Source organism: Anomaloglossus baeobatrachus, chromosome 2 (assembly GCF_048569485.1).
Source record: "Anomaloglossus baeobatrachus isolate aAnoBae1 chromosome 2, aAnoBae1.hap1, whole genome shotgun sequence".
Lineage (NCBI taxonomy): Eukaryota > Metazoa > Chordata > Amphibia > Anura > Aromobatidae > Anomaloglossus > Anomaloglossus baeobatrachus.
In genome coordinates this window covers 701134448-701278626 of record NC_134354.1, presented here as the reverse complement: position 1 = coordinate 701278626, position 144179 = coordinate 701134448, and the positions used below count along the sequence as shown (strand labels likewise).

At 47.3% G+C, this 144179-nt stretch overlaps 1 protein-coding gene across 1 annotated transcript; it reads right to left on the bottom strand.

Moving 5' to 3' along the window:
• Positions 1–59488: 59488 nt before the first annotated feature.
• LOC142292138 (uncharacterized) lies at positions 59489–127176 on the bottom strand. The gene is made up of 7 exons (XM_075337284.1): positions 126766–127176; positions 101105–101206; positions 97500–97621; positions 73546–73586; positions 61652–61816; positions 61495–61566; positions 59489–61416 (listed from the first exon to the last, which is right to left on the bottom strand). The coding sequence occupies exons 1-7, from the start codon at positions 126874–126876 to the stop codon at positions 61298–61300; spliced, it is 732 nt and encodes a 243-aa protein (XP_075193399.1). The 5' UTR covers positions 126877–127176; the 3' UTR covers positions 59489–61297.
• Positions 127177–144179: the final 17003 nt, after the last annotated feature.

Below are 144179 nucleotides of genomic sequence, written 5' to 3'. Positions count from 1 at the left end.
ATTGAGTACTTGAAGGGCCTCCCTCTCAAGAGTGCTGTCCAATCCGTCCCCCCCGTGACTCCGATGGTGTAGTTTCTTGAGGATCAGCTTTCTCGCGAAGAGATGCAGGTCCTTCACTGCAGTGAACAGGTTGAAACAATTAGTCGGAACAAAATTTAACCCCCTAGAAAGCACTTCAAGTTGGTATTGTGTTAATTTATGATTAGAGAGGTTAATTACCTCCAGGGCATTCGACTTCTTAGCTGGTTTCCCTTTTGTCTGGTTTTTTAGAGGGGGATTTAATCGATTCCTACCCCTTGTATTGATGGTGTAGGTCTCTGAAGTACCAGACAAGTTAGCTGTTTCTCCTGTAGATTCAATATCAGAAATTCCTGATTGCAGAGAGGTTGAGCGGGAGCGGGATGCAGATCCAGACCTAAAGGGAGGCCTGGATCTGCCGCCCGCTGACTTCCATCGGTACATCCTATTATTGTTAAAGTCGCCCAGGTCTCTCTGCAACTTTTTGAACTTCAAATCCCTAACCTCCTTATCCCATTTTTCGACCAGCTGTTTCAACTCATCCTCAAGTGCAGAGAAAGACTCGTGAGGTAATTCGCGGGAAATTGAAACCTGAAGTTCCTCCATCTCTTGTTCATACTCCTTTAAGGATTGAATGTTGGATTTGATTAGAAGTTTCATATAGCCACGGGAGCACGTGCCGGACAGCAACTCCCATTCTTTTTTGAATTCCAGATCTTCTACCCCATAGGAAGGGAAGACCTGGATTCTTAATCCCCTGGGGATAAGGTCTTTTTCTAGATATTTCTCTAGAAATGATTTGTTCCACCACATGCGGGTCCTTTTCCTAAGAATACCCTTATATTTAAAAATCCTCTCTTTTATTCCATCATCCACACCCTCTGGAATGGTATTATTCCCATCTTTAAATGCTCTGTCGAGTTCTAGGAGCCACGTCTGGTCACGTGTCCTAAAGTCCATGATGAACCACGGCCAAACTGTGAAAAACACACAGAAAATCAATATCCAAACAAAGAGCCTCATGGTCATAGCTTAGAGTCTCATTGTGGGCAGCACCAGGCAGGGTATAGAATTAACCCTCCAGTGTGGCCCTGAGACAGCACACTCCAGGAGCAATTCAAAAAACAAGAGCACTAGGAGTTTTAGTGCAAAAGTAGAAATTTATTATAAATATCAATAGATAACAACAATTAGTATAGAGGACATATAACGAGCAAGATAGAGGGATTAAATACCCGGATCCCAAAAACCACACTGAAAATATCTTTTATAGGGTCAGGGTATCAGAGCTAAAGCAGGCCAGCCTGCAGGCAATCTGAATGAGTGTAAAATGCTGAATCACATAGATTCCATTCGTCAGCAAATGTAACAGATCCTGTAAAACGAGCCTGATTCAAGAGAAGCACCTATGCTGATGCATACACTGTTGCTGGATAAAGAATTATATATACACAATATTCGTGGAGTCACTAGAGCCATAGTGGAAGACCCATGTATACAGATTAAGACCCATGCATCAGCCTTTGTATGTCCACACAGGGAGGGTGGAAAGGTGCTTACCTAAGTACAGTGGTGGTTAGGGGGATCCAGGCCAAACCAGAGGGGACCTCCGACGGCCGTTTCGCGGTAAACACCGCTTCTTCCGGGAGGAGTAAGTGCAGTGAGAAGGAGAGCGCGCCGTCCTTTTGAATATCCGCCACCGGGTCACGTGATGTGAGTCACGTGACCGGATGCCAAGGGAGTCAAGGACGCCAACGCAGCCGCACAGCGCGTTCCCGGACAGCGCATGAATGCGCATGCGTGGGACACGCTGAAGAGAGCGCGGCGTCATGGCTCACAAGCAACAGGGGGGACGCGGAAGATGCGAAGCGCCAGACTGAACCAGGAGGCACCCGTACGGTACAGTATGGTCCAATAGGCGTCACATACAGACCGCGCCCCCCCTAGTGGCGGACTAAGAAAGGCAAAGATGGGACACATCTCAATAAAGATTTTTTTCCTCGAAATTTTTCCTTCCCCATTTATTCAATATATACGCATGTGTGCTTAGAGGGGCATATGATCCACATAGGTTCCCACAGGGGGCATACATCATCAAGTTCATTTGTCAACAAGCTCAGAGGGGGACGCGTCACCACCAATAAGCGTGACAGTCACTCAAAATGGGAAAATGACACCTGTGGGAATCATAGCTTGGATCAGTAAAAGTATCCCATCATCTGCCTCACCAATTACAAAAGGAAGGCAGTCTAAAAGTGTAAAAAACACTTATACTAATTGGATTAAATACAGAGTGTAATCAACCAATATAATTATTATTACATTCAGGTCAAGAATATACATGATACAAAAATGAAGTGGGGAATAACCACCAAGTTATTGAACGACATAAATTAGTACCTATAAAAAAGGGGGGGGGGGAGGGAGGGAGTTAGTATAATCACATATGTCATTTTATAAGGAAATGCCAAAATTTTCTATTGTGGAGAAAAAGGGAGGGGTGGGAAGGAAGGAAAGAAGGGGAGGAAAAAAGGGGAGGAAAAAGAGGCAAATTTTCGGCGTCAGGCGGATGATTTAAAAGAGAGATTTCGTGATCGGGGATACAGTGGGAGGGCCATCAAGAATGGTTACAAACGTGCCATTCAAAACACCAGGGGACAACTTTTGCGCCCATCCAAACCCAGGAAGACAGACAATACTATTAGATTTATTTCAACTTATAATCAACAATGGGGGAGGATGCGTGATATTTTGCTGAAACATTCGCCCATCTTGCAGGCTGAACCAGCGCTTAAGGATTACCTTCCCGACGTCCCCTCCATGACATCTAGGAGATCTAGAAACCTCCGTGATCTGTTGGTACGTAGCCACTATGTCCCACCACCCTCGAACTTCTTTGGAGTTACTACACCTAGGAGGGGGTGCACCCCATGTGGTCACTGTGTTGCGTGTATTAACATCAGGAGGGGGAATACTTTCTCCGCCGCTGATGGCTCACAGGTTTTTCAGATCAAGGAATATATATCATGCCACACGACCCATGTCGTTTATTATGCGACATGTGAATGTTCCTTGATCTACATTGGGCTGACCACGCGGGAGCTACGTGTCCGCACACGTGAACACGTGAGGGACATATATGGATCAAAGACAGTCACGGATGTTTCAACCTTAAAAACCTTACCAAGACATTTTAGAGCCGTACATCAATCGAATCCTAGATCCCTAAAGATTCTTGGTATAGATGTGATACATGGAGGTATCAGAGGAGGAAACCTGAAAAAACGCCTAGCACAGACCGAGACCCGTTGGATCTCGACTTTGGGTACACTCACCCCAATGGGTTTAAATGAATCCATTAGCTACGCCCCGTTCCTGTAATCCACATGCGGATCCTAAATATGACCTTTCTGGGCTTCATTCTCCTTGACTCTTGAACTCCTTTACGTTTGAATTGAATACGTATCAGGAGTCCGGAGTCTGATGTCTGGGATTAAGAAACGAACCATGACCCTTTTATCCTCTCTCACATACGTATGTTGTTTTTAAATATTTTATCTGTTGTACACATTGTCATTTTAGTTTTTTTCATCTATTAGGCTTATTCTCATCATTCCATCTCTTGATCTATGCGGTGCTCAGGACATCACTCAATTCAGTGGCCAAGAATTGCGAATTTGGTTTGATGGAGAACTTTCCACCATCGTTGCGACTCTGAATATTAATGTACCTTATTGACTATTTTCTCTTTGCCCCCTTTTTTCCCCCCCCTTTTTTCCCTCCCCTTTCTCTTTTCTTCCTTCTTTTTTCCCCCCCTCCCCCCCCCTTTTTCCTCCCCTTTTTTCCTCCCCTTCTTTCCTTCCTTCCCACCCCTCCCTTTTTCTCCACAATAGAAAATTTTGGCATTTCCTTATAAAATGACATATGTGATTATACTAACTCCCTCCCCCCCCCTCCCCCCTTTTTTATAGGTACTAATTTATGTCGTTCAATAACTTGGTGGTTATTCCCCACTTCATTTTTGTATCATGTATATTCTTGACCTGAATGTAATAATAATTATATTGGTTGATTACACTCTGTATTTAATCCAATTAGTATAAGTGTTTTTTACACTTTTAGACTGCCTTCCTTTTGTAATTGGTGAGGCAGATGATGGGATACTTTTACTGATCCAAGCTATGATTCCCACAGGTGTCATTTTCCCATTTTGAGTGACTGTCACGCTTATTGGTGGTGACGCGTCCCCCTCTGAGCTTGTTGACAAATGAACTTGATGATGTATGCCCCCTGTGGGAACCTATGTGGATCATATGCCCCTCTAAGCACACATGCGTATATATTGAATAAATGGGGAAGGAAAAATTTCGAGGAAAAAAATCTTTATTGAGATGTGTCCCATCTTTGCCTTTCTTAGTCCGCCACTAGGGGGGGCGCGGTCTGTATGTGACGCCTATTGGACCATACTGTACCGTACGGGTGCCTCCTGGTTCAGTCTGGCGCTTCGCATCTTCCGCGTCCCCCCTGTTGCTTGGGAGCCATGACGCCGCGCTCTCTTCAGCGTGTCCCACGCATGCGCATTCATGCGCTGTCCGGGAACGCGCTGTGCGGCTGCGTTGGCGTCCTTGACTCCCTTGGCATCCGGTCACGTGACTCACATCACGTGACCCGGTGGCGGATATTCAAAAGGACGGCGCGCTCTCCTTCTCACTGCACTTACTCCTCCCGGAAGAAGCGGTGTTTACCGCGAAACGGCCGTCGGAGGTCCCCTCTGGTTTGGCCTGGATCCCCCTAACCACCACTGTACTTAGGTAAGCACCTTTCCACCCTCCCTGTGTGGACATACAAAGGCTGATGCATGGGTCTTAATCTGTATACATGGGTCTTCCACTATGGCTCTAGTGACTCCACGAATATTGTGTATATATAATTCTTTATCCAGCAACAGTGTATGCATCAGCATAGGTGCTTCTCTTGAATCAGGCTCGTTTTACAGGATCTGTTACATTTGCTGACGAATGGAATCTATGTGATTCAGCATTTTACACTCATTCAGATTGCCTGCAGGCTGGCCTGCTTTAGCTCTGATACCCTGACCCTATAAAAGATATTTTCAGTGTGGTTTTTGGGATCCGGGTATTTAATCCCTCTATCTTGCTCGTTATATGTCCTCTATACTAATTGTTGTTATCTATTGATATTTATAATAAATTTCTACTTTTGCACTAAAACTCCTAGTGCTCTTGTTTTTTGAATTGCTCCTGGAGTGTGCTGTCTCAGGGCCACACTGGAGGGTTAATTCTATACCCTGCCTGGTGCTGCCCACAATGAGACTCTAAGCTATGACCATGAGGCTCTTTGTTTGGATATGTGAAAAGCATTTCAGCGAGGTGCAGCCAACCTGGTGCAAGAGTCTCCTCCAGAAAAGAATTAAGACATAAAACCAGGGGGAGGGCACTCCCGGGAATGTAAATATGGGAAGTGGTTATAGTGGATACATCACTCTTTTTTAAATACTTGTTGTCTCTGAAAGCCTGAATCAGTTAAAAGCCTGAGCAAATGAACAGAAAGTCATTTTCTTATACAAATTATAGGAAAAATCTATTTGTAGTCCTTTTCCAACAATGTTTTTTTAAGAATACCTACTAAAAAACAGTCTGTAAAAAGCGCAGTGTGAACATACCCTAAAAGCTAGCATACCATGGCTCCTCGCCCTCGGTCAGAGGACTCATTTGGTATAGCCTATACAAGCCCTGCAGCATCCTTGCTTTATATTCTTGTCCATATCATATTTTATGTCATGCCTTCATAGAAATGCATATAATTATTTTATTATGCCATGTAATAAGATAAAATTTAGTAATTGACATTGATACTGTCCAGTGATATCCAACAGCGCCATCTGTTGACCATGTTTTCTTACTGCAGCTTGTTTATCTGATGTTTCACTGGTTACTGTGCAAAGAAAATTGTCCCACCAAGGCTTATATAGTTACCCATCAGACCTTGCATGGGCTCTGCCCCTTTTTCTTCTTCAGCAGCCATTTTAGTTACATGGACACAGACATTCTGCATACTGATCATCTCTCCAGATCTCTGCTCCTTTTGTTTGCCTCTACATAGCACAGTCAGTGAGTTATGATCCCCTGGCTAGGGCTCATCAAATTATAATGTAGTTGCTCTGTTCTGCAAGTATTATCCTGTCATTATAGCTAATATGTATTCGCCATGTAGTGCATTTACCCTGCATGTCCTATATCAAATGGAATGCTATATAACTCAGATATGTTGTATGTTGTACTTAGTATTTTCATTTATTTCTTGTAGTTTTACACTGATCTCATTAATAAAAGTTGTAAAGGACCCCCAGCGTCCGAGTCAATGCATTGATGGGAAAGAGTTTAGCTGTCTGTCAGCCCGTCTTCCAAAGCACAGATTTAGGGTGCCAGAACAGTAAAACGACTACTATAAACGGGGTTGAAGCATAGATGCCGACTTCTATCAGAGAGCAGTCAAGTCGCATACAGACACTATGTCAGATAGAGGATCTGAAGTTTATGTAACACGCTCCCATGTAAGCTCGTCAGCTTCAAGGAAATCTGTGAGCAGCGCTGCAATTGCCACCGCCAGGGCGAAGGCGGAAGCCGCCAAAGTGAGAGCTGCCTTCGCTGAACAAGAGTTGAAATTAAAGACAGAAAAAGCACGTCTAGAAGCCGACCTTGCAAAACTTGCTGTAGACACAGAAGCAGCAGCAGAAGCTGAAGTACAGGCTTTAGAAGAGGCAACAGCAGCAGAAGCTGAAGTACAGGCTTTAGAAGAAGCAGCACGCAGCGACAGTAAAAGTTTCAGGTTAAGGCTCGGACCCGAACTTAGTCATCGGGATATCTCACTTCGGACTACGTGCTACAGCATACCGCATCAGACGACCGTCTACATTCAGCTCCGAGAGACTTAATCCTGCCATTCAGCCATCAACCTTCATTCAACAAACATCCCACGTTAAGCATGAAGGTAATTCCGTCCATCTAACACCATCAGTGTCACCTGCACCCAAGTTTGTAGATTCCTACTACACAGCGAACAGTCACAAAATGGAGGACCCCGATGGTGACTAGCATGGTGACAACGTATTTGACGGCAACAATAACTCACTGGGACCTCATCATAGCGACATGTATCCGGACCACCCTCTCAGAAATCAAGAGCTACCAGATTTCCTCAAGTTCTTCGCACACCGTGAGTTACTCACCAAAGGTCTCTTAAAGTTTAACGACCGTCCTGAAAGTTACAGAGCATGGAGAGCTTCCTTCAGAAACGCCACAGCCGGCCTGGACATCTCTGCCAATGAAGAGATCGATCTTTCTAGTCAAGTGGCTAGGAAACTAATAAGTAGAACATGCAAAACTCATCAGGGATATCAGCATCAGCCACCCGAGCAAAGGTTTGTGCCTGTTATAGGAGAGACTTGATGAGTGCTATGGCTCTTCGGAGAGGATAGAATAATCCCTCTTCAAAAGGTTGGAGGACTTTCCCAAGATCTCTAATAAGAGCTTTCACATGCTAAGAGAATTGAGCGACCTCTTGGTAGAACTCCAAGTCGCCAAGTTTGAAGGAGACCTGCCAGGCCTCGCGTCCCTAGATACAGCCAGTGGTATTAAATCCATAGTGAATAAGCTGCCTCAGTCTGCAAGAGAAATGGTTGAACCGGGGTTCAGATTACAAACAACGTCACCGTGCCGTTTCCTCCATTCCATGTCTTCGTAGATTTTGTGCGCCAGCAAGCCAAGATCAGGAATGATCCCAGCTTTGACCTTTCCACCGCAGATCCCATCAACCCACGAATAGGTAAGCCTGCTCCAGTCCGCAACCCTCGAGGCTCACCTATCACTGTAGACAAACTAATGTGTCTGCTACAGATTCATCACGCAAGACCCACAGTACAACAGAACCTGAAGGGTCACTAACAGTTGACCCAGACAAAGAGTGCCCCCTACACAAAAGGCCTCACACACTGCAACAGTGCAGGTGTTTTAGAGGAAAATCTCTTAAAAACCGTAAAATCTTCCTCAGAGAAAACAACATATGTTACAGATGTTGTGCATCCACATCTCACTTAGCTAGAGACTGCAAAGCCAGTATCACTTGTCTGAGTGTAACAGTCAAGAGCACAGCACCGCTCTACACCCGGAGCCAGCCCCACAGAACCCCATGCACATAGACCGACTTACAGAGCACGGCGGGGAGGAGACAAACAGTACACCTCCTGAAGTGTCACCCCAGTGCAATTCCACTAGTTTAGGGATGTCAAACAAAAATACATAAACCCTATTAAAACTTAACATTTAATTACTCGATATTAAAAAGATTGAACACCACATAATATGAAATATGTGCACAGAGGAAAAAGGGAAAATTCCCTACAATCTCCACTCCCTCCTGTGCTCTACCTAGCCGCGGAGGTTGGCACCCTATAATCTGCGTAGCGGCGCCCCCGCTCCTCGACGGCTATCCCTACTATGGCCCTGTGAGTCCCTAGCCAAGACAATAAAGTGCAGTGCAAAAAATCAATTAAAGTGCAGTGCAGACCATAAAGTGATAATGTGCCAATATGGGACTCACAGTCACCCTCTAAATGCAAGGGGGTGTCAGCCTTGTCACAATGATACTGTTCTAATAGCAGGGATATAACACTTAGCTTATGCTGCCTCTCAGGCTGCCTCAACGCGTTTCCCCATTTTCTGGTTCATCAGGAGGCCGATACAAGTCTCTTGTGGTATGATAAGACCGTGACAGTCAGAATGCTGCCAGATTCACATGATGCTAAAGGGGCCACCAGGTGAATGATTTACCCTATAACCCCTCAGACGTCCTCCAGGACCAAGCGTCACCCAATGGGCACAAGGATCCCAATTACCTTATTGATTAAGGCCTGTGTCCGATTACCATCCTAACACAAGGTGCGGGCATTTACTTCCGCGTTCCACACTGGACCGCACGCCAGCCCACCCCCAACCACGTGGGGCCGCGTCAATGCGCTCCAGGGTGGTAAACCCGGAAGTACGCAGACGCGGCTCCCACATCCCCATGTTCATTTCCGCGTTCCACCCTGGAGCGCACGGACGCTCCGCCCCCGTCACATGGGGCCGCGTCTACATGCGCTCCAAGGGGCGGATATCAGGGCACAACACTACGTCACATGCTCGTCCCACAATCTGGGAGGAGCCAAAGTGCAAGCCTGCATAACCGGGTATGACTATAATCTTACCGCACTCTAAAGCGGAGGGCATAATGCTGGCAGAGGTGTACCACACATCGGTGCCCCGATTGTTCAGATACACTATTTCCCTCTATCCATCTGGACGCACACAGAGCGATATCTCATGTCCGAAACAAGGGTTATTAATATAAACTGTCCCCTTATAAGAGATTGATATATTAAGCAGGTAGAATGGGGAAGGGGGGGGGGGGGGTTTCATTACATGATGTACATCATTTGCGGATCTATAAGGCACCCAAGTTGGTATCCTTTATTACACACTGGATCCTGGAGGACAACTGAATATTATTATAAATCCATACTTATTGCTACCCCATAGACAAGGCAGCTAAGGCCATAGCTCCCCATTCGAGACCCCCATAGGTGTTACCCTGTTACAGAAAACACGCATAAGACAACTGTTCATTGATTCCATTGGGGGTCAAGGAATCAAATCTAAAAGTCCATTCACTTTCTTTTTGAAGTATACACTTGTCAAAATCACCCCCTCTAGGGTTAGGCTTAACAACCTCAATGACACAGAAGGACAACTGGTGTGGGCTTCCCCCATGTTTTTCAATCACATGTCTGGCCAGGGGGGTGTCACGTTTTTTGCGAATGTCACCCAGATGCTCACCCACCCGCCTCCGGAACTCTCTCCTAGTCTTTCCCACATAGTCCAGGGGGCAGGTGCAGGTAGCCACATAGACGACCCCCGCAGTTTTGCAGTTAGCGAAATCTCTTATGAAGAACTCCCTGTCATTAAATGAACTCCTGACTGACTTAGATGGTCTCATATAGCCACAATAGGAGCAGTCCCCACAGCGAAAAAATCCACACACCCTTCTATCCAACCATGTCCCTGATGGTGTGGGCTTCCTGTAAAAGCTGTGTACAAGATGATCCCTAAGTGAACGACCCCTCCTATAGGTGATACTCGGCTTTTGGGGGATAAACCTATTGATGTCTGGATCCGCCAATAACACCCCCCAGTGCCTCTTGAGAATCTCAAAGATGCGGCCATTCTGGCAGTCAAAGGTCCCTATCAATCTAGTCAGGGAGTCTCCCTCCTCATGTAGTCTCCGGGGATTTAATAGATTCTCCCTGTTTTGCCTCTCCGCATGTTCACGTGCTGGATAGAGAACCTCCCCCGGATAACCCCTATCCATAAACCTTCTGGTCATGTCAGTTGCCTGATCCCTAAAATCCTCCAGCCTGGAGCAATTCCTACGTAGCCTGAGGTACTGACCCCTTGGGATGCCTTTCTTCAGCGGAGGTGGATGGTGGCTGTCCCACTTCAATAGATTATTCGTGGCTGTCGGTTTGCGAAATGTTTTTGTTACAAGATTCCCATCAGCTCCGCGTGTGATTAAAATATCCAGAAACGGAAGGCATGTCCAATCATGCTCTGATGTGAATCTGAGTCCTATATCATTAACATTCAGGACCTCCACAAATTTCACAAATTCCTCTTCCGACCCGGACCATAGTACAAGTACATCGTCGATGTACCTGGACCATAACATGATCCGTGAGTGCCACCAAACCTCCTCATCACCAAAAACAATGGTTTCCTCCCACCAGCCCAGGAACACGTTGGCGTACGAGGGAGCACAGGGGCTCCCCATCGCCGTGCCCCTGAGCTGGTGAAAGTACTTCCTGTTGAAAATAAAGAAGTTGTGCCGCAGGATGAAATTCATCAAGTCGACCATGAAGCAATTGTGTCTCATACAATCGCTATTGCGACTACCAAGATAATGGCGCATTGCTTCAAGTCCTTTCTCATGTGGGATGCTACTGTATAACGCCTCCACATCTATGGAGGCCAACAGCACATCCCTACCTACTGACACCCCATCCAACTTCCTCAACAGGTCCATGGTGTCTCTGGTGAATGAAGGCAAGGCGTCAACAAAGGGGCGTAGGATGCGATCCACATATATCCCACAGTTTTGGGTCAATGATCCTATCCCAGATACGATCGGTCGCCCCTTAAGGGGCTCCAACCCCTTATGTACCTTGGGCAATGAATAAAACGTGGGTGTTATCGGGAAGTTTGGTTTGAGAAATTTATACTCATTGAGGGACAAGATCCCTTCCTCCCTAGCTGCTTCAAGGATTTGTGACAGAGTTTCAAGATATTCTTGTGTGGGATCTCCCGGGATGATCTCATACGTATCTTTATCATTTAATATAGCATTACACATCTCCAGGTATCTCTTATGGTCCATTATTACCAAATTCCCCCCCTTATCAGAGGGTTTTATGATCAAATTTTGGTCTCTTTCAAGTTTTTCCAGGGCCGTCCATTCTTCCTCCGATAAATTGGACCCCATCCCTCTGTTCTTACTTGGGATTTTACGGAGGTCTCTTTCCACCAGGGTCAGAAAAATATCCACACTAGTTGTGTCGCTTCCTGGTGGCATTTTAGTGCTGCCCGCTCTTAGATCAGTGAAGGGCCCAAAACCGCCCTGATGTAACCCTGTCTGCTCCTGTGCCAAACCCATAAGCGTTTGATAACACTCGAGATCATCCTCTGTTAGTCCCAGTGTGAGGTAAATCCGGAGAGATGACGATAAATCATGATATTCAAGTATGTCAGGAAGCCTGTGAGGTAAATCCGGAGATATGACGATAAATCATGACATTCAAGTCATGTCAGGAAGCCCTCTCCTGGTGTCACTACCCCCTTCCCTTCACACAACTGGTTTAGCAACAAATCCATGGCCATGTCCTGTGATATGGAAATTAGGTGGCTTTAGGACAATGGACACAGGATGACTCCCTGCCGTCACCCTGTAGTAGGAGCTGCTAGCTAGTTAGCAAGGCTATGGAAATAGCCAGACAGAACGACTCCAGTAAAAAATGGTTCATATCTCGCAAGCCATATTTCCGATAAATATGGCAACCATAAAAATGGTGTCTCCGCATGTGGACGATGCCGGCACCCCCTTTTTATGGGAACAGGACATTGGGAAATGCCCCAGGCGTGATATCAGCCAATGGGGAACTGGCAGACAGGTCATGAGTCCCCTCGTTCTGTAGCTAAATTCATAACTGTCACAATGAGAGCATTGGCGTCTGCCTACGACGCTCCCAGGCAAAGTTATAGCCAAAATCCCCTTTGCTGGATAATTCTGATCCATGCAGGGGGAGTGGCAGTGCTTCCCTGTGAGGTCACTAAGGTAGGAGGGGACCTGGATCTGCCCAGGTTGATAACCCTACTTCGGCCATTTTCCAGTGTTCTTCTGCTCGGGGGCCTGGTTGGGACAGACCTGTGAGAGAGTTCCTGGAAACCTGGTCTACAGCGCCCCCCTGTGGCCAGACGCACAAGGTAACTGATTGAATTGCATACCTGTTGTAAACCATGCTTTATCTGTAACTGTACTCTGACATATGTATATTCTGTAGATTCCCTATTGTATATATTGTAGTTTCTAGTGTGCTTTAGGCGATTAAATTATATAATTAATCTTGGGCTGTTCTGTTATCTCGATCTTGAATCCCACGTCTGTGTGTTCGGCTAATAGTTACCGTGAAGCGGTTGGTGGCAGCGAGTTGTGCCAAGGATTATTGTGGGGAGGCCAGTGAGATTCGGGAAGGCATTATATATTCCGCCCGCGGAGGTCGGGGGAATATACACCCTACTCTCACCGGGGACCCTTCAATAATCGGCATAAGTAGTATAGCGGCCTCCTTGCTTATTGTCGGGCAATTCCATAATTGGCCTGACTATAAGAGGGGCGCTAGAGAGCGCGTCACGTGCTCTGTCGGTCGGTCGGGAGGTATAAAGGAGGGGTGACCCCCACTTGTTACCCCCCGATTGTGACGTACTGGTAGCCAGCGCGGGGGATTCCTGAGTGACCCCCCGGTGGTTTGTGACAAAGCCCTCTCCTGGTGTCAACCCCCCTTTCCCCCACACAACTGGTTTAGCAACAAACTCCATGGCCATGTCCTGTGATATGGAAATTAGGTGGCTTTGGGACAATGGACACAGGATGACTCCCTGCCGTCACCCTGTAGCTGGGGCTGCTATCTCATTAGCAAGGCTATGGAAGTAGCCAGACAGAACGACTCCAGTAAAAAATGGTTCATATCTCGCAAGCCATATTTCCGATAAATATGGCAACCATAGAAATGGTGTCTCCGCATGTGGACGATGCTGGCACACCCTTTTTATGGAAGTAGGACATTGGGAAACACACCAAACGTGATATCAGCCATATGGGAACTCGTAGACAGGTCATGAGTCCCCTCGTTCTGCAGCTAAATTCATAACTGTCACAATGAGAGCATTGGCGTCCGTCTACGACGCTCCCAGGCACAGTTATGGCCAAAATCCCCTTTTCTGGATAATTCTGATCCATGCAGGGGGAGTGGCAGTGCTTCCCCGTGAGGTCACTAAGGTAGGAGGGGACCTGGATTTGCCCAGGTTGATAACCCTGCTTCGGCCATTTTCCAAGGTTCTTCTCGCTGGGGGCACGTGTAGGAAACATCTGTGGGAGTTCCTGGAAACCTGGTCTACAGCGCCCCCCTGTGGCCAGACGCAACAAGGTAACTGATTGAACTGTGTATGCCTGTTTGTAACCCATGCTTTATCTGTAACTGTACTCTGACATATGTATATTCTGTAGATTCCCTATTGTATATATTGTAGTTTCTAGTGTGCTTTAGGCGATTAAATTATATAATTAATCCTGGGCTGTTCTGTTATCTCGATCTTGAATCCCACGTCTGTGTGTTCGGCTAATAGTTACCGTGAAGCGGTTGGTGGCAGCGAATTGTGCCAAGGATTATTGTGGGGAGGCCAGTGAGATTCGGGGAGATCTTATATATTCCGCCCGCGGAGGTCGGGGGAATATATACCTTACTCTCACCGGGGACCCTTCAATAATCGGCATAAGTAGTATAGCGGCCTCCTTGCTTATTGTCGGGCAATTCCATAATTGGCCTGACTATAAGAGGGGCGCTAGAGAGCGCGTCACGTGCTCTGTCTGTCGGGAGGTATAAAGGAGGGGTGACCCCCACTTGTTACCCCCCGATTGTGACGTACTGGTAGCCAGCGCGGGGGATTTCTGAGTGACCCCCCCGGTGGTTTGTGACATATTGGTGGCAAGCGGTGGGATCGAGATAATAGTGTGTGTGAGTGTGAGACCCATACTCCCAGACACTAAAGACTGCCTGCAGCAGCTGTGGCTGCTGGGGTCTTCAGACTAGCTCAACACTAGAGTGTCAGAGTGCAGATACTGTAAGGTGTGTGGAGGCATCAGGTGTCAGTTCTGTGTCAGTGACCAAAAGTCTGCAAGAATGGCTGAGAGCACCAGGAGCAAAGCCCAAGGAATGGCCGATGCTCGGGCCAGAGACGATGAGGAGGTTGTCCACGAGTCCTCCAGGAGCTCGACGCCAGAAAACAGCTCTGCAGAGGACATTGCACAACCGGGCACTGCTGGACAAGATGAGGAGCAGCTCGCCCAAGGGTCCTCAACGAGCCAGACGCCAGCCCTCCGCTCTGCAATGGACAGTGAAGCACCAGGCTCCGCAGCGGGCCGCAGATCACCACGTGCCATTCCACCGAGCCTGGGAGGCTCGGATAGCCTTCTCCAAATGGCTATGGCCCTACGCCAGGCTGGAGACCGGGAGGGCTACAAGGAACTCATGGCCGAGCGTGAGCGGCAAGCAGCGCGTGAAGAGCGCCAGGCAGAGCGTAACTACCAGCTGCAGCTAGCTCAGCTCCGGCCCTCATCAGCCACCCGTGACCTTCCAGACACCAAACTTCCAAAGGTCCGTGTTGAGGACTTCCCAGTGCTGGAGAAGGATGGAGACTTGGACTCTTTCTTGACTGCTTTTGAACGGACTTGCTTGCAGCATCATCTGAACAAGGACCAGTGGGCCAAATACCTGACCCCCCGTTTAAGGGGTAAGGCCCTGGATATCCTTGGGGACTTGCCTGCTGAGGCGGATCAGGGCTACGACACCATCAAGCGGGCCCTGATCCAACAGTACAACCTCACCCCGGAGTCCTACCGCAAGAAGTTCCGGACGCTGCAGAAGGGACCAAAGGACTCCTGGGCTGACCACCGGCGGGCACTTGCCCGAGCTGCCGACCACTGGACCCAAGGCCTGCAGCTTTCCACCGGACCGGAGATCCTGGACTTGTTCATCACGGAGCAACTCTTGTGGAACTGCCCTGAGGATCTCCGCCAGTTCATCCGAGACCAGAAGCCAAAGGGATCCACGGCTACAGCTGCCCTGGCAGATGACTACACCAACAATCGGGCTCCTGAAGCCAGGAGAGCAGCCACCAGCAGCACCTGGAGAGGGGGTAAGATGAACTCTGCGACTGCCCCACCTGCCCCTAGACTGCAGGGGGTGTCCCCCTCAACTCCCCTCTCCAGGCCCGTGGCAGAACCAAGACGGTGCCACCAGTGTAACCTACCTGGACACTTCAAGGCCATGTGCCCTCAGCGTCCCAAGGCCCCGGCTCCGTCCCCGTCCCAAGGGCCGCCCAAGGTGTATTGTGTGGGTGGGGGTGGTGGTAGGTCCCTGGACAGCTTCCAACCTGTCACCGTCGGCCAGTCTGTGACCATAGGACTGCGAGACAGCGCCTCGGAGGTGACTCTGGTGCGGCCTGAGATGGTGTCCCCCCAAGACTTGATCCCTGGAAAAACCCTCGCTGTCTCCGGGATTGGAGGCATTGACCCGGCGCTGCCTGTTGCTGACATTTATGTGGACTGGGGCGCAGGGCGAGGGGTGAGGGAGGTGGGGGTAACTGATCGGATCCCTGCAAACGTGCTACTTGGGACAGATTTGGGGCAAATAACCTCCCAGTTTGGCCCCGCCCCAAAGGCTGAACCTTCAGCCAGTGCTGACGTGCCTCCGGACAATGTTAATGTGTTATCTATGAATGATGTAAGGGAGGAGGGAGTGAACTCTGATATTTCTGCTTGCATAGACACCATAGACACACACTCAGCTGCAGCTGTGACAGGGGAGGGGGTCAGAGAAAGGTGTGACCATGCCTCTACAAGTAACCAGCCTGTGAGCTGGGATCTGTTGCCCTCTGCAGGGATAAGCAGAGAGCAGGGTGCTGCAGGGGGAGGACCAGTGTGTGGGGTGGGGGCTACCACAGCAAATGTGGGGTCCCCAGAGATTTCACAGCGGGGTTCTGTTGCTGCAGAGGGGGAACAGGCAGGTGAGATTGGGGCCGGTCCAGGAGCGGAAGTGCTCCCAGGTAAGATCTCGGTGCAGGGTTCCCCCACAACCGGGGTGTCAGGAAGCCAGGTAGGTCTGCCTGAACCGGCGACTTGGTCAGGAACGGAGGAGGAGCAGGCACGACCCACGGTCGCAGCGGCTGTGGCCGCTGTCACCCGCAGTGGGAGTGCTGGAAGCCAAGGGGCCTCCCGGAGGTCCGATAGCTCTTCCCCTTCTGACCAAGTGGCAGCCGAGTCAGGTGGAGGCCAGGACACAGGTCCCGGGGTACTGACCGAAGATGTGACAGTCTCGTCGATTCTGGCCACATCTGGTCAGGGGTTTCAGGCAGCGTTAGAAGCTGACGACAGCCTGAAAGCTCTAAAGGAGCAGGCGGCACAGCCTCCCTCGGACTCGGACCCGGAGCGAGTGGTCTGGGACCAAGGACGGCTGTACCGGGCCACGGTCCAGCAGGGTTCACCGGAGGCGTGGCCCAGGGACCGACAGTTGGTGGTACCCTATCCGTTCCGGACGGAGTTGTTGCGGATCGCACATGAGATTCCGATGGCCGGACACCTAGGGATCGCTAAGACCAAGGCCAGGTTAAACCAGCATTTCTACTGGCCAAAAATGGGGGCCGATGTGGCTGCCTACTGCCGTTCGTGTGAAACCTGTCAGAGAGTGGGGAAGGCGGGGCCACGCCCCAAAGCCCCACTGGTATCTCTGCCAATCATCGATGAGCCTTTCAGGAGGGTGGCTGTGGATCTGGTCGGCCCGCTGGCCATCCCCAGCAGCTCCGGGAAACGCTTCATACTGACGGTAGTGGACTATGCCACCCGGTACCCAGAAGCAGTGGCCTTGTCGTCCATTCGGGCTGACAAGGTGGCCACCGCATTGCTGGAGATTTTCTCCCGAGTGGGTTTTCCCCAGGAAATGCTCACTGACCGGGGGACCCAATTCATGTCCCAGCTGATGGAGGCCCTCTGTAAGCAAGTCCAGGTGCGACATCTGGTGGCCAGCCCGTACCATCCACAGACTAATGGCCTGTGCGAGCGGTTCAATGGCACCTTAAAGCAGATGCTTAAGATGTTGGTCGACTCCCATGGGCGTGACTGGGAGCGGTATCTCCCACACCTGTTATTTGCTTACCGGGAGGTTCCACAGGCCTCAACAGGATTCTCACCGTTTGAGCTCCTGTACGGGCGACGTGTGCGGGGCCCCCTGGCTCTGGTGAAAGAGGCTTGGGAAGGGGATTTGGCCACCCCTGGAGTGTCGGTTATCGAGTATGTCATGCGCTTCCGGGACAAAATGCAGGCCTTGACGCAACTGGTACACGACAATATGGCTCAAGCCCAGGCCGATCAGAAGCGTTGGTACGACCAGAACGCTTGTGAGAGGACCTACCAAGTGGGTCAAAAGGTGTGGGTACTGGTCCCCGTACCACAGGACAAGCTTCAGGCAGCCTGGGAAGGCCCATACCTCGTGTACCAGCAGCTCAACCCTGTAACGTACCTGGTCACCCTGGACCCTGCCCGTGGAAGGCGGAAGCCCTTCCATGTGAACATGATGAAGGCACATCATGAGCGGGAGGCATGTGCGCTCCCCGTGTGCAACCTGCCCGAGGAGGGAGAAGCGGAAACCCTCTTGGATATGCTAGCCCAGGTTAGGGCAGGCGGATCCATTGAGGATGTGGAGGTTGGCCACCAGCTCTTGGAGGACCAACGGTCCCAGCTGTGGGCCACCCTCCTCCCCTTCCGGGGGTTGTTTACCAACCAGCCCGGAAGGACTGACTTGGCTGTCCATCACGTGGACACTGGGGATCATCCCCCGATCCGGCGTTCAGCATATCGGGTCTCCCTGGAGGTGCAGCAACACATGCGCCAGGAGATTGACGAGATGCTGGAGCTGGGGGTGATCCAGGCATCCAACAGCGCTTGGGCCTCGCCTGTAGTCCTCGTCCCTAAGAAGGACCGAACCACTCGGTTCTGCGTGGACTACAGGGGGCTCAATGCTGTCACGGTCGCCGATGCGTACCCAATGCCACGCATCGATGACCTGCTCGATCAGTTGGCCGGGGCTCAGTACCTGACCATCATGGACCTGAGCCGGGGATATTGGCAGATCCCCCTGACTCGCAAGGCCAGGGAACGCTCTGCCTTTATTACCCCATTTGGACTGTACGAGTCCACGGTGATGCCATTCGGGATGAGGAATGCCCCTGCCACTTTCCAGCGGATGGTCAACACCCTGCTCAAGGGACTTGAAGGGTACGCGGCCGCGTACCTGGATGACATTGCCGTCTTCAGTCCCACCTGGGAGGACCACCTAGAGCATCTAGCACAGGTGCTCAGGCGGATCCACCGGGCAGGTTTGACCATCAAGCCGGGAAAGTGTCAGCTGGCCATGAGCGAGGTCCAGTACCTCGGTCACCGGGTAGGTGGGAGAACCCTGAAGCCCGAGCCTGAGAAGGTGGAAGCCATCGCATCCTGGCCCACCCCCAGGACCAAGAAGCAGGTGATGTCCTTCTTGGGGACCGCCGGGTACTATAGGAGGTTTGTTCCATGCTATAGTAGCCTGGCAAAGCCCTTGACGGACCTCACCAAGAAGAAGCTGCCCTCTGCAGTCGATTGGACAATGGACTGCGAGACAGCCTTCCGGGCCCTAAAGGACGCCCTGTCCAGCCCGCCCGTGCTACAGGCAGCCGACTTCACGCGGCCGTTTGTAGTACAGACCGACGCCAGTGACTTCGGCCTCGGTGCGGTGCTCAGCCAGGTGGACTCTGCGAGCCAAGAGCACCCAGTCTTGTACCTGAGCAGGAAGCTGTTACCAAGGGAAGTTGCCTATTCCACGATGGAGAAGGAGTGCCTGGCCATAGTGTGGGCCCTGCAGCGTCTGCAACCCTATCTATACGGGCGCCACTTCATCGTGGAGACGGACCACAATCCCCTCAGCTGGTTGCACACCGTCTCTGGGACGAATGGGCGATTGTTGCGATGGAGCCTTGCGCTCCAGCAATACAACTTCACCATTCGCCACAAAAGGGGCCGTGACCACGGTAACGCAGACGGGCTGTCCCGACAAGGAGAGGTCGCGGACGGGCGCACGGGGGAACACCGGAGTGTGCTGCCCCCTAGCGCCCTCAAAAGGGGGGAGGTGTGAGGTAAATCCGGAGAGATGACGATAAATCATGATATTCAAGTATGTCAGGAAGCCCTCTCCTGGTGTCAACCCCCCTTTCCCCCACACAACTGGTTTAGCAACAAACTCCATGGCCATGTCCTGTGATATGGAAATTAGGTGGCTTTGGGACAATGGACACAGGATGACTCCCTGCCGTCACCCTGTAGCTGGGGCTGCTATCTCATTAGCAAGGCTATGGAAGTAGCCAGACAGAACGACTCCAGTAAAAAATGGTTCATATCTCGCAAGCCATATTTCCGATAAATATGGCAACCATAGAAATGGTGTCTCCGCATGTGGACGATGCTGGCACACCCTTTTTATGGAAGTAGGACATTGGGAAACACACCAAACGTGATATCAGCCATATGGGAACTCGTAGACAGGTCATGAGTCCCCTCGTTCTGCAGCTAAATTCATAACTGTCACAATGAGAGCATTGGCGTCCGTCTACGACGCTCCCAGGCACAGTTATGGCCAAAATCCCCTTTTCTGGATAATTCTGATCCATGCAGGGGGAGTGGCAGTGCTTCCCCGTGAGGTCACTAAGGTAGGAGGGGACCTGGATTTGCCCAGGTTGATAACCCTGCTTCGGCCATTTTCCAAGGTTCTTCTCGCTGGGGGCACGTGTAGGAAACATCTGTGGGAGTTCCTGGAAACCTGGTCTACAGCGCCCCCCTGTGGCCAGACGCAACAAGGTAACTGATTGAACTGTGTATGCCTGTTTGTAACCCATGCTTTATCTGTAACTGTACTCTGACATATGTATATTCTGTAGATTCCCTATTGTATATATTGTAGTTTCTAGTGTGCTTTAGGCGATTAAATTATATAATTAATCCTGGGCTGTTCTGTTATCTCGATCTTGAATCCCACGTCTGTGTGTTCGGCTAATAGTTACCGTGAAGCGGTTGGTGGCAGCGAATTGTGCCAAGGATTATTGTGGGGAGGCCAGTGAGATTCGGGGAGATCTTATATATTCCGCCCGCGGAGGTCGGGGGAATATATACCTTACTCTCACCGGGGACCCTTCAATAATCGGCATAAGTAGTATAGCGGCCTCCTTGCTTATTGTCGGGCAATTCCATAATTGGCCTGACTATAAGAGGGGCGCTAGAGAGCGCGTCACGTGCTCTGTCTGTCGGTCGGGAGGTATAAAGGAGGGGTGACCCCCACTTGTTACCCCCCGATTGTGACGTACTGGTAGCCAGCGCGGGGGATTTCTGAGTGACCCCCCCGGTGGTTTGTGACACCCAGCTCTCTACATTTCTCTCTGTCATTCCTAAGGAAAAACCTCCTCCATTTTAATTTCCTACAAAATAGGTTCACATCCTTAACCCAATGAAAACAGTTAAACTTGTTGGTGGGGATAAATGACAATCCTTTCCTCAGAATACTATAGTCATGTGCATTAAATCGGGTGTTTGTCAGGTTAATAATCTGGCCTTTGTTCAGAGGGATATTCTCCCCACGTGTATATCTAGTTACTGGACCCTGCTCCTCAAATCGTACGGAACCCCCACCCTTCTCTCTAAAAAAGAGGAAGTGGGGGGAGCAGGGTAGGAGGGTGTAGCAACCTGTATAGATCCACCAGACTGCAAGGGCCCAGAGGGACCAGGTTGTCCCATACCTGGATTCAGTGCCCTTCCGCTTTGGTTTCCGTGTCTCTGCCATCTTTTGTTCCTCCTACCTTTCCTCTGTCCCCTCCCCCTAAAAGATGCTCCTTCTGCTCTCTCAGTGTCAGAGACCTCAAAATCAGACGATGATACGTCCGATTGTTTTTGACTAGAAAAATTATATGCCTGATTATTACTGAACTCCCTCAGGTCCCTTTGGAACTGTAAATGTTTTCTTTCTTTAAGAAAACCCTGATATTTTTCCACGGATACCTGAAGGGAGATCTCCCTCCTATTGAAGTCTGCTTCTGATTTAAACTTCAAAATCTCCCCAATACTTTTATTTAGTTTCAGGGTGGCCTGTTCAAGTAGTGTCTTTTCCTCTATTAGGAGAAGGTTCATGAATCTAAAAGATGATTCTACCGACTCCTTAGCCCAGGCCTCCAGTAAACGTGGATTAGAGGTGCGAGGGGAGGGGCACAGATTGATCCGTAGTCCTTTAGGGACTATTTTGTTTTTTAGATAATTTTCTAGTGTCTTGATCTCCCACCAGGATTTACTATATTCTTTATAGAGGGAGTACAGGTCTCCAAAGCGTGTTCTCAAGGATGTAACGTTACTATCACCAGGTAACACTTCAGTACAGAACGCCTGATTGGCATCCTCTACCCATAAATCAGTGTTAATGGGTCCCGATAAAAAGCTGGCCATGTCAAAACAATTCCACTAGTTTAGGGATGTCAAACAAAAATACATAAACCCTATTAAAACTTAACATTTAATTACTCGATATTAAAAAGATTGAACACCACATAATATGAAATATGTGCACAGAGGAAAAAGGGAAAATTCCCTACAATCTCCACTCCCTCCTGTGCTCTACCTAGCCGCGGAGGTTGGCACCCTATAATCTGCGCAGCGGCGCCCCCGCTCCTCGACGGCTATCCCTACTATGGCCCTGTGAGTCCCTAGCCAAGACAATAAAGTGCAGTGCAAAAAATCAATTAAAGTGCAGTGCAGACCATAAAGTGATAATGTGCCATTATGGGACTCACAGTCACCCTCTAAATGCAAGGGGGTGTCAGCCTTGTCACAATGATACTGTTCTAATAGCAGGGATATAACACTTAGCTTATGCTGCCTCTCAGGCTGCCTCAACGCGTTTCCCCATTTTCTGGTTCATCAGGAGGCCGATACAAGTCTCTTGTGGTATGATAAGACCGTGACAGTCAGAATGCTGCCAGATTCACATGATGCTAAAGGGGCCACCAGGTGAATGATTTACCCTATAACCCCTCAGACGTCCTCCAGGACCAAGCGTCACCCAATGGGCACAAGGATCCCAATTACCTTATTGATTAAGGCCTGTGTCCGATTACCATCCTAACACAAGGTGCGGGCATTTACTTCCGCGTTCCACACTGGACCGCACGCCAGCCCACCCCCAACCACGTGGGGCCGCGTCAATGCGCTCCAGGGTGGTAAACCCGGAAGTACGCAGACGCGGCTCCCACATCCCCATGTTCATTTCCGCGTTCCACCCTGGAGCGCACGGACGCTCCGCCCCCGTCACATGGGGCCGCGTCTACATGCGCTCCAAGGGGCGGATATCAGGGCACAACACTACGTCACATGCTCGTCCCACAATCTGGGAGGAGCCAAAGTGCAAGCCTGCATAACCGGGTATGACTATAATCTTACCGCACTCTAAAGCGGAGGGCATAATGCTGGCAGAGGTGTACCACACATCGGTGCCCCGATTGTTCAGATACACTATTTCCCTCTATCCATCTGGACGCACACAGAGCGATATCTCATGTCCGAAACAAGGGTTATTAATATAAACTGTCCCCTTATAAGAGATTGATATATTAAGCAGGTAGAATGGGGAAGGGGGGGGGGGGGTTTCATTACATGATGTACATCATTTGCGGATCTATAAGGCACCCAAGTTGGTATCCTTTATTACACACTGGATCCTGGAGGACAACTGAATATTATTATAAATCCATACTTATTGCTACCCCATAGACAAGGCAGCTAAGGCCATAGCTCCCCATTCGAGACCCCCATAGGTGTTACCCATGTGACGGGGGCGGAGCGTCCGTGCGCTCCAGGGTGGAACGCGGAAATGAACATGGGGATGTGGGAGCCACGTCTGCGTACTTCCGGGTTTACCACCCTGGAGCGCATTGACGCGGCCCCACGTGGTTGGGGGTGGGCTGGCGTGCGGTCCAGTGTGGAACGCGGAAGTAAATGCCCGCACCTTGTGTTAGGATGGTAATCGGACACAGGCCTTAATCAATAAGGTAATTGGGATCCTTGTGCCCATTGGGTGACGCTTGGTCCTGGAGGACGTCTGAGGGGTTATAGGGTAAATCATTCACCTGGTGGCCCCTTTAGCATCATGTGAATCTGGCAGCATTCTGACTGTCACGGTCTTATCATACCACAAGAGACTTGTATCGGCCTCCTGATGAACCAGAAAATGGGGAAACGCGTTGAGGCAGCCTGAGAGGCAGCATAAGCTAAGTGTTATATCCCTGCTATTAGAACAGTATCATTGTGACAAGGCTGACACCCCCTTGCATTTAGAGGGTGACTGTGAGTCCCATAATGGCACATTATCACTTTATGGTCTGCACTGCACTTTAATTGATTTTTTGCACTGCACTTTATTGTCTTGGCTAGGGACTCACAGGGCCATAGTAGGGATAGCCGTCGAGGAGCGGGGGCGCCGCTGCGCAGATTATAGGGTGCCAACCTCCGCGGCTAGGTAGAGCACAGGAGGGAGTGGAGATTGTAGGGAATTTTCCCTTTTTCCTCTGTGCACATATTTCATATTATGTGGTGTTCAATCTTTTTAATATCGAGTAATTAAATGTTAAGTTTTAATAGGGTTTATGTATTTTTGTTTGACATCCCTAAACTAGTGGAATTGTTTTGACATGGCCAGCTTTTTATCGGGACCCATTAACACTGATTTATGGGTAGAGGATGCCAATCAGGCGTTCTGTACTGAAGTGTTACCTGGTGATAGTAACGTTACATCCTTGAGAACACGCTTTGGAGACCTGTACTCCCTCTATAAAGAATATAGTAAATCCTGGTGGGAGATCAAGACACTAGAAAATTATCTAAAAAACAAAATAGTCCCTAAAGGACTACGGATCAATCTGTGCCCCTCCCCTCGCACCTCTAATCCACGTTTACTGGAGGCCTGGGCTAAGGAGTCGGTAGAATCATCTTTTAGATTCATGAACCTTCTCCTAATAGAGGAAAAGACACTACTTGAACAGGCCACCCTGAAACTAAATAAAAGTATTGAGGAGATTTTGAAGTTTAAATCAGAAGCAGACTTCAATAGGAGGGAGATCTCCCTTCAGGTATCCGTGGAAAAATATCAGGGTTTTCTTAAAGAAAACATTTACAGTTCCAAAGGGACCTGAGGGAGTTCAGTAATAATCAGGCATATAATTTTTCTAGTCAAAAACAATCGGACGTATCATCGTCTGATTTTGAGGTCTCTGACACTGAGAGAGCAGAAGGAGCATCTTTTAGGGGGAGGGGACAGAGGAAAGGTAGGAGGAACAAAAGATGGCAGAGACACGGAAACCAAAGCGGAAGGGCACTGAATCCAGGTATGGGACAACCTGGTCCCTCTGGGCCCTTGCAGTCTGGTGGATCTATACAGGTTGCTACACCCTCCTACCCTGCTCCCCCCACTTCCTCTTTTTTAGAGAGAAGGGTGGGGGTTCCGTACGATTTGAGGAGCAGGGTCCAGTAACTAGATATACACGTGGGGAGAATATCCCTCTGAACAAAGGCCAGATTATTAACCTGACAAACACCCGATTTAATGCACATGACTATAGTATTCTGAGGAAAGGATTGTCATTTATCCCCACCAACAAGTTTAACTGTTTTCATTGGGTTAAGGATGTGAACCTATTTTGTAGGAAATTAAAATGGAGGAGGTTTTTCCTTAGGAATGACAGAGAGAAATGTAGAGAGCTGGGACTAACAGAGGATGATCTCGAGTGTTATCAAACGCTTATGGGTTTGGCACAGGAGCAGACAGGGTTACATCAGGGCGGTTTTGGGCCCTTCACTGATCTAAGAGCGGGCAGCACTAAAATGCCACCAGGAAGCGACACAACTAGTGTGGATATTTTTCTGACCCTGGTGGAAAGAGACCTCCGTAAAATCCCAAGTAAGAACAGAGGGATGGGGTCCAATTTATCGGAGGAAGAATGGACGGCCCTGGAAAAACTTGAAAGAGACCAAAATTTGATCATAAAACCCTCTGATAAGGGGGGGAATTTGGTAATAATGGACCATAAGAGATACCTGGAGATGTGTAATGCTATATTAAATGATAAAGATACGTATGAGATCATCCCGGGAGATCCCACACAAGAATATCTTGAAACTCTGTCACAAATCCTTGAAGCAGCTAGGGAGGAAGGGATCTTGTCCCTCAATGAGTATAAATTTCTCAAACCAAACTTCCCGATAACACCCACGTTTTATTCATTGCCCAAGGTACATAAGGGGTTGGAGCCCCTTAAGGGGCGACCGATCGTATCTGGGATAGGATCATTGACCCAAAACTGTGGGATATATGTGGATCGCATCCTACGCCCCTTTGTTGACGCCTTGCCTTCATTCACCAGAGACACCATGGACCTGTTGAGGAAGTTGGATGGGGTGTCAGTAGGTAGGGATGTGCTGTTGGCCTCCATAGATGTGGAGGCGTTATACAGTAGCATCCCACATGAGAAAGGACTTGAAGCAATGCGCCATTATCTTGGTAGTCGCAATAGCGATTGTATGAGACACAATTGCTTCATGGTCGACTTGATGAATTTCATCCTGCGGCACAACTTCTTTATTTTCAACAGGAAGTACTTTCACCAGCTCAGGGGCACGGCGATGGGGAGCCCCTGTGCTCCCTCGTACGCCAACGTGTTCCTGGGCTGGTGGGAGGAAACCATTGTTTTTGGTGATGAGGAGGTTTGGTGGCACTCACGGATCATGTTATGGTCCAGGTACATCGACGATGTACTTGTACTATGGTCCGGGTCGGAAGAGGAATTTGTGAAATTTGTGGAGGTCCTGAATGTTAATGATATAGGACTCAGATTCACATCAGAGCATGATTGGACATGCCTTCCGTTTCTGGATATTTTAATCACACGCGGAGCTGATGGGAATCTTGTAACAAAAACATTTCGCAAACCGACAGCCACGAATAATCTATTGAAGTGGGACAGCCACCATCCACCTCCGCTGAAGAAAGGCATCCCAAGGGGTCAGTACCTCAGGCTACGTAGGAATTGCTCCAGGCTGGAGGATTTTAGGGATCAGGCAACTGACATGACCAGAAGGTTTATGGATAGGGGTTATCCGGGGGAGGTTCTCTATCCAGCACGTGAACATGCGGAGAGGCAAAACAGGGAGAATCTATTAAATCCCCGGAGACTACATGAGGAGGGAGACTCCCTGACTAGATTGATAGGGACCTTTGACTGCCAGAATGGCCGCATCTTTGAGATTCTCAAGAGGCACTGGGGGGTGTTATTGGCGGATCCAGACATCAATAGGTTTATCCCCCAAAAGCCGAGTATCACCTATAGGAGGGGTCGTTCACTTAGGGATCATCTTGTACACAGCTTTTACAGGAAGCCCACACCATCAGGGACATGGTTGGATAGAAGGGTGTGTGGATTTTTTCGCTGTGGGGACTGCTCCTATTGTGGCTATATGAGACCATCTAAGTCAGTCAGGAGTTCATTTAATGACAGGGAGTTCTTCATAAGAGATTTCGCTAACTGCAAAACTGCGGGGGTCGTCTATGTGGCTACCTGCACCTGCCCCCTGGACTATGTGGGAAAGACTAGGAGAGAGTTCCGGAGGCGGGTGGGTGAGCATCTGGGTGACATTCGCAAAAAACGTGACACCCCCCTGGCCAGACATGTGATTGAAAAACATGGGGGAAGCCCACACCAGCTGTCCTTCTGTGTCATTGAGGTTGTTAAGCCTAACCCTAGAGGGGGTGATTTTGACAAGTGTATACTTCAAAAAGAAAGTGAATGGACTTTTAGATTTGATTCCTTGACCCCCAATGGAATCAATGAACAGTTGTCTTATGCGTGTTTTCTGTAACAGGGTAACACCTATGGGGGTCTCGAATGGGGAGCTATGGCCTTAGCTGCCTTGTCTATGGGGTAGCAATAAGTATGGATTTATAATAATATTCAGTTGTCCTCCAGGATCCAGTGTGTAATAAAGGATACCAACTTGGGTGCCTTATAGATCCGCAAATGATGTACATCATGTAATGAAACCCCCCCCCACCCCCCTTCCCCATTCTACCTGCTTAATATATCAATCTCTTATAAGGGGACAGTTTATATTAATAACCCTTGTTTCGGACATGAGATATCGCTCTGTGTGCGTCCAGATGGATAGAGGGAAATAGTGTATCTGAACAATCGGGGCACCGATGTGTGGTACACCTCTGCCAGCATTATGCCCTCCGCTTTAGAGTGCGGTAAGATTATAGTCATACCCGGTTATGCAGGCTTGCACTTTGGCTCCTCCCAGATTGTGGGACGAGCATGTGACGTAGTGTTGTGCCCTGATATCCGCCCCTTGGAGCGCATGTAGACGCGGCCCCATGTGACGGGGGCGGAGCGTCCGTGCGCTCCAGGGTGGAACGCGGAAATGAACATGGGGATGTGGGAGCCGCGTCTGCGTACTTCCGGGTTTACCACCCTGGAGCGCATTGACGCGGCCCCACGTGGTTGGGGGTGGGCTGGCGTGCGGTCCAGTGTGGAACGCGGAAGTAAATGCCCGCACCTTGTGTTAGGATGGTAATCGGACACAGGCCTTAATCAATAAGGTAATTGGGATCCTTGTGCCCATTGGGTGACGCTTGGTCCTGGAGGACGTCTGAGGGGTTATAGGGTAAATCATTCACCTGGTGGCCCCTTTAGCATCATGTGAATCTGGCAGCATTCTGACTGTCACGGTCTTATCATACCACAAGAGACTTGTATCGGCCTCCTGATGAACCAGAAAATGGGGAAACGCGTTGAGGCAGCCTGAGAGGCAGCATAAGCTAAGTGTTATATCCCTGCTATTAGAACAGTATCATTGTGACAAGGCTGACACCCCCTTGCATTTAGAGGGTGACTGTGAGTCCCATATTGGCACATTATCACTTTATGGTCTGCACTGCACTTTAATTGATTTTTTGCACTGCACTTTATTGTCTTGGCTAGGGACTCACAGGGCCATAGTAGGGATAGCCGTCGAGGAGCGGGGGCGCCGCTGCGCAGATTATAGGGTGCCAACCTCCGCGGCTAGGTAGAGCACAGGAGGGAGTGGAGATTGTAGGGAATTTTCCCTTTTTCCTCTGTGCACATATTTCATATTATGTGGTGTTCAATCTTTTTAATATCGAGTAATTAAATGTTAAGTTTTAATAGGGTTTATGTATTTTTGTCACCCCAGTGCACTCAAGTTTGTGGAGAGGGTCTTACTAATAAATCCTGCTCAAAGATCTGTCTGGTTACAGTTTACCCTATAGGCTACAGAGAAAAAGCTGTTAAACTTTATGCTATACTCGATGACCAGATCACTCACCAGCTCAGCTTAATTTGACATCTTTGGAATCAAGGGACTTAGCTGCTCCTACTCACTGAAAAAATGTACAGGAGTGAGTGAAGAATCTGGCAGGAGGGCAATAGGTTATCAAATCGAATCCTTAGATGGGAAGACATCCTTATCCCTTCCTACATTAATCGAGTGCAATTCCATCCCGAACAATAGAGAAGAAATACCCACTCCAGAAGCGGCACTACACCATCCCCATTTGAGAAACATAGCGCATCTCATTCCTGCACTTAATTTTCAAGCCAAGTTTGTCCTTTTGCTGGGGAGAGACATTATCAGAGTTCACAAGGTGAGGAAACAGATAAACGGTCCTCATAACTCGCCCTACTCTCAGAAGCTAGATCTAGGATGGGTAGTTATAGGGGACGTCTGCCTCGGAAATGCTCACAAGCCGAACAACGTCCACTCTCTCTACACGAACACATTGGAGAGTGGCCGTCCATCCTTTTCCTACCCTGCCCCAACAAATTCCTAGTAAAGGAGAATCTCACCAATTCAGCACACTTAAATGGTAGGGAAGACAGATACGCCATGGATGAATTGTGTGACGGAGACAAAGATCATCTAGGGTGCGTTGTCTTTCAAAAGACCAAAGAAGATTATAAACTAGCCCATTCCATTGAAGATGAGACCTTCCTGGAGATAATGGATCAAGGATTTCACAAGGATGAAAACGACAGCTGGGTGGCTCCATTACCATTCAAGCCACAAAGACCCCGTCTTCCTAACAACAAAGAGCTGGCACTAAAGCGCCTTACCTACTAAAAGCGTGGTTTCTCAAAGAAGCCAGAAATGGAGGTACATTTCTTTGCTTTCATGGACAAAATATTCAAAAATGGTCACGCAGAGGTAGCTCCACCTCTGAAAGAGAACAATGAATGCTGGTATCTCCCGATGTTTGGTGTATATCACCCCAAAAAGCCTAGACAGATACATGTAGTGTTCGACTCGAGCTCAAGATACCAAGGACTCTCCTTGAATGATGTCCTTTTGAAAGGTCCCGACCTCAACAATTCGCTCATTGGTGTGCTCATCAGATTTCGGAAAGAAGCAGTTGCCATCACTGCAGATATACAACAAATGTTTCATTGCTTTTTAGTCGATGAGGAACATAGAGACTTCCTACGGTTCCTTTGGTTCAGAGATAACGAACCTACTAAAGACATTGTAGAGTATCGTATGAAGGTGCATGTTTTTGGCAATAGCCCATCCCCTGCAATAGCAATCTATGGTCTTAAGCGATCTGTGTGAGGAAGCGAAAAAGACTTTGATGAAGATGTTAAACAGTTCATTGAAAGAGACTTCTACGTAGATGATGGCCTAAAGTCTCTTCCATTGCCCCAGGCTGCAATCAGCCTACTCAAGAGAACTCAGAATGCACTTGCTTGTTCTAATCTCAGATTGCATAAGATAGCTTCTAATAGCAAAACAGTGATGGAAGCCTTTTTTGCTGAAGACTATGCCACCGATCTGAAAGACCTAGACTTATCCATAGACTTTCTTCCTGTACAACGCAGTCTAGGGCTCAATTGGGACTTAAAGTCTGATACCTTCCCATTTCAGGTCGACCTAGAGCAAAAACCCTTCACATGACAAGGAGTCTTGTCCACAATCAACAGTCTATATGACCCCCTCGGATTCGCTGCACTGGTGATCATCCAAGGTAAGACCTTGCTAAGAGAATTCACGGTAGGCTCTGTTGATTGGGACACCCCACTTTCTCCTGGGAAAGAAATTGCATGGGTAACCTGGGGGGACTCTCTAAAGACATTATCTGACCTGCATATACACAGGCCATACACATGTATTCCCTCAGAGAAAGTTCTCTCTAGGAAGCTGTGCATATTCAGCGACGCCTCAGTTAAAGCCATAGCTGCAGTCGCCTATTTGAAAATGATAGATGTCACGGGTAATGTCCACATAGGGTTCGTCATGGGAAAGGTCAAGTTAACTTCATGTCAAGAATCCACAATACCCAGACTAGAACTCTGCGCTGCTGTTCTTGCCACAGAACTGGCAGAACTTAATCACATCAGAACTCGATCTACAGCTTGAAGATGCAGAATTCTTCACCGATAGCAAAGTAGTGTTAGGCTACATTCATAATGAGACTAGGAGATTCTATGTATACGTAAATAACAGAGTACTTAGAATTAGGAAGTCTTCACAGCCTGCTCAGTGGAGATATGTACCAACCAACCAAAATCCTGCAGACCATGCGACCAGAGCGGTATCGGCATCACGCCTCAAAAACACTAACTGGCTCGTCGGGCCTGCACGTCTGTATCAACCAAGTACCTATTGCTCATGAGACACATATACATGAGACTCTCACAACCTTCATGGCCGAGGTAATAGGCATTATGAACAATAGACCACTGGTTCCCATATCCAATGACCCTGATGACCTATCTCTGCTCACCCCTTCAACTCTTCTCACCCAGAAGTTTAATGTGAGTATGCCGACTTCCGGAAAGTTTACTACAAAAGACTTGTACAAATCCCAGTGGAAAAGAGTTCAAATGCTAGCAGACCTTTTCTGGACCAAGTGGAGAAAACAATATCTCTCTACATTACAGACAAGAGACAAATGGCAAGATAGTAGACCCAACATGAAACCTGGAAATGTCGTCCTATTGAAGAACACTCAGTCTAAAGGAACAAGTGGCCTCTAGGATTGGTAACCAAACTCTTCCCAAGTCAAGATAGACAGGTCAGGAAGGTGGAAATCAACATTCCCAAGCAAAGTGGAAAGCTGTTTCTTAGATCTGTTTCTGAACTTATTCTATTGCTCTAGTTTAAGTTTATGTGGCATTCCCCTGGATGCCAGATGGGGAGTGTCATGCCTTCATAGAAATGCATATAATTATTTTAGTATGCCATGTAATAAGATAAAATTTAGTAATTGACATTGATACTGTCCAGTGATATCCAACAGCGCCATCTGTTGACAATGTTTTCTTACTCCAGCTTGTTTATCTGATGTTTCACTGGTTACTGTGCAATGAAAATTGTCCCACCAAGGCTTATGTAGTTACCCATCAGACCTTGCATGGGCTCTGCCCCTTTTTCTTCTTCAGCAGCCATTTTAGTTACATGGACACAGACATTCTGCATGCTGATCATCTCTCCAGATCTCTGCTCCTTTTGTTTGCCTCTACATAGCACAGTCGGTGAGTTATGATCCCCTGGCTAGGGCTCATCAAATTATAATGTAGTTGCTCTGTTCTGCAAGTATTATTCTGTCATTATAGCTAATATGTATTCGCCATGTAGTGCATTTACCCTGCATGTCCTATATCAAATGGAATGCTATGTAACTCAGATATGATGTATGTTGTACTTAGTATTTTCATTTATTTCTTGTAGTTTTACACTGATCTCATTAATAAAAGTTGTAAAGGACCCCCAGCGTCCGAGTCAATGCATTGATGGGAAAGAGTTTAGCTGTCTGTCAACTCGTCTTCCAAAGCACAGATTGAGGGTGCCAGAACATTTTATTACATGAGATAATTACAAAACTCCAGTGGATTTTGTAGCATTAGCTGAAACAGATTTTGCCACATTGTTAATCGGTGGCAATATGCAGGATTTTGGAACATTATATGTTCAAATCCATGGTTTCTGAATGGCTTTCCTGGCAAAATGTAAATATTGTACTAATTCATAATAAATTAAACTAAAAAATAAATATATAACATAAGAAAAAGAATGTGCAAAGTGCTATATTTCTTATATAAAATGGATAAGTTATAAACTAGCTAATATAAAGACAGCCCAGTCAAATGTATACAAAGTGCAAAGTGCTATTTGTAAAGTATATTAAATTAGTCTGGGCATGACTAATGAGATAAACTAATTACAATGGACAAAGTGCAAAATGCGACTAAAGGCCCAGTTACACTAAACAACATCGCTAGCAACATCACTGCTAACGAACAACTTTTGTGACGTAACAGCGATGTTGTTAGTGATGTCGCTGTGTGTGACAACCAGCAACAACCCGGCCCCGGCTGTGAGGTCGTTGGTTGTTGCTGAATGTCCTGGGCCATTTTTTAGTTGTTGCTCTCCCGCTGTGAAGCAGACATCGCTGTGTGTGACAGCGACAGAGCAACAACTAAATGTGCAGGCAGCAGGAGCCGGCTTCTGCGGACGCTGGTAACCACGGTAAACATCGGGTAACCAAGAAGCCCTTACCTTGGTTACCCGATATTTACCTTCGTTATCAGCGTCCGCCGCTCTCAGCTGTCAGTGCCGGCTTCTGCTCTGTGCACATGTAGCTGCAGTACACATCGGGTAATTAACCCGATGTGTACTGTAGCAAGGAGAGCAGGGAGCCAGCGCTAAGTGGTGTGCGCGGCTCCCTGCTCTCTGCACATGTAGCTGCAGTACAGATCGGGTAATTAACCCCATGTGTACTGTAGCTAGGAGAGAAGGGAAGCCAGCGCTAAGCGGTGTGCGCTGGTAACCAAGGTAAATATCGGGTTGGTTACCCGATATTTACCTTAGTTATCAAGCGCAGCATCGCTTCCACGCGGCGCTGGGGGCTGGTCACTGGTTGCTGGTGAGCTCACCAGCAACTCGTGTAGCCATGCTCCAGCGATTCCTGCCAAGTCAGGTTGCCGGTGGGATCGCTGGAGCGTCGCAGTGTGACATCTCACCAGCAACCTCCTAGCAACTTACCAGCGATCCCTATCAGGTTGGATCGTTGTTGGGATCGCTGGTAAGTTGTTTAGTGTGACTGGGCCTTAATGCAAATAACCTGGTATAAAAGAAAATGCAAAGTACTAAGATAAGTTAAATGCAAATACCTGGGATAAGCAAAAATGGATGCCCCTAAGTCGTGAAGGTTTTGATCCCTGTTGAGCCAGTGGAAGTGTAAGGCTATGTGCGCACAGTGCGTTTTTCGCGGCGTTTTTTCGGGTGCGTTTTTGGCCTCAAAACTGCATGACTTTGCTTCCCCAGCAAAGTCTGAGTTTTCATTTTTGCTGTCCGCAAACAACTTTTTTTTTAAGCTGCGTTTTTGAGCTTAAAAAAAAATAAAAAAAAAATGGACATGTCAATTCTTTCCTGCGTTTTTCTGCGTTTCCCCCCCATGCAATGCATTGGAAAAACGCAGCAAAACGCAGAGATCAAAAACGCAGCCAAAAACGCACCAAATCGCGGTAAAAACACATGCGTTTTTCGACGCAGGTGCGTTTGTGCGTTTCTAGCGGCCAAAAACGCACAAAAACGCAGCGTCAAAAAAACGCAGCATGCGCACATAGCCTAAAAGCCCAGTCACACACAACGACTTACCAGCGATCCCGACAACGATACGACCTAATAAGGATCGCTGGTAAGTCGCTGGTGAGATGTCACACAGTTAGACCTTACCAAGGATACAGGCCGCAGTAGCGACCTGTATAACGATCCCGGCGGTCTTTGGGACCCTGCCACACAGCAGCTATTCTAAACGACTCAGACCTCGAATAGGGGTGTAGTGTTTGAAGATGTAGACACGTAGGCGTGTATATGCGTTACCTTTTCCACGCCCCCTCAGTTCCGATTGGTGGCCGCTACTGCGTTGTGATTGGGCGTGTTTTCCTTTTGGATCATAGTTGTGACTCCACCCGAATTCAATAAAAGGGACAACATATACTAGAACTTCATCCTTTGTTCCTGCTGGCATCTTGCTTTGAGGATCGTAGCTGCGACTCCACCCGGATTCATTCGTCCCCGGTTCGTTTGTTCTCGGTTTCGTGGTGTGTTTTTTAGGATCGCAGTTGCGATTCCACCAGATTCATTGGTCCCCTGTTCATTTGTTTTCGGTTTCGTGGTGTGTTTTTTTAGGATCGCAGTTGCGACTCCACCCAGATTTTACTGATTCGTCACACAGCTATACTCCTTGGACACGGTAAGCATCTTTTGGAGGTCTCTAACATCTTCCAATTTTCATTTATAGGACACCTATTTTATTTTATTTGTTTTGTTATAGCATTTAAGCTTTTTTTTACATCTATAGTATCATTTATAGTGCCGTTCTTCTATATGTCCTCATACTAGCATGTGCAAACACCTATAGTGGCGATCTTCTATATGTCCTCATACTAGCATCAGTGGGCATTTTGTATCTCTGCTACAGCCACAGATAAAATAGGTGAACTTGCACTTTTAAACGGGCGGCCATTTTTTTGGGGGGCGGCCATTTTATGGTTTCTGCTATGCCCAACAAACACTACTGCAGTTCAAACGGTATTTTTTACTTTATAGAAATGTTACATATATGCTAACTTTTTGCTTGTCTTTATTTCAGATGCCTATTTTTTTTTTTTTTAAATTATAATTTTTATTTATTTTCAAAAGCAAACAAGTCATTACATAGAACAAATAATATCAACAAAATTATCAGCAAAATGACAAGAAAATTGTATATCGCTCCATTTACATTTCAGTACAACATCTAATCAATGTTCACAGTAAGACTCAGAATCTTTAATACCTCACGGAAACCCTTATAACTAACTCTATAAATGAATTTGCAACCATCCTGTGAAACTCTCCTACTCCCCCTCACTGAACCCCCCACTACTCAAACCCACTCCCACCTGGTCACCTTCAACTCCCACCTCCAATCCTCTGAGTGTACCACCTAACTTCTCAGAGTGATACCACGCCGTCTCCTTAAATGGTGACATTAAGCGTTCTATTTCCTCCGAATTGAAGTAGGTTATAATGAACTCCCTCCACTTTTTGAAGTGACTGCCTGTGAGGCAAATCCTGGGATATGAAGAGGAATTGTGACTTCCAGTCATAATCGCTCTCATCACTCCATGGCCGTGCCCCCTCCCTTCTTGTTCTCAGATGTCCAGCATCTGTGAAGGCGTCACCTCCTAGCCACACATCCCAGGGCCATCTCCTGTGATATGGAAATTGGATGATTGGGGAACACTGGACACAGGATGACTCCCTGCCGTGACCCTGTGGTAGGGGCTGCTATCTAATTAGCAAGGCTATGGAAGTATCCAGACAGAACGACTCCAGTAAAAAATGGTTCATATCTCGCAAGCCATATTTCCGATAAATATGGCAACCATAAAAATGGTGTCTCCGCATGCGGACGATGCTGGCACACCCTTTTTATGGGAGCAGGACCTGGGGAAATACCCCAGGCGTGATATCAGCCAATGGGGAACTAGTAGACAAGTCATGAGTCCTCTCGTTCTGTAGCTAAATTCATAGCTGTCACAATGAGAGCGTTGGCGTCCGCCTACGACGCTCCCAGGCAAAGTTATGGCCCATATTCCATGTTGGGATATTGTCCATAACTTAAGCCAGGGGTGGAGCAGTGCTCCCTCTGAGGTCACTAAGGTAGGAGGGGACCTGGATTTGCCCAGGTTGATAACCCTACTTCGGCCATTTTCCAGGGTTCTTTCGCTGGGGGTCACGTGTAGGAAACATCTGTGGGAAGGATCCTAGAAACCTGGCCTACAGCGCCCCCCTGTGGCCAGACGCACAAGGTAACTGCTGGAACTGTGTATGCCTGTTTGTAACCCATGCTTTGCTTGTAACTGTACTCTGACATATGTATATTCTGTAGATTCCCTATTGTATATATTGTAGTTTCTAGTGTGGCTTTAGGCTGATTAAATTATATAATTAATCTTGGGCTGCTCTGTTATCTCGATCTTGAATCCCACGTCTGTGTGTTCGGCTAATAGTTACCGTAAATCGGTTGGTGGCAGCGAGTTTGTGCCAAGGATTATTGTGGGGAGGCCAGTGAGATTCGGGGAGGTTTTATATATTCCGCCCGCGGAGGTCGGGGGAATATATACCCTACTCTCACCGGGGACCCTTCAATAATCGGCATAAGTAGTATAGCGGCCTCCTTGCTTATCGTCGGGCAATTCCATAATTGGCCTGACTATAAGAGGGGCGCTAGAGAGCGCATCACGTGCTCTGTCTGTCGGTCGGGAGGTATAAAGGAGGGGTGACCCCCCCACTTGTTACACCCCGATTGTGACGTACTGGTAGCCAGCGCGGGGGATTTCTGAGTGACCCCCCCCGGTGGTTCGTGACATATTGGTGGCAAGCGGTGGGATCGAGATAATAGTGTGTGTGAGTGTGAGACCCATACTCCCAGACACTAAAGACTGCCTGCAGCAGCTGTGGCTGCTGGGGTCTTCAGACCAGACCAACACTAGAGTGTCAGAGTGCAGATACTGTAAGGTGTGTGGAGGCATCAGGTGTCAGTTCTGTGTCAGTGACCAAAGTCTGCAACAATGGCTGAGAGCACCAGGAGCAAAGCCAAAGGAATGGCCGATGCTCAGGCCAGAGACGATGAGGAGGTTGTCCACGAGCCCTCCAAGAGCCCGACGCCAGAGAACCGCTCTGCAGAGGACATTGCACAACCTGGCACTGCTGGACAAGATGAGGAGGAGCTCGCCCAAGGGTCCTCAACGAGCCAGATGCCAGTCCTCCGCTCTGAAATGGACAGTGAATCACCAGGCTCCGCAGCGGGCCGCAGATCACCACGTGCCATTCCACCGAGCCTGGGAGGCTCGGATAGCCTTCTTCAAATGGCTATGGCCCTTCTCCAGGCTGGAGACCAGGAGGGCTACAAGGAACTCCTGGCAGAGCGCAGGGCAGAGCGGCAGGCAGCGCGTGACGCTGAGGCTGCGGAGCGGCAAGCAGTGCGTGAGGCTGCGGAGCGGCAGGCAGCACGTGAAGAGCGACAGCAACAGGCCGAGCGTGACTACCAGCTGCAGCTAGCTCAGCTCCGGCCCTCATCAGCCACACGTGACCTTCAAGACACCAAACTTCCAAAGGTCCGTGTTGAGGACTTCCCCGTGCTGGAGAAGGATGGAGACTTGGACTCTTTCCTGACTGCTTTTGAACGGACTTGCTTGCAGCACCATCTGGACAAGGACCAGTGGGCCAAATACCTGACCCCCCGTTTAAGGGGTAAGGCCCTGGAAATCCTTGGGGACTTGCCTACTGAGGCAGATCAGGGCTACGACACCATCAAGCGGGCCCTGATCCAACAGTACAACCTCACTCCGGAGTCCTACCGCAAGAAGTTCCGGACCCTGCAGAAGGGACCAAAGGACTCCTGGGCTGACCACCGGCGGGCACTTGCCCGAGCTGCCGACCACTGGACCCAAGGCCTGCAGCTTTCCACCGGACCGGAGATCCTAGACTTGGTCATCACAGAGCAACTCTTGTGGAACTGCCCTGAGGATCTCCGCCAGTTCATCCGAGACCAGAAGCCAAAGGGGTCCACGGCTACAGCTGCCCTGGCCGATGACTACACCAACAATCGGGCTCCTGAGGCCAGGAGAGCAGCCACCAGCAGCACCTGGAGAGGGGGTAAGATGAACTCTGCGACTGCCCCACCTGCCCCTAGACTGCAGGGGGTGTCCCCCTCAACTCCCCTCTCCAGGCCCGTGGCAGAACCAAGACGGTGCCACCAGTGCAACCTACCTGGACACTTCAAGGCCATGTGCCCTCAGCGTCCCAAGGCCCCGGCTCCGTCCCCGTCCCAAGGGCCGCCCAAGGTGTATTGTGTGGGTGGGGGTGGTGGTAGGTCCCTGGACAGCTTCCAACCTGTCACCGTCGGCCGGTCTGTGACCATGGGACTGCGAGACAGCGCCTCGGAGGTGACTCTGGTGCGGCCTGAGATGGTGTCCCCCCAAGACTTGATCCCTGGAAAAACCCTCGCTGTCTCCGGGATTGGAGGCATTGACCCGGCGCTGCCTGTTGCTGACATTTATGTGGACTGGGGCGCAGGGCGAGGGGTGAGGGAGGTGGGGGTAACTGATCGGATCCCCGCAAACGTGCTACTTGGGACAGATTTGGGGCAGATAACCTCCCAGTTTGGGCCCCCCCCAAGGGCTGAACCTTCAGCCAGTACTGACGTGCCTCCGGACAATGTTAATGTGTATTCTATGAATGATGTGAGGGAGGGGGGAGTGAACTCTGATACTTCTGCTTGCATAGACACCATAGACACACACACAGCTGCAGCTGTGACAGGGGAGGGGGTCAGAGAAAGGTGTGACAATGCCTCTACAAGTAATCAGCCTGTGAGCTGGGATCTGTTGCCCTCTGCAGGGATAAGCAGAGAGCAGGGTGCTGCAGGGGGAGGACCAGTGTGTGGGGTGGGGGCTACCACAGCAAATGTGGGGTCCCCAGAGATTTCACAGCGGGGTTCTGTTGCTGCAGGAGGGGAACAGGCAGGTGAGATTGGGGCCGGTCCAGGAGCGGAAGTGCTCCCAGGTAAGATCTCGGTGCATGGTTCCCCCACAACCGGGGTGTCAGGAAGCCAGGTAGGTCTGCCTGAACCGGCGACTTGGTCAGGAACGGAGGAGGAGCAGGCACGACCCACGGTCGCAGCGGCTGTGGCCGCTGTCACCCGCAGTGGGAGTGCTGGAAGCCAAGGGGCCTCCCAGAGGTCCGATAGCTCTTCCCCTTCTGACCCAGTGGCAGCCGAGTCAGGTGGAGGCCAGGACACAGGTCCCGGGGTACTGACCGAAGATGTGACAGTCTCGTCGATTCTGGCCACATCTAGTCAGGGGTTTCAGGCAGCGTTAGAAGCTGACGACAGCCTGAAAGCTCTTAAGGAGCAGGCGGCACAGCCTCCCTCGGACTCGGACCCGGAGCGAGTGGTCTGGGACCAAGGACGGCTGTACCGGGCCACGGTCCAGCAGGGTTCACCGGAGGCGTGGCCCAGGGACCGACAGTTGGTGGTACCCTATCCGTTCCGGACGGAGTTGTTGCGGATCGCACATGAGATTCCGATGGCCGGACACCTAGGGATCGCTAAGACCAAGGCCAGGTTAAACCAGCATTTCTACTGGCCAAAAATGGGGGCCGATGTGGCTGCCTACTGCCGTTCGTGTGAAACCTGTCAGAGAGTGGGGAAGGCGGGGCCACACCCCAAAGCCCCACTAGTATCTCTGCCAATCATCGATGAGCCTTTCAGGAGGGTGGCTGTGGATCTGGTCGGCCCGCTGGCCATCCCCAGCAGCTCCGGGAAACGCTTCATACTGACGGTAGTGGACTATGCCACCCGGTACCCAGAAGCAGTGGCCTTGTCGTCCATTCGGGCTGACAAGGTGGCCACCGCATTGCTGGAGATTTTCTCCCGAGTGGGTTTTCCCCAGGAAATGCTCACTGACCGGGGGACCCAATTCATGTCCCAGCTGATGGAGGCCCTCTGTAAGCAAGTCCAGGTGCGACATCTGGTGGCCAGCCCGTACCATCCACAGACTAATGGCCTGTGCGAGCGGTTCAATGGCACCTTAAAGCAGATGCTTAAGATGTTGGTCGACTCCCACGGGCGTGACTGGGAGCGGTATCTCCCACACCTGTTATTTGCTTACCGGGAGGTTCCACAGGCCTCAACAGGATTCTCACCGTTTGAGCTCCTGTACGGGCGACGTGTGCGGGGCCCCCTGGCTCTGGTGAAAGAGGCTTGGGAAGGGGATTTGGCCACCCCTGGAGTGTCGGTTATCGAGTATGTCATGCGCTTCCGGGACAAAATGCAGGCCTTGACGCAACTGGTACACGACAATATGGCTCAAGCCCAGGCCGATCAGAAGCGTTGGTACGACCAGAACGCTTGTGAGAGGACCTACCAAGTGGGTCAAAAGGTGTGGGTACTGGTCCCCGTACCACGGGACAAGCTTCAGGCAGCCTGGGAAGGCCCATACCTCGTGTACCAGCAGCTCAACCCTGTAACGTACCTGGTCACCCTGGACCCTGCCCGTGGAAGGCGGAAGCCCTTCCATGTGAACATGATGAAGGCACATCATGAGCGGGAGGCATGTGCGCTCCCCGTGTGCAACCTGCCCGAGGAGGGAGAAGCGGAGACCCTCTTGGATATGCTAGCCCAGGTTAGGGCAGGCGGATCCATTGAGGATGTGGAGGTTGGCCACCAGCTCTTGGAGGACCAACGGTCCCAGCTGTGGGCCACCCTACACCCCTTCCGGGGGTTGTTTACCAACCAGCCCGGAAGGACTGACTTGGCTGTCCATCACGTGGACACTGGGGATCATCCCCCGATCCGGCGTTCAGCATATCGGGTCTCCCTGGAGGTGCAGCAACACATGCGCCAGGAGATTGACGAGATGCTGAAGCTGGGGGTGATCCAGGCATCCAACAGTGCTTGGGCCTCGCCTGTAGTCCTCGTCCCTAAGAAGGACAGAACCACTCGGTTCTGCGTGGACTACAGGGGGCTCAATGCTGTCACGGTCGCCGATGCGTACCCAATGCCACGCATCGATGACCTGCTCGATCAGTTGGCCGGGGCTCAGTACCTGACCATCATGGACCTAAGCCGGGGATATTGGCAGATCCCCCTGACTCGCAAGGCCAGGGAACGCTCTGCCTTTATTACCCCATTTGGACTGTACGAGTCCACGGTGATGCCATTCGGGATGAGGAATGCCCCTGCCACCTTCCAGCGGATGGTCAACACCCTGCTCAAGGGACTTGAAGGGTACGCGGCCGCGTACCTGGATGACATTGCCGTCTTCAGTCCCACCTGGGAGGACCACCTAGAGCATCTAGCACAGGTGCTCAGGCGGATCCACCGGGCAGGTTTGACCATCAAGCCGGGAAAGTGTCAGCTGGCCATGAGCGAGGTCCAGTACCTCGGTCACCGGGTAGGCGGGAGAACACTGAAGCCCGAGCCTGAGAAAGTGGAGGCCATCGCATCCTGGCCCACCCCCAGGACCAAGAAGCAGGTGATGTCCTTCTTGGGGACCGCTGGGTACTATAGGAGGTTTGTTCCATGCTATAGTAGCCTGGCAAAGCCCTTGACGGACCTCACCAAGAAGAAGCTGCCCTCTGCAGTCGATTGGACAGTGGACTGCGAGACAGCCTTCCGGGCCCTAAAGGACGCCCTGTCCAGCCCGCCCGTGCTACAGGCAGCCGACTTCACGCGGCCGTTTGTAGTACAGACCGACGCCAGTGACTTCGGCCTCGGTGCGGTGCTCAGCCAGGTGGACTCTGCGAGCCAAGAGCACCCAGTCTTGTACCTGAGCAGGAAGCTGTTACCAAGGGAAGTGGCCTATTCCACGATGGAAAAGGAGTGCCTGGCCATAGTGTGGGCCCTGCAGCGTCTGCAACCCTATCTATACGGGCGCCACTTCATCGTGGAGACGGACCACAATCCCCTCAGCTGGTTGCACACCGTCTCTGGGACGAATGGGCGATTGTTGCGATGGAGCCTTGCGCTCCAGCAATACAGCTTCACCATTCGCCACAAAAGGGGCCGTGACCACGGTAACGCAGACGGGCTGTCCCGACAAGGAGAGTTCGCGGACGGGCGCACGGGGGAACACCGGAGTGTGCTGCCCCCTAGCGCCCTCAAAAGGGGGGAGGTGTGAGGCAAATCCTGGGATATGAAGAGGAATTGTGACTTCCAGTCATAATCGCTCTCATCACTCCATGGCCGTGCCCCCTCCCTTCTTGTTCTCAGATGTCCAGCATCTGTGAAGGCGTCACCTCCTAGCCACACATCCCAGGGCCATCTCCTGTGATATGGAAATTGGATGATTGGGGAACACTGGACACAGGATGACTCCCTGCCGTGACCCTGTGGTAGGGGCTGCTATCTAATTAGCAAGGCTATGGAAGTATCCAGACAGAACGACTCCAGTAAAAAATGGTTCATATCTCGCAAGCCATATTTCCGATAAATATGGCAACCATAAAAATGGTGTCTCCGCATGCGGACGATGCTGGCACACCCTTTTTATGGGAGCAGGACCTGGAGAAATACCCCAGGCGTGATATCAGCCAATGGGGAACTAGTAGACAAGTCATGAGTCCTCTCGTTCTGTAGCTAAATTCATAGCTGTCACAATGAGAGCGTTGGCGTCCGCCTACGACGCTCCCAGGCAAAGTTATGGCCCATATTCCATGTTGGGATATTGTCCATAACTCAAGCCAGGGGTGGAGCAGTGCTCCCTCTGAGGTCACTAAGGTAGGAGGGGACCTGGATTTGCCCAGGTTGATAACCCTACTTCGGCCATTTTCCAGGGTTCTTTCGCTGGGGGTCACGTGTAGGAAACATCTGTGGGAAGGATCCTAGAAACCTGGCCTACAGCGCCCCCCTGTGGCCAGACGCACAAGGTAACTGCTGGAACTGTGTATGCCTGTTTGTAACCCATGCTTTGCTTGTAACTGTACTCTGACATATGTATATTCTGTAGATTCCCTATTGTATATATTGTAGTTTCTAGTGTGGCTTTAGGCTGATTAAATTATATAATTAATCTTGGGCTGCTCTGTTATCTCGATCTTGAATCCCACGTCTGTGTGTTCGGCTAATAGTTACCGTAAATCGGTTGGTGGCAGCGAGTTTGTGCCAAGGATTATTGTGGGGAGGCCAGTGAGATTCGGGGAGGTTTTATATATTCCGCCCGCGGAGGTCGGGGGAATATATACCCTACTCTCACCGGGGACCCTTCAATAATCGGCATAAGTAGTATAGCGGCCTCCTTGCTTATCGTCGGGCAATTCCATAATTGGCCTGACTATAAGAGGGGCGCTAGAGAGCGCATCACGTGCTCTGTCTGTCGGTCGGGAGGTATAAAGGAGGGGTGACCCCCCCACTTGTTACACCCCGATTGTGACGTACTGGTAGCCAGCGCGGGGGATTTCTGAGTGACCCCCCCCGGTGGTTCGTGACACTGCCCAATCGTCCCGATTTCCTTCCAGCATCAAGGCTCTCTAACTCCATCAGCCGTTTTATATGGATTATTACTTCTTCGAACGAGGGTACTTTTGACTCCAACCAATATTTCAGTATCATCCTCTTTGTTGCAAGTATGATTACATGTATAAGTAAAGGGGGATGTCTACTCCTCCTCCCCTCGACGCTCACCCCCTCCCAAGCATGGAACAGAACCAGAGTAGGGGAGAGAAGGAGTTTGATGTCCCAGAGTTTAGCAACACACTTTGATACTTGGGCCCACAGTGGCTCAAGGTGGGGACACAGCCACAATCCATGGTAGAGATCCGTTGCTTCTAAATTGCATTTCGGACAACGAGTAATCCTCTCAGGATTCTCAAGCTTTCTGGGCAAATTAAATGCATAAATCGCCCGATGCATCACTTTATACTGAGTCTCCCGCCACTGTTCATTCAGTATTACCTTTCGTAGGGCCCTCCACCCCTCCCTGATCTTTGTTCCAATGTCGGGGTCCCCTAGTTGCTTTTCCCATGGCTTAAAGAAACTCTCTGGCTGATAGCCAGTCAACTGGTCTCGCATTGCCCCATATAAAGATGAAATTGACGAGGACGTTTGTGCCAACTTGACCAGGCCGTCAAATGTATTTAGTGACACCTCCGACGATATGTCTTGCAATTGAGCCATAACCTTATGCTTCACCTGATCATACTGGATTATTTGGTTAGGATTCAACCCATAATTGCCTACCAATTCTTCCCTCCCCAACCATCTTGGCTCAGAAGGATGAAAAAGATGGGAGACCCTCTGTATACCTTTCTGCCTTCATTCTTCAAATAGCTTATTGCTAATTCCCTGACTGAACCCTGGATTATCCCAGAGGGGTAGATATTTAGAAATTTTATATGACAACTTGTAATGCTTCCTCACTGCCCTCCAGGCTGCTATCGTATCCTTAAAAAGAGAAGAATGCTTAATTTTTTGGGGTAGATTAGCTTGACTGGTGTGAAGAAGGGCCTTTAAATCCCATGGAAACGCATAATCTCTCTCAACTCCAAGGGACACGTGTTTCTGTGAGCCATGAATCCAATCCATCCAATACCTGGATAAACAGCCCAGATTGTAACCCCTAACATTTGGTAGGTTTAATCCCCCATCATCCTTTGATGCAGTCAGCTTCCTTATACCAATGCGAGCTCGTTTCCCCCTCCACACAAACCTTGAGAAACTTCTATTAAGAAGTTCAACATCCTTATGTCTCAAGAGCAAAGGTAGAGTTTGGATATGATACATCAACTTAGACATGGACATCATCTTAATTAATTGTGCTCTGCCCATTATGTTCAACGGGAGGTCCTGCCATCTCTGGAGGTCCTGAACTATTTGATTTATAAGAGGTGGGTAGTTTAGGTTATATAAAGAAGTTGGCCCCTTACCAATTCTAATGCCCAGATATGTAATGTATGATCTTGCTATAGAAATATGCTCACACTGGCCACCTTCCTGCAAATGAGCCTTCCCATTGCCCAGGAACAGCAATTCACATTTAGTTGGGTTAATTTTAAAGCCTTAGTAGCTCCCGTATTCTCGCAATATTTCCAATATAAATGGTACCTGGGTTTTAGGATCAGAGAGAAACAACAGTACATCGTCGGCAAAGAGTGTCGCCTGTATTCGCATCTTATTTATGAGGATCCCTTGAAAAGTGCGATGGTCAGTTAACAGCCTCACCAGGGGCTCCAAAGCCAGGTTGAAGAGAAGTGGTGAAAGGGGACAGCCCTGCCTAGTCCCCCTATGCAACTGAAAGGGAGTCGAGAGGAAACCTGGAATATAAACCTGTGCTCTAGGATTTGTATAAATCTCGCGTACCACATTGTAGAAAGACCCCGAGAATAGCATTGTGTCCAAAACTCTATAGAGCCAAGGCCACTCCACATTATCGAAGGCCTTCTCTGCATCTATTGTTAATAACGCTGGAGTCTCATTGACCAGATCCTTAGAGCTCACCCTATCAAGGACCAATAAGACTTTACGAATGTTTTGCGTCGCTGATCTATTTTTAATGAAACCTGCTTGAGCTGGGGATATTTAATGGGGCAGGATTACCGCCAAGCGATTAGCCATTATTTTTGAGAGTAACTTTATGTCCAAATTAATGAGTGAAATTGGCCGGTAAGAGCCTGGGGATAGCGGATCTTTACCCTGTTTCGGAATTAATTTTATATAGGCTAGGTTACTATTGCGAAAAGACGCTTCACCCTCCAGGACCTTGTTGTATATTTCTAACAATATAGGAGAGGTCTCATCTACCATCGTCTTGCAAAATTCAGCCGTGAACCCGTCTGGCCCTGGTGCTTTGTTGTTCTGCATACTTTTGAGAGTGCCAACTACCTCTTCCCCTGAAATTTTAGCGTTCAAAAAAGTACGTTGTTCCTCTGTGATCCCAGGAAGGGTCACTTTAGTCAAAATATTGTTATCTGGAATTGTGACTGGTATGTCCCCCGTGTATAAGTCCTTGTAATATGCCCCTAATATTTTGATTATCCTCCCAGGATCATTGTGTACCTCACCTGTGCGATCCCTCATTTGCATAGGTCCTTGCAGAGTCCCTCTAATTTTTACCAGATTGGCCATCAGTTTACCCGCCTTATTCCCAAATCGATGAAGGGTCGCCTCCTGGGCTGTTTTAAATATTTGCTCCCTCCTTACTGCCCACCTGTTGAAAGACCCCTGCTCCAGCAACCAAACATCCCTATGGGCTTTGTCTGGGTTTTCCTGAAAGGACGTATAAGCCTGTCTCAACTTAAAGGAAGTTTCAATAAATTTAGTCTGAATTTTCTTCCTCATTGAGGAAACAACCTATTATTTTGCCCCTTAGGACCGCTTTTGCCGTGTCCCACAATAGCATCGGAGTATCTCGATGTTGTCTATTGTGATCCACAAACTCGGACCACCACTCTTTCAGTCTATGTGTGAACTCCTCGTTTTCATAAAGGAAGGTTGGATATCTCCAAAGATAGTCTGAGCCTCTGGGGAAAGCATCCGTCAAATCAATCACCACCGGTGCATGGTCCGATATTACTAAGTCTCCCACCTCCACTGCCTCCAGATTGCGCATCAGCCCTCCAGAGATGAGAAAGTAGTCAATACGGGACCATGAATTGTTTGCGTGCGAGTAATAAGTATACTCTCTATCCTGGGGATGCAAGCATCTCCAGGCGTCTTTTAGAGCTGTAGACATCAACAGAGGACCCATGACCCTATCTTGACTACGGTGATATTTAGGATTTCCACCCGGGAATTTTCTATCCTCCTGTACAGAGGCCACTGAATTAAAATCTCCTCCTACTATTGTGTTTGGGTGTGGGTGCTCCAGAATTTTAATTTCAAGCTGGTGAAAAAACGGTTTGTTATTATCATTCGGAGCGTAGACATTACAGATGTTATACAGCTTCCCTCCCGCTTCCAGAGCCAGATATAAAACCCTGCCCTCCTTATCCATATATTGATCCGTAACCAAATGTTGTAGTTTTTTATTTATTAGTGTTATTACCCCCGCTTTCTTTTTTACTGAAGGGACCCCGTAAGCTTTCCCTACCCATAACTTGCACATTCTCTGTATATCCTTTCCCTCGAGATGTGTTTCTTGCAGGAGTGCTATGTCAGGTTTGAAGTGACTAAGATGTCGCAATATTTTAAGCCTCTTTTGTGGGGAGCGTAGCCCTTTAACATTCCAAGTAATTATCGGCATATTTGCCCCGATGACAATGAGTATTACTGCTGTAGCCTTTCATTTTGCCAATATCGCCTACCACTGAACCAATACTAAACCTAATCTTAACAGAACAGTCTAAACCACTGTTTATAACCAACATACTTAACACTTTATGGTGAAAAACATTTCCCACTAGTAACCATTCGGCTGCTTCCCCACAGCCTCCCATACACTTCATGGACTTCACTTTTTTCCAACCATGACCCTGAGATCCGTCAAACCTCTATACTTATTCATGTAACAACTTTTGTAAGAGTATATTCACACCGCCGTGGCGGAGAGGGAGAGCGGAAGAGAGAGAGGGCGAGAGGGAAAAAGAGAGGTAGAGAGGAGAAAAAAAAAATTAAAAAAATATATATAATATATATATATATATATATATATATATATATATATATATATACACACACACACACACACACACACACACACACACATCTACATACACATATATATACATACATACACACATATATATACAAACATACATACATATACACACACACATACATAATAGGGTGAAAGCAAAAGAACGAGCGGTAAAATGGGAAGCGAGGGAGGAGGTAGAAAAAGGGAAATTAGGGAGTAAAAGAAAGGGAGAAAGAAATGGAGGTCGAGCAGGACAGGGAGAGAGAAATAAAAGAGAAAGAGGGAGCGACAAAGAGAAGGAGGGTATGAGTGAGGAAGAGAAAAATGGGGAGCGAGGGAAGGGGGAGAGCAAGAGAGGGAGAGGAAGAGGGGAGAAAGAAGAAGAAAAGGGGGGGGGAGAGAGAGAGAGAGAGAGAAAGTGAGAAAAGAAAAAAAAAAAAAAAAATCACTCCCCCCCCCCACCGCGTTACCACCTCAATGTACAATTACTTTCATAACCTCCCCATAACCAATGGACAGTGTTCCTGTACAATTGTCCACATATATAAAGGAGTACTCCTACCCCCAAATTCAATCGAAAACTCCGCTGGGTCAGAGTCTCTCTCAGCTAGTTTTGTGCTGCCTGCCGGGATGATTCTTCCCCTTTGATGCTGCCGGTGTTGACCTCTCCGAAGCTCCTCCCGCTGAACCCTTCTCAGATGAGTTGTTATGGCCAGACCCTGGGAATTTTCTGGAACCAGGCGGACTGTTCATATGCCCCACATAGGTTTCTGCCTCTTTCAGGCTCGTGAAAGAATGGGAGGAACCATCTTGATGCCGTATAACCAAAGTAGCCGGGTACCTCAGCTGAAAACGGACCTTTTTCTTGAATAGAGACGAGCAGATGGAAGAAAAAGCTCTCCTTTGCCTTGTCACTTCTGCTGAGAAATCTTCAAATATCAAGATACGTGATCCCTGCACCTCCAGAGGCTGTTGTCTTCTCTTGTACGCCTGGAGTATTTCTTGTTTGTCCGAGTAATCCAAATATTTTGTAATTACTTGTCTTGGACGTTTGGCTTTGTCTTCTTTTGAATTATTCCTAGGCGGCCCAATGCGATGCACACTCTCTATTTTTCTGCCCACTGCAATGCCCAAGGTCTTGGGTATGATTGATTCGCAAAGAGTACGCAATTCTCCATAGGGGTAGGCCTCAGGCAGACCCACTATACGCAGATTACTGCGCCTAGAGCGGTTCTCTAGATCGTCAATCCGGTCTCGCAATATTAGATTCTCCCTTGACAAGCGCATCACTGTAATGTGATCTGAACCCAGATCGTCTTCCAAGGTTGATATTCTGTTTTCAATGGCCGTGACTTGCTCCGCTGTCTCATCCAGCTGATTTTGCAAAGCCGTGAGTGCAGCCCTTACTGAATCTTTAACTGTGACAGAAATATCAGGTAGTATACTATTTTCCACCTCATCCGCCAGTCGTTTATAATCAATACCTTCTATTTGTCTGAAGATTTCCGGGGTGTTCGGTGTCACGTTAGATGCTACCACCACCTCCTCTTCTGGGGCCAGAGTGGAAGGTGCGGACCCATGTGCAGACGCCATTTTGTCCCCCTGAGTGATGAGCTGTGTATTATTCTCTATGGCTTTTGTACCACTTCTCAGCAGATATCTTTCCATTAAAATGGAGGATTAGCTTTATTTGATAGAAAGGAACCAAAGCACACTGTTTCACCCAGCAGGGCATCCCCTTATCTCTGCAGCCTGATATGCTTTATAAGACCTTCTGTTTACAGGTTCACTGATTACAAATAGCACAGCCCGGTCTCCTGCTAGCAGAGCCTTAAGAGTTAATTAGCTGAGCCTGTTAGGCTAAGTTCACACATCCTGTGTTTTCAATCCGTCAGGTCCGTCAGCAACGGATCAGTCATTTTCAAGATGTCAACTGATGCAACTGATGTGTTTTTCACAGGATTCCTTTCACAGGTGACCACAAAAACGCAGCATGTCAATTAGGCTATGTGCGCACGCTGCGTTTTTTTTACGCTGCGTTTTTGTGCGTTTTTGGCCGCTAAAAACGCACCTGCGTCGAAAAACGCATAAAAAAACGCAAGCGTTTTTACCGCGATTTGGTGCGTTTTTGGCTGCGTTTTGCTGCGTTTTTGATCTCTGCGTTTTGCTGCGTTTTTCCAATGCATTGCATGGGCGGAAAACGCAGAAAAACGCAGGAAAGAATTGACATGTCCATTTTTTTTTCAAGCTCAAAAACGCAGCTTAAAAAAACAGTTGTGTGCGGACAGCAAAAATGAAAACTCATAGACTTTGCTGGGGAAGCAAAGTCATGCAGTTTTGAGGCCAAAAACGCACCCGAAAAACGCACAAAAACGCCGCGAAAAACGCACTGTGCGCACATAGCCTTATTCCCGCGTTTTTCACTGCGCTTTTCATCCATTGAGTTCAATGGGATGTTGAAAGACGCAATGAGAAACGCAAATAGCTTCGTTTTGGTGCGTTTCTAAGACCAAAAACGCAGCTATAAACGCAGGAGGTGGGTAGTAAGGTGACGTGTACAGGAAGTGGATTCCTTCTGTCAGTATATACAGAAGCGTGAATCCTCCCGGTACCGTCACCGTCGCTTCCATCTGCCGTCCTGTGCATGTATGCTGCCGTGCGGCGCCATGTCTGGGCGGGAGGTGGAAGCGGCTGCGAAAACAAAAGTTAACAGTAGAAAAAAAAAAAAAAAAAAGTTATACTCACCTGTCTGCAGACTCCCGGTGCCATGTCCGCTCCCATCTCCTCTCACGGTATCGCCACCCCCGCTCCGGCTGTGTGCAGACGGCCGGGAAACCTCCGATGGATGCAGGACCTGGCGATGGATCACCTGATGCAGTCACCTGACGCATCAGGTGATCGTAACTATCGCGGTGACGCGGGCGCCCGGCCGGTATCAGCGGATGCGTCAGGAGACTTCATCCCTGATTACCGGCAGCTGCTGCAGCGATCGGACAGGATCAGACTCCCGCCCCATCGCTCCAGGAGCTGCCGGTAATCAGCACATAAGTGAGTTTTTTTTTTTTTTTTTTTGCACCGATGCATCAGCTGATTGTATAAACGGCTTTTATACAATCAGCTGATGTGTGATGGGATTCAGGCACTTGATCCTGACACATCATCTGATCGCTTTGCCTTCCAGCAAATCCATCAGATGATATTGGATCCGGATTGGACGGCGCGGGACCCTTGACCCAGGATTACTGCGGAGGGGGGGTTCTTTATTTCAATAAAGATGGAGTCACTAATTGTGTTGTGTTTTATTTCTAATAAAAATATTTTTCTGTGTGTTGTGTTTTTTTTTTATCTTTACTAGAAATTCATGGTGGCCATGTCTAATATTGGCGTGACACCATGAATTTCGGGCTTAGGGCCAGCTGATAATATACAGCTAGCCCTAACTCCATTATTACCCAGCTAGCCACCCGGCATCAGGGCAGCTGGAAGAGTTGGATACAGTGCCAGAAGATGGCGCTTCTATGAAAGCGCCATTTTCTGGGGTGGCTGCGGGACTGCAATTCACAGCGGGGGTGCCCAGAAAGCATGGGCACCCTGCACTGTGGATTCCAATCCCCAGCTGCCTAGTTGTACCTGGCTGGACTTAAAAATTGGGCGAAGCTCACGTCATTTTTTTTTTTTAAATTATTTCATGAAATTCATGAAATAATTTAAAAAAAAAAAAAAGGGCTTCCCTATATTTTTGGTTCCCAGCCGGGTACAAATAGGCAGCTGGGGGTTGGGGGCAGCCCGTACCTGCCTGCTGTACCCGGCTAGCATACAAAAATATGGTGAAGCCCACGTCATTTTTTTTGTTTGGGGGGGCAAAGAAATCCTGCATACAGTCCTGGAAGGAGGATGCTGAGCCTTGTAGTTCGACAGCTGCTGTCTGCTCTCCTGCATACACTATTGGATGGAGGATGCTGAGCCTTGTAGTTCGCCAGCTGCTGTTTGCTCTCCTGCATACACTATTGGATGGAGGATGCTGAGCCTTGTAGTTCTGCAGCTGTCTGCTCTTCTGCATACACTAGTGGAGAATGAAGAACACATTGAAGAAGGAAATGACATCAGACCTTTTTTTTTTTTGTTCACTGATAAAAAACGCATCAGGACGCAGTGAGCAAAAACGCAGCAAAACGCAGCAAAAAAACGCACCAAATCGCGGCAAAACGCGTGCGTTTTTTGCCGCGTTTTTTCGACGCAGGTGCGTTTTTAGCGGCCAAAAACGCACAAAAACGCAGCGTCAAAAAAACGCAGTGTGTGCACGTACGCTTACACTGCAGACGCTGCAGAGTTCTGATGCAGGGGGGCGGGCACAGCTCCACACTCATGGCTCCATGCTGCCTCGTGGCCGGAGAGCAGACTCTTGCAATTCACCTGCACTGCTCCTGCAAGGACTGTGCTCTAAAGTCCCAATCACACACTGCTCCCAGGCATCTCCGGTAAGCTTGCTAGGTGGTCGGCAGCAGGCAGGAGCTCCACTACATGTGTTTGGTGGGTGAGGAGTGACGGAGCTCAGGACTAACACGTCTTCACATGGCTGGGGCAGGAGCCGGAAGTCCAGATGCCTAATTTTAATAGCGAGGAATTCCTTTGTGAATTCATTGCTTTGTATCGTTCCCTCCCATGCCTTTGGAAATAAAATCAGCGGATTATAGCAACAAAATTAAAAAAAAGGGAGGCGTATGCTCAATTAATAGCCCTCTTTCAACAACATAGCGAAGGCGAGACGGTCAATGAGACCATAGTCAAGAACAAAAATTCAGGGGCTCCGGATTGTCTATAGAAAAGGAGCTCAACAAGGTAGAGAAGTCCACAAAGTCTGGGGCCGGAACAGACGATGTATATGTGCCATCGTTATGGTACTTTGACCTACTCGAATTTACCAGGGACCAGGAGTTACCAAGAAGAGCGCAATGTTCCTTGCAGCCAACCCTGGATCCAGAACAGGAGCTCCAGATTGATTCCCCTGTTGTAGATGTAAGTACCTTGTTTGCTTCTCTGTAAATAGCATTACAACTTTGTATGTACATGCCATAGTTGAATACAGATTAGTAACTATTTTTGTACATAATTTATGTAAACTGCAGAATAAATTAATTATTATTATTTATTATTATTATAGCGCCATTTATTCCATGGCGGTTTACAAGTGAAAGAGGGTATACATACAACAATCATTAACAGTACAAAACAGACTGGTATAGGAGGAGAGAGGACCCTGCCCGCGAGGGCTCACAGTCTACAGGGAATGGGTGATGGTACGATAGGTGAGGACAGAGCTGGTTGCGCAGTGGTCTACTGGACTGAGGGCTATTGTAGGTTGTAGGCTTGTTGGAAGAGGTGGGTCTTGAGGTTCCTCTTGAAGCTTTCCACGGTAGGGGAGAGTCTGATGTGCTGAGGTAGAGCGTTCCAGAGTATGGGGGATGCACGGGGGAAATCTTGTACGCGATTGTGGGAAGAGGAGATAAGGGAGGAGCAGAGAAGGAGATCTTGTGAGGATCTGAGGTTGCGTGCAGGTAGGTACCGGGAGACTAGGTCACAGATGTAGGGAGGAGACAGGTTGTGCATGGCTTTGTATGTCATGGTTAGTGTTTTGAACTGGAGTCGTTGGGTGATGGGAAGCCAGTGAAGGGATTGGCAGAGTGGCGAGGCTGGGGAGTAGGGAGGGGAGAGGTGGATTAAGCGGGCCGCAGAGTTTAGGATAGATTGGAGGGGTGCAAGAGTGTTGGAGGGAGGCCAGAGAACAGGAGGTTGCAGTAGTCAAGGCGGGAGATGATGAGGGCATGCACTAATGTTTTTGCTGATTCTTGGTTAAGGAAAGCACGGAAATGATCCCTTCCAGTTCAGATAAGTACACTCCTTTACTATTTTCATTACATTATTATGTAAAGCGCTGCAGAATGTTAGCGCTATATAAAAATAAAGATTTATTAATTTATTATTATTTATTATTTTCGCCCGACTTATGACATTTCATATTATAATAAGAATAATTTTAACTTTAACATTAATTTTCTGTTCCTGCAGCACTCGCAGCAAGATTTGACGTCATGTGAGGACAGACCCACTACTGAAGAGGCGAGGGAGGAGGCAAGTGAGGACTCAGCTGGGAAAAGAAATATTGTCTATGCAGAACTCCGTCACGGACACCTTCGCAACATTTGCAGCAGATAGACTGAGCAAGGTGGATGCCACACAGAGGGTCCACGCCGAGAGGCTGATTGTTGAGGCCCTAAGTAAGGCAGCAGCCGGTGAAATGAATGAGACATCTGCCGTCACTACTAGGGTAGAACCACAAATGCCACAGGCACTCTACAGTACACCGCAGATGAGGCTTAGGACTACGCATTACCAGCATATGCCTTACCAGCACCTTACGCCCCCCCCCCCCCCCCAGTATCCCATGAATTCTCCATCTTTTCTCTCCCAACTTTATTCTCCGTTCAGGCCATGATATGCCCCTCGATTTCAAGCTGACCCTTTACGTTAAAATGTTATTTTAATTGTTAGCATATTTGTATGATTGCAATAAAGTTTTTTTTTGCTTCAAACTTGCGTCTTGCCTAAAAGAATTCAGAATACAGTTATTAGAAGGCCAACTAAGTCGGGGTAATGGGCTGAGTGCATCTATACAGATGCATTCATATAATGTGTGTGTGAGACACCCCTGACCTATTCAGGGTGTCACATGGTAGTGTCAGGCAGACTGGTTGGAGGGACTTGGTCACTTGAGTTGGAAAGGGGGTACTGGACCCTAGATCAGAGAGTAGTGTAACGCCCTGACAAAATCTTGTCAGGGTGTCTTCTTCCTTATCTGCGACAACCATAGTGAGTACACCAATCCTCCACGGTCCAATCCACAAACTAAACTGTGCACAACCACCCTATCCCAACGTCCCAGGACACCTATCCCCACCCATGGAGGGGAACACCATACAGCTGCCCCCACTCAATCTCCCCCGGGTACTCCCATCAGCAGCGGCGGTAGTCCCCTTACCGCAAACCACGTGTCTGTAAATACCCCCCTTTTTACATATGAGTGGCCGCGAGCCCCCGGGTACGGAGACCCTCGAGCCACAGCAACCCCCGGATCAGAGCAGTTCAACTGCTGCAGGGGCGGCACATGTGAATGATGAAACATGTTTTTTTGCTTGTTAAATGAAGTGTACACAACAGCGGATATTAACTTTAACGTATTTTTAATTAAATTAAAAAATGTATAGAAACAGCAACACATTGGGGCGGGGCGATGTAGCCGACCAGAGAGGACGCATGGGAAGAGAGCTCCTATAATCCTGATCTTATCCTGGCCATTTACACCCGGTTACCTGATCCATTTACTCACTGACCTGCTGCTGTGACAGGAGACACCATCTGGAGGCTGCAGATTCCCACTGGAGCTATTCTCTGACTCCTGCACGGCGTTGCTGGATCTCATGAGGCTGGAGAGTGTGGAGCAGCAGCCATCTTCCCTACAGCATGCATTTCCACAGTGAGCAGCAGAGCATGACTCCGGAGAGCAGTGAGGAGTGACAGATTTATGGCCAGAGGTGAAGACCCGGGAGTGGTGAGCACAGGGAAGTTAATTCTCCCTTAGCTGTGTAACTGGCAGTCAGTGTGCAGCACATTAGGGGGGCCGGCTGCAGTGTGGAAGACTTTAACCCATAGAGTGCTGGAGGGTCTGGAGTGTGTGCCTTGAAAAACGGGCCCTGCAGATTTTTCCTGACACATGAAAACAAATAAGTGACACATATTGAAGTCCCCACGCTGCGCAGGCCTGCATCATCCTGATAAATACACCCCGAGTGCTGTGCTGCCCTGGGACTCCCTTCATTCTTATTATCCACCATATAAGTGGCTGTTTTCCGGCTCTCTGGACGTGGTGAGGAAGTGGAGACAGACATATTACTAAATATACATTATAAAGGCACAGATTCAGACGCACGGGGGCACGATAAGAGAGGGGTGCAGAATCAGCAAATCCCCAGTGTATCAATATGAGTCCCCCTAAACAAAGTGGAGCTATTGACAAACTTAAGGAGTTCGCAAGGGGTGGTCAGGCAGATGCCCCTAAAGCCAAGAGAAATGCCACCCCAAAAGGTCAGGCACTATTGGATGACGGGTCAGAGGATAAAGATGATTTAACCCTGAGGCAGGTGTATGAACAGCTTCTACAAGCAATTTCTACAAGCAACAGCTCCCTCACAGGGAAAATTGAGCAGGTACATTCAGAGGTGGGCCTCCTGTGTCAGGACATGCAATCCTTGAGGGCCCGAACAGCGGAAGTCGAGACGCGAGTGTCTGAACTTGAGGATCAAACTAACACTCAAAACAAAAATGACCACAATGGCCGGATCGGCAAATGCATGGCGCCAGAAAGCAGACGATCTGGAGAACCGCATGCGTCGAAACAATATACGAATCATAGGACTGCCAGAGCGCTCAGAAGGTCAGCATCCGGAACAATTCCTGGAGGAGTGGCTGAAATGTAATCTCGGAGATGAGTTCTCCTCGACATTTGCGGTGGAGAGGGCGCACAGAGTTTCAACAAGGCCTCCTATTCCAGGCGCGCCACCACGTCCCTTTTTAGCAAAGATGCTCAACTACAGAGATAGAGACACAGCACTCCGTCTGGCCCGACAGAAGAGCCCACTCAAGTTCAATAATGCTGCCCTCTTGATCTTTCCGGACTTTTCGGTGGACCTCCAGAAACAGAGGGCCCACTTCATGGAGGTGAAGAAGAAATTAAGGGAGCGGAACATCATCTACTCTATGCTGTACCCTGCCCGGCTCCGCATAGTGCATGAAGGGTCGCCTCTGTTTTTTACTACACCTGCTGAGGCTGAGGACTGGCTACAGGTACACCCGAAACCTAAGGGGCAGAAGCCATGAGATTACTTTCCTAAGTGACATTTTCTGTGCCCCCTGGCGACCCTCTTCTTCCATGGTTGCTTGAAGCCCCCTTTGGAGACAGATGGGACTTCCCCGTGCCTCGAGTGATGGAGGAATTGGCCAGGAATTGGTTCTTGTGAAATGGGAGCCCTATCTTGTGCACCCTTATACCACCTATACCAGGACATTGTATTCAGTAGTGGTATCCCCATTGATGTTTGAAATGTTTTACAGGACTTATCGCAAAGGTCCTGAAGTTCGATATTGGTTCTATATGTTTACAGCTGCAATTGCATTAACTTTATTTCTTTGCAGGGACAGGCTTATTACTGTTGGAGGGTTAACCACACTTAATTGCACGGCAGAAAGCGTCTTATACCTGGGATCCTGGTTCTATAAAAAGATCTATGTGATATGGGGTCAGAGCTAATATTTATGACCTGGAATGTCAGAGGCCTTAAATCGCCCAAAAAACGTATTAAGGTATTCTCCCAAATTAAGCAAGTCAAGGCCCAACTGGTGGTACTGGTAGAGACTCACCTCACACGGGACACAGCCAGACTAGTAAACAAACCGTGGGTACAATGGTCGGCACATCATGCGTTCCACACCAGCTACTCCAGGGGTGTCTCTCTATTGGTCCATAGACATATCCGTTGGGAAGTGAAGGTGGTGAGGCGTGACCCGGAGGGGCGATTTGTGTTTATATATGCGTCTATAAACTCTAGAGATTATGTGCTGTTATGTATTTACAACCCCCCGCCAGCTCGCATCTCCATTCTTAAACAAGCAATGAGCTTTGCCCTCAATTATCCAGATGCGTATGTGTTATGTATGGGGGATTTTAATCTTGTGATGAATGAGGAGGACAACATTCGGCCTCACACTTGACTGATTTGCAGCAATGCGCGGAGGGAGGTGGGTGGATTGACCTTTGGCGACTCCTACATCCTAACACCCGAGAATATACATGTCATTCTTCTACTAGACGCACGCTGTCCCGACTAGATTATATTTTTGGGTCGAGCAATATCGCAACCTGGGTGGATGACGTGGTACATGGGGTCAGGGGCATATCAGATCACAGCCCAGTGATTTTTACTATGAAGACTAACCAAGGTGTTGGTAAACCCTTTTGGAGGTTAAACCCCTTTTGGCTAAAACTAATAGATCAAAGTGATAGAACTCTGTCCCAAATAAAGGATTTCCTGGAAGCACACCCTAAACCCTGGAATATTAACTTGGTGTGGGACACTCTTAAAGCCTACCTTAGAGGGTGTTTGTCTTCAACCATAACATATCTTAAAAGAGTGACTAAAACTGGGGATGATATAGTAGAGGGGAGACTTAAGGACTTAGAGGCAATATATATATCGGCCCCAACCGATGGAAATAGAGCGGCCTGGATGCAATCATATAGGTTATATTTGCAGCACTCTGAGACCAAGTCCAAACGCAAATTGTTCTTCACCCGACAATCATATTTTGAGCTTGGAAATCAATCCAGTAAATTATTGGCATATATGGTTAGGCAACACAACACTTCAAATACAATATTGGGTATACGGAGGATGGATGGCTCAATAGCTACAACCCCTGAGGATATTTTAGAGTGCTTTTGTGAATACTATAAAACCCTATACACATCTAGAAATCCTCATGGAGTTCAAAGTTGTGTGACATATTTGTCGGATTTGGAGTTTCCCACTTTGAGTGAATCACAACGGGAGTCTCTGGAGGCGGACATCACACTGGATGAAGTGATTACTGCCATCTCGGATATGGCTAGGGGGAAATCTCCGGGTCCAGATGGCCTTCCCATAGAATTCTATAGTAAATATTGTGACGTATTGGCCCCGATTCTTTTAGAGGTTTTCTCACATTTTTCAGCCGGCGACTCTCTACCTGCCTCCTTGTACGAAGCACATATAGTCGTGCTGAGGAAGGAGGGTAAAGACCCACTAGACTGCGGTTCATACCGTCCTATATCCCTAGTTAACGTGGATTACAAGATCTTTACCAAAATACTGGCGTCCAGGCTTAATTCAGTCATATTGAGTATAGTTCACCCAGATCAAACCGAATTTATGCCTGGGAAAAACACCTCTAAAAATATAAGACGGGTCCAGTCCATAGTGCAATATAGCACACTGGTCCAAGAGAACGAGTGGGCCTTGGCCTCGCTGGACGCGGCCAAGGCATTTGACTCGGTAGAATGGCCATTTTTATTTGCCTGCCTCCAGAGATTCGCTGTTGGGCCTAAATTCAGTAACTGGATTCATATGTTGTATAGGTCCCAGACAGCCAGGGTACTAGTCAATGGTGCTATGTCTACACCCTTCGCATTGAATCGGGGCACAAGACAGGGATGCCCTCTGTCTCCAGCATTGTTTGCACTAGTTATTGAAGCTTTGGCAATTAGAATCCGCTCTCATCCACAGATCACTGGAATCACTATAGCCGACCGAACAGATCAAATAGGATTGTATGCGGATGACATGGTTGTCTTCTTAGATCGAGTGCAAGAGACTCTACTGGTGGTTATAGATACTATAGATACATTTGGGGAGTTTTCGGGACTACGCATCAACTGGGATAAGTCGGCTTTGATGCCATTAATGCATGGGTCTGGAATTTCAATGGAGGGTAGGTCACCTTTGCAAGTGGTAACTAGCTTTAAATACCTGGGAATACACATACAGAAAGACCATACACTAGACCTGCAGACGAGTATAACACCACTTCTGGAGCACGTTAAACTTAAATATAACTTGTGGAGCAAGCTACCCCTGTCAGTGGTTGGCAGAATAAATTTAATCAAAATGATATTACTTCCAAAGCTTAGTTATACACTACAACATAGTGCAGTATCAGTACCCAAATCCTTCTTCTCAATGTTGAACTCTCTTACTACTTCTTTCATATGGGGGAAATCCAGACCCAAACTTCGGTTATCCATTTTACAGAGATCCAAAAGACTGGGAGGGATGGCTCTGCCGGAGTTCTTCCTCTACTACCTCGCGGGACAGCTTAGGGCACTAGAGACTTGGATGCCTGGATGTCAGCTGCCAAACTCTGAGAGTCACTTGGCACACGCGGCTGGGACTGATTGTTTAGTGGGTTTTCTCGAATCAGAAGGACTGAGACCACCACGGCAATTACCCCTCCTCAGGTTGGCAAGATTAGTCTGGCGACAAGCCAAGAGGGTGGTACACTTCGAAGGGGTGGTGGCGGAACTCCCATTATGGGGGAATAGCTACTTCCATACTCTGAGAGATCACCCCTCGGCGCAATTCTGGGCCACTCACAGCGTCAGTGCATTAGGTGATCTTTTTGTCCCGGGAACCACAACCTTCAAGTCCTTTGAACAAGTCCAGATTGAATATAATGTTCCAAGATCACAGTTTTTTAGATACCTGCAGATTCGCACAGCGATTCAATCCCACATACAGAAAATTGGAGTGAGGAAATTGATATCATCACTTCCTATGATAGGTATTCTAAAATCACAAGGACCTCGAGGCCTCATCTCAGCTATATATACTTACCTGTTGTCGGTGGGGGTGGAGTCGGACCCCTTGCCAGCCCAGGATAGATGGAAATCTCTAATTCCCTCTCTACAGGGAGAGGAATGGGAAGAGATATTGGAATCTCCGACTGCGGTATCCCCTTCGGTTAATAATAAGTTGATTCAATGCTACATTGTCCACCAGGCATACCTTACTCCAACTCGATTATTTAGCATGGGCCGTTCTCGTACATCGGAGTGCCCGAGGTGTCATCTCTCAGGGGCAAATTTCATACATATGATCTGGAGCTGTCCCAATATATCTTCGTACTGGCGGGGAGTGACATCTCTGCTGACATCGATTGTGTCGATTCCTGTTTTGTGTGACCCTTTGATATGCCTGTTTGGGGTGGTGGAGGAAGAGTCCTGGGATCATTACATGACAATATTCCTCAGAGAGGCATTGTTTCTGGCTAGGAAATTAATAGCTCTGAGGTGGATGGGAGATTTGAATCCAACTGTGCGGTCCTGGGTTAAACTAGTCAATGCAACCATAGTCTATGAGCGGGTAGTATATTATAATAGGGGGTGCCCGGGAAAATTTAACAAAATCTGGGGTTTGTGGAATTCTTCTCCAGACACACTTGCGGAGGTTTGAGGGAGATTATGCGGATAATGGTGGTTCCCGTTAGATGTTGGGATATGAAACACTGTCCAATGGTATATTGAGGTATAATAATGCAATGTGGCGGCTGTTGTTCTTTCTTTCTTCCTTTTTCTATTCCTCTTTCTATCTTATTTTAAAAATATGGTCATGCTGATAGTTAGAGCTGTTCTTATGCTCAATATAAAATTAGATATATATGCAAATGATAAGTTGTATGGATCATAACATTGTTCTATCTTAACTGCTAAAGATATTATGGACTTTATATGACTGTTTATTGTTATATTTAAATATTACTATCTATATACTGAGCTATCTTTATATGGTAAATGTCAGTTGTACATGTAAATGTTTGAAATTGTTAATAAAACGAAGTTAAAAAAAAAAAAAAAAAAACAGCAACACATTTTTAACAAAACAAAAAAATTAGTGGCTGTTGCCCTGCTGTTGGGCAGCCACAAACCTCGCCAGCATCACTCCATGCTGCTCCATCAACTCAGATTGTCTCCGGTGTGAAGCCAGGAGGTCTTCTAATGTAGGGTTTTCTATGGAGGGAATAGTAAAAGTTAACAAGGCTAATTCTGTTTATACATATAATTAAAAGGAACGTGTTTAACACTTACGGTTTTGGATTTCCTCCCCTTCATCGGCTGATGACTGGCTGAGTAACCACCCGGATCCTCTGGCACCACCGGCTGGAGAAAGACACAACACTTCATAGTACACGACAGCCCTATCCTTTCCTACTTGTATGGAGCTTATTTTATGTGAAAAAATTACCAGAAGGCGAGTCTGCAGCCATGTCATGGAGTGATGCTGGCGAGAGTGATTGTTGCTGGGGCTCCTGCTCTTCAGGTGACTCCTGCTGGGGCTCCTGCTCTTCAGGTGACTCCTGCTGGGGCTCCTGCTCTTCAGGTGACTCCTGCTGGGCCCCCTGGTCTGGTCCTGGAGAGAGTGAACCTTATTATATACCATATTAAATACAATCTAAGGCTATGTGCACACAGTGCGTTTTTTGCGGCGTTTTTGCGCGTTTTTTCGGGTGCATTTTTGGCCTCAAAACTGCATGACTTTGCTTCCCAGCAAAGTCTATGAGTTTTCATTTTTGCTGTCCACACACAAAACTTTTTTTTAAGCTGCGTTTTTTAGCTTAAAAAAAAAAAAAAAAAAAAAATGGACATGTGAATTCTTTCCTGCGTTTTCCCCCCATGCAATGCATTGGAAAAATGCAGAAAAACGCAGAGATGCTAAACGCAGCCAAAAATGCACCAAATCGCGGTAAAAACGCATGCGTTTTTTGCCACGGGTGCGTTTTTGGCGGCCAAAAATGCATAAAAACGCAGCGTCCTAAAAACGCAGCGTGTGCACATAGCCTAAACAATGGTCACACTCATTACTCTATATGTAATATGCACTGTATCCCCCTGTCCATCAGCTAAACCAGGGGTCTCAAACTCGGCTGGGTGTATGGGCCGCACAGAGGAAAAAAAATAATTTGGGGGGCCGCATTCTTTGCAGGACAAAGTGACATTTTTATTCGTACCATATATAACACTGGGGAACAATTTGAAAAAAAAAATTCTGTTGAGTTAGGTTTTTAAGCTGATTTATACTAAAATTGGCATGCTGATTCCAAAAATGTAGTCAGTTTTTTTCTATCACATCAAGTTTTTCCTCCTCAACTTACCTGCCATAGAAGCACAATTGCACTGATTTCTGTAATAAGACTTGTTATCTGAGTACAATTCGACTCATATAGAGCTACGTGGCAACTTGTAAGAGTAGTCACAACTGAGACAGTGTGGTGAGAGGTGTGTGCAGCTCCCAATACGTCATAATTATCAATATCTTTACACAAAAAATGTATCATAGCAGGAATAAATAGAATTTGTGATTAGCTTTTCTCTTTACATTGGGCGCTTAGTTGTAATTTATATATCTTTTATGATTTTTTTCTTTGTTAGTTTTCAAAGCTTGTAACTTTCCATCTCAGTGTTTTATTTACTTATGTACAGATTTCCTTTGTTTCAGATCATGTCTGCTCCTTCTTCCTCTCGTCGTAAATGCCTAAACAACCCTGACTCCTGCTATATTTGTGGTGTTTTCACCATTCCAGTTCAAAGGGCAAACATCAGTGCATTTGTCAAACAAGCATATTTTGCATATTTTAAAGTAAAACTCGGTGATCAAGATAAGCCATGGGCCCCTCACATAGTGTGCAAGCAGTGTGTCGAGAGTTTACGGATGTGGACCAAAGGAACACGTGAAAAGTTGGCATTTGGTATCCCCATGGTGTGGAGAGAGCAAAAAAGTCATTCCACAGACTGTTACTTCTGTTTAGTGAAAACATCAGGATTTAACAGGAAAAATAAAAAGTAAAATAGAATATCCAAATCTACCGTCAGCTATCAGACCAATGCCTCATTCAGCTGAAATTCCAGTGCCAGTTTTCGAACAGCTACCATCTCTAGAAGTTCTGAGTGATGTTGACGAACACAGTGACAGCAATGAGGCAGAATTTGAAATTCACAAGGATTCAGTTCGTAAGGGATTTGATCAGCACGAGTTAAATGATTTAGCACGTGAATTGGGCTTATCAAAAAAAGCTTCAGAATTACTAGCATCAAGGCTGAATGAGAAACAGATACTTGAACAAGGAGCGAAGGTATCATACTTTCGTACTAGAGAAAGTACATTTTTGCAGTACTTTCGGTGTGACAGCGGTTTTGTGTTTTGCCATAATATTCCTGGTTTACTACAAGAATTAGGGCTTTCAATGTACAATCCAAATGAATGGCGACTGTTTAGTGATAGCTCAAAGCGGAGTCTTAAGTGTGTCCTTCTACACAATGGCAATTTACTTGGTGCAGTCCCTATTGGGCATTCTGTCTCTCTTCATGAAGAACATGGAGCTGTAAAGAGAGTTATTGAGTTATTGAAATATGACACACAATTGGATCATCTGTGTTGACCTTAAAATGGTTTGCTTCCTTCTTGGTCAGCAACGTGGGTACACAAAGTATCCCTGCTTTCTCTGTATGTGGGATAGCAGAGCTCGAGAAAAGCATTGGGTTGAGTCGAATTGGCCTCCAAGATCTGGTTTTAAACCTGGAGATCCTAACATTCTAAATCAGCCACTTGTTGACAGGAAGAATATACTATTCCCACCTCTGCACATAAAACTAGGTCTCATGAAGCAATTTGTAAAAGCATTGCCAACTGATGGAGACTGTTTTAAGTACATAATGTTGGCACTTCCTGGACTGTCCATTGAAAAAAATCAAGGCTGGTGTGTTTGATGGTCCACAAATTCGACAGCTCATCAAAGATGAACATTTCACCGGGACTATGTCAGATCTTGAGAAGAATGCTTGGTTATCATTCAAAGAAGTCGTCAAGAACTTTCTTGGAAATACACGTGCAAGTAATTACAAAGAAATTGTTCAGAAACTATTGGAGAGCTACAAAGCGCTTTGTTGCAACATGAGTATTAAACTACATTTTGTGCATTGCCATCTTGCCAACTTTCCGGAAAATCTTGGTGCTGTTAGCAATGAGCAAGGTGAACGATTTCACCAAGATTTGAAGGTTATGGAAGACCGTTACCAGGGTAGATGGGATGTACATATGATGGCTGACTATTGCTGGAGCATCAAACGTCATTAACTTGAGGACAAACACTCCAGAAAAAGCTATAAATGTACATTGTTACCTTAAATACTTGCATATAATATTATATATATATATATTATATATATATATATATATATATATATATAAAAAATCTCCTTTGTAAAAAACATGATAGTGTTAATAAACATATTTGTCATGCCTATTTCTTATATATTTCATTTTTTGTTCATATTTGTACTATTTAAAAAAACAAAACACTTTTTAGGTACAGTAGTTTACATATTTTTGAGAAGACAAAAAGCCTATAGTTCAAAAATTGACGTGATAGAGAAAAACTGAGATCATTTCTGGATTCAGCATCCAAAAATTAATTAAGAATAGTTGTCTGACCTAACTCCTAAAAAATTGTGTTCCCTACTGGACAATTGGATTCACCAGGTAAGATAATAGAAAGCTAAGTGAATAGTAGATAACACCAAACACCTGAGCTGAAACAATGTTCAGTAAACATGCAACATTAAACATGTGAATTGCAGCCTTTAGGGTATGTGCACACGTTGCTTTTTTTTCCGTGCGGAAAAAAACGCACCCTCTGGCAGAGGGGAGAATTGTAAACAATGCTTTTTGAGAAACAACGCATCGAAAACGCATGCGTTTTTCATGCGTTTTTTTAGGTGCGTTTTTTAAGACTTGGGTACCTATACGTCAGAAAACCCCCACAAGTGACCCCATTTTGGAATCTGCACCCCTCAAGGATTTTATTCAGGAGTATATTAATCATTTTGAATCCACAGCTACTTCCCCCAAAATGTAGCTGTAGCAACAATATTCTCACTGTTGGGCTATGTGGCCGTGATCCAGCGACACGGCGTCTAGTACACAGTGTCAGCCTTCCTGCAGAGATGTGAGTGTTTCCCACGGGAGAACGCAGCTGCCCATGCCCACGATTTGGGTTCAGGCTGCTGTGGAGCTCTATTCTACCTGCAGAGAACACTCATCTCCGCAGCATAAATTGACATGCTGAGGCTCGGGAAGCTGCTTCACAGGTCGGTTTATGCTGCAGAGAAAAGAAGCACAGTGGGCATGAGATTTCTAAAAATCCTTCCACTGTGCTTCTACTGCACAACGCAGCGTCATGGACGCAGGGAAAACACTCTGCGCCCAAAACGCTGCAAACCCCGATTGTGGGCATCCAGCCTAAAAAGCGTCAATGGAGGTCAAATATATATACAACGTCCCACCCCCCCCTGCATATTCTAAGCTGGCACCTTTAGTACCTTTCATGTGACACTAAAGGGTGCCTAGCCTAGTTTTTATCACAAAAACAAAAAAAAAAAAAATGGCGTGGGGTCCCCCCTATTTTTGATAGCCAGTCAGGGTAAAGCAGACAGCTGTAGCCTGCAAACCACAGCTGGCAGCTTCATCTTGTCTGGTGATCAATTTGGAGGGCTCCCCAGGTTTTTTTCTTTTATTTATAAATAAAAATAATAAAAAAAAAATAACATGGGGTCCCCCCAAATTAGATCACCAGCCAAGGTGAAGCTGACAGCTGAGGTCTGGTATTCTCAGGGTGGGAAGAGCCATGGTTATTGGACTCTTCCGAGCCTAAAAATAGCAGGCCACAGCCGCCCCAGAAGTGGCGCATCCATTAGATGCGCCAATCCTGGCGCTTCGCCCCAACTCATCCCGCGCCCTGGTGCGTTGGCAAACGGGGTAATAAATGGGGTTGATACCAGATGTGTAATGTCACCTGACATCAAGCCCAGCAATTAGTGATGTCACGGCGTCTATCAGACACCCGACATAACTAATTGACAGTAAACAAAAAGCAAAAAAAGACAACAAAAAATTTTTTATTAGAAAAAACACTCCCCAAATCATTCCCTTGTTCTCCAATTTAATAAAAAAAATGGGTCCGCAGAAATCCATTTGGATGTCCCACGTCGGCTCTGGACCTTCTAGAATATGGGGGCACGTTCAGGGAACGTATCCCCCATTTTCTAGGAGGGCAGACCCTCCATTTGAGGAGAGTGGGTGCAAAAATCTGCACCCACTCTCCCCGGGTCACAGCTGCAGAGTGCCGAGCAGCCAGCACAGCTCACACTGAACACAGTGCTGGCTGTCAGCTGCTCGGCACATGTGACCGGCCGGCGTCTGCTGTGAAGGAGGAGGGGGCCGCGGGGGATCAGCGCTGCGACCGGACAGGTATGTATGACACCGGGGGGAATTGGGGTGAACGGACAGGGCCTGGGTGCATTTTTCTGTCGCATGTCTCAAGGCACATGCGACAGATAACATAGGAGCAGGGCGGCCGGTGCGCTACTGTGCGCGCGGCCATGTTGGATTTTGTTGGGTCGGGGCGGGCACTTTGGCGACACCGGGGACTTTCCTGAACTTTGCCAGGAAGTGAGGTCAACAGGAAACCTCTTGACCTCACTTCCAGGTAAATGCCTGCGTTCTGGCATGCCGACAAAGCCCGCGGACCGCAACAAAAAAGCAGGTCACTGCGGTGTAGCTGCGTTCTGACCCCACATCATTGATTTCAATGGGGGAGAGAACGCAGCTACAACGCACAAAAGAAGTGACATGCTGCTTTTCTTTCCGCACCGATTTTTGGCATCAAAAACGCTGCGTTTAGAAACGCAGCGTGTGCACTGATTTTTCAGCTTTCCCATACACTTTGCTGGGAAAGCTGAACGCATGCAATTTGCCACTGAAACGCTGCGGTTCAAAACGCAGCGTTTCCGCGGTAAAAAACGCAACGTGTGCACACAGCCTAAGACTAGAAGAAAAACAAAGAGAAAAATTGCATGAAAAAATACCCTGACTATAAATAAATTGCAAGTGCTTAATAACAGGGTATTAATCTGGGACACAGCTGACCATTTGCCACCATTCATATTGGGAGTTTGACATGACACAAGTCAGGTATTGATAATGTTTTTAACTTCAGTAGGTTAGGCACTGTCTCAGATGGGTACACCTTGACGACGTGAGACAGCTTTTTACCTTTTTGCAAAAATGTATACACTAAGTACCCTGTTATTAAGCACTTGCAATTTATTTATTTATAGTCAGGGTATTTTTTCATGCAATAGTAAATAACGCCTAAAAAGTACCTTTTAATATTTTAATTAAAAAAAAGTCACAATACGTAACCCATTAATAAAACACAGACAACATATAAGTTAGGTACCGTATGATCAAGCGATAACTGCAACCACCAAGTATACCAATGTATCGTATTAAAACAACCGTAAGCATGTCAGTCACCAGAGACAGTTTAAATATACCGCTATAGCAGTGGTTTTATTAATGGGTTACGTATTGTGACCTTTTTTCATTGAAATATTAAAAAGGTACTTTTTAGGCGTTATTATTTACTATTCACTTAGCTTTCTATCAGAGGCTGGATCAGTAAAGGGCAGAGAGCTCCACTCCGACGCCAGCACGGGGGAGGTGGGGTACTGGTATGGGCTTGTATCATCAAAGATGAACTTGTGGGACCTTTTCGGGTTGAGGATGGAGTGAAGCTCAACTCCCAGACCTACTGCCAGTTTCTGGAAGACCACTTCTTCAAGCAGTGGTACAGGAAGAAGTCAGTATCGTTCAAGAAAAACATGATTTTCATGCAGGACAATGCTACATCACATGCATCCAACTACTCCACAGCGTGGCTGGCCAGTAAAGGTATAAAAGATGAAAAAATAATGACATGGGCCCCTTGTTCACCTGATCTGAACCCCATAGAGAACCTGTGGTCCCTCAAAATGTGAGATCTACAGGGAGGGAAAACAGTACACCTCTCGGAACAGTGTCTGGGAGGCTGTGGTGGCTGCTGCACGCAATGTGGATCGTAAACAGATCAAGCAGCTGACAATCTATGGATGGTAGGCTGTTGAGTGTCATCATAAAGAAAAGGTGGCTATATTGGGTCACTAAATTTTTGGGGTTTTGTTTTTGCATATCAGAAATGTTTATATCTAAATTTTGTGCAGTTATATTGGTTTACCTGGTGAAAATAAAACAAGTGAGATGGGAATATATTTGATTTTTATTAAGTTGCCTAATAATTCTGCACAGTAAGGCTATGTTCACACACACTGCGTTTTTTACCTGCATTTTTGGTCCGTTTTTGCTGCAGAAATTTCTTGAGAAATTCTTGTAACCTTTCTGCAGACATTTCCCAGCAAAACCTATGGCAAAAAAAATAGCTGTGCACACACTGCGGTTTTTTTCTTAAGAAACTTCTTTCAGTAGATTTTCTTAAGAAAAATAATGAGCATGTCACTTTTTTTCTGCAGCTAACTGCGTTATTTCACTCCATTGACTGTAATGTAATCATTAAATAGCGCAGTAATAATGCAGGTAGCAAGTGATGTGCGTTATACCTGCGTTATTCCCGCGTTATTTCGCATTTTCGGGACATAGTGTACATCCCTGCCCTGCGTTTTTCAGGGAAGTGATGTCACTAGGACAGGAAGAGGAAGAAGGAGAAAAAAAAAAAAGCGTGTGCTCCGCTGTATTTTTACCTTCCAGCCGGGTAAACACACAGCGGCGGCCCGGTATTCTCAGGCTGGGGAGGGCGAGGGCCAGGGTTAATGCCCCTCCACCTCCCGCAGCCGAGAATATCAGCCGCAGCTGCCCCGGGACGGTCGCATCCATTATGCGGCAGTCCTGGCGTGTTACCGTCTCTTCTAGATGCTGTGATGCGGTGGCCATCCAGGTAATAAGGAGTTAACGGCAACCAATAGCTGCCGCTAAGTCCAAGATTCGTAATGGCAGTGTCTATGACACGCCGTCACGAATCTGAAAGTGAAAGTAAAGAAACACACACACCGAAAAATCCTTTATTTTGAATAAAAGACAGTTTATTCTCCAGTTTATTAACCCCCCCGAAACACAGCTCCGACGTAATCCACAGCGATGTCCCGCGGCGCTTCCAGCTCTGCTCCAGCCGCGTGTGACAGTTCTCCACGCAGCCTCGGTCAGGGAGCGAGTGCTGAATGCGGCTCCCTGCTCGAGGCTGCGGGTAATTCCAAAACATTTCTCACGGCCGCTGATGTGAACACCCTACCGGCCGCGAGAACTGCAGTATGTGTGGGGGGAATCATCATAAATCAAGCTGGAATATCTATCCCTCTATTATCTATCTATTCCCCTAAATATCTACAGTGCCTACAAGTAGTATTCAACCCCCTGCAGATTTAGCAGGTTTGATAAGATGCAAATATGTTAGAGCCTGCAAACTTCAAACAAGAGCAGGATTTATTATCAGATGCATAAATCTTACAAACCAACAAGTTATGTTGCTCAGTTAAATTTTAATAAATTTTCAACATAAAAGTGTGGGTCAATTATTATTCAACCCCTAGGTTTAATATTTTGTGGAATAACCCTTGTTTGCAATTACAGCTAATAATTGTCTTTTATAAGACCTGATCAGGCCGGCACAGGTCTCTGGAGTTATCTTGGCCCACTCCTCCATGCAGATCTTCTCCAAGTTATCTAGGTTCTTTGGGTGTCTCATGTGGACTTTAATCTTGTGCTCCTTCCCCAAGTTTTCAATTGGGTTAAGGTCAGGAGACTGACTAGGCCACTGCAACACCTTGATTTTTTTCCCTCTTGAACCAGGCCTTGGTTTTCTTGGCTGTGTGCTTTGGGTCGTTGTCTTGTTGGAAGATGAAATGACGACCCATCTTAAGATCCTTGATGGAGGAGTGGAGGTTCTTGGCCAAAATCTCCAGGTAAGCCGTGCTATCCATCTTCCCATGGATGCGGACCAGATGGCCAGGCCCCTTGGCTGAGAAACAGCCCCACATCATGATGCTGCCACCACCATGCTTGACTGTAGGGATGGTATTCTTTGGGTCGTATGCAGTGCCATCCAGTCTCCAAACGTCACGTGTGTGGTTGGCACCAAAGATCTCGATCTTGGTCTCATCAGACCAGAGAACCTTGAACCAGTCTGTCTCAGAGTCCTCCAAGTGATCATGAGCAAACTGTAGACGAGCCTTGACATGACGCTTTGAAAGTAAAGGTACCTTACGGGCTCGTCTGGAACGGAGACCATTGCGGTGGAGTACGTTACTTATGGTGTTGTCTGAAACCAATGTCCCCACTGCCATGAGATCTTCCCGGAGCTCCTTCCTTGTTGTCCTTGGGTTAGCCTTGACTCTTCGGACAAGCCTGGCCACGACACGGGAGGAAACTTTCAAAGGCTGTCCAGGCCGTGGAAGGCTAACAGTAGTTCCATAAGCCTTCCACTTCCAGATGATGCTCCCAACAGTGGAGACAGGTAGGCCCAACTCCTTGGAAAGGGTTTTGTACCCCTTGCCAGCCTTGTGACCCTCCACGATCTTGTCTCTGATGGCCTTGGAATGCTCCTTTGTCTTTCCCATGTTGACCAAGTATGAGTGCTGTTCACAAGTTTGGGGAGGGTCTTAATTAGTCAGAAAAGGCTGGAAAAAGAGATAATTAATCCAAACATGTGAAGCTCATTGTTCTTTGTGCCTGAAATACTTCTTAATACTTTAGGGGAACCAAACAGAATTCTTGTGGTTTGAGGGGTTGAATAATAAATGACCCTCTGAATAAACTTTTCACAATTTAAAAAAAAAATAAAAAAAGAAATCACATTCTTTTTTGCTGCAGTGCATTTCACACTTCCAGGCTGATCTACAGTCCAAATGTCACAATGCCAAGTTAACTCCGAATGTGTAAACCTGCTAAATCTGCAGGGGGTTTAATACTACTTGTAGGCACTGTATCCATTATCTATCTATCTATATCTATCCCTCTATTATCTATCTATCTATTCCCCTAAATATCTATTATCTATCTATCTATATCTATCTATACCCCTAAATATCTATCTCTATCTATCTATCCCTCTATTATCTATCTATATCTATCTATCCATCTATCTATCCATCTATCTATCCATCTATCTATCCATCTATCTATTCCCCTAAATATCTATTATCTATCTATTCCCCTAAATATATCTATTATCTATCTATTTATCTATCCCTCTAATATCTAACTATCTATTCCCCTAAATATCTATCTATATCTATCTATCCATCTATCTATCCCTCTATCTATCATCTATCTATTCCCCTAAATATCTACTATCTATCTATTCCCCTAAATATATCTATTATCTATCTATCCCTCTAATATCTAACTATCTATCTATATCTATCAATCCATCTATCTATCCCTCTATCTATCAATCTATATTTTTTTTTTCATTTTCAACGTGCTTTATTGCTGTAAAGGCATTAAAAAACGCAGGGACAAACCTGGAAAAAAACCGCACGGAAAACGCACCAAAAAAGCACCAAAACGCCCCTGCGCTATTGGTGCGTTTTTTAACGCAGGTGCGCTAATCCTTCACTCTCAAGAAATTTCTTAAGAAAAATCATTTTTCTAGTGTGAACATAGCCTTATAGTTACCTGTACAAACAGATATCCTCCTAAGATAAAAAATCTAATCCAAATCTAAAAAAAAAACACTCCAACTTCAAAAAATATTAAGCTTTCATATTTATGAGTCTTTTGGGTTGATTGAGAACATAGTTGTTGATCAATAATAAAAAAATCCTCTAAAATACAACTTGCCTAATAATTCTGCACACAGTGTAGACTCATACTTACTATTCTTATCAACAATCACATGCACATTAGCAGCGAGAGAATCTCTCTGACCCTATGGATTTGCATAGAATAATATTCTGGGCATGCTCTGCTACTGGAAATGGTCATTATGAAGATAGGGGGAGGAAGTGAGATGTGATATCACCTATTTTGAAGGGTGTATTCTGGGTTATCTGTGATGATAATAAGACTGCTGAAAAGCCACCTGTACAGAACAGTAAGCATGAGCCTAATATTAAGCTCAGTGGAAGTGAAAATTGCAAGATTTTTGATTTTCTAAACAGTGATAACAAAAATGTCAAAAAAAAACAAAAACAAAAAACAACCTCCAACATTTAACAAAACCCTGATTTAAAGTACTGGGACAATTTACAATTACACGTTCCCTTGAAGAGGTTATAAATTGCTCACTCTATAAAAAGGAGTAGTATCTGGTAAGAGCGGTAGCACCTCCCATAAAGACTGAATGAGACAGATTTTATAAATCTTGAAAAACATAAAAGCTGCCAGCTGACGTGAGCACAGCATTAATGGCGCTATTCATGCACAACAGAATACCAATTCAATTATTAACTGTGTATGTGGCGCCCTGTGCCTAGTTACCCCATATAACTACATGTATATTGCCATCTGCATAACACATTGTAAGCCTTAATGAGGCCATCTCTGCTGCTCACAACAAAACACATTTTCATACACTCCCTTAGTGAGGCTGTCACTTGAGAGAAAACCAACTCTTGAGTGATGAGCCCTAAAAGGAGAAAGGGGAGAAACTTAGTTGAGGAAAATTTCAGTCAGGGGCAGTTAGGCTATGTGCCCACGGGACCTTGTACCTGCGGATTTTGCCGTGGAAAACTTGCCGATTTATCTGGATTTTCCAGATAAATCCGTAGGTTTTAGCAAGTACAGACACTCCCCATATTATCCTATGACACATGGGGAGTGCTGTGTCCATGCTGCGGTATGTGCGGCTGTGGAATATGCTGTAGATTTCCCGCAGCCACACAACTGCATGTCAATTATTCATGCTGATTTACCTGCGGAAATCCCGGCTCCCCACTACGGAGATAGAGGCCGGGACTTCCACAGGTAAGTCGCCTGAATGGCCGCAGGTTTTCGCAGATATTTCGCTATGGAATTGTGATCTGTGGCAACTAAGCACAGGGCGCCAAATGTAGGTAGGTGCAACCTGTGGGGTATACATTTTTATTACAAGGCAGGCTATGGGGGATGCAGTTGCATAATCAGGGGGTTATGGCTCCAGAATACATCAGGGAAACTTCTAATAAATGCATTAAACAGACTTTTCACTTGGTGTGAATGCACTCAACAAATATCAGTTACACAAAAGGAACAAAAAAAATGTAATAAAGACTTACCGTTAGTAGTTTCCACATTTTTATGCCAAGCACAATATGCACTATAAAATACAATTATTATAAGTCTTATTTAGAGCAATGAACTTTTAAATTAAGAGTCCATTTACAGAGAAGAGCCACGACTTTGGTATTATGGACCTGTGGGAGGTCCCAGAGCTGCTTTATGAATGTGGCATTGCAATGTATACAAGCCTTAAAGGGGTTGTCCAGGCTTTGATCGCGGGTCTGCAGTCACTATGTGATGGCAGACATGCGAATCCTTACAGCGCGTAGTGTGCATGATATAGAGATCTCCAATGTCAGGAGTGGATGGTCACGTGACCATAAGTGTGTAATTCGCATACTTCCGGTCATGTGCCAACTAGACGTGCGCGGTCTTGCTCGATTCACACTGCCCACGTCTAGTGGGCACGGTGCACATGTATATAAATGGCATACTTGAGTCATGCGCCTGTCTGCTCACAGGCGCTGGCACTGGAGAATCCTGACATTGAATGCACTACAAGCTGGGAAGATTCCCAGTCTGCAGTCAGAGTAACTGCAGACTTGTGACCCAAGTCTGGACAACCTCCTTTAAGACATTCGGCATTGCTTTGACAAGTTTTGTACAAAGCTAAAATAGGTCTCTCTGACTAGTGGATGAGACTTTCACTGTATGTCCATGTGTTACTACACGCGCTCCAAATTATTATGCAATTTATATTTTTCTTTGATTTTCCTAAATGAAGTCAGGATAATTTTCAAATCATCAGCTCTTAATATAAATCAAATTTCATTGGACAAACCTCCCAAAAAAAAAAAAATAAATTATAAATGCACTGTTCCAACTTATTAGGCACAACAGAGTTTCCAAATATTTTATAGGTGGTAAAGAACTGAAAATTGTCATTGGTTAAGTTTGCAGCTTTAAGAGGTCACATTTGCTGGAATCAAAGGCTTTTCTAATCAAAACATCTCAATGGGTCAAGTTACATGTTATCATAGGACCTATTCTTTGATATCACCTTCATAATTCTTCCATCCATTGAACTACTTTCTGCTTGAATTGTTTTGCAGGATGTCAGAATAGCCTCCCAGAGCTGCTGTTTTGATGTAAACAGCCTACCACCCTCATAGATCTTTTGCTTGACAATACTTCAAAGGTTCTCAATAGGGTTGAAACGCCTACCAGCTCTCTCCCCATGATTCTAGCTACAAACATGACTTTGCAAGGTCATTTCTGACATAGCAGCTTTGTTGGGATATGGTGGCCATCCACCAACCATCCACTACTCCATCCATCTGGATCATCAATGGTTGCTCATCAGTAAAAAAGACGGTTTTAAAATTAGTCTTCATGTTTGGGCCCACTGCAACCATTTCTGCTTGTGAGTACTGTTTAGAGGTGGCTGAAGAGTAGGTTTATGCATAACTGCAAGAATCTGGAGGATCCTACACCTTGACATTTGTGGAACTCCAGAGGCAACAGCAGCTTCAAGTACATGTTTGCTGCTTTGTAATGATATTTAGCAGCTGCCCTTTATCCACTGAATTTGTCTGGCAGAAACCTTCCTCATTATGCCCTTATCTGGATGAATCTGTCCATGTTGTGTATCAGCCACAAATGTCTTCACAGTATGATGAGGACACTTAAAAAGGAACCAGTTAGGTCTAATATGGACCCAGAACCACAAGCAGTTCTGGGTCCATATTAGTAATCCCTGCGTAATTGTCCCTGTATACAGTAGCATTAATAAATGTCTTTAGAAAAAGTATTTCTATAGAACGTTTATTATATGCTAATGAGGCCAGTAACTAGTCGCAAGGGCATTAGTTCCCTTGGTTAGTCGGCCAACCAGGGCCGGATTATAGGCGGGGCAGGCGGGGCTCCAGCCCAGGGGCCCCCACCAAAAGAGCTTCTAAGGGGGCCCCCACCACCAGGGCCATACTTGTCAGCATTTTTTTTTTTCTTCACACCCTCTCCCCCTCCGTAAAGACAGTCTAATAAATCAGCTGTGTTTTCGGAGGAGGGGGGGGGGGGGAGTGGGGCGGTGCACCGGCATTTATTTGTATCTGCGTCTTTAAGACGCAAAAACAAACTGCGGGCACAGGACGCTGAATGACCCCGGAAGTACCAGTGCTTGCGGGGTCAGAGGTGTGCCAATGAGCTTCCTATGTGCTGCGGCCGTCATGGGCGTACCCAGCGAGGGGCGGGGGGCACCTGCAGGCCCGACACACTAGCATGCAGCAGGAGCAGGAGGCAGCGCTGTGCTGTGCCGGCTCTGCTGTGTGTCCGGCATGCACACAATGCAGAGGAGCGCAGCGGAGCCGGTGCTCGCAGCTTCGTCCTTCTTCCTATTCAAATGTATTTGCGTCTTTCAGACGTAAATACATTTGAACAGCGCGCCGGGACTGGGCCCCGCCCCCGACGTGCAGCAACGTGATGAGATCAGCACCTTGCTGACGTCATCACAGTGCTGCGGGCGCCGGCACACGGGACATCATATGGTAAGCGCTCCATGAAGGAGCCGAAGAGACAGGTTTAATTAATGATGATGAGTGGGGAGGGGCTGAGGACACAGAACGGGGAACATCTGTGAAGGAAGTGGAACACAGCTTTGTGACAGGCAGAGGGGGAGTACTGTATTCCGAGGGGGGAGGGGGGAGGCAGGAGTGTGTAGGGATGGGGCAGTGTGATTTGTGTGTGTAGGGGGTGATGAGGGTTGCATTGTATTGTGTGTGGGGGGAGGGGTAATGGGGGGGTGCATTGTGTGTGTGTGTGTTTGTAGGGGGTGATGGGTGCATTGTGTGTGGGGGGGGTGATGGGGGGTGCATTGTGTGTGTGTGTGTGTGTAGGGGGTGATGGGGGGTGCATTTTGTGTGTGTGTGTGTAGGGGTAAAGGGGGGTGCATTGTGTGTGTGTGTGTAGGGGTAAAGGGGGGTGCATTGTGTGTGTGAAGGGGGTGATGGGGGGTGCATTGTGTGTGTGTGTGTGTGTGTGTGTAGGCGGTAAAGGGGGGTGCATTGTGTGTGTGTGTGTGTGGGGGGGTGATGGGTGGGTGCATTGTGTGTGTCAGAGCTGTGTGTGTGTGTCAGAGCTGTGTGTGTGTGTCAGAGCTGTGTGTGTCAGAGCTGTGTGTGTGTGTGTCAGAGCTGTGTGTGTGTGTGTCAGAGCTGTGTGTGTGTGTCAGAGCTGTGTGTGTGTGTCAGAGCTGTGTGTGTGTCAGAGCTGTGTGTGTGTGTCAGAGCTGTGTATGTGTGTCAGAGCTGTGTGTGTGTATGTGTGTCAGAGATGTGTGTGTGTCAGAGATGTGTGTGTCAGAGACGTGTGTGTCAGAGCTGTGTGTGTCAGAGCTGTGTGTGTCAGAGCTGTGTGTGTCAGAGCTGTGTGTGTGTCAGAGCTGTGTGTGTGTGTCAGAGCTGTGTGTGTATGTGTGTGTGTGTGTGTGTGTCAGAGCTGTATGTGTGTCAGATGTGTGTGTGTCAGAGATGTGTGTGTGTCAGAGACGTGTGTGTGTCAGAGCTGTGTGTGTGTGTCAGAGCTGTGTGTGTGTGTATGTGTGTCAGAGATGTATGTGTGTCAGAGATGTGTGTGTGTCAGAGATGTGTGTGTGTGTCAGAGATGTGTGTGTGTGTCAGAGACGTGTGTGTGTCAGAGCTGTGTGTGTGTGTGTGTCAGAGCTGTGTGTGTGTGTCAGAGCTGTGTGTGTGTGTCAGAGCTGTGTGTGTGTGTGTCAGAGCTGTGTGTGTGTGTGTGTGTCAGAGCTGTGTGTGTGTGTCAGAGCTGTGTGTGTGTGTGTGTCAGAGCTGTGTGTGTGTATGTGTGTCAGAGATGTATGTGTGTCAGAGATGTGTGTGTGTCAGAGATGTGTGTGTGTCAGAGACGTGTGTGTGTCAGAGACGTGTGTGTGTCAGAGACGTGTGTGTGTCAGAGACGTGTGTGTGTCAGAGACGTGTGTGTGTGTCAGAGCTGTGTGTGTGTGTGTGTCAGAGCTGTGTGTGTGTGTCAGTGCTGTGTGTGTGTGTGTCAGAGCTGTGTGTGTGTGTGTGTGTGTCAGAGCTGTGTGTGTGTGTCAGAGCTGTGTGTGTGTGTCAGAGCTGTGTGTGTGTGTCAGAGCTGTGTGTGTGTGTCAGAGCTGTGTGTGTGTGTGTGTGTGTGTCAGAGCTGTGTGTGTAAGAATCAGTCTGTGCAGCACCCCAGAACTATATGGGTCCCCCAGAGCGCTATGTCACCTATCCCAGTAATGAGTACACCACCAGAGCTGTTTGCCACTCCAGTAACGTCTATGCCCCCTGCCCCTCCTGTAATGTATATATTGTAGCCCCCAGCCCCTCCTGTGATGTATATACAGCAGTGCTGTCAGTGTGCAGTCATGTCTGTTAGTGACAGCCATCGTGAAACACAGCCACATGTCCTAAAGGAGCTAGACGGAAACAAGCGGGAGAGGTGAGTGAGGCTGCTGGCGATTTCCCCATATTAATACCTGTAAAGGCTCATGCACACGTAACTGCTGAATATTCTGCAGCGATTTGACAGCACATGTGCGCGTCAAATCGCTGCAGAAACACTGCATAATGGATGCAGTTTTTCTTTACAAAAAATGCCGATTTCATGCGCTCTGGCTGCTGCCCCCACCATAGACAGAGTGGGAGCTGCATCCATAGCACACGGAATAATTGACATGCTCATTTTATGAACTCACAGATTTGGGTCAACATTTTAGCACCCAAATCGCTGCGTTCATAAAAGCAACGTGCGCACGTGGCATGCACAATCTACATAGATTGTGCTGGGGACGCAGGACGCATGCATTTACACTGTAGTGCTATACGCAGTGTAAATGCATGGAATTACGCAACGTGCGCACGAGCCCTAATGCGTCTGTGTCTGCATGTATGTCACTGGATATGACTGTGCATATATTTGTCTGTTTATGTGTATTTTTCTGAATTTGTCTTCAAATATGTATATATACGTATGCCTGTATGTGTATGTGCGTGTCTGTGTGTGGATGGGGTCCACTGAGACTCTTTCACCCGGAGGCCACAAAAACCTGGAGCCGGCCCTGGCTGCCTTAACATTGGGATCAATAAAAAGTATGTGAGTAAGGTTCTGTACGCACGTTGCGTATTTGCATGCAGTTACGCTGCGATCTGCACCTCAGCGTAACTGCATGCATCCTGCGTCCCCAGCACAATCTATGAAGATTATGCAGGAGCCGTGTGCACGTGGTGTATTAGAGCGCAGCGATTCGGCTACTGCCTGAAGCGCTGCGCTCTAAGAAGTGACGTGTCACTTCTTTCATGTGCTTTGGATGCAGCCCCTGCTCTGTCTATGGGAGGGGCTGCACTCAGAGCGCATGAAATTGGCTTTTCATTACGGACTCTTTCTGTAGCGATTTGAAGCGCACGTGTGCTGTTCAAATTGCTGCAGAAATTTCTGCAGAGACAAACGCAACGTGCGCACATAGCCTAACTCTACTTTCTGTGTATAAGTGACGGATGTGAGTGATCCTGGACTGTATCTGTATTGTAGTGCTGTAAATCTGAATGTGGCAGAACAGGATAAGATAAATGTTCATTGGATTTGTCACAAACCACCGGGGGGGGGGTCACTCAGAAATCCCCCGCGCTGGCTACCAGTACGTCACAATCGGGGGGTAACAAGTGGGGGTCACCCCTCCTTTATACCTCCCGACCGACAGACAGAGCACGTGACGCGCTCTCTAGCGCCCCTCTTATAGTCAGGCCAATTATGGAATTGCCCGACCATAAGCCAGGAGGCCGCTATACTACTTATGCCGATTATTGAAGGGTCCCCGGTGAGAGTAAGGTATATATTCCCCCGACCTCCGCGGGCGGAATATATAATATCTTCCCGAATCTCACTGGCCTCCCCACAATAATCCTTGGCACAACTCGCTGCCACCAACCGCTTCACGGTAACTATTAGCCGAACACACAGACGTGGGATTCAAGATCGAGATAACAGAACAGCCCAAGATTAATTATATAATTTAATCGCCTAAAGCACACTAGAACTACAATATATACAATAGGGAATCTACAGAATATACATATGTCAGAGTACAGTTACAGATAAAGCATGGTTTACAAACAGGTATGCAAATTCAATCAGTTACCTTGTGCGTCTGGCCACAGGGGGGCGCTGTAGACCAGGTTTCTAGGAACTCCCACAGATGTTTCCTGCACGTGCCCCCAGCGAGAAGAACCTTGGAAAATGGCCGAAGCAGGGTTATCAACCTGGGCAAATCCAGGTCCCCTCCTACCTTAGTGACCTCACAGGGAGCACTGCTCCACCCCTGGCTGGAGTTATGGACAATATCCCAACATGGAATATGGGCCATAACTTTGCCTGGGAGCGTCGTAGGCGGACGCCAATGCTCTCATTGTGACAGTTATGAATTTAGCTACAGAACGAGGGGACTCATGACCTGTCTACGAGTTCCCATATGGCTGATATCACGCCTGGGGTATTTCCCAAGCTCCCCCTTCCATAAAAAAGGTGTGCCAGCATCGTCCGCCTGCGCAAACACCATTTTTATGGTTGCCATATTTATCGGAGATATGGCTTGCGAGATATGAACCATTTTTTACTGGAGTCGTTCTGTCTGGCTACTTCCAAGCCTTGCTAATGAGATACAACTCTGGTTACAGGGTGACGGCAGGGAGTCATCCTGGGTCCATTGTCCTCACATCATCTCATCTCCATATCAGAGGAGATGGCTGTTGGAGGTGTAAGTGGGATGTGACACCTTCACAGATGCTGGACATTTGAGCACAAGAAGGGAGGGGGGCACTGCCAGGGAGTGATGAGAGCAATTATGACTTCTAGTCATAATTCCTCTTCATATCCCAGGATTTACCTCACAGGATTTATATCTAAATGCTACGGTTCGCGCTCTACTGTTGTAGCTAAAAATGTTAACGTTATGGGGCCCCCACCAGATTTTCTGCCCAGGGGCCCCCACCAACCTTAATCCGGCCCTGCGGCCAACATAGCATATAAGCATGCCCCTGTGAGCGTACTAACATGCTAATGAACGTGCAGCGACGCTGCATGCACCTCACTCTTAATAGCGGCCGCAGGATCAGGCGCAGTGCGCAGCCATCCTCTGCCGGCCGCCATTAAGAGTGAGGTATGTGTGGCGTCGCTGCGCATTCATTAGCTTGTTAGTACGCCCACAGGGGTGTGCTTACATGCTATATGGGCCGACTAGCCAAGGGAACTTGCAACTAGTCGCTGGCCTCATTAGCATATAATAAACTCTCTTTAGAAATACATTTTCTAAAGATCTGTTTATTTATGCTAGTGTATACAGGAATGGTTAGGCAGGGTTTATCAATATGCACCCAGAACTGCTCGGGGACTGTGGGTGCATATTGCACCTGATAGATATTTCACAAAAACTTAAAAGGGAACCTAATGTTTTCATACCTTGTCCAAAGCATTGCACTATTTGATGCTTTTCAGCAGCAGTTAGATTCTTTAGCTTTCCCATATGGCTTGAAGTCTGTGGCCTGCGTTATAATGTGGAACGTCTTTTTTAACCCCTTCATCCCCGGGCAATTTTCCTCCCTTTCTTTCGAGAGCCATAACTTTTTTTTTTTTCAGTCAGTCAGTCTTGCCATATGAGGGCTTGTTTTTTGCAGGATGAGTTGTACTTTTAAATGAAACCATAAGTTTTACCTAGTGATGGGCAAACCCGAACTGTAAAGTGTGCACGCGATCCCAAACACGAGCTTTCTGGGAAGCTAATGTTACAGTTCGGGTCCAGGGTCTGTAAAAAAAAAACAAGAAAAAAAAACCAAAAAAACCCAAAAACAACACATTAAAAAATATTATGATCATACTTACAGATCCCATGACGCGTCCTGCAGGCTCGGTCTCTCCGCTTCTGAGTCCGATCATTGCTGTGCCCTCCAGTCATCACCACTGAGAAAAGGACCTTCCATGAAGTCATAGCCATGTGACCAGTGTGGTGTGAACGTTGTTCAGACATTGGCTTACAAACTGGTCACATGGCTATGACGTCATTTAAGGTCCTGTTAACTTCTTGGGGTATTCACTGGACTGCTTGTCACTCGGCAGTCTTCGGCTGTTTTCGGCCATGTTCGCGGTGATTTCAGGGTTCAACCAAGTCCATGGCTCATAGACTCGATTGAACTTTGACTGTCACTGTGGGAGTCTCGCATCGCATCACCCAGTATGGCTACACACTCTCTTGACAGGAGCGGTCGTCTGCATGTATTTCCATGCAGCTGATGTGCTAGTGTCTGGAGAGTGTCGGTCCATGCCGGGCGATGCCGATGCGAGACTGCACGAGTCATACGCAAGTGAAACTCCAGCCTCAGTGTCTATACAGAGTGAAAAGCAGAGAGAGCATTGTCACCTCTGCTTCATCACTCTGCACAGACGGCGTCTATAGAGTGAGAAGCAGGCTGTGCAGAGTGATGAAGCAGAGGTGACATTGCTCTACCTGTGGACTACATCGGACTAAGGATTTTTTTTTTTAATAAAGATGGAATCTCTAAAAGGTTTTTTTTGTTTTATTTCTAATGAAAAAGGTTTCTCTGCTTCGTATTTTTTTTTCTTTACGGTTTATTAGAAATTTATGGTGGCCATGTCTAATTTGGCGTGAAACCATGAGTTTCGGGCTTAGTACCAGCTGAAAATACAAAGCTGGTATTAACCCCTTTATTACCCAGCGTGACACCGCCATCAGGGCCGCTGGATGAGCCGGGTAAAGCACCTGGAAATGGCGCTAAGAAACAATGCGCCATTTCCAGGGGCAGCTGCGGTTTTTAGTGGGGGGGCCAGTATGCTTGGGCCTTACCACGCTGAGAATCCCAGCTCCCAGCTGCTTGGTTTTATCTAACTAGCAATCAAAATACGGCAGGAGCCTGCGTGTTTTCTTTTATTATTTTTTTAAATAATTAAAAAATATATATAATATTATTAATTATTAAATAATAATAATAATAATAATAATAATAATAGGCTTCCGTGTATTTTGATTGCCATTTCTAGGCACTTTACCCAGCTCGTCTAGCGGCCCTTATGGCGGTGGCACACTGGATAATAGAGGGGTTAATACCAGCTTTGTATTCTCAGATGGTACTAAGCCTGAAATTCATGGTGTCACGCCAAATTAGACATGGCCACCATGAATTTCTAGTAAACTGTAAAAGAAACAAAAAACAAAAACACAGAAAAAATGTTATTAGAAATAAAACAAAAAAAAAAAACCTTTTAGAAACTCCATCTTTATTATAAAAAAAAAATCCATAGAGCGACGTAGTCCACAGGGAGAGCATTGTCAGCTCTGCTTCATCACTCTGTACAGACAGTCTCTATACAGAGTGAGAAGCAGAGAGCATGGTCAGCTCTGCTTCATCGCTCTGTACAAAGCGAGAAGCAGGCTGACAGTGAAGATATGATTCCACATGCGTGTCGCATTTCATCACCCCGCACAGCATGATGCGCTCAGGACAGAAGCGCCTCAGCTGCATGGAAATACATGGAGCCGACCTGCTCCTGTCGGGAGAGTGTGCGGCTTACTGGGTGATGTGATGCGACACTCGCACAGTGACAGTAAAAGTTCAGTTAACAGGACCTTCGATGATGTCATAGCGATGTGACCAGTCTGTAAGCCAATGTCAGTACAACATTCACACCAGACTGGTCACATGGCTATGACGTCATTGAAGGTCCTTTAGTCAGTGGTGGTTACCGGGGGGCACAGCAATGATCGAACGCGGAAGCAGAAGTGGCCGAGAGACAGAGTCTCCAGGACACATAGCGGGACCTGTAAGTATAATGACAATGTTTATTATTGCCAATTTCTTTATTTTACAGCCCTCCGCCTCATCCCATAACTGTAAAGCTCGAGTTCGGATGCAAGTTCGCATTATCTCAGAACCCAAACTCGATCTTTACAAAACATTTGGGCGAGGCTTCCGATCCCGAACATCGGGAGGTTCGCCCATCACTAAATTTTACCATATAGTGTACTGGAAAAAACGGCAAAAAAAATTCCAAGTGCGGAAAAATTGCAAAAAAAAAAGTGATTGCATGATCGTTTTGGGGTTATTTTATTCACAGTGTTCATTATATGGTAAAACTGATGTATCAGTGTGATGCCTCAGGTCGGTATGAGTTCGTAGACCTCAAATATTTACAGGTTTACTGTTATCTAAGAGGTTAAAATAAATCAGATTGCTTATTTTGTGTCTTAAGCTGATGTCATTTTTGCGCAGATGCTATGTTTTGATTGTCTGTTATTGGATTTTGCGCAAATTTAAGACGACTAAAATGATCAGCAGTCTTATCGCTCATTCATTTCTGCTGATCAACAGAAGTGCTGCGTTCTTGTTACAGTTGCTGCTCTGCTGGTTGTAACCAGGAACTACACCGTGTGCAGAATTATTAGGCAAGTTGTATTTTAGCGGATTTTTTTTATTATCAACAACTATGTTCTCTATCAACTCAAAAGACTCAAATATCAAAGCTTAATATTTTTGGAAGTTGGAGTGGGTTTTATTTTTTAGATTTGGCTATCTTAGCAGTATGTCTGTTTATGCAGGTATCTATTACTGTGCAGACTTATTAGGCAACTTAATAAAAATCAAATATATTCCCATCTCACTTATATTGGTTTACCTGGTGAAAATATTACAACTGCACAAAATTTAGAAATAAACATTTCTGACATGCAAAAACAAAACCCCCTTAAAGGGAACCTGTCATCAGAAATTTAGCTATAAAGCTAAAAGTTCCCCCCTCTGCAGCTCCTGGGCTGCATTCTAGGAAGCTTCCTATAGTTTTTGTGGCACCTTTTATACCAAAATAAACACTTTGTAAACTTGTGCCTTTTCTTATGCAAATTTCTTAAATCTTCCATGGGGGCGGGCTGTCTGGGGTCCGTTGCTGTTCCTCCTGCAGATTTACGCCGCCCCCGAATGCTGAATTTCAAAGCTCAGGACGCCGCCCCTGGGTGCCCGTGGTCCCGCGCATGCGCTGTTCCACTGTAGCGGTGCCGTGCACTGTGTGCACGTGTGACCGCTGGTGACGCTTTGCGCGGGCACGAGGTTATGGGCGGCGCTGTGAGTGTCATCAGTAAGTGCCGCCCATAACCTCGTGACCGCACTTTCCCCTATTACTCCAGCGTTATGCGCAAGCGCTCGCTGGCCTGATGACCGGACGGCACTTCCTTCCCATTCATTTCTTGCTGCTGAGCAGGATGGGAAGGAGGTAACGTCCGGTCATCAGGCCAGCGAGCGCTTGCGCATAACGCTGGAATAATAGGGGAAAGTGCGGTCACGAGGTTATGGGCGGCACTTACTGATGACACTCACAGCGCCGCCCATAACCTCGTGCCCGCGCAAAGCGTCACCAGCGGTCACACGTGCACACAGTGCACGGCACCGCTACAGTGGAACAGCGCATGCGCGGGACCACGGGCACCCAGGGGCGGCGCCCTGAGCTTTGAAATTCAGCGTTCGGGGGCAGCGTAAATCTGCAGGAGGAACAGCAACAGACCCCAGACAGCCCGCCCCCATGGAAGATTTAAGAAATTTGCATAAGAAAAGGTACAAGTTTACAAAGTGTTTATTTTGGTATAAAAGGTGCCACAAAAACTATAGGAAGCTTCCTAGAATGCAGACCAGGAGCTGCAGAGGGGGGAACTTTTAGCTTTATAGCTAAATTTCTGATGACAGGTTCCCTTTAAAAATAGTGACCAATATAGCCACCTTTCTTTATGATGACACTCAACAGCCTACCATTCATAGATCCTGTCAGTTACGTGATCTGTTTACGATCAACATTGTGTGCAGCAGCCACCACAGCCTCCCAGACACTGTTCTAAGAGGTGTACTGTTTTCCCTCCCTGTAGATCTCACATTTTATGAGGGACCACAGGTTCTCTATAGGGTTCAGATCAGGTGAACAAGGGCGCCATGTCATTATTTTTTCATCTTTTAGACCTTTACTGGCCAGCCACGCTGTGGAGTAGTTGGATGCATGTGATGGAGCATTGTCTTACATGAAAATCATGTTTTTTCTTGAACGATACCGACTTCTTCCTGCACCACTGCTTGAAGAGGTGGTCTTCCAGAAACTGGCAGTAGGTCTGGGAGTTGAGCTTCACTCCATCCTCAACCCAAAAAGGTCCCACAAGTTCATCTTTGATGATACCAGCCCTTACCAGTACCCCAACTCCACCTTGCTGGCGTCGGAGTCAGAGTGGAGCTCTCTGCCCTTTACTGATCAAGCCTCTGGCCCATCCATCTGGCCCATGAAAAGTCACTCATTTCATCAGTCCATAAAACCTTTGAAAAATCAATCTTAAGATATTTCTTAGCCCAGTCTTGACGTTTGATTTTATGTTTCTTGTTCAAATGTGGTGGTTTTTCAGCCTTCCTTACCTTGGCCATGTCTCCGAGTATGGCACACCCTGTGCTTTTTGATACTTCAGTAACGTTGCAGCTCTGAAATATGGGCAAACTGGTGGCAAATGGCACCTTCACGCTTGATTTTCCTCAATTCAATTTTGCGCACTTTTTTGCCCAACACGCTTCTTGCGACCCTGTTGGTTATTTGCCATTAAACACTTGATTGTTCGGTGATCACGCTTCAAAAGTTTGGCAATTTCAAGAATGCTGCATCTCTCTGCAAGACATCTCACATTTTTGGACTTTTCAGAGCCTGTCAAATCTCTCTTCTGACCCATTTTGCCAAAGGAAAGGAAGTTGCCTAATAAGTATGCACCCTTTATATAGGGTGTTGATGTCATTACACCACACCCCTCCTCATTACAGAGATGCATATCACTTTATTTACTTAATTGGTAGTTGGCTCTCAAGCCTATACAGCTTGGAGTAGGACAACATGTATAAGAAGTATCATGTGATCAAAATACTCATTTGCCTATTAAGTCTGCACGCAGTATATGTAATGACAGCGACAGGAGTCATCACATGACCAGTCGCTAACATGGCAACTATCGGTTCACCGTGATCGAGTCATGGGACCTCCGATTGTGGCATAGAAAAGGTGCGTTCTCCACTTCGGCGATTTAAATTGCGCTGTCACATCTTCACAGTGCAATTTAAGGAGTTAACAGGCATGGGTGGATTACAGATCCACCACCACCTGATAGCTGCACGTCTGCTGTTCAAATCAGCAGACATGTGCAGAGATCGCCGCTGGCTCACCGCAGCAGCTAGCGGTGACCCACCCCTTTGTGATTTAGGATACAACGTTGTTATGATCCGGAACCATGGAAGACAACCATAAATGATTGGTAAAAGGTGACAAGAGCATTGGCAACTAATCTGGCCGCCATCCCCTTACTAACCATCAACACTAGAAGTAGCCGAGGGGTGAACTAACATCCTGTGCACGGCGAACCCAGCCAGAGAACTAGCTATCCTAAAGGAAGGAAAGATGAATAACTCTCTGCCTCAGAAATTAGATAAAGAATAGCAAGCCCCCCCCATTCAAAGACTACGGTGATATAGGAAAACACAATACACAGACAGATGATAAGATTAGCAAAAGGTGAGGCCCTACTGACTAAATAGGACAGGATAGGAAAGGGACTGATGGTGGCCAGAGAAAAACCCTGCAAAAATCCAAAAACCTGATAGTACAAAAAGCCCTCAGATCTCTAGATCTAAACTCCGTCCTATACCAGGCGCTCGTCATACCAATGAACAGAAAACAGGCATCATTACAAATTCAAGAAGCAACAAACACATGGACTAATCGGAGCAATACTCCAAACATAGCTGCAGGGAGCTTCCCTGCTAAGCAACTGAGAGGGAAGATCCCTGCATGCAAATAAACTGAGAACAACCACAGCAAAAGACAAACTCAGATAAGAGCAAAAGAACCAAACAACAAATAAAGAGCCAAGCACTTATCTGGGGTAGATGTGGTCTGGAGCAGGCTGGTGTACAAAGAACAACTGACATCCGGCATAGCCTGCTATTAGACCAGGGTTTAAATAAGCAGAGAGTTAGCAATGGAAATGCCCATTGCTCAACACACCTGGTCTCTGACCAAACAATTCCTGGCCACAAGAGGGAGCCTCACAGCAGCAAAAGCACAACTGACATTCACAACACAACGTTACATCCTAGGTCGTCAAGGGGTTAAGTAGTTTTCCTTGAATTGGCTCACCTGACAAACTAATTATCACTTGTGTTTAACATTGATTTCAGTGATTCAAAGAGCTATGAGACACAATACCCTAAATAAGTTTATATAGAAATAAAAAAAATCTTTTTAAAGGCCATGTGCGCACGCTGCGATTTTTGACACTTTTTTTACGCTTTTGTTTCAAAATCTGCTCCAAAAACTGCATGCCTCTTCTGAAGCCAGCAAAGTCTATGGGATTTCTGAAGTGCTGTGTACACGCTGTGTTTTTTTTCCCTTGAGATTTTTAACATAAAAAAACGCAAGGCTAAAACAGGATGTGATGTCATCAGGATCGGAACAATGTAAAATTAAAACTAGCGGCTAAATGATCGAAAGTCGCGCCTAGCAACGCGTACTGCGTATGCGCCGCCTCCTCCTGCCACACCTCCTATTCTGTGGATCCGCCCGCCTTTTCCTGGCTGCGTTCCCGTTGACGAGCTACGCGCACCCGCCGCCTGCCGTTCACCTGCCGGGAAACCCGCCAAAATTCAAGGTTGCAGTGAGATGCCACAGTGATTAACCCTTACACCGCCAGCGTGCCACAGTGATTAACCCTTTCACCGCCATCCCGCCTGGAAACCCAATATTTAAAGGGAACCTGTCATCAGAAATTTCGCCCAAAAGCTAAAAGATTCCCCCTCTGCAGCTCCTGGGCTGCATTCTAGGAAGGTCCCTGTTATTATTGTGCCCCATGTGAGACCAAAATAAAGCCTTTATAAAGTTCTACCTTTTTGTATGCAGCTTCTGTAAATCTGACACGGGGGCGGGCTCTCTGCCGTCCGTTATTCTGCCTCCTGGTCCTGTATGCCGCCCCCATCGCTCCTTTCCATATCTGATGCACCGCCCACTGCTCCAGCCATCCCCACGCATGCCCAGTGCCAGTCTCACAGGACTGAGCAGTGTGACCGCTGGTGACGTGTGCGCAGGCAAGTGATTATGGACGGGACTGTGACTGTTATCAGCAAGTACCCGCCCATAATCTCGTGAGCGCGCAAACCTCTCCAGCATTCACACTGAGCTCAGTGTAGATGCTAGACTGTATGGGCTGCTTCCAGGGATGAGGTCCCTTTGTCATGTGATAGGGGCATGTTCGAAATACTATCACATGACAAAGGGACGTCATCCCTGGAAGCAGCCCATACAGTCTAGCATCTACACTGAGCTCAGTGTGAATGCTGGAGAGGTTTGCGCGCTCACGAGATTATGGGCGGGTACTTGCTGATAACAGTCACAGTCCCGTCCATAATCACTTGCCTGCGCACACGTCACCAGCGGTCACACTGCTCAGTCCTGTGAGACTGGCACTGGGCATGCGTGGGGATGGCTGGAGCAGTGGGCGGTGCATCAGATATGGAAAGGAGCGATGGGGGCGGCATACAGGACCAGGAGGCAGAATAACAGACGGCAGAGAGCCCGCCCCCGTGTCAGATTTACAGAAGCTGCATACAAAAAGGTAGAACTTTATAAAGGCTTTATTTTGGTCTCACATGGGGCACAATAATAACAGGGACCTTCCTAGAATGCAGCCCAGGAGCTGCAGAGGGGGAATCTTTTAGCTTTTGGGCGAAATTTCTGATGACAGGTTCCCTTTAAAGCTGCATTGGAGTACCACGATGATTAACCCTTACACCCCCAGCAGTATACAGCAAGCTGTAAACAGATTGGTGGGGCTGTATACCCTTATACCCTTAGGAGGAGAGCTGTATACCCTTTGGGGGGCAGGAGGACAGCTGTATACCCTTTGGGGGAGAAGGATAGCTGCATACCCTTTGGAGTGAGGGGAGGACAGCTGTATACGGGGGAAAGCTGTATACCGTTTGGAGGGGGGGGGGGACAGCTGTATACCCTTTGGAGGGGGGGGGGGAGAAGTATACCCTTTGGAGAGGGGGGGGGATGGACAGCTGTATACCTTTTGGAGGGGGGGGGGGCGACAGCTGTATATCATTGGGAAGGACAGCTGTATACCCTTTGGAGGGAGAAGGACAGCTGTATACGGGGGAGAGCTGTATACCCTTGAGGAGGAGGTTGCAGTGGAGTGCCACAGTGATTAACTCTTACACCCCAGCAGTATACAGCAGGCTGTAAACAGGTTGGTAAGGCTGTATACCCTTAGGGGGAGAGCTGTATAGCCTTTGGAGGGGGGGGGATAGCTGTATACCCTTTGGAGGGCAGGAGGAGGACAGCTGTATACCCTTTGGAGGGGAGGAGGAGGACAGCTGTATACCCTTTGGAGGGGAGGAGGACGACAGCTGTATACCCTTTGGAGGGGAGGAGGACGACAGCTGTATACTCTTTGGAGGGGAGGAGGAGGACAGCTGTATACCCTTTGGAGGGGGGGGGAAGGAGGGCAGCTGTATACCCTTTGGAGGGGGAGAGGAGGGCAGCTGTATACCCTTGGGGAGGAGAGCTGTATACCCTTGGGGTTGGGAGGACAGCTGTATACCCTTTGGAGGGGGGAATTAACTCGTTTCTGGCTTAACGCCATTACTCATAAACTAAAGGGTGCTTTACAAGCTGCGACATCGCTAGCGATCTCGTTAGCCATATGACACACCAGATCGCAGATAAGATTTACCGAAATCGCACATAGGTCATTCTTTGAAGCGCCGGTCACATGTGCGATCTCGGCAAATCGTATGTGCGATCTTGCGTGTTACATCGCTAACGAGATCGCTAGCAATGTTGCAGCGTGTAAAGCACCCTTAAAAGGCGTTAAGCCAGAAACGAGATAACGTTTATTGTGCACCATCCTCTCATGCACGAATAAAGAAAGCAGTTTGCACCCAGCTGCATTATCTTCCTCATTGTTTGCATCGCGGCCGGGGCAGGGCCGACATCTGAGTCTGGGCAGCGGTCAGGTGGCGGTGAGCTGGATCCTCAAGCACTATTTTCCAGCGCTTGGCAGTGGAAAATACGGTCATGGCACATAGGGCTTAACCCCTTCCCGACCTTTGACGCATCGTATGAGTCATGGCGGGTTTCCGTTCCTACAGCGCTGGTGACCAGGTTCACTTAAAATGTCACCAGCGCTGCAGGTACATGAGGATTTGTAGTTGAGCCCAGGAGGGGTGGTTCCCCCCCCCCCCCCACTTCGTGGTTAAGATCGCTCTGATTGGCTGTTGAAAGTGTCACTTTCACATTCGATCAGAACAATTGTAATATTTCACCATGGCTGATGATGCAATATCATCTGCCATTGGCTGGAGCAGGGAGACCTCTGTGTCACCCCCCCATCCCGATCTGATTGGAGCTAGCGTCCATGTGATGTTATCCCTCCAATCAGACGTGGAGAGGCGGTGTGACCAGTGGGTGCCCTCTCCCTTCAGCTTCATCCTGGTCGTGGCTGGTGAATAGGGAGGTCCAGTGCTGCCACCACTATCAACGCGCTGCCAGGATCTGCCGCAGATCACAGTGCCTGCCAGGTAATATTTTCTCCCTTCTGCTGTCCTCCGCTCCCCCTGCCATCCAATTCCACCCCCGCACTCCCACCCCGATCTTCGCTCCACCCCGTCGTCCGATTCCACCCCTCCACCCCGACCACCGCCCCACCGTCGTCCGATTCCACCCCCCACCCCGACCTCTGCTCCCTCCCCCCTGCCCTGTGATCCCTCACTGCCGTGCTTCTGACAGCCTGCCGAGTACTGTGAGGAGCCCTGCTGCTGCCAGTGATCACCCCCCCCGGCCCTGGGATCACCCCCCTCCCACAGTGATCGACTCCCCAGCTCTGTGATCATCCCCTTGCCCCAGTGATCTTACCCCTGCCCCAGTGATCACCCCCCCCCCCCCCCCCCCCCGCTGCTGCTGGCTCCAGCATCTCCTCAGCCCCCCACACCTGACAGCTCCCCGCGCCTGACAGCCCCCTCCTGCAGTAGAAAGTTTTGCCAAACACTCGCACACTATAAAAGTTTAGGGGATTTTTATTTTAATTTTTTTACACATGCACACAGCACACAAAATGTCCCGCTCGTCCCAGTCACAAGGGGTGTACTCAGTTGAGGAGGCATATGCCTCCGAAGCCGATAGTGAGGGAGAGGACCCCACTGTTCTCTATTCCTCCCACTCTTCCTCCTCCAGTGACACAGACTCTACGTCGCAGGACAAGAAATCGTCCGGAGACCGGGAGGAGACGAGCCGGAGGCCATGGAGGAAGACCCACAGTAAAGTGTGAGTAACCCCCAACCTAGCGCTAGTGCACTAAGCCACGCGCACCAAACTGACGTACATTACACCACACTAACCTGAAATACACTATGTCAGGTTGGTGTGGTATAGTGTACGTCAGGTTGGTGTGTGTGTTATAGTGTACATCAGGTAGTGTATGTGTGTGTGTTATATACTACACTACAAATATCAACCTGACACACACCAACCTGACGTACACTACACTATACAACACTGCACACCAATCTGACTTCGTGTATGTTAGGTTGGTGTGTGTGGTGTTTACTACACCACACATACCAACCTGACGTACACTACACCACACACACATCAACCTGACCTACACTACACCACATACCAACCTGGCATACACTACATCAGGTTGGTGTGTGTGGTGTAGTGTATGTTACTTTGGTGTGGAGTGGAGTGTACTTCATTTTGAGGTGTGTGTGGTAAACACCACACACCCCAACCTGACGTATAGTACACTACACAAACACACCAACTTGATCTACACCACATACTCTCCATACGCCACATGGTGTCTGTAAATAATTGGAGCTAATTTTCCATTCAAATTGTTAGCAGACACCATGTTGGTGCTCCCCCACAAGTGAACCAATTTTGGAAACTGGGCCTCCCAAGGAACTTATATAGATGCATAGTGAGCATTTTGAACCTCCAGGTGCTTCACAAATTGATTCGTAAAAATAAAAAAAAAATTACTTTTTTTTTTCCACTAATTTTCTTTTAGCCTCAATTTTTTTTCATTTTCACATGGGCAACAGGATAAAATGGATCCTAAAATTTGTTGGGCAATTTCTCCTGAGTACACAGATACCTCATATGTGGTCATAAACTACTGTTTAGGTGCACGCCAGGGCTCGGGAAGGGAAGGAGCGCCATTTGACTGGAAAATTAACTCCAAAAGTCAAATGGGGCTCTTTGCCTTCCGAGCCCTGCTGTGCACCCAAACACTTGATTTCCACCACATATGAGGTATCTATGTACTAAGGAGAAATTGTACAATAAATTTTATGGTGTAATTTTTCCTGATACCCTTGTAAAAATACTAAATTTTTGGCTAAAGTAACATTTTTGTGTAAAAAAGTAAATTTTCATTTTTTCCTTCCACATTGCTTTGATTCCTGTGAAACACCTAAAGGGGTAATAAATTTCCTGGATATGGTTTTGAGTAGTCTGAGGGGTGCAGTTTTTACAATGGGGTCACTTTTGGGTATTTTCTGTCACCTAGGCCTCTCAAAGTCACTCCATGTGGTCCCTAAAAAATGTTTTTTTGTAAATTTTGTTGGAAAAATGAGAAATTGTTGATGAACTTTGAGCCCTTCTAACTTCCTAACAAAAAAAATATTGTTTCGAAAATTGGGCTCGTGTTAAGTGGACATGTGGGAAATGGTATTGAGTAACTATTTTGTGTGACAGATCGCTCAGATTTATAGTATTCACATTTCAAATTTTGAAAATTGCGCAATTTTCTACATTTTTGCCAAATTTCCAAAAATGAACGCAAAAAATATCGGCCTAAATTTACCACTATCATGAAGTACAATATGTCGCAAAAAAAACCTCAATGTCAGATTCACCTGGATCCATTGAAGCGTTCCAGAGTTATAACCTGTAAAAGTGACACTGAGCTTTGTGTTATTCATCCCTGAGCAGATATCTGCCGTCTTGATTGCTGTTGCCATGAAAGACACTGCTAGAAAGTAATTAGAGCGCAGCTCTGAGCGCCGTACCAAGATATGAGCCTGGAGGCGTCGTGAGTGAGCCTGAGCCCAGGAGACCGCTGGGATGCAAGATGTCATTGATCCCAGAACTGACATTGCAAATCTCAGACTGATGAGTCTTTGGCAATGCATAAATGAAATTTTCTCCTTTATCCCTAACAGCTTGTCTCTTCGAAGGAAGGATTGCTGTTTTACAGAGTCCAACATGACTCCGAGGAAGACCTTGGTCATGGAGGGAAGAAGGTCCGACTTCTGATTGTTTACCACCCCATCCCAAGGTGCGGAAGAGTGTTAGTGTGAGCTGCACATGCTGGAAAAGAAAATTGGGCAGAAGGGGCCACTACCAGGAAGTCATCGAGGTAGGGAATTATACAAATGTTTTGACCTCTCAGGAACGCTACCACCTCCCCCATTATTTTGGTGAAAATCAGAGGTGCCGATGAGAGACCGAACGGGGGGAGGTGAACTGATAATGTCGAAGATGCCCCTTGTGGAAAACTGCGAACCGAAAATATTTTCTGTGGGCGCGAAAAAGCAGGATATGGTAATAGGCATCTTTTAGATCTATAGTGGCCATAGAAAAAATCCCGGACCGACAAGGGGCATAGTAGACCTAACAGACTCCATTTTGAAACGGCGGTAGAGGACATGGCGATTCAAGGGTTTGAAGGTGATTATTAACCAATGGGTGCCGTTGGGTTTTGTAACGAGGAAGAGACGGGAGTAATGGCCGAACCCTGCCTCTGACTCTGGTACCACCGATACTACCCCTATTCTCTGGAGGAAGTGACCCGAGTACAGTGAGGAGGATAAGTGGAGAACTCCACCTTGAGACCCTCTCTGATGGGGTTTAATACCCAGTGGTTTAATGAAACCTCCCGCCACTGACTGAGGAATGTGGACAGCCGACCTCGGATTCTGATGGCGTCATTGCCTGTCTTGTTGCTGTCTCCGATCTTCAGACCTCTCGGACTGAAAGATGTTCCTTCCTCTACCTCCTTTCTGGTAACTCTAACGGCCTGTCTTAACCTTGCCTCTGTAATGGGTAGATGGAGTCTGGGTGGGACCAAAAAGATTATGTGGTCTATCTTCCGGCAACAATTTCTTCTTGTCGGTAGCCTTCTCCAGAATATCTTCTAGGGCTGTACCTAAAACATGCTCCCCTCAGAACGGGAGAGAACAGAGCTTCACTTGGAGGCTGCATCACCGCTCCGGAGTTTAAGCCAGAGAGCTCTTCTGACCGCATAAGAAAGAACCCCACATCGTGCTGCTTCACGAACAGACTCTGCCGAAGCATTAGCTAGAAAACCGGTTGCCTTCTGGAGAAGTGGCAAAGAAGGCAAGATATCTTCCTTGGGGGTGTCTTGGGTGAGATGTTACTCCAGCTGTCCCTGCCATCTGAACAAGGAGCGGGCCACACAGGTGGAGGCTACCCCTGTCTTATGCAGAACTGCTGACGTCTCCCAGGATTTCCGAAGGAGGCTCTCCATCTTACGTTCCAAGGGATCCTTGGGTTAAGACGAATCTTCAAATGGGAGAGTGGTCTTCCTTGCCACTCTGGCAACTTGAATATCAACCTTAGGTATTTCCCAGCAACAGGCGGAATCTTCTTCTAGCGGAAATCTATTTTTCAACTCACGGGTAATGGTCAGGTGCTTCTCAGGACTTCCCCATTCCTGTAAAACCAGCTAATTAGCTTGTGGACTGGAAATCCCAACTTCTTACGGGTCTGAAGGCCCCCGAACATTTCGTCCTGTACTGATCTAGATGTTTTCTCTTCTTCAACCCTCATGGTCTCCCTGACTGCACCTAAAAGTTCATCCACAGCCTCCATTGAGAAAAATATATCTGGCTTCAAAGGCATCTGAAGATAAGCCCTCATCTTCGTCAAACATCTCTACCAGGGCCGAAGAGGGACCTTCCAAAGAATCTGACTCAGAGCCCACAGGGTAGACCCTCTTTTTCTTAGGAGCAGAGGGAGCAGAGGGTGCAGGAGTAGGAGGAGGGGGGGGGGAGGTTGAGAAAGGGACGCCAGGGAGGACTGAATTTCCTGACGGCGCATATTCTTAAGTTAATCCATAAAGGAGGGTTGTTCCTCTCTTACAACCTGATCAGTACAGGGCTCACAAAGTTTCTTGGAGTGTTCAGGCGGAAGCCTTTTTATTGCAGATCATGCATCTTTTGATGGATGGTTTCTCCTTCTTGGGGGCAGGAGTCTTGTCTCCCTAAGGGGGAGAGAGGCCAGTAAATACAGGCACCCAGAGGAGAAGTCTGCAATATATGAGAGCCTATCACCTCGACCTAACCCCCAGGTACTGATACTCACAGAACCGGGGGCTGAGCTGGGCTCCACCGAAGCAGAGCTAGTAGAGCGTTCTCCCTCCATGCTAACGGGATGCACACAGTGCTCTTACCTGGGTCCGTTACTCAGTCCGAGTTATACCAGCCGTGGGGACTCCTCCTCCTCTGTTGGTCGGAGGGGCGCAGGCGTCCACACAGGAGCAAGTGCCGGCAGCCACAGGTAGCCCACAGTTCCACAGTGGAACGCATGACAGGAAGCAATGTTAGCAAAGGACGTCAACCTCACTTCCGCGCGCCACCGATACCGCTTGTTAGAGAGGAGGAGGCGCCATGGAGCTGGCGGAGGCCCATGGCAAGTCGGTCTGCTCCGCTTTACCTCGCAGGAGGGGCAGACAGGTGCAGAGTCCGCAGGAGACAGGAGCAGTGCTGGAGGAGGAAGACACACGTGGCCCCGACATCAGCTGCCCGGTGAGTAACCTAAGGCTGTGCTCTCAACACCGGCCACAAGAGCACAGCAGGAACCTCTCATGTCCCATAGGGACAGGAAACAACACTGGAGATGGGAGGTGGGGAGGGATTATTTAACCTCTTTGTGTTTCCTGTCCCTAATAGGGTGGAGAGTTAACCTCCTGTCTGCTGTCGTGGAGGGTGACTAGAGAAAATAATGACATGGCCCCCTTATTCACCTGATCTGAACCCCATAGTGAACCTGTGGTCCCTCATAAAATGTGAGATCTACAGGGAGGGAAAACAGTACACCTCTCAGAACCGTGTCTGGGAGGCTGTGGTGGCTGCTGCATGCAATGTTGATCGTAAACAGGTCAAGCAACTGACAGAATCTATGGATGGTAGGCTGTTGAGTGTCATCATAAAGAAAGGTAGCTATATTGGTCACTAATTTTTTGGGGTTTTGTTTTTGCATGTCAGAAATGTTTATTTCTAAATTTTGTGCAGTTATATTGGTTTACCTAGTGAAAATAAACAAGTGAGATGGGAATATTTGTTTTTTACTAAGTTGCCTAATAATTCTGCACAGTAATAGTTACCTGCACAAACCAATATCCTCCTAAGATAGCCAAATATAAAAAAAAAACCACTCCAACTTCCAAAAATATTAAGCTTTGATATTTATGAGTCTTTTGGGTTGATTGAGAACATAGTTGTTGATCAATAATAAAAAAAAATCCGCTAAAATACAACTTGCCTAATAATTCTGCACACGGTGTAGTTCCTGGTTAATAATAAAAAAAACATCTAAATTAAGACAGCCCAGTTCTGGAAGAACATTCTTTGAAAAGATGAAACTAAAATCAACATGTACCAGAATGATGGGAAGAAAAAAGTATAGAGGAGGCTTGGAACGGCTTATGATCCAAAGCACACCACAGCCTCTATAACGGATGGTGAACGCAGTGTGATGGCCGGGCATGCATGGCTTCAAATGATACTGGGTCACTAGTGTTTGTTGATGATGTGAATAAAGACAGAATACTCATGCAATTATGCTCATGGAATTGAAAAAAAAAAACGTCACTTACACAAACTCATCTGAATTTGTCCTGCCATTAGCTTTTAGTAGACAGAGATAGTGATAAGTTCTCTTACAGGATTTCACATTACAGCCAATAGTTGCTCCTCTTTTCTTACATAAGGTACATTTCTGTAAATAAAATTGCATGTGTTACCAAAAACAAGTGAAAAAGAACGATCATCAAATTAAAAAAAAAAAAAAAAAGCCTAAAGTGGACCTCTCAGCAAAATTTTCCTGTTGAACTTGACAATGGATGCAATAGTGGCTGCCGAGTGTTATAAAAATGTTTTGTGGGTTTTTTTTTCTTGAGGGGAAGGGGGGTGGTTCTGGCTCTCCGTTACAAACATATTAGCAATCAAAGTATTTGGGACCTTGTGAGTTAATTTTTATTAAGTCCAAATGGGTGCTTTTAGGTTTCACTGGAGGTGTGCACTTGCTCTGCCTGTATGGGTTATCCAATCGTAAGCAGGCAGCAATACAGCAGAAAGAGAGCACGCCCCCAGAATAGGTTATTATTCTCAGTGTGACACGTAATGATACAGCTCTGATCTCCTGCATGAGTGTGGGAGGGATGAGCAGTACAGGTGAGTTTAGTTGTGCCAGATTACAAACCCTTCAGCTCTCCTACTATCCGAACAATGGCAGATCTGGATTTTTCTTCACTCTGCCTTTCCTGAAATGACTATGAACAGAGGAAAAAGGGATAGATGTGCTGTGCGACACCTGGTGTTGATGGTAAAAATAGTGGATGCCCGAGGGCTGCTCACCTATTTGGGTTATGCAACCCTGTACAACCCCGGTTATGGCAGTGGAATGATCCGTGGGAGCCGCTGGTGTCTTGTGCTGGCTGGAGACCTTGGGGGAACACCATGGAGAGGCTTCTTCTGGGTAAGTCACGTGATCGCGAGCGACCGGAAGTGCGTTACCACAGGTACTGTCGCACAGCCAACAGAGGCCCGGTATCCTGGCAACCGTAGGTCCTGGTGGATGAGGAATAACTCTCTGCTCCCAGAGCTGCTCCTGCCGTTAATCCCTCAGACGGGATATAGCAAGTGAGGAAAGCAGGGTGGAGGTCAGATAGTCCCTCCTGCTTCATAGCGCTCATAAGTGTAATAAGATATGAAAACAAACCTTTTAGGCTATGTGCCCATGGGAGAATAAACCTGCGGATTTAGCTGCGGAAAATCCGCGGATTTTCCAGATAAATCTGCAGGTTTCAGCAAGTACAGACACTCCCCATGTTATCCTATGGGACATGGGGAGTGCTGTGTCCATGCTGCGAATACGTGCGGCTGCGGAACATGCTGCGGATGTCTCGCAGCCGCACGTAAATTGCATGTCAATTATTTCTGCTGAATTAACTGCAGAAACCCCGCCTCTCCACTATGGAGATAGGGCCGGGACCTCTGCAGGTAATCCACATGAATGTCCGCAGGTTTACCGCAGCTATTTCGCTGTACTACCGCAGATCTTTCCCTGACGAAGCCTTGATAGGCGATACGCGTGGGGTACTTGCCAGGGTCTCCTTTGTGTGTGCAGGCTTATGGTTTTCTTGGTCGTTTGTCCAAAACTGGCTGCTTTCCACATGGCAGGTTGTATGGCTCCCTCCCATTGAGGAGGTGTCTATCAGTGATTTTAGACCATGTGGTTGTATATCATCAGGCAGTCTCTATAGGGGTTGTGGACCTTATTTTAGGTCTCCTCTTGATAAGCACATTGTATCTTGTATTCAGGTATTGGTCATAGCATTTATGGGCATATGATAGACCAAGATTTTTCCTGCCATATAGATACAAATATTCCTTTATGTACTGGTGTTATGCATTTAATATGTACATCAATCATTGGAGTGCCCTGGTGAGGGATTCATTGTTTTAATTGTGTTTTAACTATTTTGTGCCTAATAAAGTGTTACATTTTTATATATAATTGGTGTGCTCTGTCCTATATGCAGTGTCTTTTTCTCCCTTTGACATATATAACTGGAAAAACACAGAAATTGGATAACGTGCCTAACCAGAATTGAATAAAAGGATTAACCTTTAAACCGCTGATAAGAAATACATTTATAATACAGTTAAATTATAAAATTAAATAAAAGAATCCATGTGGCATTCCTAAATAAAGGCAATGTCCTTCTTAATAACGGTACACGGGATGGGAACATCCTTGGCTGCCATCCCTGTGGCATGTTGAAATGTGTCTGCTGTGATGTCATCGTTAAGGGAGAAAAATCCTTCACTTCTTATACCACTGGTATGACCTGGCTGAGGTGCAATATCTCTGTGGCGACGGAAGCCTCAGGGGCGCCACAGTTATACTTGTTTATACAAGTTAAATCTTACCATATACTGTATACTGGTTTCTTTAATTATTATAAATATGTCAAAAGAAGCAGGTAAAGGGAAATGTTACAGCATGTACTTACTATTCTTTGAAAAATACCAATAAAAAAAATTTGTTACAAAAAAAAAAAAAAAAGAATTGTTGCAACAGACATAATTTCTTCATTTTGCTATCAATATCTGTATTTAACAAAAAAACAAAAAACAAAAAACACAACACAGCATAAAAGTAATATGAATATTAGGCCCCACAACTTTTTCAGCTCTTTAAAATGCATCTATGAAAAAACCCTAAAATGCGCAAGGGAAAATTTTAATTGGAAATGGGGGGTGAGATGAACAAAAAAACTGGAATTTGGGGATTTTATTTCTATGTTCTTCATATGCTAACTTTTTTTGAGCAGGTCAGTATGACTCTGGAGATAACAAATTCCTTAAACTTTTAATATGGGGAAACACATTTCTACCACGATTTTCAAACTTTGTAACTTCAAAACGGTGTGACGGTGAATACAGCTTTGTGGTCCTGGCAGCTGTAGCCAACTAGCAACAGTCTTTTTTGAGAGGCACATAACGAGATTGGGAAATAGGGCAGATGGAGCCCATTTTTCTGTCAATCATTGAAAACAGCATCTTAGGAAACCTATAGTGGGGATTGAAGTAATCTCTGATCCTGGCCATTACAGCAAGGTGATGGCTGTATATTACCATGACGCACCAATTCATCAGTTTGAGAAAACTGGATAGCTTATTTTGTACGTACAAGGGGAAAATATTGAGCTGCAATGGGGTAAAGACTTATTTTATATACAATATGGTCAGGGACACAAATCTTGTGCTGGATAGAAGGCGCAAGACCGGTCATCCTAATTATATTGGCAGCTATCCATAGATTTGGAAGCGGCAGTCATATGAAACGCAGCCGGGAACCAGGGGGGGAAGGAATAAAGTCGGGAGGACTGACTTTCCATAGTCAAGTAATCCGCTATGGGAGCCAAAGTAGGGTGGGGGGCTAAGTAAGAGGCCATATTTGCTGCAGGAACAAGATCATAGAGGTGCGGTTGTTTCCCCATGTTAAAACCAAAGAAACTGCAGAACCTCCGATGCTCAGATAAGAAGCCAGAAAGTGATAAAAACTGGACATGTTAAAGGAGGAAGATTATCAATTCCCCAAATGCGTATAATTTTAAATATGTACAATACATTTTCTGTATTATTCTACATTCTCACACATTTGTCAATGTTATTTACAACAATAAGCTCTTACCAGTTTTTTTCCTCTCCTGATTTCAGATCGCACAGATTCAACATTAAAATCAAATCCTTCCGTATCCTCCTGTGAGTCCTGTGTCACGTTAGGGGAATACAACTTTAAAAAGACAAAAAAAAAAAAATAAAAAGTAACAATTAGTCAAGATATAAAATTATTATTTATCACATTATTTTCTTATGCTTCTAGAGAAATGTAAATTTCAGGGTAGGGTCACATCACCATTTTACCCACATTTGAGCAGCACGGTCCGATTATGCTGATTAGAGGGAGTTTGATCAGAATGGGATCTGTTTTTCTTGGGTATAGAGAATAAAAAAAATAAAATAAAAACAAAAAAAAAAGTTTCTCCACCTTCTCCCTTCAGTCAGTCCGTGAAAATCGGACCGCACTTAGATGAGTGCGGTCCAATCTTTTCCATGGATACATAGATTTGCATTGACATTTTGATTAGGCTAGGTTCACATTTCCGTCAATTTGTATCAGTCACAATCCGCGGCTCTGATAAACAACGGAATCCATTTGGCGGATTCCGTTGTTCCCATAGACTTGTATGAGCAGCGGATTGTGACTGATGACGCTGCGTTGCATCCTCCGCCCGACTGATCAGTCGTGGAACGACTGACCGTCGGGCGGCAGGAACGCAGCTTGTAATATTTTTTGAGCAGCGCAATCCGTAGGATTTTGCTGCGCATGCTCTCTCTCAGCTCCCTGCACACGTAACCAGGGTACACATCGGGTTAGTAAACAAAGCGCTTTTGCTTAGTTACCTAATATTTACCCTGGCTACATGTGCAGGGAGCCCGACACTTCCCCGCTCGGCTCCGCCCCCTACCGCACTCCGCATGTACACACACACACACACACACACACACACACACACACACACACACCTGTCCCCAGCCATGCAGTACCCGGCACTGACGTCTTCAGCGTTATGGCCCCGCTCGGCTCTGCCCACCCCGCACCCATTCTCGGCGTCCGGCTGCTGTGATCTATCTTCTAATCACCCGGCGGCCAGCTGCTGTGAGCGATCGGCTGATCACCCGGCGGCCAGCTGCTGTGAGCGATCGGCTGATCACCCGGCGGCCAGCTGCTGTGAGCGATCGGCTGATCACCCGGCGGCCAGCTGCTGTGAGCGATCGGCTGATCACCCGGCGGCCAGCTGCTGTGAGCGATCGGCTGATCACCCGGCGGCCAGCTGCTGTGAGCGATCGGCTGATCACCCGGCGGCCAGCTGCTGTGAGCGATCGGCTGATCACCCGGCGGCCAGCTGCTGTGAGCGATCGGCTGATCGCTCTCATTAGCCGGCCACTGGGAGATCATCTGTTCGCTCTCAAAAGCTGGCCGGCTATTGTGAACGATCAGCTGATCGTTCTCTCTATTACAACTGAGTCCGACAATGAATTCTATTCTTGTCATCCGTTGTACAACGTATCAGTCACAAGTGTCAAGCAACGCATGTGACTGATGAAAAACAACGGAAATGTGAACCTAGCCTTAGACACTTGAAGCAAAGTCGAACAATGGAAGGGAAAGATCGGACATGTGCACAGCCCCCCAAAATAACATAGATGGCAGTCATCAGATTTAAAAGGTAATTCACACAGCGCTTTTTTTCCCCATTTTTTTTTATGGTATGAAAAATGCTTACAGTTGGCAGAAAAAAAGCTGATTATATTGGGTGCTTTTTTATGCATTCAGTTGAAAGAGTATATAAATAACCCCAAATTGTAAAACCCAACAAGTGACCATTATCACATGTTGTAGAACACCAGAAAAAAAAAAAATATATTACAGATGTTAATTACAGAGCTAGTGAGAAGTCACGAGCGACAGATTTCTGCAAAGGCCTCATCCAGACATCATGTTTTTTTTCACGCATGAGCAAAACACTGACCAACTTTCATTAGTGATTTCAATCAAAGTTTCATCAGATTTTCTCATTCATTTAAAAAAAAACAAAAAAAACAAACAAACAACAAATAGCTTCCCTGTTTCTTCTTTCCTAATTAGCAGTGCAGTGCTGTCGGATTTCTTCATGGACTCACAGACTTGCACTGCAGATTTTGATTAGGCACTCGAATCAAACTTGAACATGTCTCCACGATTTTTCAAGGACCACCCGTCTGTGGAAAATCATGGACATGTGAATTACCCCCATTCACGATTGTAGGTGCAAGTTGTAACTGACAGACAGGAGTAAGGGCATGTGCGCACGTTGCGTAATTACATGCATTTAAGCGGCGTATTGCACTGCAGCGTAAATGCATGTGTCCTGCGTCGTTGCTTTTTTTTTTTTTTTTTTAAACACAGCGATTTGTATGCGAAAATTTTGACTCAAATCCGTGTGCTCATAAAAGCAGCGTGTCAATTATTCTGTGCGCTTTGAATGCAGCTCGCATTCTGTCTATGGTGGGGGCAGCAGCCATAGCGCATGAAATCGGCTTTTTTTCTACAGAAAAACTGCATCCATTACGCAGTGTTTCTGCAGCGATTTGAAGCACACATGTGCGGTCAAATCGCTGCAGAATAATCAGCAGGTACGTGCGAACAAGGCCTAATACTGGACGGAGTATATATCTTTCCCAGTTAACCTGTGTGAGATATTGCTGTAGCAGTCTAGCTGCTGGGCTAACTGAGCTGAGGGAGTTTACCTAATCACAGCCACATAAAAGCCTGAGGAGTAAGGGTACTTTCACACTTGCGTTGTTTTCCTTCCGTTACAATCCGCCCTTTTGGAAAACAGCAGAATCCGTTAACGGATTCCGCTGTTTCCCATAGACTTGTATGGGTGACGGATTGTGCCAAAAGGACCTGCGTTGCTTCTGCTGGGCGACGCTCCGTTGCTTCCGCCCAGCGGGAGGAACGCAGCATGTAACGTTGTTTTGAGCAGCGGAATCCTCAGGATTTCACTGCGCATGCTCTTTTTTTTTTTCTCTTTTTTTTTTTTTAAAATCACAAACTTTATTTTGTCTCGCAGTGGCCGAACGTTCAGCTGAGCGCCTGCCCGCTGGCATGCTCGGCCGCCGGCAAGTGACAGCGCTCAGCTGAGCGACCGGCCGCCGGCTATTGAGAGCGATCAGCTGATCGTTCACAATAGTCTGCTGCCGGTAAAACTGTAAAGAAGAAAAAAAAATAAATAAATAAAAAAAAAAAGCTTTCCGTTGTTTTGTACGATCCGTAGCATCCGTTGTGCCACTATATGCAACGCATCCGTTGCATCCGTAACACAATGCAATGCTACGGAAGCCGTCCAACGCAAGTGTGAAACTAGCCTAACATGGAAGTTGATACTAACCAAACATCTGCGACTGGAGATCCAAGCTTGGCAAGTGCCCTTGGTAGGCCGGGGCCACACGGGGGACTACTGCGATCCTCCCATGACACTCGTTTCATGCTGACAGCACAGCAGGAGCAAAGTGTCTTGCGAGTGTCACTGCGACTGAGGTCCGATCATTCGATTGGCCAGCACTGAGGGGGGGGGGGGGGCCGGGACGGGCCAGCGCTGCGGAGGGGAGGGCCAGCGATTACAGAGGGGTGGGATTTATCTCCCTCTCTCCTCCGTTGCCAGCTATTGCCATTCTCGCCCTGCACTCACAGTACACCGGTGTACTGCGAGTGCAGTGCGATTTTTCTCTCACCCCATAAACTTGAATGGGTGCGAGAGAAAGAAGGATCGCAATACAGTCGCAGCATGTTGAGATTGTTTTCTCAGTCTGATTAGGGCTGAGAAAATAATCGCTCATGGGTGCTGGCACATAGAGTAATATTGGTCCGAGTGGAATGTGATGTTTTATCGCATTCCACTCGCTCTGATTTTCATGCCGTGTGTCTTAGGCCTGTGCCACACATCCGTGCTGCCGGCACGTGTTTGTCATTTTTTACACGTACCGGCGGCACGGAGACACTTTAACCAATGCTACCCTATTGTAGCAGGCACACACACGTAAAACCACACGGAACGTGTGTCCGTGTGCGTTTGTACGTGTGTGCGATTTTCAAAGCGCTGACATGTCCGGTTTTTCGCCGGCAGCACGGGTGTTACACGGCCCGCACCCGTACCACACGGGTGTAGTGTGGATGCGGTCCCGTGTGACACGCGCCGGAGAAAACACACGTCAGTGAAAAAAAAAAAAAACATTAACTCACCTTCTCCAGCCCTCCTGTCTCTGCCGCTGCTGCCTCTTGCTGCCGACCGCCGCTCATTATTCTCATTGAATATTCACTTCACAGCCTGGCAGCAGCAGCAGCGGGGAGACGGGAGAGCTGGAGCCGAAGATCAGCACCACGGACAGCAGCGCGGACATCAGGAAGGACCAGGTGAGTATAATAATTACCGATTCTACGTGTGCTATCGCGGATAGCACACGTAGAACACACGTGTCACGCACGTACCAGAGACACGTACTTACCTGCACACAACACGCAGGGAAAATACGTGTCTCTCGGCACGTGCGTGAAATTCACGTGAGTGTGGCAGAGGCCTTAGGCCGTAGTGTGAATCAGGGTTATATATGTTAGTAAACGCTCAGACTGGCAAGTGTTTATTATTTTGTATTGCATGTTGGTTTGCAATTCTCTGGCTGCAAATAAAAGCCACGCATTTGCTTTACAGAGACTGTTTTCCATCTGTCACTGCCATGCCGCCCTGTCAACGCTCCCTGCAAAAAATGACTTTTGATGAAAAAGTGGAGACTAAGGCTAGTTTCACACTTGCGTTGAACGGCATCTGTTGCATTCCGTTGTATGACGGATGCATCGGATGTGTTGCATCTAGTGGCACAACGGATGCAACGGATCATACAAAACAACGGAATATTTTTTTTTTTTTTTTTTCTTCTTCTTTACAGTTTTACCGGCGGCAGACTATTGTGAACGATCAGCTGATAACCCGGCCGCCAGGAGATCAGCTGATCGCTCACAGCAGCCGAACGCCGGGTGATCAGCTGATCGTTCTGCCGCCGAGAATGTGTGCGGGGGGCAGAGTGCCAGGTGGGTGGAGCAGAGCGGGGCCATGGCGCTGAGGACGTCAATGCCGCGAGGACTGGGGACAGGTCTGTGTGTGATATTATATATATATATATATATATACACACACACACACATACACTAGCCAGGGTAAATATCGGGAAACTAGGCAAAGCGCATTGCTTAGTAACCCGATGTGTACCCTGGTTACGTGTGCAGGGAGCCAGAGAGAGCATGCACAGCCAAATCCTACGGAATGCGCTGCTCAAAAAAACGTTACATGCTGCCTTCCTTCGGCGGACGTAACGCAGCGTCGGCCAGCGAAAGCAACGCTGGCCGATGCTGGGATCTTAAGACCAGCTCAACACTAGAGTGTCAGAGTGCAGATACTGTAAGGCAGACCTGGGCAAGGGGCGGCCCGCGGGACGGATCCGGCCCGCCTACTGTCTGTGACCAGCCCACCCGTCTTGCTGAGAGTTGGAGGCGTGGCCTGATCGACGCCTCAGCCCCTATCTCACAGCCGGGAGCTATGTATCCCGCAGTGCAGTGATAAACTGCTGCCACGCCCCCACTCTACCGGTTACGCCCCCTCTTGCTGCCAGTCATGCCCCCACTGGATGCTGATCACACTCTCTGGATACCTTCTACGGCATCTATGCGACTAGCCACGCCCCTTTTGCTGTCATCCACGCCCCCTCAATGCTGGACACACACCTTCCTTGAATGCCTCTCTTGTCCCCTCCTCCTGCTCTGTCGATACTGGGCAAGCCCCCTTTGCCTGCCCCTTCTACCCTGGGATCCCCAAGTGATCGACTCATCTCCACAGCGGCCACTTCAAAAACGTTTGTTCTACAAACTGCGGTAAGTGCACCAGTAGCAGCAGGGAGAGTGCAAAGTGGCTGCAGGAGGGTGGAGCAGGGGAGCAGCACTTGGTTCTTCTCAGGTCCCCACTGTGCCTGCAAAAGAGGAAGCAGACACACAGACTCAGAGAAGGCAGCCAGAGGAGCCCTCAGGCTCTGCTGCTGCAGTGCTGCCTGCCTGTGCCCCCTACTGACCACCAGGGCCAGTGTGCCTGACCCCTACTGACCACAGTAATGTGTATGTCCCCCACTGACCCCAGTAATGTGTATGCCCCCCACATTTTCATTGAATCTTATTGTTTAACTTACTGTTTGTTTATGAAGGGATAGTATATATACTATATACAGTATTGGGTAGAACTGAGCTAATTATATTAGTCCGGCCCTCTAAAACCATCCCAATTTCTCTTGTGGGCCCATGGGAAAATTAATTGTCCACCCCTGCAGTAAGGTGTGTGGGTGCATCAGGTTGCAGCTGTGTCCAAAGTGACCAAAGACTGCAAGAATGACCGCTGGCACCAGGAGCAAAGCTAAAGAACTGGCCAGTGCTATGGTCGGAGTAGAAGAGGTGGAGGATGGTGTTGTGTGCAGTCAACAGGAGCTTAGCCACGAGTCCTCCAGGAGCCTGACGCCAGTCAAAAGCTCTGTAGTGTACAGTGCACCACCTGGCACATCACCTTGCTCTGTTGAACACGGCAAGAAGGAGCCCATCCAAGGGTCCTCAAGGAGCCAGATGCCAGTTCTCCACTCTCCAGTGGACAGTGCATCACCTGGCTCTGCATCGGGTCACTCACTACCTGGTACTGCAGCGGGTCACTCACTACCTGGCTCGGTAGCGTGCCGCTTGCCCCCAAGCTCTGCAGTAGGCAGCTCACCACTTGCCCATCCCCCCAGCTTGAAAGGTTTGGAGGCCCTTCTTCAAGCTACTGTGGCCTGTCTTACGGCTGCAGACCAGAAAGCCTACCGGATCCTCATGGCTAAGTAGGGGTGTCTAGCAGAAAAGGAGGCCGCAGAGAATAAAGCAGAGCATGATGCTGCAGAGCGCCTGGCACAGCATAAGTCTGCAGAACGACAGGTAGAGCGTAACCACCAGCTGCAGCTACCTCAGCTCCAGCCCCCTTCATCCACCCTGGATAATCGAGGGACCAAGCCTCCAAGGGTCCGCATTGAGGACTTCACAGGGCTGGAGAAGGATGGCGACTTGGACTCATTTTTGATAACCTTTTGACTTGCCTGCAGCACCATCTGGACAAGGATCAGTGGGCCAAGTACCTGACCCCCCGCTAAAGGGGTAAGGCCCGGATATCCTTGTGGCTTGTTAGGGCTATGACACCATCAAACAGGCTCTGATCCAACAGTGCAACCTCGCTCCATAGTGCTACCGCAAGAAATTCCAGAGCCTGCAGAAGGGACCAAAGGACACCTGGGCCGACCACCGGCAGGCCATCGCCAGAGCAGCTGAACACTGGACCAAGGGCCTGCAGCTCACCACCGGACCGGATATCCTGGATTTGATCATCACGGAACAACTCTTGTGGATCTGCCCTGAGGACCTCCGCCAGTTCATCCGAAACCAGAAGCCGAAGTGGTCCACTGCTACGACCACCATGGCGGACGACTACACCAATAATGGGACTCCTGAGACCAAGAGAGTGGCCAGTAGCACCTGGAGAGGGGGTAAGATGACTCCTGCAACTGTCTACCCTACCCCTAGACTGCAGGGGATGTCTCCCTCGACTTCCCTCTCCAGGCCTGTGTGTGTGGGTGGGGGTGGTGTAGGTCCCTGGACAATTTCCATCCTGTCACCATAGCCAAGGCCATGTCCATGGGATTACGGAACACCGCCAGTTAGAGGACCCTGGTATGGCCTGAAATGGTGTGTCCCCCTTCCCCCCCCCCCCTCCAAGACTTGATACCCGGAAAAACCCTCACTGTCTCCGGGATTGGAAAAATTGAGCGGGCGCTGCCTGTCGCCAAGGTTTATTTGGATTGGGGCGCGGGACGAGGGGTGAGGGGAGTGGGAATACCTGCTAATATTCCTGCAAATGTGTTGCTAGGAACATATTTGGGGTGGCTAGTGTCCCAGAATGTGGCCACTGAAACCCCAAGTGCTGATCCTTCAGCCAGTGCTGACATGTCAACATCACCAGGGGTATAAGTGTCACTGTGTTGCCAGTGCCTGCTGCAAGGGAGGAGAGAGTGAGCGCTGAGTCTTTTGCTTACACTGACATGTAATGTCTGGATGAGAGTTGAGGCTTGATGAGGCTGCAGGGGAGGAAACAGGCAGTTGAGATTGGGGCTGACTTAGGAGCACAAGAGCTCCCAGGTAAAGTCTCTTTGCAGGGTTCTCCCACTACCAGGGTGTCAGAAGGCCAGGTAAGTCTGCCAGAACCGGCAACTTTGTCAGGAACAGAAGAGAAGCAGATACGACCCATGGTAACAGCGGCCGTGGCCACTGTCACTCGCAGTGGGAATGCTGGACCCCAAGGAGCTTCCCGGAGGTCAGATAGCTCTTCCTCTTCTGACCAAGCGGCAGCAGAGTCAGACGGAGCCCAGGACACAGGTCCCGGGGTACTTACCAAAAATGTGGCAGTGTTGACGATTCTGGCCACGTCGAGTCAGGTGTTTCAGGCCGCGTTAGAAGCTGATGACAGCCTGAAAGCTCTTAAGGAGCAGGCGGCACAGCATCCTTCGGACTCTGAACCAGAGCGGGTGGTCTGCGACCAAGGACGGCTGTACCAGGTCACGGTGCAGCAGGGTTCACTGGCGGCGTGGCCCAGGGACCGCCAGTTGGTGATACCCTATCCATTCCGGGCGGAGTTGTTGCGGATTGGACATGAGATTCCGATGGCTGGACACCCAGGGATCGCTAAGACCAAGGACAGGTTAACCCAGCATTTCTACTAGCCAAAGATGGGGGCATATGTGGTTGCCTTCTGCCATTTGTGTGACATCTGTGAGAGAGTGGGGAAGGCGGGGCTGTGCCCCAAAGCCCCACTGGTATCCTTACCCATCATTGACGAGCCTTTCAGGAGGGTGGCTGTGGATCTGGTTGGCCCGTGGCCATCCCCAGGATCTCCGAGAAACGCTTCGTACTAATAGTAGTAGATTATGCCACCCGGTACCCCAAAGTGGTAGCCTTGTCATCAACAAGGTGGCTACCGCCTTTCTCCCAAGTGAGTTTTCACCAAAAAATGTTCACTGACTGGGGACCCAAATTATGTTGCAGCTGATGGAGTCCCTCTGTAAGCAAATACAGGTGCAACATCTGGTGTCCAGCCTGTACCATCTACAGACTAATGGCCTATGCGAGCGGTTCAATGGCACCTTAAAGCAGATGCTTAAGATGTTGGTCAACTTCCACGAGCGTGACTGGGAGCTGTATCTCCCACACCTGTTATTTGCCTAACATAAAGTTCCACAGACCTCAACGGGATTCTCACCTTTTGAGCTCCTGTATGGGTGACTGACAGGGGCCCCTGGGTCTGGTGAAAGAGGCTTAAGGAAGGGGATTTAGCAACCTCTGGAGTGTCGGTCATCAAGTATGTTTTGCGCTTCCAGGACAAAATGCAAGCCTGGGAAGGCCCATACCTAGTTTACCAGCAGCTCAACCCTGTACTGTCCCTTGTCAGCCTGGACCCAGCCCGTGAAAGATGGAAGGCCTTCCACATAAACATGATGAAGGCGCATCATGAGTGGTAGGCTTGTGCACTCCCTGTGTGCAACCTGCCCAAAGAGGGAGAGGCGGAGAGCCTCCTGGATATGCTCGCCCAGGTTAGGGCGGGTGAATCCATCGAAGAGATGTGGAGGTTAGCCACCAGCTCTTGGAGGACCAACTGTCCCAGCTATGGAACATCCTCCACCCTTTCCGGGAGTTGTTTTGCGACCAGCCTAGAAGGACAGAGTTGGCTGTCCATCACGTAAACACTGAGGATCACCCCCCGATTCAGTGTTTAGCATATCAGGTATCCCTGGATGTGCAGAGAATGACGAGATGCTGAAGCTAGAGGTGATCCAAGCATCCAGCAATCCTTGGGCCTCATCTGTAGTCCTCATCCCAAAGAAGGATCAAACCACTCTGTTCTGTGTGGGCTACAGGGGACTCTGAACCCAAAGCCTGGGAAAGTGGATGCCATCACATCCTGGCCCAGCCCCAGGAACAAAAAGCAGGTGATGTCCTCCTTGGGGACCGCTGGGAACTATAGGAGGTTCATTCCCCACTATAGTAGCCTGGCGAAGCCCCTTGACGGGGACCAAAAAGTTGATGCCGTCCGCAGATTATTGGACAATGGACTAGGAGACAACCTTCCAGGCGCTCAAGACCACCCTGCCCAGCTTCCCAGTACTACAGGCAGCTGATTTCACGCGGCCGTTTGTAGTACAAACTGCCGCCAGTGACTTTGGCCTTGGTGCGGTACTCAGCCATGTGGACTCTACAGGCCAGGAACACTCCATTTTGTACCTGAGCAGGAAGCTGTTGCCGAGGGAGGTGGCCTATTCCACGATGGAAAAGGAATGCCTAGCCATAGTGTGGGCTCTGCAACCCTACCTATACGGGCGCCACTTCAGCGTGGAGATAGACCACAACTCCCTCAGCTGGTTATACACTGTCTACAGGACAAATGGGAGGTTGCTGCGTTGGAGCCTTGCAGCCTTGCGCTCCAACAGTACCATTTCACCATTCCCAAAAAGGGCTGGGAGCACCGTAACGCTAACTGGTTATTCCGACAAGGGAAGGTCGCAGATAGGCGCGTGAGGGAACCCAGGAAAGTGCTGCCCCCTAAAGTGGGGAGGTGTGAGGATATTCTGAGAAATATGAGAATACTAGCTGTACTACACGGCTTCGCCCGGTTTAATAACTGCTGTTAACAAAATAGAATGTATTAACAAAAATGTATTCTGCACACAAAAACCACAAAACAAAATAGATATAAATGTAATTATTAAATTGTTGCCTACATTAACCAATCAGAGCTCAGATTAATTAACTGTAGCAACATAGAAGCTAAGCTGTGATTGGTTGCTATTGGCAGCCTGAAATCTCCAGGCAACAGAAAGCCCTCCCCCCTGACAGTATATATTAGCTCACACATACACATATAGACAGGTCATGTGACTGACAGCTGCCGTATTTCCTATGTGGTACATTTGTTGTTCTTGTAGTTTGGCTGCTTATTAATCAGATTTTTATTTTTGAAGGATAATACCAGACTTGTGTGAGTTTAGGGTGATTATGTGGCGAGGTTGGTGTATGTGTGGTACAATGTGTGCGGAGGGTGGTATATGTGTTCAAGTACGTGGTAGTGTGTGGCGCATTTTGTGTGTGTGTTCATATCCCCGAGTGTGTTGAGTATCCCATGTCGGGGCCCCACCTTAGCAACTGTACGGTATATACTCTTTGGCGCCAATCGCTCTCATTCTTTAAGTCCCCCTTGTTCACATCTGGCAGCTGTCAATTTGCCCCCAACACTTTTCGTTTCACTTTTTCCCCCATTATGTAGAAAGGGGCAAAATTGATTGGTAAATTGGAACGTGCTGGGTTAAAATTTCGTCCCACAACATAGCAACCGGCGCTGCCCGGGATAGTAACTGTCTGTTTCTCTCCCATTCTCTGTCTGTCTCCCCCTCTGTATATATCTCTCTGTCTCTCTTTGTCTGCCTGTCTCTTTCCCTGTGTCTCTTTCCCTGTCTGTCTCTTACCCTGTCTATGTCTGTTTCTTAGCCTGTCTGTGTCTGCCTCTTTCCCTGGCTGCATTGTGACACACCAAGGTTCCATATAAGGGCGTGGCTGCTGAAGTTCTGGCTGCACTGTGGCTCCCAGCTCCATTCGCTTTAATGGGGGCAGGTTTTTTGGCGAATAACTAAAGCGCGGGGTTAAAATTTCCCCTCAAAACATAGCCTATGATGCTCTCGGGGTCCAGAAGTGTGAGTGTGCAAAATTTTGTGGCTGTAGCTGCGACGGTGCAGATGCCAATCCCGGACATACACACACACACACACACACATATTCAGCTTTATATATTAGATGACAAAGATCAGTCAGCTGTCATTGTACATACATCCAACTCCCTGCACTGCAACGAAGAATCCCCTCAGATCTACTTAGCAAATGGCCAAGGTGACAAATTTCTATTAGGTCCAAGGAAGTTAACAAAGCCTTCTGCTGACCAGCAGGAACGATGGGCAGGCAAAATCAGATTCTTACAAGTTTTACAACCAAATTTCAAATCAGGCTCTCCAGACTGAAAGGAGCCGATGAAAGTTACAATATAGGGGAGCACATTGCTCCCACAAATAAGATATGCATATTTTCAGATTCCGGACAGCAAGACGCGCGTTACACACTTTTCCACTAAATTGTGGGCACATCTGGACTACAAACTGGGACACATGTATGTTTTGGAAACTAAGGCTATGTGCGCACGTTGCGTACAGTCACTACAGAAATTTCTGCAGCGATCTGAAGAGCACATGTGTGCTTTAAATCGCTGCAGAAATGTCCGTAGTGAGAAAAAAAAAAAAGCCGATTCCATGCGCTCTGCCTGCAGCTCCTGCCATAGACAGAGCAGGGGCTGCCGGCAAAGCGCATGGAAGAAGTGACATGTCACTTCTTAGAACGCAGCGCTTCGGCAGCAGCCGAAGCGCTGCGCTCTAAAACGCCACGTGCGCACGGCCCCTGCACAATCTCCATAGATTGTGCAGGGGACACAGGACGCATGCAGTTACGCTGCGCTACAAAGCGCAGCGTAACTGCATGTATTTACGCAACGTGCGCACATAGCCTAAGGGGGAAGCCAGGAGCCCAGTTGAAAGAGGCAGAAGCTAAATTTCCATTGCAGGTCTTAGCTGGAGAAGATAAAATTCTCCCCAATTCTCCACTAATACCAGAGATAAGAGAAAGACAGCAGAAAATTTTGCCTGTTGTCAAAGAGCGCCTGCAGCTGGCGCAAAACTCCCAAAGCCGGGGGCAGAATAAACAATCCAGCCACAAGAACAGAACAAATGTCTCTTGAGTTTTCTCAGAAATAACAGCGGAATTAGGGCGCATTCTCCAGAGTTCACTATATGTTGGCCGAAAGTGCCCAGACCTCAGCTCTGGAGAAGAGGAGGAAGGGGGGGGGGGTAAGTGCCCCTGGTAGTGCGAGTCAGGGTTATATAAGTTAGTAAACGCTCAGACAGGCAAATATTTATTATTTTGTATTGCATGTTGGTTTGCAATTCTCTGGCTGCAAATAAAGGCCGCGCATTTACTTTACATGGACTGTTTTCCGTTTGTCACTGCTGTGCCACCCTATATCGCCCCCCCAGCGTGTTACAAGGTATAAACTGTGAAATGCACCGACAGCGCTCGTACACAAAAAAAAAAATGGATATCTTGATGCCTAAGAATAAGCAACTGATCGATCATCATTTTTAATGAAGCTGGGACTGTTGTAGATTTTTTTTTTCAGCTTACAGTTGGATAAAAGATCTTTTGTTGAAAGCATCCTTTGTCACCCAGTGTCATTGAACATGTACACCAGGTTGAACAATTTTAACTTGCCACATAGCCACAGTAAAGATGGATATCAAGACATCTGTGCACTAAAGGAACCCATTGTTTAAAAAAAAAAAATAAAAAAAAAATTATAAAAGGTATACTCTGCATGGCACACGTGGCTTTGCACATAACCATGGATGAAAGTGTTGGCACCTTTGAAGTTGTTCTAAAAAATGAAGTATTTCTCAAATTATTGTGTCGCGGGCGGGGAGGGGACGCTGCGCTCACCCACTGCTCGGGTCCGGCAGTTGCTTGTTGCTTGCTCGCTGCCTCGAGCGGCGGGCCGTATCCCGGGGACTGAAGCGGCGCTCCTCGCCCGTGAGCGAAAGGGGGGGGATTGTTTGGGTGTTGGGGTTTTATTGTCCGTGACGCCACCCACGGTTGTGGTGAGGTTGTGACACCACCGCTGCTCTGGACGGGGATCCCGGGAGCGATGACGGGGAGCAGCTTGGCTGTTCTCCCCTCCGTGGGTAGGGGGGTTGCTTGTCCCGGGGCCCGGTGAGGGAGGTGTGCGTGGCAGGTGGGTTACGGGACCTGGTGAGGTGCAGGGTCGCGGGGGCAGCGCGGTGCCGCACGGCATGGTGGTACTAACTCAGCCAGCCAATGATGAATGCAAAGTCTTTGGTAAAACACACGGCTGGATGGACGGGGCCCTCTGACCGCTGCGGTGGTTTCTGCTCCCGGTAGGTTGATGGTACCAGTCTTTCCCTGCACCTTTAGAACGTTGTTGGTACTGATGGCTTCCCACCGGTAACCCGCTCCCCAGCTTGAATGTACGCTGAGGGAGCCCCTTTTGCCCGCAGGCTCTGGCCCTGGGAACTGTAGCCTTGGCGGTGACTGTGTTTCCCTTCACGGTTTGAGCTGTTGCCTTCTATCGGGTCTTGACTGCTGGGAAACCGTGGAGGTTCCCTTCGCTAACGGATTTGACCTTTCTAACGGGTTTTTTTTTGTTTTGTTTTTTTACGCATGCGTTGCTTGCTCAAACTCCAATGTGGCAAGTCACAGGTGTGGGCAATATGGAAATCACACCTGAACCTAGATAAAATGGGGAGAAGTTGACTTAATCTTTACATTGTGTGTCTGTGTGTGCCACTCACTAAGCATGGAGAATAGAAAGAGAAGAGAACTGTCCGAAGACTTGGGAACCAAAACTGTTTTAAAATAACAACAATCTCAAGGTCACAAGTCCATCTTTTGATGTTCCTTTGCACAGTACGCAACCTAATCAAGACGTTTACAACTCATGAAACTGTATCTAATCTCCCTGGACATGGATGGCAGAGAAAAATTGATGAAAAGTTACAATGCTGGATAGTCCAGATGGTGGATAAGCAGCCCCAATCAAGTTCCAAAGAAATTCAAGCTGTCCTGGAGACATCAACGAACCCTCCCTCGACATTTAAAGTGAACCAATCGCCAGGATTTTCATATATAACCTAAATCCAGTACTATACTGGCACTATCAGGCTGATTCTATACATACCTTTAGTGGATCAAACATCTTGTTAATTATAAGGTCACAAAAAAGGCAAATAGAGCCTCAACAAATATGACCCTATGTCAGCGCAACACTAGCAATATATCATACAAAAAACTGCGCTACACAACATATAAGAAATTAAATTTTATTATTTCAAATATTTCTAACAACTAGTATCAATAAGTGGACATGGCGTCAGCAGAGAATGGAAGACAGAAGACAATTGTTTCACAACAATGTAACATACCAAAAGTTAGATAGACAAAAAATACACTGTATAACCGTGATAAACTGATTATTAATGTGATATCCCCAGTGCATAGACTAATGTGGTTCCAGATAAAGAATCATAAATAGATGTTGGTAAGCAGGCAATGTATGTGAATTAGATACCTAGTGATAAGGTAGAAATAACCATTATCAAAAGAATTTAAATAGTAATGCTTGGTAAATAACCACCCACACTTAGCCCTGCATAAACAAGTAGCCAAGGAACCACATCAATCTAATCAAGGGATTAACAAAGTAAACAATGTAAATGATCACGGATATGTTAGGCCATCAAAGTAAGTGCATAATTACCTAGGGAAACAAAGGTCTTGTCTGGAAACTCCTACGCGCGTTTCGACGAGCAGTCTTTTTCCAGGGAGAGAGTGTAAAGAGTGTTTGAGTGTACCGCTCTTAAATAGTATGGGGAATCAGCTGATAGGACCTGCGAGCACGTGACCGCAACTCAGGACATCACTTCCTGTATGGCGCATGGCAACACTGACGCCGCCGTCGTCACCGCAGACAAGGGCGTCACCAGGTGTGACGTGGCACGCATTAGGCCAATGCAACGCCCACACCCGGAATAGACGCCCCCAGCCACATAGACGAGGGAGAAGTCAGCACGCATGCGCACAAGTGAAACCGCAGTTGTGCCATATAGACAATAAAAGACAGGCAGGAGTAGTTTGCCGTAAGGAAGAGAATTGGCATCATAATGGAACAATATAATGGGCATGATTTCTGGCTAACTACAATATAGTAATACGAGGTACACCTATTTATTTTAAGACAGGTATCATATAACACCCGTTAAGCCAATGAAAACGCCACCATCTAAAAAACATCCCCAGCTCTAAAAGCGAGGGAGAAATTCAGTTCAGATGCACACAGACAAGTAAACAATTGTGCCGTATAAGCAATAGTAAACAAACAGAAACTATTTTATCATGGTGACACAATTAGGTGTAAAAACCAGTAATATAGAACAATCACTGGTCAAATATGGTGATAAAAAATGCAAAAGCTGCTACCTATAAGTTAAAACAATAATATAGAAAGTGCAATTGTATGTAATTATAAACACCTACATACATACACATATGCAATTACACTCATATACACATGTGCACACATCCACACTAACCATGCATACACATATATACATACATACACAACATGGTGTGCCATATACAAAAATATTAATATAGATATAAATATAAATATAAATACACGTGCCACAATAAAGACAACATTAAAAAATGATGTACAAAAATATGATTATATACATAAACAAACACAAGTCATCCATATGCATATATGTGTGTTAAATATATAAAAAATATATAATATATATAAAGTGCAAAAGTGCACATATAATAAATATAAAGTGAACCCAAAACACATGTGTATGAATTACATAAAAAATTAATTGGTAGTGACCAAAAAACATTAATTTTTACCATTCAAACCAAATATAATCATGCATAAGAGAATACTACTGCATATAATAAATAGTGTATGTGAGATATACAGTGAAAAATAAACATATAATGCATATAGAAGAAAAAAAACTAAAACATATGTTTCTTTGTTTTCTTATATTGCTTATTCTTTAGATGAGTAATTGATATATCCATATCTTCCAACATTCTCCTTTCTTCCTCCTGTGATTAAAACACGTGTCCCCATGCAACGGATCTCAAGAAGAGCAGAGCAGTACAAAATTCAATACTTATAATGTTAGCTGAAATAAATAAAAAACAATTTTAGTTGAACATAAAAACATAAATTAAAAACAATTAAAAACAAGAATGATACAATGATCAGAGAAAAGACGAGAAACTCAAATTCTCATTCAGTCCAGCCGGTTGTAAAGTCCCTAAGGTCCAAATCCATCTGGCCTCTCTTTGAGCCAGGATTTGACTCAAACTACCACCTCGAAGATCTGTATGTACTCGGTCAATGCCCTTAATACGAAGACCAGACGGATCACAAGAATGATACAGCTTAAAATGTTTGGGGAGAGTTTTTAACAATTCCACATCATCTTCATTTGTAGCTGCCAAAATGTCCCTAACATGTTCTCTAGCTCTAACTTTCAGGGCTCTTGTCAATCCCACATAAATTTTGGAGCAAGGACACGTAGCATGGTATATAACCATCTTTGTGGAACAAGTGATAGTTTGTGTAATCAGAAATTCTTTCCCTCCAGATGATAGGAACGTTTTTGATGTTTCAATATTTGGGCAGGCTACACAATTACCGCACTTTTTACATCCCCAAACGTTTGACACACTGGCAATGCAAAATTCTTTCCCTCCAGATGATAGGAACGTTTTTGATGTTTCAATATTTGGGCAGGCTACACAATTACCGCACTTTTTACATCCCCAAACGTTTGACACACTGGCAATGCAAAACGGTCCCTATCTGTTTCATCAAGATCATCGGCTGGTGACATGTCTGATACTTCATCTGTTACAACAAGATCGGGGAACGTTGGTAAACGGAAATATCAACAGAATTTCAGTTCCAACAAACGACCACAAAACACCACGTTGAATAAAAATCAACCGAAGGTAATTAATTTATCGGATTATGAATTTTCTGATGTTGAATTGCAGTTATTAGCGAAGGGACTTACTTTTTCACCTAGCATGAAGTTTGATACCTTTACTGCAATAAAGGATGTGCATTGTTTCGCTAGGTCTCTGCTACTTAAGAAATGGTTCCATAATAAAGAATTACAGAAAAATTTTCCTACATTTGATGAGCAGACGGCTTTACAGATTTTGGAGGAATTGGCTATTGAACACAATAACCCGTCATTAGGTAAGGTTCCACAATCCCTTAAACCGAGGTCCAAGAAATTTCCTCCATTGACATTGTGCTCCAATATTGATGTTTTTGTTCAGCTGGTCTCAGAGGATTTGTCAAATATTCCTAGGAATATTTATCATGACAATTTGTCTTCAATGGAGCGTAGTGGCCTCAGACGCCTCAAGAGTTTGAAAGACGTTGTCTATAAGACAGCCGATAAAGGAGGCAACGTGGTTGTGTGGCCAAATAGGTTATATGAAGCCGAAGCATACAGGCTGTTAAGGGATCGTGCTTGCTATCAAAAATTGACGTTCAATCCTTTGTCATCATATAGGAGTGAAATCCTTAAGATTTTGCAGACAGCTCTGGACAAGAATCTGATTACTAAAGAAATATTGGATCTCCTGTATGTCAAAGAACCATCTGTCTCTACGCTATACTTGTTACCGAAAGTCCATAAGAACTCGAAGAACCCACCGGGAAGGCCAATAATTTCTGGCATAGGCAGTCTGACGGAAAAGATCGGTAAATATATTGATGCATTTTTGAAACCATTGGTTGAAACCATTCCATCATATATACGAGACACATCGGATTTTCTACAAAAAATTGATTCTCTTCAAATTGATGATGACATGTTATTGGTCACTTGTGACATTGAATCATTGTATACTAGTATCCGACACAGTGATGGTCTTAAGGCGGTTTCATTCTTTCTATCCATGACTAATTACACGAGTGAAGAAAACGAGTTTTTGTTGTTGATGTTGGAATTTTTGCTGACAAAGAACTTTTTTATTTTCAACGGATCCTTCTACCTGCAGCTCCAGGGGACGGCCATGGGCGCGGCTTGTGCGCCGTCCTACGCTAATTTATTCCTGGGGCTGTGGGAGAGGGATCTTTTTTCTTTGGACAGTCATTCATTAATGGACCGGGTCATATTTTGGACCCGGTACATTGATGATGTATTTTTAATTTGGCGAGGTACTTCTGATGAGCTCCGGAGCTTTTTTTGTACACTAAATTCCAACCTCCTCACCATTAAATTGACATATAAATCAGATCCACACCAAATAGATTTTCTGGATGTCCTTGTCACAAAGGATGAAGAGGGTTGTTTACAGACAGACATTTTTCGCAAAGAAACATCTGTAAATTCTGTTTTGCATGCATCTTCTTCACATCCTGAACATGTGATTAATTCTGTCCCCACCGGCCAATTTCTCAGGCTTAGACGTATTTGCTCAACAAATGAAGTATTTGAAAAACAAGCAATTGACCTTCAGGAGAGATTTATACAGCGTGGCTATAGCAAGCGAAGCATCAAAAGAGCGTTTAATCGGGCTAAATACACACCACGACAGGACTTAGTCTTTCCGAAGAAAAAACCTAAAGAAACATCTAAGGTAAGATTGGTCACACAATACCATTCGCAGTGGGGATTGATGGTCAATGTCTTCAAAAAACATTGGCCTATTTTATTGGCGGATCCTGTCTTGAAGGAATATTTGTCCAATCAACCAACCATCACAGCTCGTCGATCTTGCAATTTGAAAGATCACTTGGTGAAGAGCTACTATAGCCCTACTAATCAAAAGCTGATTTCATCTACCAGTGTGTCAAACGTTTGGGGATGTAAAAAGTGCGGTAATTGTGTAGCCTGCCCAAATATTGAAACATCAAAAACGTTCCTATCATCTGGAGGGAAAGAATTTCTGATTACACAAACTATCACTTGTTCCACAAAGATGGTTATATACCATGCTACGTGTCCTTGCTCCAAAATTTATGTGGGATTGACAACAAGAGCCCTGAAAGTTAGAGCTAGAGAACATGTTAGGGACATTTTGGCAGCTACAAATGAAGATGATGTGGAATTGTTAAAAACTCTCCCCAAACATTTTAAGCTGTATCATTCTTGTGATCCGTCTGGTCTTCGTATTAAGGGCATTGACCGAGTACATACAGATCTTCGAGGTGGTAGTTTGAGTCAAATCCTGGCTCAAAGAGAGGCCAGATGGATTTGGACCTTAGGGACTTTACAACCGGCTGGACTGAATGAGAATTTGAGTTTCTCGTCTTTTCTCTGATCATTGTATCATTCTTGTTTTTAATTGTTTTTAATTTATGTTTTTATGTTCAACTAAAATTGTTTTTTATTTATTTCAGCTAACATTATAAGTATTGAATTTTGTACTGCTCTGCTCTGCTTGAGATCCGTTGCATGGGGACACGTGTTTTAATCACAGGAGGAAGAAAGGAGAATGTTGGAAGATATGGATATATCAATTACTCATCTAAAGAATAAGCAATATAAGAAAACAAAGAAACATATGTTTTAGTTTTTTTTCTTCTATATGCATTATATGTTTATTTTTCACTGTATATCTCACATACACTATTTATTATATGCAGGAGTATTCTCTTATGCATGATTATATTTGGTTTGAATGGTAAAAATTAATGTTTTTTGGTCACTACCAATTAATTTTTTATGTAATTCATACACATGTGTTTTGGGTTCACTTTATATTTATTATATGTGCACTTTTGCACTTTATATATATTATATATTTTTTATATATTTAACACACATATATGCATATGGATGACTTGTGTTTGTTTATGTATATAATCATATTTTTGTACATCATTTTTTAATGTTGTCTTTATTGTGGTACGTGTATTTATATTTATATTTATATCTATATTAATATTTTTGTATATGGCACACCATGTTGTGTATGTATGTATATATGTGTATGCATGGTTAGTGTGGATGTGTGCACATGTGTATATGAGTGTAATTGCATATGTGTATGTATGTAGGTGTTTATAATTACATACAATTGCACTTTCTATATTATTGTTTTAACTTATAGGTAGCAGCTTTTGCATTTTTTATCACCATATTTGACCAGTGATTGTTCTATATTACTGGTTTTTACACCTAATTGTGTCACCATGATAAAATAGTTTCTGTTTGTTTACTATTGCTTATACGGCACAATTGTTTACTTGTCTGTGTGCATCTGCACTGAATTTCTCCCTCGCTTTTAGAGCTGGGGATGTTTTTTAGATGGTGGCGTTTTCATTGGCTTAACGGGTGTTATATGATACCTGTCTTAAAATAAATAGGTGTACCTCGTATTACTATATTGTAGTTAGCCAGAAATCATGCCCATTATATTGTTCCATTATGATGCCAATTCTCTTCCTTACGGCAAACTACTCCTGCCTGTCTTTTATTGTCTATATGGCACAACTGCGGTTTCACTTGTGCGCATGCGTGCTGACTTCTCCCTCGTCTATGTGGCTGGGGGCATCTATTCCGGGTGTGGGCGTTGCATTGGCCTAATGCGTGCCACGTCACACCTGGTGACGCCCTTGTCTGCGGTGACGACGGCGGCGTCAGTGTTGCCATGCGCCATACAGGAAGTGATGTCCTGAGTTGCGGTCACGTGCTCGCAGGTCCTATCAGCTGATTCCCCATATTTGTCTGCGGTGACGACGGCGGTGTCATTGTTGCCATGCACCATACAGGAAGTGATGTCCTGAGTTGCGGTCACGTGCTCGCAGGTCCTATCAGCTGATTCCCCATACTATTTAAGAGCGGTACACTCAAACACTCTTTACACTCTCTCCCTGGAAAAAGACTGCTCGTCGAAACGCGCGTAGGAGTTTCCAGACAAGACCTTTGTTTCCCTAGGTAATTATGCACTTACTTTGATGGCCTAACATATCCGTGATCATTTACATTGTTTACTTTGTTAATCCCTTGATTAGATTGATGTGGTTCCTTGGCTACTTGTTTATGCAGGGCTAAGTGTGGGTGGTTATTTACCAAGCATTACTATTTAAATTCTTTTGATAATGGTTATTTCTACCTTATCACTAGGTATCTAATTCACATACATTGCCTGCTTACCAACATCTATTTATGATTCTTTATCTGGAACCACATTAGTCTATGCACTGGGGATATCACATTAATAATCAGTTTATCACGGTTATACAGTGTATTTTTTGTCTATCTAACTTTTGGTATGTTACATTGTTGTGAAACAATTGTCTTCTGTCTTCCATTCTCTGCTGACGCCATGTCCACTTATTGATACTAGTTGTTAGAAATATTTGAAATAATAAAATTTAATTTCTTATATGTTGTGTAGCGCAGTTTTTTGTATGATATACATACCTTTAGTGGTCTGCTCAGATGTTTAGGTTTTAACATCCAAGAAAGGAAAGTTTATAAAATCATCAACTTCTTGAGTGACAGCAGCTGAAGATAATATCTGGGGGGGTACTCAGTTATCGCCTCCCCCTGTTAGAATTAGCATAAGTTTGTACAATCGATTTAATTTTTGACTTACAGGACCTGTGCTGAGGTCATACCCATCTGACCAGAAGGGGCAGGGCCTCAGACAACAGAAAAATTTTGCTTCCTTGTACCAGCTTTGTTGGCTGAGGCCCCGCCCCTTCTGGTCACATGGGTATGACATCAGCACAGGTCCGGCTAGTCAAAAAGTAAATTGATTGTATAATACTTAGAATTAGAATAACAGGGGGAGGGGATAACTAAGAATACCCCCAGATATTATCTGATCCTCAGCTGCTGTCACTCAAGAAGCTGATGATTTGATAAACTTTACTTTCTTGGATTTCAAAACCTAAACATCCTAGCCACTAAAGGTATGTATAGAATCAGCCTGATAGTGCCAGTAAAGTACTGGCTTTAGGTGATATATATAATATAATATATATATATTGGTTCCCTTTAAATGAAATGAAATGCTATAGCAGGAAACATTATGATTATACTTACAGGTCCTGAGACACGTCCTGCAGACCCGTTGTCTCTCGGCCGCTTCTGCTTCCGAGTCCGATCATTAACTTCCGGGGTATTCACTGCACTACATGGCGGTTTTCGGCTTTTTTCAGCCATGTTTGCGGTGACGTCAGAGTTTAACCGAGTCCATGGCTTATTAGCCATGGACTCGATTGAGCTTTGACTGTTAGACCTAAGACACACAGCATGAAAATCGGTGCGAGTGGAGTGTGATTAAAAAAATAAATAAATAAATAAATAATATCGCATTCCACTCGGACCAATGTTAGCCTATGAGCAATGGAAAGGATCCAGCTGGACTCCAAAGGGATAAATAAAAAATGCTTCTTTATTTGTATCAACTCGATTAAAAATATATATCCATTTTTCAAGTAAAGACACCAGCTTGTTCACATTGATGGATGGCAGATGTATACCACTACGCGTTTCGGCGGGACGCCTTCCTCAGGCCAATGTTAGCCTATGTGTCAGCGCACATGAGCGATTATTTTCTCAGCCCTAATCGGACCGAGAAAACAATCGCAGCATGCTGCCATTGTAATGCGATCATTGTTTCTCTTAGGCCCGTTTCACACGTCAGTGAAAAACACTGACGTTCTTCACTGACGTGTAAAACACGCACATGTCCCTCCGTGTTCCGTGATTCACGGCACACGTGGGTTGTCCATGTGCAATCCGTGATTGCATATGGACGTTACTCACCTGCCTTCACTGCTGCTGTCCATGGTGCTGAAGTCCTTGGCTCTGCAGCATCCGCCCACCGCACTCAGCACCTACTTCCTGGTCGGCATTTCCTGCTCTCATGAATATTCATGAGCCAGGCAGAAGCTGCCGAGAGCGGAGCAGGCACAGCGAATCACAGGCAAGGTAAGTTGAAAATTTTGAATATTTAATATGTCCGTGATTTTCTGGCAAGTGTTTCACTGATCACACACGGATCACACCATAGTGTGGTCCGTGGGTCATCAGTGATGCCAGACAAAAACTGACATGTCTCCGTGCAGAATCACGGCCACACGTGCACGCTACACGGAGACACGTTCAGTGGAAAATCACTGACGTGTGAGCAGACCTATTGATTATAATGGGTCTGTGTATGTCAGTGACTCTGGTACTTTTTAAAAAAAGCACAAACGTACCAGAATTACTGACGTGTGAAAGGGGCCTTACACCCATTCAAGTGTATGAGGCGAGTGAAAAATCGCACTGCACTTGCAGTACACCGGTGTACCGCGAGTGCAGTGCGAGAATGGCAATAGCCGACTACGGAGGAGAGAGGGAGATAAATCCCTCCTTCCCCTCCTCAGAGCCGGCCCGCCCCCCGCAGTTAAGGTCCGCTCGCACAGTCGAACCTCAGTCGCAGGAACACTAGCATGACACTCTGCTCTGCTGAACTGCCAGCGTGAGCCGAGTGTCATGCGAGGATCGCAGTAATCCCCGTGTGCCCCAGCCTCACTGTGTGAGTCTCGCATCGGTATCACCCGGCACGGAGCACACTCTCCTAACAGGAGTGGGTCAGCTGCATATATTTCCATGCAGCTGAGCCGCCCCTGTCCGGAGAGTGTGCGCCGTGCCGGGTGATACCGATGCGAGACTTGCACAAGTCATACGCACGTGGAATCATACCCTCACTGTCAGCCTGCTTCTCGCACTGTAGAGACACTTGTCTGTACAGAGTGATGAAGCAGAGCTGACATTGTTCTCCCTGTGGACTACGTCGGACTAAAGATATTTTTTATAATAAAGATGGAGTGTCTAAAATGATTTTTTTTGTTTTATTTCTAATAAAAACATTTTTATGTGTTGTGATTTTTTTATTTTTTTTTACTGTTTAATAGAAATTTATGTGCCCATAATTTAATTTGGCGTTACCGACTTTTGCGGTTTCTCTTGTTTTGATACACAGCCAAGATAAGCACAGGGCTGAGGGTTGCAACTGGTAGCCATATGCTTCATCTGTGCTGGTATCACTATGAGGGGGCCCTACGGCAAATGATTTATTTTTACACCACGATAGTGACCTGTAGACAGCGCCTGTGATTGGTTGCAGGCAGACCTGCAACCAATCACAGACGCCAGGAGGGTCGGTGGGGAAAGCAGTGCATATAGATGAGCAATAATGAGCAGCCTCAAAAGAAGAATGAGCAGCCGCAGCTACTGCCGCGCAAGAGACTTGGTAAGTAAATTGCGCTTGCGCCTATCCCCGTATTGTATTTACCACCATTTTTAATCGCCGGAATCTGGCCCCCATAGACTCATATGGGGACCAGCATCCAGCCAGATAACCGGGATCAATCCCGGGCTGGAACTGTGATTTCATTTTTAACCTGCTTAGACCTGCCGCCAGTCTTGGTTATCTGCGATTTTGCCCATCATTAGGCTATGTTCACACTAGAAAAATGATTTTTCTTAAGAAATTTCTTAAGAGTGAAGGATTAGTGCACCTGCATTTTTGCCGCGTTTTTACCGCTGGTTGCTCCCTGCGTTATTGTGCCATTATCTATGGTAACTAACGCAGCTAGCTGCAGAAAAGAAGTGACATGCTCATTCTTTTTCTTAAGAAAATCTATAGGCTTACTTGACCAGAATCTACAGTGCTCTAATAGTGCCAATGTATGCTACAAAATGCCAGTGCCCAACGTAGTGCAGAACATGAGCCAAACAGTACCCAGATAATGCCACCACACTGTGCGCCAAGATAATCCTGCTGGGCCATGCACCCATAGAACACTGCCCTAACAACTGCACCATGCGCCCAGAAAATACCCTCACACCGTGCAACCAGATAACATCAGTGTGCGCCTAGATACCGCCACGCCAGGTGACGTCACACACAAGCAGCACGTGATCCCGAGAAGTGGCGCTCACCATGCAGCGGTAGTGCGCCACAAGGCTTCCGTCCGCTGTCCTCTGTAGTTCCCGCGTGCTGGCGGTCTTCTCTGATGAGCTGCAGAAAGCACACACGTCCTGCCGGGGCATGGCGGCCAGCGTCCCTGCAGCCTCTTTTCTCTGTGGGCCGGTTACTTTCGTTTCCCGGTGATAGTGGAGTTTCTGTTACGCCATTTCATTATTTGTTATGATTCATAGGGGCGGGGAGGAGGTCGGTGCGGGGGGGCGGGAAGGAAAACGGAGGCGGACAGTGGGGGGGGGGGTAGGCTGGGAGGACAGTGAAGAAGGCTGGGAGGAGGCTGCTCCCTTCCCCTCATGAGTTCCTTTTTATCCCTTTTCTCCCTCGATTTGTGATTTGGCCTTTTCCGCCATTATTTTACTTTCTCCTCATGTTTAGACCGAGTTCATGTGGACATGAAAAATCAACCATTTCTCATTAAGAAACAGTCGACAGTGCGAAGGGCAGGGAGAAGGACAGGGCGGGAGGTGGACAGTGCGGGGGCGGGGAGGAGGACAGTGCGAAGGGCGGGGAGGAGGACAGTGCGGAGGGTGGGGAGGAGGACAGTGCGGGGGGAGGTGGACAGTGCGGGGGGAGGTGGACAGGGCGGGGAGGTGGACAGGGCGGGGAGGTGGACAGGGCGGGGAGAAGGACAGGGCGGGGAGGTGGACAGTGCGGGGGAGGAGGACAGTGCGGGGGGCAGGGAGGAGGACGGGGCGGGGAGGAGGACAGGGAGGAGGACAGGGCGGGGAGGAGGACAGGGCGGGGAGGACAGTGCAGGAAGCTGGTGAGAGGAGGCTGCTCCCTTCCCTCACGAGTTCCTTTTCTGCCATTATTTTACTTTCTCCTCATGTTTAGACCGAGTTCATGTGGACATGAAAAATTAACCATTTCTCATTAAGAAACAGTCGACAGTGCGGAGGGCGGGGATGAGGACAGTACGGGGGGAGGACAGTGTGGGGGGCGGTGAGGAGGACAGTGTGGAGGACAGTGCAGGGAGGAGAACAGTGCGGGGGGTGGGAAGGAGGACAGTGTGGAGGACGGGGAGGAGGACAGTCCTTGGGGCAGGGATGAGGACAGTACGGGGGGAGGACCGTGTGGGGGGCGGTGAGGAGGACTGTGTGGGGGGCGGTGAGGAGGACAGTGTGGAGGGCAGGGAGGACGACAGTGCAGGGAGGAGGACAGTGCGGGGGGCGGGAAGGAGGACAGTGCGGAAGGCGGGAAGGAGAACAGTGCGGAAGGCGCGGAGGAGGACAGTGTGGAGGACGGGGAGGAGGACAGTACAGGGGTCAGGGAGGAGCACAGTGCAGGGGGCGGGGAGGACAGTGCGGGGACGGGGAGGAGGACAGTGCGGGGACGGGGAGGAGGACAGTGCGCGGGACGGGGAGGAGGACAGTGCGGGGACGGGGAGGAGGACAGTGCGGGGGGCGGGGAGGAGGACAGGGAGGAGGACGGGGCGGGAAGGAGGGCGAAAAGGAGGACAGTGCAGAGGGCATGGAGGAGGACAGTGCGGAGGGCGGGGAGGAGGACAGTGCGGGGGGTGGGGGGAGGACAGTGCAGAGGAGGAGGACAGCGGAGAGGACGGTGCAGAGGGCTGGGAGGAGGCCAGTGAGAGGAGGCTGCTCCCTTCCCCTCACGAGTTCCTTTTTATCCCTTTTCTCCCTCTATTTGTGATTTGGCCTTTTCCGCCATTATTTTACTTCTCATGTTTAGACCGAGTTCATGTGGACATGAAAAATCAACCATTTCTCATTAAGAAAATGTCCCTGTTTACGCCGCCCGCACACTCCCTGTTTACGCCGCCCGCACATTCCCTGTTTACGCCGCCCGCACACTCCCTGTTTACGCCGCCCGCACATTCCCTGTTTACGCCGCCCGCACATTCCCTGTTTACGCCGCCTGCACATACTGTTTTATATATCCATAAAAATTCTCCAAAGCCAAATACAGTTTCCTATGTTCATAATTGCATTGGACCAGTTACAACAACAGATGGAATAAGGACGGTGTCTGTATGGCAGCCATAGTTTGTTTGTTTGGTTTTTTTAGATACTTATATCAGGGGTGGTTTCTCCCATTGCAGCAATTGTTTGATAGACAAAATAAATGAAATTTTTTTAAAGTGCTTCTAAGGCCGGCGTCACACTTGCGATTGACTGCTCGGATCCGGGCCTTCTGGGGTGGTGGCTCGAGGTGTGTGGTGAGTTGGGACACCACCGCTGCTGTTATGGGGCACCCCGGGGAGATGTAGTGGCAGCTGGATGTTAACCCCTCCGTGGGTAGGGATGGTTGCCCCAGGACCCAATGTCTCAGTGCAGGGTATAGCGATGGCAAGGGGGTGCTTCATTACTAACAGTCAATAAATCACACAAGTCTCTGGTAAACCAAGGTGCTGGTGGCCGGCGCCGCGGCCGGTTGCATTCGGGTCCCCCACCCAGGCTAGTGGTCTCTATCCTTTTCCTCTGCACTGACTTTGTGTAAGGTGGACTTCCTAGTCTGGAATTCAGGAGTCCGCTCCCGGCTGGATGTGGCCTAAGGAGCCATGCCCGCAGACGCTGGCCCGTGGGATCTATGGGCCCTGGCGGTGACCTCTTATCCCTATTGGTGGGCTGTTGTCTTCTATGAGGGACTTTGGATGGGACAGGATCTATAATCCTGGCCTCAATCGGTTAATTAATCAGGCCGCTGGTTTCCGGTCCTGGCTTCAGGGTCCGAGTACCCCCCTTTGTGCTCTGGTTTCCAGGTCGGTTCCCCGTGTCGGTACCGGCGGGCTACAACCCTGTCCCGGTCCACCTCGGTTCTGCCGAGCCGTCTTCCCGTCTCCTGCTGACGGAGACCACCTAGCCAGAGGCACCAGGGCTCCTACCCTGGTATCGTTCAACTTGAACTCTCTCTCTCTGCTGGAGCTACACCTAGCTCCAGCCCATGCTCTTCTCCAAACTGGACTAACTACTGTTTTCCTGCCCCGGGCTGTCTAAACCCCTGGGTGGGCGTGTCCAACTGCCTGGTCACGCCCACTGGTGTGTCTATCTTTCCCTAAGGGGGGGTGACTAGGGTTTCAGGTCGGCTGTGTGTTTCCTAAGTGGGGGAAAGGTGTTGTGCGGGGGGCCTATCTGTGACTACCTGGTTTTGCCAGGGCGTCACAAGTGCAATGCTCGGAAATCTTGCATTGCACTCAGACCAATCTTAATCAATGAAGCAGCTCCTATCTACACCAGCAAAGTCCATGAGAATTCTGGAAGTGCTGTGCATGCGTTGCTTATTTTTCCTTGCAAATTTGGTGCAGAAAATCTACTGCATAGCAATTCTTGGTGCGTTTTTCAGCCCTTTCACCCACTGACTTCATTAATTAAAGCACATGGTAAAAACGCACTGCTTTTCTGCCGTAAGATGCAGATTTGGTGTAGAAAATATCTGCATCAACTACTGAGTGTGTGCACATCGCCTAAGGGAATTGGTGTTCTGGACCATGCGGCCCCTCAGTGCTCCAACTACCTCATCTCCATATGATAATAATGTTTTTTTCCAAAACGATCCAACAAATTTTTAAACTAAGGCCTAAGACACACGGCATAAAAATCTGAGCGACTGGAATGCGATAAAACATCGCATTTCACTCGGACCAATATTAGCCTATGTGCCAGCACCCATGAGCGATTATTTTCTCAGCCCTAATCGGACCGAGAAAACAGTCGCAGCATGCTGCAGGTGTAATGTGATCCTTGATTCTCTCGCACCCATTCAAGTCTATGGGGCACTAGAAAAATCGCACTGCACCCGCAGTACACTGGTGTACCGCGAGTGCAGGGCGAGAATGACAATAGCCTGCAACGGAGGAGAGAAGGACATAAATCCCTCCCTCTCCTCCTCAGCGCTGGCCCCCCCCTCCTCAATGCCGGCCTGCATCCCCCCCCCCCCCCCCCCCCCGCAGCTGTGGTCTGATCGCATGATCGGACCTCAGTCGCAATGACATTTGCATGGCACTCGGCTCTCGCTGTGCTGGCAACATGAGCCGAGTGTCATGCGAGGACCGCAGTAGTCCCCGTGTGGTCCCAGCCTGAGAAAAGCTATTTGTAGTGCAATGTCCCCTACACGATCCTGCAAGTTTTTAGCATCATACCAATGCTGTGATTTTGTGAAGACCTTGTCAAATGTTCTCAAATCTCCTTGATTGCTGGAAATGGAATTCGCTTGGGGGAAAGGGAGAGTAGGGTTATAATAATAATAATAATAATAATATTTATTCATTTATATAGCGCTATTAATTCCATAGCACTTTGCATACGTTATCTGAGTGTATTACAAGAAAGAAAACATAGGAATAAAGAAAAAATGTGCACCTGGTCCAGTTGTGTAGTACACGGCACTGCTCCACGCAACATATGTGAAAAGCGTTTCAGCGAGGTGCAGCCAACCTGGTGCAAGAGTCTCCTCCAGAAAAGAATTAAGACATAAAACCAGGGGGAGGGCGCTCCCGGGAATGTAAATATGGGAAGTGGTTATAGTGGATACATCACTTCTTTTTTAAATACTTGTTGTCTCTGAAAGCCTGAATCAGTTAAAAGCCAGTCAATAGCCTGAGCATATGAACAGAAAGTCATTTTCTTATACAAATTATAGGAAAAATCTATTTGTAGTCCTTTTCCAACAATGTTTTTTTAACCCCTTCAGCCCCGGGGCACTTTCCGTTTTTGCGTTTTTGTTTTTTGCTCCCCTTCTTCCGAGAGCCGTAACTTTTTTATTTTTCCGTCAATCTTGCCATATGAGGGCTTGTTTTTTGCGGGACAAGTTGTACTTTTAAATGAAACCATAAGTTTTACCATATGGTGTACTGGAAAGCAGCAAAAAAATTCCAAGTGTGGAAAAATTGCAAAAAAAGTGTGATGGCACAATAGTTTTTGGGATGTTTTATTCACGGTGTTCACTATATGGTAAAACTGATGTGTAGGTATGATGCCTGAGGTCGGTGCGAGTTTGTAGACACCAAACACGTATAGATTTACTTGTATCTAAGGGGTAAAAAAAATTCACAAGTTTGTCCAATAAAAGTGGCGCACGTTTTGCGCCATTTTCCGAAACACGTAGCGTTCTTATTTTTTGGGATCTATGGCTCAGTGACGGCTTATTTTTTGCGTCTCGAGCTGATGTTTCTAATGGTAGCATTTTTGCGCAGATGCTACGTTTTGATCGCCTGTTATTGTATTTTGCGTAAAACTTGCGGCGACCAAAAAACGTAATTTTGGCGTTTGGAATTTTTTTGCCACTACGCCGTTTACCAATCAGATTAATTAATTTTATATTTTGATAGATCGGGCATTTCTGAACGCGGCGATACCAAATATGTGTATATTTATTTATTTTTTAACCCTTTAATTTTCAATGGGGGGAAAGGGGGGTGATTTGATTTTTTAGGTTTTTTTTTTTTAATTTTTTAAAACTTTTTTTTTTACTTTTTTTATTTTATTTTACTAGTCCCCCTAGGGGGCTATAGCGATCAGCAATCGGATTGCTGATCGCTATCTGCTGATCACAGTCACTTTCTTTTTTCCTCTGCTCCGTGCCGAGGAAGAATGAAAGTGAAACTTCATAGCAGCAGGCGTCATCACATGACCCTGTGCTACGATGGCAACCACCGAACGTCACGTGATCACTCACGTGACGTCCGGAGGGGTCGGCGGTAAGTAAAAAACATGGCCGCGCGCATATGGATCTCGCTGCCAGACTTTGGCAGCGAGATCTAAGGGGTTAATGTTCCGGGTGGAATGCGATTCCACTCGGAACATGTAGGCACACATGTCAGCTGTTGAAAACAGCTGATATGTGTGCCGATCCACGCCGCGTGCCCGCGGCAGGGGGCGGGGCTTACCGGGACACGATCCATGATGGAAAGATCCGTCCATGGTCGTGAAGGGGTTAAGAAGACCTACTAAAAAACAGTCTGTAAAAAAACGCAGTGTGAACATACCCTAAAAGCTAGTGTCGTGGGCGGAGGAGGGGACGCTGCGCTCTCCCACTGCTCGGGTCCGGCTGCTGCTGCTGCGGCTGCTGCTCGGTGGTGGCTCGAGCGGTGGGCCGGATCCCGGGGACTCGAGCGGCGTTCCTAGCCCGTGAGTGAAAAGGGGGATTTGATTGTGGGGATTTGATATTGTCCGTGACGCCACCCACGGTTGTGGTGAGATTGGTAACACCACCGCTGCTCTGGACGGGGATCCCGGGAGCGATGACGGGGAGCAGCCTGGATGTTAGTTCTCCCCTCCGTGGGTAGGGGGTTGGTTGTCCCGGGGCCCGGTGAGGGGGTAGGAATGGATTGCAGGCGGGCTACGGGGCCTGGTGAGGTGCAGGGTCGCGGGGGCAGCGCGGTGCCACACGGCACGGTGGTACTCACTCAGCCAATGATGAACACAAAGTCTCCGGTAAAACAAACGGCTGGATGGACGGGTCCCACAGACGGCTGCGGTGTTTCTCCTCCCGGCAGGTTGATGGTGACTGCCTTTCCCTGCACCTGTGTCGTGTGTACGGTTCCAATGGCTTCCCACGGGTAACCCGCTCCCCCAGCTTGGATGGGTGCTGAAGGAGCCCCTTTTGCCCGCAGGCTCTGGCCCTGGGAACTTTAGCCTTGGCGGTGACTGTGTTTCCCTCTCTCGGTTGGACTGTTGCCTTCTGTCGGGACTTGGCTGCTGGGAAACCCAGGAGGTTCCCTTCGCTAACGGATTTGACAAATTGCACGGCGACTCCTAGCCTTGTCGGGGTCCGTAAGCCCCTGCCGGATGGTGCTGGCTTCTCTTTGCGTACCAGTCCGGTACCGCCGGGCCACCGCCCGTCCACGGTCCTTACGGCTAGCTCCAATAGGCTTCTCCTGCAGACGGTCACCACCGTCTGCCAACCTTACTGTTCCGTCCGGGCCTCACACCCGCACCAACTTCAGAGTGCTCTCTTGCCACTTCCCTTCCTCTCACTTTCTCCTCCAAAACTCCTCTGATCTGTTTTCCCGCCTCCAGGACTGTGAACTCCTCGGTGGGCGGAGACCAACCGCCTGGCTCCACCCCCTGGTGTGGACATCAGCCCCTGGAGGAAGGCAACAAGGGTTTTTGTCTGACTTTGGTGTGCCTGACCGGGAGTGTGGGGTGTGCTGGTGTAGTGCTTGTGACGTCCTGGCTTGCCCAGGGCGCCACACTAGCACACCATGGCTCCTCGCCCTCGCTCAGAGGACTCATTTGGTATAGCCTATACAAGCCCTGCAGCATCATTGCTTTATATTCTTGGCCATATCATATTTTATTACAGGAGATAATTACAAAACTCCAGTGGATTTTGTAGCATTAGCTGAAACAGATTTTGCCACATTGTTCAGTGGTGGCAATCTGCAGGATTTTGGAACATTATATGTTCAAATCCATGGTTTCTGAATGGGTTTCCTGACAAAATGTAAATATTGCACTAATCCATAATAAATTAATCTAAAAAATAAATATATAACATAAGAAAAAGAATGTGCAAAGTGCTATATTTCTTATATAAAATGGAGAAGTTATAAACTAGCTAATATAAAGACAGAGCAGTCAAATGTATACAAAGTGCAAAGTGCTATTTATAAAGTATATTAAATTAGTCTGGGCATGACTAATGAAATAAACTAATTACAATGGACAAAGTGCAAAGTGCGTCTAATGCAAATAACCTGGTATAAAAGAAAATGCAAAGTGCTAAGATAAGTTAAATGCAAATACCTGGGATAAGCAAATAATGACAATTCATTGCAGAATAACCTAAATAATGGAAGGATAGTGCAAATGATAAGGCTGTGTGAAAATTTCACTTAGGGGTGCTTCACACACAGCGAGCTCGCTGCCGAGATCGCTGCTGAGTCACGCTTTTTGTGACGCAGCAGTGACCTCATTAGCGATCTCGCTGTGTGTGACAATGAGCAGCGATCTGGCCCCTGCTGCGAGATCGCTGCTCGTTACACACAGCCCTGGTTCGTTTTCTTCAAAGCCGCTCTCCTGCTGTGACACACAGATCGCTGTGTGTGACAGCGAGAGAGCGACAAATGAAGCGAGCAGGGAGCAGGAGCCGGCGTCTGACAGCTGAGGTAAGCTGTATCCAAGATAAACATCGGGTAACCAAGGTGGTTACCCGATATTTACCTTAGTTACCAGCCTCTGCAGCTCTCACGCTGCCAGTGCCGGCTCCGGCTCTCTGCACATGTAGCTGCTGTACACATCGGGTTAATTAACCCGATGTGTACAGCAGCTAGGAGAGCAAGGAGCCAGCGCTAAGCAGTGTGCGCGGCTCCCTGCTCTCTGCACATGTAGCTGCATTACAGATCGGGTTAATTAACCCGATGTGTACTGTAGCTAGGAGAGCAAGGAGCCAGCGCTCAGTGTGCGCGGCTCCCTGCTCCCTGCTCACACTGGTAACTAATGTAAACATCGGGTAACCATACCCGATGTTTACCTTAGTTACCAGTCTCCGCAGCTTCCAGACGGCGGCTCCGTGCAAGCGCAGCGTCGCTTGCACGTCGCTGCTGGCTGGGGGCTGTTCACTGGTCGCTGGTGAGATCTGCCTGTTTGACAGCTCACCAGCGACCATGTAGCGATGCAGCAGCGATCCTGACCAGGTCAGATCGCTGGTCGGATCGCTGCTGCATCGCTAAGTGTGAAGGTACCCTTACAAAGGAGGTCTGAGATCCTGTCACTTAAAGGTATGTTTCATACAATGTCTTCCTCAGGGAGCACCAAGCAACAGAACTTTTGTACTGCCCAACACTGAGCTGAAAAAATTATTTTGGGAATCTAGGTTGGGCTAATCCAGTCACCTGGCCACATATCTCAATGTGATTTGTTTACTTCTTAAGCTTGCCACTACCTTCTCTCAGTGGATGCCCACCAAACGTGGGGTGCTGCTGGCTGAGATAGTTGGTCCTGGATGCCCCTAAGTCGTGAAGGTTTTGATCCCTGTTGAGCCAGTGGAAGTGTAAAGGCCCAGTCACACACAACGACTTACCAGCGATCCCGACATTGATACGACTTGATAAGGATTGCTGGGAGGTCGCTGGTGAGATGTCACACAGTGTTAGGTTGACCAATAGGTCACAACCGTTGCCAGCGATGACCAAATACGGAGGGAGTACCGGCAACCCCCCCCCCGCTTCCCTCAGCCTCAATGAGATACAGACAGACGCTGATATCTACACATAAAAGCTGGAGTGTGCGCTCCGAAAAAGAATACTGATTTATTGTTTACATACAGGGTTATACCAAACTAATTTGGGCGTAACTATGTGACATGCATATTCATTAGTTTAGTTTCGTCATAAGCGTGGATTACATTTTCCCAGCAAAACAACATAACATAAGTTTTATTCTCAAAGCAAAAACCAGTTTCTTCCCAGCAAAGTGTTATCTCTCCTTTAAAGGGGTGGTTCACCCATTGTTTTTATTTTCTGTCGAAGTTCTACTTACAATTCTAGGTATTTTCTCCATTGGCTTGTGTTTCCATTTCTGGCACTGAGCGGCGCTATGCTGCACGCTCAGTGCCTGTCACATGACCCCCTGGAGCTGTGGCCGCCGGCATCCTCTGACGTCCCGGCATTTCCGGGCTCTCAAACAAGACGGGTACGTCACAGGATGCCGGCGCCACTCAGATTGAGTGACAGGGCTGTGTGCGGTGACTACCGCACGTCACAGCTCAGCATCGAGGGGAGGATCCGGAGGACGTCACTGTGGAGCCGGCTAGCGTCCTGCAGATAGTGAGGCACGGGGCGCCAGTGTTCAGTTCCGGTGGGGGGGTCTTCAGCTGAATCCCCCCCTGCACGTAAGTATGTGATCACACTGTCCACCCGCCCGCTCTGCTGCGATGTCAAGAGTGCGGCCGGTGTCGGGCAGTGTGATCATCTGCTCCTCCCAGCAGCAAGACACTGACAGGCATGTCACCGCTGTGCTCTGCCATCTGTCCTGCTGCATGGGACCAACTGTCTGCACTCTGTCACCTGCACCACAAGTCACAGAGTGGAGACAGTTGGTGACAGAGCACCTCTGCCCCCCCTCTTTCCCCACTCTCTTCTCCCCCCCTCTCTCTCTTCTCCCCCCCTCTCCTCCCCCCTCTCTCTCTTCTCCCCCCCCTCTCTCTCTTCTCCCCCCTCTCTCTCTTCTCCCCCCTCGCTCTCTTCTCCCCCCCTCGCTCTCTTCTCCCCCCCTCGCTCTCTTCTCCCCCCCCCTCTCTCTCTTCTCCTCCCCCTCTCTCTCTTCTCCCCCCCTCTCTCTCTTCTCCCCCCCTCTCTCTCTTCTGCCCCCCTCTCTCTCTTCTCCCCCCCCTCTCTCTTCTCCCCCCCCTCTCTCTTCTCCCCCCCTCTCTCTTCTCCCCCCCTCTCTCTCTTCTCCCCCCCTCTCTCTTCCCCCCCCTCTCTCTCTTCTCCCCCCTCTCTCTCTTCTCCCCCCCGCTCGCTCTCTTCTCCCCCCCGCTCGCTCTCTTTTCCTCGCTCTCTCCTGGCATGGTCAGTACAGAAATCTCTCCATCGTGGAGGGGTGAGAGGGAGTAATAAACATGGAGTCCCTACTGTGTCTGTGTATTTATTTCTAATAAAGTATTTTTCTTTGTGTGATGTCTTTTTTTTTTTTTTTTAAACCCTTTGTTGGAGATTCTTAATGGCCAGGTTAAACTTGGCCTGACATTAAGAATCTCGGGCTTTATACCAGCTGGTAAAACATAGCTGGTATTAACCCCTTATTACCCAGCGTGCCACCTGCCACCAGGGCCACTGGAAGAGTTGGATACAGCGCCTGAAGATGGCGCTTCTATGAAAGCGCCATTTTCTGGGGCAGCTGTGGACTGCAATTCGCAGTGGGGGGCCCAGAAAGTTTGGGCACCCTGCACTGTGGATTCCAATCCCCAGCTGCCTAGTTGTACCTGGCTGGACTCAAAAATTTGGTGAAGCCCACATCATTTTTTTTTTTTTTTAATTATTTCATGAAATTCATGAAAAAAAAGGGCTTCTCTATATTTTTGGTTCCCAGCCGGGTACAACTAGGCAGCTGGGGGTTGGGGGCAGCCCGTAGCTGCCTGCTGTACCTGGCTAGCATACAAAAATATGGCGAAGCCCACGTCATTTTCTTAAAAACGTTTTCAGGGAAAAACCTTTATAAAAAAAAAAAATGCTTCCCTGCATTTCTATTGCCAGTGAAAGTAACACCAAGCAGCGGGGGCTAGCAGCCAGTAGCTGCTTTGGCTACCCTTAGCAATAGAAAATGCAGCGGGAGCCCACAAACAATGTGATTTTTTTGTTTTTTTTATTTTTAATGAATTTTTTTTAAAAAAATCGGCATGGGCTTCGCCCATCGAGCACCAGAGCATTTTACTTCTTATTCATCCCAAGTAATCAGATGACTGCAGTGTCAGCCGATTACTTGTTCTGTGTCCCCCTGCATCCATTGCAGTGTGTACGGGCTGTGAGGTCAGCGGAGTGGAGACAGTGACATGCTCTGCTCTGACACATAGTGTGCTGCATGTCACTATCTTTCTCCACTCTGGTACTTGTTGTGCAGGTGACCGGATGCTACATGTCACTAACTGTCTCCACTATGGGACTTGTTGTGCAGGTGAGAGTGTATACAGTTGGTACTATGCAGCAGAAATCACAGAGTGGGGCAGTTAGTGACATGTATCATCCGGTCACCTGCACAACAAGTCCCAGAGTGGATACAGTGACATGCAGCACACTATGTGTCAGAGCAGAACATGTCACCAACTTGCTCTGCTCTGTCACCTGCGGTGCTGCATGTCACGTTTTTGCCGCGATTTGGTGCCTTTTTTGCTGCGTTTTTGCTCACTGCGTTTTTAATCAGTGCACAATGCCATTAAAGATTGTTGATGAAAAAAAAAAAAGGTCTGATGTCATTTCCTTATTCAAAATGTTCATTGTATGCAGGAGAGCAGACAGCAGCTGCAGAACTACAAGGCTCAGCATCCTCCATCCAGGACTGTATGCATTTTTTTACCCAAAAAGAAAAAAAAAATGACATGGGCTTCGCCATATTTTTGTATGCTAGCGGGGTACAGCAGGCAGGTACGGGCTGCCCCCAACCCCCAGCTGCCTATTTGTACCCGGCTGGGAACCAAAAATATAGAGAAGCCCTTTTTTTTTTTTTAATTATTTCATGAATTTCATGAAATAATTTAAAAAAAAAATGACGTGAGCTTCGCCTAATTTTAGTGTCCAGCCGGGTACAACTAGGCAGCTGGGGATTGGAATCCACAGTGAAGGGTGCCCAAGCTTTCTGGGCACCCCCACTGCGAACTGCAGTCCGCAGCCACCCCAGAAAATGGCGCTTTCATAGAAGCGCCATCTTCTGGAGCTGTATCCAACTCTTCCAGCTGCCCTGATGCCGGGTGGCTAGCTGGGTAATAATGGAGTTAGGGCTAGCTGTATATTATCAGCTAGCCCTAAGCCTGAAATTCATGGTGTCACGCCAATATTAGACATGGCCACCATGAATTTCTAGTAATGATAAAAAAAAAAACACAACACACAGAAAAATATTTTTATTAGAAATAAAACACAACACAATTAGTGACTCCATCTTTATTGAAATAAACCCCCCTCCGCAGTAATCCTGGGTCAAGGGTCCCGCGCCGCCCAATCCGGATCCAATATCATCTGATCGGTTTGCTGGAAGGCAAAGCGATCAGATGATGTGTCAGGTTAAACTACGTGAATCACATCACACATCAGCTGATTGTATAAAAGCCAATTATACAATCAGCTGATGTGCATCAGTAGGAAAAAAAAATAAATAAATAAATACTCACGTCTGTGCTGATTACCGGCAGCTCCTGCAGCGGAGTCTGATCCTGGCCCATCACTGCAGGAGCGGCCGGTAATCAGCTGATGAAGACCCCTGACGGCAGGATCAGCTGATAGCCGGCCGGGTGACACCATGAGAATCGATCAGCTGATGCGTCAGGTGACTGCATCAGGTGATCCACCGCCAGGTCCTGCAAGCTTCGTACGTGCCCCGGGGAGACTGCACACAGCCGAAGCGGCGATACCGAGACAGGGGCTGGAAGCGGGCATGGCACTGGGACCCTGCAGACAGGTGAGTATGACATACACACTCACACACACACTGTATATGCACACACACACACACTGTATATATACGCACACACACTGTATATATACGCACACACACTATATACGCGCACACATACACACACACACTGTATATACGCGCACACACTGTATATACGCGCACACACACTTTCTTCCCCTGGCTGTGTAGAGCTGCTGCTGTCTCTGTATGATTGATCTCAGTGCATCCACTGGGAAGAGGCAGGGAGGAGGGTTTGGGTGGGAGCAAAGTGGGTGTATTAGACACAATGGGTGTGTTAGATAAGCTAGACACTGCCCTAGAGCCACAAAGAATTCTGGGACTTGTAGGAACTGAACACAGGAAGTCAGAGGAGAGATTAACCCCATCAGAGCTGGAGCCAGCAATGACTGTGTGCTGCTAGTGCACAATAAAAGGTAATTTTGCTGAAAAAACATAATAGATGTGTTGAAAGGCACATATTAGCAAGATTTATCAGAAAAAAAAAAAATCAGTTTTGGTAACTGGACAACTTCTTTAAGTCATAACATTCCGAGTCCTTGAATCTTCTCTCAGAGTCTGTTACATAAACAAGTCTGTTCATGCACTTTGCAAATGTTAGGTTGACCAAAAGGTCACAACTTTTGCCAGTGATGACTTAATGCAGAGGGAGTCCCGGTAACCCCCCCTGCTTCTCTCAGCCTTGAATGAGATACAGGCAGACACTGTTATACACATAAAGCTGGAGATGTGCGCTCCAAAAAGAACTGTATTGATTTTGCTTTGACATACAAGGTTATACAAAACTAATTAGGGCGTAACTATGTAACATGCATATTCACTAGTATAGATTCGTCACAAGCGTGAATTACATTTCCCATAACATGAATTTTATTCTCACAGCAAGATGTTTCTCTCTCCACTAAGGCTGCTTTCACACCTCCGGTTTCTGCAATGCGGCACAATCCGGCACTTTGCAGGAAAATCACAACCGGTTTTTTATGCTGCCGGTTGCGTTTTTTCTGCATAGACTTTAATTAGTGCCGCATTGTGCCGCAAGGCCTTGCGTTCCATCCGGTTTTTGCCGCATGCGGCAGATTTAGCCGATGCGGCGGCCGGATGGAACGTTGCCTGGCACGTTTTTTCGTGCGGCAAAAAAAAACGCAGCGCGCCGCATTCGGCCGATGCGGCGCATTTTTCAATGCATGCCTATGGCGACGCGATGCGGCAAAAACCGCAGCCGGACGCCGCATGCGGGTTTTGCCACTGCGCATGCTCAGTAGCATGCCACAAGCGGCAAAAACCGGACAGGCCGCATGGGAAAAACTTATGCAAAGGATGCGGTGTTTTCACCGCATCCGTTGCATAGGTTTCACAGCCGGATTGAGCCGCAGAGCTCAAGCCGGATGTGTGAAAGCAGCCTAAGTCAAAACATTGAGTCCTTGAATCTTTCTCAAAGTTTGTTACATAAACAAGTCTGGTCGTGCTCTTTGCAAAGGAGAATGAATTTCTATGATTTTTCTAACCATTAAAAAGTTAAAGGAGTTATCCGACATACACTCCAAAAAAAATTGTAAGCTAATCTGTGCTGTATTGTCATATAAATCACCCCTACATTGTTATTTTTAGTTTTCTAACTTTTGTTCCTCTTGAATTCACCCTTTATTCTCTGCAGCACCTTGTTTACTTTCAGCTCCAACAAACATGACAATTTCCTGTATTCTTGGTTGCCAAACCTCAGTCAGAGCTGGCACCACCCAGCCTCAGTGTCCAGAAACGCCCCCTGCCCTCCCTCTGCACACTCATTGGCTGTCAGTATTCTGCCCAGCACCTGACCTCTCAGCATGTGACAGAGCAGAGATCCAGCTTCTCTCATCTGTGACACAGCAATCAGCTCACATCCCATCCACAATGGTAACAGAAAGAGTTGTTACATGTTCCTCACCCCTTATAGATAAATGAATACTGTGTAAGGCCCCTTTCACACGTCAGTGATTCTGGTACGTTTGTGCTTTTTTTTTAAACGTACCAGAATCACTGACATACGCAGACCCATTATAATGAATGGGTCTGCTCACACGTCAGTGATTTTTCACTGCACGTGTCTCCGTGCGGCGTACCCGCGTGTGCGTGTTTGCCGCACGGAGACATGTCCATTTTTTTCTGGCATCACTGATGTTCCACGGACCACGCAGTGGTGTAGTCCGTGAAACACGTGCCAGAAAAAAACGTGCTTTTAAAATAAAAAACATTTTAACTCACTCGGCGTCCAGCGATGTCCTCTGCAGCCCGTGCAGCCTGCTGCTTCTGAGCCGGCTCATTATTGTCCCGCATATTCATGATGCGCGACACAGCCGACCCGGAAGCAGCTGCTGTGGGGGTCAGCGCCGGCCGGATGCTGCACCGCGGGAGCGATCAGCACCATGGAGAGCGGGAGCGGGCGCAGGTGAGTTGATTACTAAGTGCAAACACGGGCCACGGAGAACGGAGCCCGGATTGCACTTAGACAACCCACGTGTGCCGTGAATCATGGGACATGTGCGTGTTTTACACGCCAGTGAAAAACGTCACTGTTTTTCACTGACATGTGAAACGGGCCTAAGGCAGACTATATATAGCACCCAATGTGAGTCTATAGTAGATATATCAAAAAAGAGGAAACTTCAGCTCTCCCCTCTTCACTCCCAAATCTTACCTCTGGTGCACGGAAACACCCTGACCTGGGTGAGAACACATGAAGAAAAGGAGAAATTCCAGCAACTCCAGGAGAAAGTAGAATTTTCTTTAAAAGCAGATTCTTTATTGATAATAAAAATATTCCATCCAAGCAATACAAAATTTTATTATCAATAAAGAATCTGCTTTTAAAGAAAATTCTACTTTCTCCTGGAGTTGCTGGAATTTCTCCTTTTCTTCATATAGTAGATATATACGCCATGTATGTATGGTACATGTGTGTGTGTGCGTGGTTTGTGTCATATAGTTATGTGTATACATATATATATATATATATATATGCACATAGATTCTCCAGGCTTATCCCTCTATGTGTCACTATATGAATTGACACATTGGGCTCCGAATGTGGAGTGTGCAGATTGCATACGAGTGGTCACATGACCATTCATTCTGACTGTCGACAACTGTGTCTGCTGCATGTGATGTGAGGATTCACATATCTACACTGTGTAGCAGCAAGCAAGAAATAGTGCGATAATAATAATAATAATAATAATCATCATCTACAATAAAATATAGTCACTGCAGATTTTTGTGAAAAATCTTGACCACTATTTTTTACTTGGGCTACATGATATTAAGGTCATGCTGTCATACATCACAGCATGCCTATGTCACTACTAGCATGATGCAGGTCTGTGAGGTGGCTTTCATTTCCGCACTGTCTCGTTCACCGTCTGTCTCTGTCTGTCTCTAGCTTTCCGTCTCTTTTCTTTCCCTGTCTGTCTCTCTCTATCCGTCTCCCCACTGACATCTTATTACCTCTTATACTAACACTGTCCTTTGTTACTATAGTAACCAATCACAGCTGAGATTAATAAACTGTAGTTCCAGGCTCCATTCACTTTAATGGAGTCATGTTTTTTGGAGAGTAACTGTAAAGCGCAGGGTTAAATTTTCCTGTGAAACCGTAGTCTACGACGTTCCCTGGGTCACATGGGTCATCTGTGCAAAAAAATGTTATTGTAAATGAGAGACTGCGGATTCCTTTAGCGGACTCACACACACACACACACACACACACTCAGCTTTATATATTAGATTATATATATATATATATAATATTTATTTAAAATTGAAAGATATATACAGTTGTGTACCGCTCATGGCGGCAGACCACGTTGCTACTAAGGGACCTGTGAGTCAGGGGGCCAGTTCCAGGGCCTGCATTGGACCCTCCTCCGTCCTGTATTGCACGTTCAACTGAACGATAAATGCCTATATAATTGAAAGCAATGATCTGACGGCTCCCTCCTCCATTATTCTCCCTGTGCTTATGAGCTTTGATGTCTCAGTGCAGAGGGCACAATGATGTCACTTCAACGCACCCTCTGCAGACCAGTGCCGAACATTCAGGACACCTGCTGCGAAGATTGGAGCAGCGGGAGAATGGGGAGAGATGAGTAATTTTTTTAATCATTAGGTGGGGCAGCCATTATACTGTTTTGATCTGTGTAGGGGCCAAAATATAGTTTGCTGGGCTGTATGAGGGGGACATTATAGTATTTGGATGTCTATGTGAAGCGCATTATACTGTGTGTGAGCCATTATAAAATGTGGTGGGTTGTGTC

What these genes read in the sequence shown, in the direction of transcription:
- LOC142292138 (XM_075337284.1), bottom strand. Translation starts at nt 126,876, where the DNA reads ATGCCCCGGCAGGACGTGTGTGCTTTCTGCAGCTCATCAGAGAAGACC. An exon ending in TCAGGAGAGGAAAAAAACTG is followed by an intron (nt 97,622 to 101,104) that starts GTAAGAGCTTAT and finishes TTTTATTTACAG; the next exon opens with AAATGTACCTTATGTAAGAA. An exon ending in AAATGTGGAAACTACTAACG is followed by an intron (nt 61,817 to 73,545) that starts GTAAGTCTTTAT and finishes CACTCTCTCCAG; the next exon opens with GACCAGACCAGGGGGCCCAG.